We start from the raw sequence: 144,179 nt of genomic DNA, 5'->3' as shown, positions 1-144,179 counted from the left end.
GTCATCTGCGTTGTCCCTTTGGGAAGCCTTTAAAACTGTTATACGTGGACACGCCCTCGCCCAGATAGTGGTGGCCAAGAAGGTTAGGAGCGAGGCGGTGGTGAAGCTGGAGACTGACATCTCGGGGCTGGAGTCGGCCTTGGAGGCGAATGTTACTCCGGACGGGCTACATGCCCTTAGCCTGAAACAGTTCGAATATAGGTCCCTGGTCACTGACGCGGCCAAAACTATGTATAGGGAGCAGCAGGGCCGATTGTATGACGCGGGGGACAAGGCGGGAAAGCTGATTGCGTGGCTGGACAAAAAGGAGAGAGTGAATCGTGTGGTCCCCGAGTTGCGTGCTGCGGATGGTGTGTGTGTGACTGAGCCGGATGAGATTGTGGAATGCTTCGCTGACCACCTCCGGGCGGTGTACTCCCCGGTGACTGACAGGGATGAGGATGACTCTCGCCTCCTACTGAGAGATATTGCTCTGCCCGGCCTGTCCGTTGAGGACCGGGAGCGGCTGGACGCCCCCTTATCGTCGGATGAAATAGCGACCGCGATTCGTTCCCTTCGCTCGGGCAAGGCTATGGGTCCTAACGGTCTGCCCATTGAACTATACAAATTGCGTCCTGATAAGCTTGCGCCCTTCCTCAGCCGCATGTTCCGCGACTCTCTTGCGGCGGGTTCCCTTCCGGCCGACCAGCGCTTGGCCACTATAGTCGTTATCCCCAAGGAGGGCAAGCCGCGTGACCGCTGTACTTCTTACCGGCCTATTTCACTGCTCAATGCGGAGCCTAAAATCCTGGCGAAAGTCCTGGCCAATCGATTGTTGAGTGTCGTGTGCGACCTTATTCATCCGGACCAATGCGGCTTTATCCCGCACCGCAACACCGCTCTTAACTTGCGGCGTCTGCACGGTGTCCTCGCCAGGGCGGAGTTCCTCTCCGAACCGGCCGTGCTGGTTTCTTTGGATGCCACGATGGCATTTGACACTATTGAGTGGCCATTCCTCTGGGCCGTCTTGGATAAATTCGGCTTTGGAGAGGGATTTATTGGCTGGGTGAGGCTCCTTTACACGGGACCCATGGCTCAAGTGGTGGTGAATGGGCGGGTCTCTCGGCCCTTTGCCCTCGGCAGGGGCACGAGGCAGGGGTGCCCGTTGTCCCCGTTGCTTTTTGCGCTCGCCCTGGAGCCACTCGCTGCCTGGCTCCGTTGGGAGCCCTCGCTTAGAGGGATCCGGTGGGGCCCGGGCTTCGAAGATCGGATCTCGCTGTATGCGGACGACATTCTCCTGTATCTCACCTCACCGCGGCAGTCACTCAACGTCCTCTTTGACGTTCTGACCTCCTTTGGGAACAATTCGGGTCTCACGATCAATTGGTCTAAATCCTGCGTTTATCCCATCTCTGGTGGTCCTCCTCTCCTGCCGCCTCGGCTCCCGATTCAAATATCTCTGAGCGGCTTCAAGTACCTGGGGATATACGTTTCGCTGGACCCGGTGGCTCGCTATGAGCAGAATCTCCTGCGTCCACTTCGGCGACTGCGTGAGGACACGGCCCGATGGTGCAGGCTGCCCCTGTCCCCGCTGGGTCGGGCCGCGCTGTTTAAAATGATGTCCCTTCCCAGGTTCCTCTATGCACTCCAGAACTCCTTCGACGTTATCCCGGTGGCCTACTTTCGGGAGGTGGAGAGCCTGCAGAGGAGACTGGTGTGGAACGGGCGGGCGCGTATTGCTCTTGCCAAGCTCACTCTCCCCTGGTATGACGGGGGCATCGCGCTTCCTGACATTCGCAGGTACTATTGGGCCTCGCAGCTAGCTGCCATTAACCACGCCACGTATGCGCCCGGCTTGAATCCGGCGTATGAGATGGACAAGTTCCTGCTTCCCGGCGGGAACTACAACAGGGCACTTTATTCCCGCCTGGCTGGCCGGACCCTTACGGGTCCTACTAAGATTGCTGTGCGGACCTGGAGGGCTGCCACTGCGGCCATGGGCTGGAGTGAGCGAATGACATGTGCTACTCCCTTGTTTGCCTCCGACCGCCTGGGCAGCTTGTGGACCACCAAGGGGTTTGACCAGTGGGACACGATTGGTATCAGCAAAGTGGGAGACCTGTGGCACAAGGGCGCGGTCAAGACTTTCGCGGTGCTCCAGGCCGAATACGAGCTGACCGACAGGGAGTTCTTCCGCTACGCCCAGGTTCGACACGCCCTGCTCTCGGTCTTCGGGGAGGGGACCAAGATCCCTGTTTCCTCGCCCCTCGAGGACCGCATACTTGACGGACATGTCCCTGATAGTACTATTTCTTTAATTTATAAAAAATTGATTAATCACCGGGCGGATCTCCTGGTGCGCCTTCGGGAGGCTTGGACTGGGGATGGGGTCGAATTGGACGACGAAGATTGGCAGTCTGCACTGTCGTCCCCCAAGGAGGTTGCCATTCCGGCGCGTCTCCGGTTGGTACAGCTCAAGATTCTCCACCGGGTGTATGTGACGGGTCCGCGCTTGGTCTCGATGGGATTTTCCGACGACGGGCTCTGTAAGCGAGGCTGTGGGCTCAGCGCCACCTTTCTTCATATCCTTTGGGAGTGCCGCGAGGTGGCGGACTACTGGCGCCGGGTCCACACGGTTATGGGACGGGTCACCAGGGTTGTGCTGCTGCCGGAGGTGCGTCGCTGTGTCCTGAATGTGTGGGAGCCCAATGACTACAGCGCGGCTCAGACTCGGTGGGCGGCCCTAGGGAACATGATTGCCAAGAGGGATATAGCGCAACTTTGGGGCGCTCAACGGCCGCCCACCGTGTCAGTATGGAAGGAGAATATGGACTGGTGTATGTTTCGGGAGAAGACAGTGTATGTGGCCCGTGGCAAGCCGGGGGCGTGGGGTAGAATTTGGGGTCAATGGAATGCGTATCGCGGAGGCATCTGTACGCCCCCCCTGGTAGACACTGATATCGCCATGTCCCCCTGACCCTTGATGGCTCCTGGCGCTTTCTGTAACAACTACATATGGACGTTCATCTCCCTTGACCCCCTTCCCCCCCCCCCTCCGTCCCCGGCCTCCCGGTACTCCTCTCTTTAGCGGATTGCTCAAATGTTCTGACTGGAGTTTCCCGGGGGGAGCCTGATCCGCACTGGTATCCCTCATAACTCGCCTTTTGTTTTTATTGTTTTTCCTTTTGTTTCTGTTATTGTTGGACTGACGCTTGCTGTTCTTCGAGAACTATCTTGAGCCACTGCGGGGCAGTGCCCTGGGAACTGATTGTAGCCTTGATATGTGTATACTTCCTTATGTACCTAGCGGCCGGCCCGGGTGGTTGTAGGCCCATACTTGTAACCGTATTATTGTTCAATAAAAACTTTTTCAAAAAAAAAAAAAAAAAAAAAGAAAACCCCCTGGTTCTCCAACGAACTTAAGGAATCCAAGAAGAACTGCCGCACCCTCGAGAAAGCCTGGCGGCTCGACCACACCACAAACAACAGGACCGCCCTCAAGCACGCCATCCGCAAACACCATCAGCTGATCTGGGCCACCAAGAAGACGGCACTCAAAGAACGACTGGACAACAACACCCACGACAGCAAGGAACTCTTCAGCATCGTCAAAGAGTTCTCCAACCCCAGCGCCGGAAACAGCGACATCACTCCCTCGCAAGACCTCTTCAACTCACTCGCCTCGTTCTTCCACCGCAAGATCGCCGACATACACAACAGCTTCGATGCACAGACCACGCACCCTACCGCCGAACCAGAGCCCACCACCACCACCCTCTGCAACTGGACCCCGATCAGCACCGAAGACACCACCCACACGATGAACACCATCCACTCCGGATCACCAACCGACCCGTGCCCACACCACGTCTTCAACAAAGCCGACGCCACCATCGCACCCCATCTCAGAGACACCATCAACTCCTCCTTCCACACTGCCACCTTCCCGGAGAGCTGGAAGCACGCCGAGCTGACCGCCCTCCTGAAGAAACCAACGGCGGACCCCACCGACCTCATGAACTACCGTCCCATCTCACTCCTTCCTTTTCCGGCAAAAAGTCATCGAGAAGACCGTCAACAAACAGCTTGCCGCCTTCCTCGAGACGAACGGATCCCTCGACCCCTCGCAGTCCGGGTTTCGGGCCAACCACAGCACCGAGACCGCCCTCATCGCCGCCACCGACGACATCAGAACCCTGATCGACAACGGGGAAACAGCGGCCCTCATCCTCCTGGACCTCTCTGCAGCATTCGACACGTCTGCCACCGCACCCTAGTGAAGCGCCTCAACAACGTCGGAATCCGAGAGAAAGCGCTGGAGTGGATCATCTCGTTCCTCACCGGAAGAACCCAGAGAGTCCGCCTCCCTCCGTTCAGATCCGAAGCCACCGAAGTCATCTGCGGCGTACAACAAGGATCTTCACTCAGCCCAACCCTCTTCAACGTCTACATGAGCCCCCTCGCTGCCATCGCACGCCAGCACAACCTCAACATCATCTCCTACGCCGACGACACCCAGCTCATCCTCTCCCTCACCAACGACCCCACCACCGCCAGAGCCAACCTACCCGAAGGGATGAAAGACGTCGCCGACTGGATGAGAAACAGCCGCCTTAAACTGAACTCAGACAAGACGGAAGTCCTCATCCTGGGATCATCACCCTCCGCCTGGGACGACTCCTGGTGGCCCCCGGCCCTGGGCACCACTCCCAAACCAACGGACCACGCACGAAACCTGGGCTTCATCCTGGACTCCTCCCTGTGAATGACCAGACAAGTCAACGCCGTCTCATCCTCGTGCTTCAACACCCTGCACATGCTTCGCAAGATCTTCAGATGGATCCCCACGGAAACCAGGAAGACCGTCACCCAAGCACTCGTCACCAGCCGACTAGACTACGGGAACACCCTCTACGCCGGAACCACTGCCAAACTCCAAAAAAGACTCCAACGCATCCAGAACGCCTCCGCACGACTCATCCTCGACATCCCCCGACACAGCCACATCACCGGACACCTGAGAGACCTGCACTGGCTCCCCGTCAGCAAGAGAATCACGTTCAGACTCCTCACCCACGCACACAAGGCTCTCCACAACCTGGGCCCCAAGTACCTCAACGACCGCATGACCTTCTACACGCCCACCCGCCAGCTACGATCGACCAGCCACGCACTTGCCACCGTACCACGCATCCGCAAAGCCACCGCCGGAGGAAGATCCTTCTACCTGGCAGCCAAGACTTGGAACTCCTTCCCCACCCACCTTCGGCGAACCCAAGACCATCTCTCCTTCAGGAAGCAGCTCAAGACCTGGCTGTTCGAGCAGTGACCTACCCCTCCCCCAGCGCCTTGAGACCCTCCCGGGTGAGTAGCGCGCTATACAAATGTCATGATTGATTGATTGATTTGCGAGTTCACATGCCTCTTGATAGGGTCAGAGATCGATCAGAGCAGCAGATGAGGGGAAAGCAGCCTCCAGTTCACAGGAACTACACGATGATTGTGCTCAAGAAACTCATGGATGCAAAGACCTTCATCAAGGACAACAGCTAATTGTAGACGGTAGATATGGGGAGAAAGCACACCTGCCTAGCCTCGACAGTGCTCACTGAGTTTCTGGAGTACTTGCTACTGGCTAATCAGTGACCATATGTGTCACTGATTAGTCAGTAAAAGAAGAAGATGCCACCGTTTTGTGCCATACCTCTACTCAACTGGAGTACTCTCTACTGCCCTCATGCCCCCAAATTCCGTTCCGCAGCGGTTCGTGCAAGTTTTGACATTGACGCGTTCCGCGCGGAACGCAAAAATGCCGAAATTTCGCAAGTTACGCGAGCGGAACGGAATTTGCCGCCCACCCCTAGTTACAGCAATCGCAGTGAAAAAAGTCCAGCACTCTTTATGGGGCATAAGCGGACTGAAACATGTTGGCAATAGGGTCTTAGGACCATAATATCCCATACGACCCGACTCCTATCATTTTAATATCCCTGCCAGATCCAAGAATAAAAGGAAACTGGGATCTGACAGTGGACTTTTAATCTTTATCCCCACTGGCCAAAACATCTCTTTAAGAGCTCCCTGAAACAGGGTTGAGCCCACCCTGACTTCTAGGCATCAGGGTGTCCCGATGATGAAGCATGACACCACCAGGGTGTGTGAGGGAATATAAAACAAAAGGACGTGCCTCCTTCCCCAGCTCCTGGTGGTGCACTATCCGCAGTTTCCTTAGTGATAAATAGCCTGTTATGGTCGAACCGCCTATAACGAGGTTTTTCAGCCAGCATTCTTGTTTGCTAGGTCTGCTTGTCGGAGGAATTTCCTGATCTGTGTAAAATATTTTACACCCCGGCAAGACAGAATAATTGATCAGGACTATGATTTAAAAAGTTGCCTGATATGAGTTATACACCTGGGGTAGGGTGGTAACGACGCTCCTGATCACGTCGGGAAGGTATGGTTACCAGGCCGAATTCAAGGGAGAAAATTGCTTGAGCATACTGGGAGGTTGGAAGCAGCAAGCAATGGTAATTGGTGTAGGTCGGAGCTCGAAAGAGTCTCGTGGACGCGTCTGAAAGGTTAAATAACCAGGCTGGAACCATCTAAATACATGGAAAAGGGGATGGACGGCAGCAACCAATGGCTGCCGAGATTGTTCAGAGCTCAGGTGAGTCTCAATGCGCCAGAGCGGATGAACGTCCAGAGTGGTTGCCTCTGAGGATGATCCCACTATATTAGGAGCTAGGGATCGAAACGTCGACTTTTCATAACAGTACCACAATTTATCCACTGTGAAAAATGTATTGTGGTCTCTGTTGGTCTGAGCTTACTTGAGTTCTTTATTGTATTGTAAGCCTCCTTGTTTGCTCCCAAAGTCTTTGCCTGTCATTCCTTTCCTCTTCCCATTTCCTTGTTGTAAACTCGGTACAGGACTGTGCCCTGGTTTCACTGCCTCTGTGCACCTTTATCTCGTTTAAAATATTTTTGCTATTTTCAAAATAAATGTTCCTTTGTCCGGCTGGACACTGGAAGAATATACATAGGTCTTATTTAAGTCTCTGTGTAGACAGTTACTTTATTAACGAGTGTCATAATTCTGTAGTAGGACAGACTGTTCGCTGTTCTCGGGAAAGACAGAATTCTGTGTGAATGAACTACATTTTTCCGTGTGAAAGTGCGTGAAAGAAAAGGCATTCAGGTTAATTGCGAAACTCTGGTTTTATTTCTCAGAAGCATTGGGTCTCCAACTAGGTGTCTTAATTCTGGAGAAACGGTTAGCTGATGCTTGCTAGAAGGGTAAAGTAGAGGGATGTGCTACTTAATCAACGGAAGTAATGATTCCGTAGTAGGGCAGAGGTAAGCGCTGCTCTCGGGAAAGACGGAATTCTTGTAAGAAAGGTCATTAACTATTCTTTTGTTAGCGAAACAGATAATGGTGGCGTTTTTATGTCGTTACTAATAGAATTTTTGTAAAAAAGTGAATGTAAAAAGCTTACCGAGAAAATTTTGTAAAGGAGGGGTCAGCAGAAGCAGGAGTAGCGAGAAAAGCTGATGTCAGAAAGACCACGCTGGGATTGGCTAGTCAGTAAGAAACATAGACGCTCCCGATTGGTGCGTTAGTGTACGCCGCGCTAGGAGTGGAGAATTACAGGGTGACGTAGATGCTCCTGATTGGTGCGTTAGTGTGAGTCGTGCTACGATTGGATAAGAAAAACAGAAGAATCGTAGGGAAAATCTAGTGATACACGGAAGACAAAATTATGTATTATGATCCACCAGAAAAAGAGAAAAAGACCTGGTTTGGAAAAATCAAGTGTTTATTTAAAAAGGACAAACCGATTGTGACTAGAGAGGGACAGTTGCTTCCCCCATCAAAATCGCCTGCATCCTTTATGGTTGCGAAATACAGATACCATACTTGTATTTGGTTGGACAATTGGGCAAAGTATACAAAAGATGATGGAGTTTTGGCATTTCCAGAACATGGTTCATTTAATTTAGCGGTTTTGAGGAATTTGAGAGAAAGAATGATGAATCGAGAACCGAGGCCTAGACCAACACAGTTTGAAGCATTGACAGAATGGGAAGACGAGATGCATGAGAGAGAAATACAGAGGAGTGGCGGAAGATATAGGTACATGTTTGGTAGATCACATGGACAGGAGAATCATGATTACAGAATGAGGAGATGGCGAAGTGAAAATATGGCTGATGGTTTGTTCCCTGTGAGACATGCTGAAGAAGTTAGCGGAAGAAAATGTACAGAAAAGAGACATAATATAGAATCAGGAGGGTATGGAGTGCATGAATCGGAGGATGATGTTCTTGACGACATGTTTTATAAAAATCCACCCCCGTATCAACCAGATTCTGACATGCTGACACCAAGTGCCCCAATGAGAGAGACTTTGCGAAACATAAAAGTTGAATCAGTACCCCAAGAGATAGGGAGAAATAACTCTTTCAGAGAGATAGAGAGAAAAAGGATGGTAAAATGAGTAATGACAATTTGGCAGAATTAGCAAAAACCACTTTAGAGTTAACTGAAAAGATTAGGGAATTGACTAAAAACTTAGAAGCCGTGACTGTTCCCGTAACTATAGGTCCTGTAATGCCTATTTTTGATAAACAGAAAGATAATGAGCATTGTCTAACGGTCCCTTATAACAGTAATAAACAGATTGAGAGGCCAAGGAAAAGTTCAGACGAGAACCCATGGAGACAAACAGTAAGTACATTAGAATACAGTACGCCTAAAAATTTGATAGTAAATCCAGGTTTAGTGGAAAGACCGATAATGACTACAGAATCTGTATCAGAATCTCCAAGAGACTCAGAACGAGGTAATGAGGAAAAACCAGTTGGTCCAATTTCAGAAGAATTAAGTGAATGGTTGAGGAGTTGACAAAGAAAAGACAGAGAATCCCAATCTATCGATGTGGCCAAGCTAAGGATGGTTTTGGAACAATTAATAGTTGGGACTATCCCCACAGAGAAGCTAAAAACTTATCACGATGAAGAATTATTATTTCTATGCAAAAGCGTAACTTGGAGAGCAAAGAATCTACATGAAAGACTAGAAGAAGTGGCAAATGAAATGGTTATAGACATGGAAAGAGTAAAAGCTTTACAAAAACCCTACAGAGTAGACTTTTCTGAAAAAGATTATGAAAATCTGAACACCACAGGAAGAATAACTCAGATTAAAGACATAATCATTTTGTTGAGAAAATGGGGAGATGTAGATAAATGGAAAAGTAGGTGGTTTAAAAAACGAGATGATGCCTCAGATAAAACATTTACAGCTTTCCCCGTAAGAGAAAAAGAAAAAGTAGTGACAGAATGTCCTATGAGAGAAATTCCAGGAGGAGGATATGTACATGTCCCTTGGACTAGGCAAGATATTTTGTCATTTACAAATGATTTCCCTCGACTACGCGAAAAGCCAGTCGAGTGGTATAGGCAAGTGGATAGGTTTGTAAAATTATCGAAGGTTTTGTGGATTGATCTAAATAGTCTATTTGACATAATAGTACCAGCAGATCTATGGACAGAGTGCAAATTGATGATAAATTGGCCTACACAAGAATACCCTAGAGATCCAAAAACGGGAGCCCCTGACCCAGAAGTCATGAACAAATATGAACAAGTAATTGTTTTTCTGAAAAACAAAGTACCTCCCAAAGAGACTGATTGGGTAAAAATTGACCGAACTCATCAGGAGACTAAGGAGTCAGTACACGCATGCTATGAGAGGTTGATCCTTGCCTTTCTGCAGTTTAGGGGTAATGAAAATTTAAGTGAGAAAGATTTAAGTCATTTTGTATACAGATTTATATTTGGTCTACGTCCAGAAATTAGTGAAATGATTAAACAGCATACAGAGGATTGGCAAAATAAGAAAATAGATGAAGTACTAAGACATGCAAAATATTTAAGTGATGAAATTGAAGCTAAGCAGCGTTAATTAAAAGAAAAGGCTATGTGGGCACAGGTAAAAGTGGCAGAAAGACAGGAAGCTCAGCTGATTGAACAAGCAAATAGTGCAGGATCAAAACCTAAATTTAATGCTGGAAAAGGAAAGGGACAATTCAATATAGAAGAAGCCAAAAAGAAATGGCCATGTCATAATTGCGGAAGAATGGGGCACTGGAAGTCCGAGTGTAAATGTCCCCCGAATACTAATAGTGATAATGCATCATTGAATCCGCAGGTGCAGAAAGAGGTGAGTTGTCAACCGCAGCGACAGCAGCAGGTTGTTGCCCAACAGAATCAGGCGCCGAAACCGCCTTTTCCACAGAGTGTAAATTCACAGAAATACAGTGATGAGACAGGATTCTACAACGAAGAACAGGTAACTAAGCTGCCGCGCGCTAGCGCTGTTTCGCAGTATTGGCTACAGCGCGATGAGAGTGAGTCAGAAGAAGGTTGTTGACGGTGCTGAAGGGAGGAAGAAGAGTGCGTACTTGGAGCAACTCTAGAAATAGACCAGACAGGCCCTTTTGTTGTCGGAAAGGTAAATGATGAAAATGTTACTTTCCTAGTAGATACTGGTGCTACTCGATCAACTGTTAGGTCAGCTGATGTTAAGAATCTTCCTCTCTCGGATGAAACAATCCAAAGGGTTGGAGTATCCAACAGACAGATTAAAACGTATCTCACAGAACCAGTAAAAGTCAATATAGGGAAATTTTCCGAAATGCACCGCTTTGTTGTGTGCGTTTCAAGTCCTGTAAATTTGTTAGGCAGAGACTTACTGTGCAAAATGAATTGCACCATATTTTGTACCCCTGATGGTATAGCATTTGAGACCCCTGATGAAGACGTACTATATAAAATGACTATGGTTAATATGGAATCTGAAATTACTGAAGCATTTGCTATATTCAACCCAGAAGAATTACCAAAAGAATTGAAAAAGACAGTAAAGGCAGAAGTCTGGGACTTCACAGGAGAAGATGTAGGATTAATGAAAAATGTGGATCCCGTAAAAATAACAGTGAAGGAAGGAACAAGCTACCCAAATGTTCCACAATATAAATTGACACCTGAGATAATTGAAGGAGTTACTCCCATAATCGAGAAAATGGTCAAACAAGGTATTTTGAGAGAAATAATGAGTAGTCCATGTAATTCACCAATTATGGGACTGAAAAAGCCTAATGGAAAGTTCAGAATAGTGCAAGATTTGAGAAAGATAAACAAAATTGTTGTGTCATGTTGTCCTATTGTACCAAATCCATCTGTGATTTTGTATCAGATTCCACATGATGCAGAATGGTACACAGTGATTGATCTGTGTCATGCTTTCTTTTCCATCCCATTGCATCATGATAGTCAGCAAATTTTTGCGTTCCGTTTGGCACACGTATTTTGGCATGGTGCCGAATCCCACAGGGGTATACAGAAAGCCCCTCAATATTTAATCAGATATTGAAAAAGTCCTTAGAAGACCTAGAAATGCCTGAGAATTCTGTGCTAGTTCAATATATTGACGACCTGCTTGTGGCGTCAAAGCCTCGAGAAGCTTGTGTAATGGACACCATAGCATTGCTAAACTATTTGGCAGATGGAGGACTTAAAGTATCCCCATTGAAATTGCAATTTTGTCAGAGAGAAGTACAATATTTAGGCCACAAAATTGAAAAAGGACTGAGGAAGATAACTACAGACAGAATCAAGATAATAAAAAGAATGAGAGCCCCAATGATGCAAAGAAAAGTAAGAATGTTTCTTGGAATGGTTGGATATTGTCGTCAGTGGATAAGTAACTTTTCCCTGATTGCAAAACCTTTGGTACGCCTGACGAGAAGTGATGTAAAAGACCCCACTGATTTAATTAGGGAAGAATTAGCAGCTTTTAAACAATTGAGAGACAATGTGTGTGAGGCACCAGCATTAGGAATGCCTGATTATGACATGGAATTTGAATTGTACTGCAGTGAGAGGAATGGATGCGCACTCTCTGTATTAATACAGAAACATGGAAAATTGAGAATACCAATTGCATATTTTTCAGCTATGCTAGACCCTGTAGCTGTAGCGTTGCCAGGTTGTTTGAAAGCAGTAGCTGCTACTTGTAAGAGTCAGGAACAGAGTGAAGGAATTGGGATGGGATATCCTGTGCGAGTGTTTGTACCTCATGATGTGGCAATCCTTTTAACAAGGAGCCACACTCAGTTCATGACACATAGTTGGCTGACTAAATATGAGAAGCTCATATTAGGTGCAACGAATGTGAGCCTTGTGAGATGCTTGAATGTGAATCCTTCAACGTTACTGCCTGATGCTGAGAATGTAGAAGTCAGGGACGAAGTGTATCATGACTGTTTGAATGTACTTGATTTCTGTACCAAACCACGTCCTGACATAAAAGATGTACCATTGTCAGAGAGTGACTTTGTGATGTTTGTGGACAGGTCATGCTTGAGAACAGACAAAGGAAGGCTCAGTGCAGCATATGCAGTATGCACAGTTGCAGGGGTAATGGAAGCATCTTACCTGAAGGGAGTAAAATCAGCCCAGGTAGCTGAACTTGTTGCTTTGACTAGAGCATGCAAATTGGGAAAGAATGTAAGAGTGACTGTGATAACTGATAGTGAGTATGGCTTCGGTGTTGTGCATGATTTCGGTCAGATATGGCTGCAGAGAGGATTTTTGACTTCAAGTGGAACTCCTATAAAGAATGCTGAAGTGGTTGAGAAGTTGCTTGAGGCGATACAGCTGCCTAAGCAATTGGCCATTGTGAAGTGTGCTGCTCACGCTCAGACAGGAGACTATATCGCAGTTGGGAATAAGTACGCCAACGATATGGATCAAAATTGTGCTCGTAATCAGAATTTGGTTAACAGGGCGAAAGAAAGGGAAATTAATTCTAGTTCCCTATTGTTTACTAACATTGTGAGTACCTGGGAAGAAGTGAGGCAATTGCAGGAAGAAGCAGGAGATGAGGAAATGAGACAATGGGTAAAAGCAGGATGTGCACCAAGAGAGACAGATCATGTGTGGGTCTATCGAGATGGAAGACCAGTCATGCCTGATAGCATGGTGTCTGCTATGGCACGGATGTATCATGGACAAGCACACATAGGGAGAGATGCAATGGTTAGGTCATTTAAGCAAACATGGTACAATGCAAAATTCAGACTTGTAGCGGAGAGCCTTTGTCAAAGATGCCTTATATGTCAGCAGTTCAATCCTGGAAGGAAAACAGTTGTAAATCTAGGAACGATAGGTCGAGAAGGAGGGCCTTTCACCAGAATGCAGATTGATTTCATTGAAATGCCTCCCTGTAACAGGTTGAGGTATGTTCTAGTAATGGTCTGACTGTTTTCCAGGTGGGTAGAAGCATACCCCACAAGAAGAAGTGATGGAATTACAGTAGCAAAACTGCTTTTGAGGGAATTCATCCCTAGATTCGGGTTCCCAGTTACAATTGAGTCAGAGAGAGGAAAGCATTTCCATAATGAGATCATGAAATTGATTTGTGAATGAATGAATGTACAGCAAAAACTACATTGTGCCTATCGCCCAGAGGCTTCTGGTGTGGTGGAACAAATGAATGGCACCATTAAAAAACGATTGGGAAAAATGTGTTTAGCCGCAGGTTTGAAATGGCCTGATGTCTTGCCTCTGGTACTCATGACTATTAGATCTATTCCAGATAGAAACACAGGTCTGAGTCCCCATGAAATTGTCATGGGAAGAGCAATGCGCCATGTTTTCATACCAGTCAACAAGCTGTTGCCTATATCTGATGACTTGGTGTTGGATTACTGTAAGGGGCTGGCTGACGCAGTGCTTTCTGTGTTTCATCAGGTTGGATCGGATGCCACCACCCTCAAAAAGAAGCAAGATCATGATCTGAGCCCAGGAGACTGGGTGAGAATTAAAGTACACAGAAGAAGGAACTGTCTGGTCCCACGTTGAGGAAAACCACGACAAGTGATTTTGACCACAACAACAGCTGTGAAGTGTGCTGGAATAAAGAACTGGATTCATGCTAGTCACACATTGAGAATTCCAAATCCAGTGGATCACAAGGAAGGAGAATATTTTGAGGAGTTAGAAACTAGTTCTGAATCGGATGCTGAAGAAAAAGGAACAAGAGAAAATCCTGAAAGGGGGGAGTCAGAACCAAGTTTGCTTGTTTCCAGTCCAGGGAGGACCTGGCTTGGCAGTTCGGGCTGGACTGTACCCATGAGGCACAGGGTCAAGACTGATTTGCATATGGCTGGGTTCAAGCTGGAACGACATGGTGAGCAAAAAAACGATCGATTTAGGCCCAGATCTCTGTACTGGGGTGAATGTATGACATTGTTCTGCATTCTGTCCATCACTGTTTTTTTTGCATTTGTCACCCCGAGTGGGAAGGGTATGCCCAGACGTGGGTCCCGTGCTCTCCATGCCACTGGAATCAAGCTATCCTGGCTGAAGTGGCATGAAGCCCCGAAACCGGTCCTAGGATGCTTGTTTCTAGTCCAGGGAGGACCTGGCTTCGCAGTTCGGGCTGGACTGTATCCATGAGGCACAGGGTCAAGACTGATTTGCATATGGTTGGGTTCAAGCTGGAACGACATGGTGAGCTAAAAAACGATGGATTTAGGCCCAGATCTCTGTACTGGGGTGAATGTATGACATTGTTCTGCATTCTGTCCATCACTGGTTTTTTTGCATAATGAGATCATGAAATTGATTTGTGAAGCATTGAATGTACAGCAAAAACTACATTGTGCCTATCGCCCAGAGGCTTCTGGTGTGGTGGAACAAATGAATGGCACCATTAAAAACCGATTGGGAAAAATGTGTTTAGCTACAGGTTTGAAATGGCCTGATGTCTTGCCTCTGGTACTCATGACTATTAGATCTATTCCAGATAGAAACACAGGTCTGAGTCCCCATGAAATTGTCATGGGAAGAGCAATGCGCCATGTTTTCATACCAGTCAACAAGCTGTTGCCTATATCTGATGACTTGGTGTTGGATTACTGTAAGGGGCTGGCTGACGCAGTGCATTCTGTGTTTCATCAGGTTGGATCGGATGACACCACCCTCGAAAAGAAGCAAGCTCATGATCTGAGCCCAGGAGACTGGGTGAGAATTAAAGTACACAGAAGAAGGAACTGTCTGGTCCCACGTTGGGGAAAACCACGACAAGTGATTTTGACCACAACAACAGCTGTGAAGTGTGCTGGAATAAAGAACTGGATTCATGCTAGTCACACATTGAGAATTCCAAATCCAGTGGATAACAGGGAATGAGAATATTTTGAGGAGTCAGAAACTAGTTCTGAATCGGATGCTGAGGAAACAAGAACAAGAGAAAATCCTGAAAGGGGGGAGTCAGAAGCACGTTTGATTGTTGCCCCAGTAAATATTCCTCTGGGAAGAAAATTACAGAGTTCTGATACCAGCTCAGACTCAGAGACTGAACAAGCACAGGTACATTGGAGAAAAGAGGAAAGCAGTGAAGAGACAATCAAAGAAATTGTTGATAAGGAAGTTCCTGATGGAAAGCTGAGAGAAATTCCACCCAAAATAACAAAAGTAGATAAAAAGGTGACAGATACAGAAAGTGAGGGAAATATTCTTGCGGAAGACCCCCGAGGAGTTGTAGGGAATTCAAACATCCAGTTAGAAGAAGGGACAGTTAGTCAACAGGAAGATTGTGTGCAAGAACCACGAGGAGGGACAGAAGTAGGGAAAATAAAAGAAGTGGTGGAACGAAGAACAGCTGAAAGCAAAAAGCAAGTTGAAACAGAATCAGAGGCTAGTGATGAAGAAGTACCAGAAGGTCGAGTCCTGAGAAAGAGATCATGGAGAGCCGAAAAGAATGATAAAGGGAATAAATCGAAAAGACCAGCAAGAGATGAAATCTGGCCAAACAAAATAAAGAGATTGAGATATCGACTGACACAAGTGAACTCACCAAGAGCAGAGCAAGTGAATGAAGTATCTAGTCAAGAAAAATCGAAAAATGAGAAAATAACTACAGCAGAGAAAAACAAAAGAACGAGAAAACCTAACTAGAAGTATAAGTCTCCGGAATGGTCGTATGTGGCCCTGCCTGAAATAAAAGAAGAGGCGGATAGCCAAGAAAACCCAGAGTGACTGTACCAGAAGTGGTTGAGGAAGACGAAGAATCTGAAATCCTGAGAGTTATCTTGTCCGATATTGGAGAAGAGACGGATGTTCAGGAAGTTCTGTATCAAGATTACGAGAGAAAAGTGAAAGACGATCAAATGCCAAACTGAACAAGACAAAAAAATGCTGCTAATGGAAAGACAATAAAATACGGAAAAAAACATAACTGATAGAACCAAGTAGGTGCTTGGAGCCTTGGGTTAGACAAAACTAGTTGTGAAGTAGAAGAGGCTAAGTCAAATGACACTGATCATTTTACGAAAATGGCAAACACAGAAAGTAGAAAAGCTAAATGTACGTTTCTTAGAAAGTGGTTTAAAATGTGTTGTTGTTGTACAGGATTACTAATGCTTCTATGGAGTGTATTAGCTTTGATGATCTCATTTAAAGTTACGCTAGAAACAATAGAAGGACATAGTGAGAATAAAACTAATATAGAGAAGATTCAGAAAGTATATCCGGGCAGCTCTCTCTTACCCTTGGGCCGCGGTGGTGACTTCGACCTTCTTCCTGGTGCTGTGTCTGGCTCCTTGTGTGTCCGGTGTCTCGCCGCCGCTTTTACATCTACTGCGGCCGCGGAGCGGACACCGGACTCCATTTCCCAGAGTCCCTAGCGGCAGGAAGCCGCCGCCGACGCCGTCTTTCGCGCCAGGAGGCGCATATGAGACAGCTCTGACTCCGGCAGAGCGGGCAGCTCTCTCTTACCCTTGGGCCGCGGTGGTGACTTCGACCTTCTTCCTGGTGCTGTGTCTGGCTCCTTGTGTGTCCGGTGTCTCGCCGCCGCTTTTACATCTACTGCGGCCGCGGAGCGGACACCGGACTCCATTTCCCAGAGTCCCTAGCGGCAGGAAGCCGCCGCCGACGCCGTCTTTCGCGCCAGGAGGCGCATATGAGACAGCTCTGACTCCCGCGTCGCGGGACGCGCACGGGCGGCGCCGGGAGAAGCCCGGGACAAGGGCGGGTCCGTCTGTGGCCGTCCGGGGCCGGAAGAGGCCGGGCTGGGCCTATCCCCCTTACATCTGCGTTTTGCTGCTCAAGTTAAAGCCTGTCTGTTGGCACTGTTCGAGACTCTCGTATACCGGTGTGTGTTATCATACTCAGTGCTTACACGGCTGGGTCATCTCCTTTGGTTCCTACGAAGATCACGCTGACTCTGGTAAAAACTCCTGGCACAGAGCACTTCAATAGACATTTGTGTTTTGTGTGTAATCCTGATCACTTCTTCTGCAATTATGGCTATGTCCACACGTTCGGGAAAGGGAGGTGGGGTTGGTGATCGTACTGTTAGTGGCACTTTAGACCATATTATTATACGTGCTTGCTCTGTGTTAGAAAAAGAAATTGCCATCACGGAACGGCACCTATCACTTGATCCGTTGTATACTAAGAGGTCGTCACTGGGTAACATAGCCCTAGCAGCCTCCCCCGTGTTAGGACCTACACAGATTATTACATCTAGTCCATGTCTTATGCAGTCTGTGGAGCCTGTGGAGCCTAGCGGAGACGCAATTACCAACAGTTCTGCTACTAACGGTCCTCCCCTTCATTTAGATTCTTCTTGCTTTCCCACGCAGGTAGCTCACCCAGCTCCCCCTGTGTCGTCAGCTATCCCAGTAACAGGTCACACTCTTGTCTCTCCTCTTGAGGCCCCTATTGCTGTAGGACCAAAAGTTGTTCCTAGTAAAAGGAAAAGAGTAGGTAGTGGCCATAAGGGGGACCCCCAAAAAGTTTCCAAGAAACAAAAATCCAAGCCATGTAATAACAATAATACCAACTCTGGACGTGCAGTTCCTTTTTCCTCTTGCCCCCAGAGAAATCACCTATCGCCTAGGCTTTCTACTAACTCAGCCCTTGATTTTTCATCTGCAGAACATCCATCTTCCAACTTAGGTGCTCTTGGCCACGAGTCCCAATCTCCTATTATTGATCAAATAGAACTTCTTTTTAAATCCTTTATGCTCCCTCTGATCGAAAGGGTGAGGACTCTGTCTGAGAGGCTTGAGAGGTTTGAACAGGCCTCCCTAGATAATTTCTTCTCCCTTAAATCTCTGATCAAGTTGCATGCGAAGATTGGTCATGATAACTGTGACAGTGGTCAACCAACAATGATGGCGTCAAGTGAGCTTACCTCCCCGCCTATCTTGTCAAATTCTAATACCATCCCAACCACTAGGCCCAAGAACGTACCATCCACTGCACCCCATAAATCAGTACAATCTTCCCTTTCTCGGAATTGCAAACCAAAGAATAAAGAAGCTCTGGTTTATGGTCCGGTACCACGTTGTGCGAGTGCAGGAGCATCGTCTCACGAGATGGAGCCCACTACGTATCAACATATACCTCCTGATGTGAACCCTGCTCTTGCCCCCACGAATGACAATTCTGCCAGCACTCAGCAAGTTTTGCCACATATTAATTTACCACCCGAGTGTTTGCCTTACGTGGTTGTCTTAGTGGGAGTTCCCCATCTTAAAGCTGGTAAACGTGAATCCTTCTCTGAACTGAAAAACAAAACAACTTACTGGCTGAACAATAACAGGCCGCTCCCGAGACATTTGGATGGCCATGTTCTCTACGTCAGAAGAGTCTCTTGGGTGGGTAATAGATGCAAAAATTTATCTGGGGACTGTATCCTTGTAAATTTTAGAGACCCAAGGGTCCCAAGGTTTATCTGTAATCATCATGCTGGCCCTGTTCAGAATGGCATAGGCTGTTACGATCTAAGCCAATTTTATTCAGACTTTTCTTATTCCCAGCACTCACGGTTTCTTTCCCATACAGCGTATGAAGGGCGCTATGATGGGGATCAGCTGATTAGAGTTACTGACCTTGCTATTTCTTCTTTTAATAGACATAGAGAACCACATTTCCAGAATGACTCATACTGACATGGAACCCTGCCTATGGCTGATCTCTGTATTTCCCCAGGAGAGACTTCTAATAACGCAATGACGACCCCTCTCGCATTGTCTGCGGATTTCTCTTCTAATCCATCTTTATTTTATTACTCTAACCAGAGGTCACAGCCTGGTCTATACCCCCAGCTTAGTGCCGTCCCTCCACTGGCCCCGCTACTCACTTGTCAACAGGGTGTCCCTAATCATATTATTTCTTCACCCCCCTGTGATCCCTCCAAAATTGACTTTCCTTTGAAGATCCTAAGCTGGAATGTTGCTGGCCTTTCGAGCAAATTAGACCTCCCAGCTTGGAATTCTTTAATTGAGTCCTATTGTATTTGTATATTTCAGGAGACATGGAGTACAGTACCCCACCATATGGTGGGTTACACTACCTTTTTTGAACCGGCCGTTTTATCCCCGTCTGGGAGAGGCCGCCCCTCTGGCGGTCTCCTCATCTGGGTTAGTATCTCCTTGAGATGTACTGTCAAGCAGGCCAACCACATTTCCCCTGATCTATTAAGGATTACTATCAAGGGACCACAGGGCGAAAAGTCTCTTATTTTATTTAACGTTTATGCTAGGGGCTTAAGTGGGGGAGCTTTGTCATCCACTCTCATGTCCCTTGAACAGGAATTGCGCAAGTGTCCCCAGGCCTCTCATGTTCTGATTGCAGGAGACTTCAATTGCTCCTTTGAGCCTCTTTCTGTGCTAGATTCCCCAGAGCTTCTGGAGGACGACGCCAAAAGAGGTATTCCTGTATTATCTTTGCCTCCTATTACGAGATGGTCAAAGTCAGTTATTTTTATGAACTCCTTGACACTGGAGTTTGGCCTAAGGGCGGCTAATGGTAGAACTCGGTCGGACCAACATGGTGCCCACACTTATAACAGGACAGGCCACACCTCAAGGATCGATTACATCCTCCTTGATTTTAAACTATGGCCATTTGTCCAAGACATGGAAGTAATCTCGTCTGCGGACAGCGACCACAATCAGCTATCCCTAAGCATACATCCTTTATGGGAGAAAGACACTGGCTCCATGATCTTGCCAGTTGGTCCACTCATGACTACCCTTGAGGTATGCCCATCTAATTGTGAGAGACGCCTTAAATGGCGCAAAGTGATGCTCGATGAGACAAAAGTCCAGTCGATTGGATCCATCTTGTGTGGCGCACAAGAAGAGTTAGCCTCCCTATACTCCCATGAGACCTATCATGCTAAGGTTTCTACGCTTTTCCAAGGCCTCATTAAAGATTTGAGGTCCTTATTTTTAGTAAAAGGCAAAGGTAGACAACTAGCAGGGGGGGGAAAGCAGAAATCAGTAGGAGGCTGGTACTCCAAAGATTGCAGGTTGAAGAAATCGGCCTTAATTGTAGCCCTTAAAAGCAGAGTCATTCCTGAGATTCAGCTGGCTAGGAGAGAGTATAGGATTAGTGTGGCTGGTGCTAAAAAGGCTTGGGAAGACTCATATTGGCAGACACTAAAGGAAGCTTCCCTTAAGCTGGATTCTGGCCTCTTTTGGAGCACTATTAGGACAAAGAATAGACCCGATCAAGATCTCATCACTTGCAACATCCCCTGTGCGGCTTGGTTTGACCATTTCTCCAAGCTCTATTCATTTTGCCCTGAGAGTGAGGGCGAGCCTCCCTGTTTGGAGGCTCCCCCCATCAAGGATTTGGCATCATTTGATCATTTTAGTGAAGGGGAAGTGATTAATGCCATTAAATCCATTGTCCCCCAGAAGGCAGCAGGCCCTGATGGTATTCCCGGGGACATACTTAGACTCGACCCAGTAAGATGGGCGAAGCTTCTTTCAGCTTTAATTAATGCCATTATGAATGGAGCACCGGTCCCGGACTCCTGGAAGGGGGCCGAGGTAGTTCCAATTTTTAAGAAGGGAGGTAGGGATGACCCGGCAAATTACCGCCCTATTAGCCTGATAGATTCAACTCAGAAGGTTGTAGGAAAGGTGATCCTGGAAAGGATGTTATCTTGGATAAGTGATAATAACATCCTCTCGAACTACCAGGCGGGTTTTAGAACCGGGACTGGTACTATAGAGCAAGTCTTTAGACTGCTCCTTATTTACTGGAAGGTTGTTTTTCTTGGGAAAGGTAGTCTTTACCTTGCCTTTATAGATCTTAAAACAGCCTTCGACCTAGTCCCCCGTTCCACCCTTTGGAATGTCCTTGCCACTATGAAGATTCCACCATATCTGTTAGCCCTTCTGTATAAATTACATGAGGGGAATTTTGCACAGGTACGCTGGGGTTCCCAAGGCCAAAAAACAGAGAGAATTCCAGTGAACAGGGGCGTCCGCCAGGGATGTGTTCTTGCCCCTACTCTATTTTCACTTTACGTGAATGGTGTAGTGGAGCATTTGGCACAAGTTCCTTCTGATGCACCATCCCTGGCGGGCGAACGTATTCCAACTCTCCTGTTCGCTGACGATACTCTCCTAATATCCAAATCACCTATGGGTCTCCAAACCCTACTGAACAGCTTCCAATCCTTTTGTACCAATAGAGGGCTTATAATAAACTCCTCTAAAACCAAATACCTGATTCTGAACCCACCAAAGAAGTTAGGTCGGCCCCCTATACTAAACTCAGCCGTTTTGGAAAGGGTAAAAGAATTTGACTACTTGGGCATCCGTATTTCCGACAAAATGCAGTGGTCATCACACATACACAAGATGCTCCTAAATCACAAGCGGATTACTGGAGCCCTCCTTAGAGAGCATCGTTCTTCCTCCTCTAGACCTATAGCTCCCACCCTTACGATATATAAAGCTAGAGGTGTAAGCTCAGCACTTTATGGAGCTGAACTATGGGGTATGAATAATATTGATCAGCTCGCTAAATCCGAGTCGACCTTCCTTAAAGAGTTGATGGCACTCCCTCAGAGTACACCTGTCACTCCCCTGCTGATGGATTTAGGGTGCCAGGCTCTGAAGGATACGGCAAGAGTTCGCCCTCTCCTTCTTTGGGCCCGCCTCTGGCGCACCCCGGAGCTCGCGAAGTATGCTGAGGGTTTGTCCGAAATTCTTTCCATGTCGTGTTGGCATAAGATAAAGTGGTTAAGGGATGTTAAGTCCTTACTGTTTGACCTTGGCCTAAAGGATGCCTGGGTAAATAGAACTTCTCCACCCAAACCGGAATTGAAGTTAATTTATTGGAGATGGGTCACTTCGAGGAGGAATTCGAGTTGCCATGGTGCTAGATGCACCATGGAATTCCTAAGGCTCAAAGAAGAAGTGCGCTTTGAGCCTTATCTCGATACTATTCAGAAACCCTTTGATCGCGCACTTTATTTTAAATTTAGGGTGGGCACTCTTTCAGTGCGTGAGTTAACCGCGCGCTGGAAACCTCCTCTACAAACATCGCCTTTCTGTCCTTTCTGCGAGACCAAGCCTGAATCAATAGCACACATTTTATTTGCTTGTCCGGAATATAAACACCCAAGGTCATTTTGGCTTAAACCTTTGTGCAGAAACATGGGGATCAGAGACCATAATCAAGCCTTGCGTATCCTTAGATCAGATACCAGAACCCTGTATGTTTGTGCACTCTCCAAGTTTTTAAGGTGGGCCTGGATTCTAAGATCTAAACGTCTCGCAGTCCAAATGTAATGCAGTTTAATTATTCTGATATATCTTTTTAACTCAATTGTCCTATTTATTATGTGTTTTAAATTTTATCTGCCTAGGAACCTTGGCGATGCTGTTACTTCTAAATCTCTGTTTTTATGATTGCCAACATTTTTATAATCATATGTGCTTTTATGATATCTATGTATCGAAATAAAGCTTATTCAATTCAATATATCCGACTAAAATAGATAGAAATTATCTGCATAAAGACAGGTCTATAAATGATTACTCTAACAATGTATTTTCGAAACTACTGTATGAATATGTAAAGACAATGGATGTGAGCGATTGTTACGTCTGTATGCAATTACCTGCATCTGTATCGGAGGGAGTGACAGACCATCACCTTCCAGTAACCTATGGAATAACATGTAGTGTAATAGCTAGTTTGTTTTACAAAATAGGGAAATTAGAATATTATTTTTCAGATGTAGATAACATATTTTCACAAGTACCTGCAGTTAAAAAATTGAATAAGGTAAAGCCTGCAAAGGTGTTAGGTGAATTTTTCTTAGAGACTAAAGAATTAACATTAGAATATATATTTAGAAATAATTTGACTTGCAGTTTAAAGAAAGAGAAAAATACTTTTTTAGATATGGTTGAAGAAAGGAGATTGAAAATGCAAAAGAAAGCATCTGAGGGAAGAGAGGAAAAGACAGTCTGGGATGTTGAAATGGAAAAACATTTGAAGGGAGTAGCTAGTCCAACTATGGCTTTAGATTGGCCTCAGAAAGGAAAGTTGTGTATTAGAAGGAATCAAACTGCATATGATAATTACTTTGTAGGTAACAGTGAATGCCATGATACATACCGAATCATGGGTGGATGGGGATTTAAAGGAGGTCTGGTTTTCCCAAAGATGTTCCACATGGGAAGAGGAGAAGATGGTGTACATAAGTAAGGTAGTTTACTAACACGTAGAAAAAGAGAATCTTGGTCAGAAATTGTGGGAGACATTTTTGGAGCATTGATACCAGCTGTGGGAATATCTCTGAATTTACACCAAAATTAGAAAGCTATCAACAGTAGTGGATCGCTTGTCAACAAGCACCGCTGGAGGATTTTTATTGGTAAAAACTGAAATGGTTGCTTTGCGTGCCATGGTAATGCAAAATCGACTTGCCCTTGATATAATATTGGCAAAAGAGGGGGGAGTCTGTGGAATGCTGAAAGTTCAACATTGTTGTACTTACATTCCGGACGAAAGTAAAGATCTGAAGATCTATATTAAAAATATAACTGATTTGCATGAGGAAATTGCACCACTGGAGGTTGAAAGTGTTTGGGAAAGGATTGGAAAGAAACTTTCTTCCATTAAAGATTTCTTATTAAACTTAGGTGGTACATTTATAGGTAGGATCATATTTCCATTAACGTGTAATTTTTCTAGTATTAATTTTAAGCCTAGGATGTTTATGTTATAAAAGAAAGAAAATACAGAAAAAGTTAAAAAGAGAAAATTTGAAAAGAAGACAGAATAAGAGACAAGAGAGGGACTCTTAGAATTAGAAGAGATGAAAGATAGTATGTATAAAACAGCAAGAAGAGAAGAAATTGGGGAAACAGAAATGTGAACTAATCTAACGAATTCATTTAGCTTTTTATGACAAATTGATACAAAATTTAAATGGTGTGGTGGTAAAATCACCAAAGGGGGGATTGATGGAGCAGGTAGTGCAAAATTTTGTATACCTCCTCTATTTTGCATGAAAATACTAATTAAATAATCTATTAACTATAATATTATTAAACAAGTTTGCATGTATATTAACCAACATTATTCATATTCGAATTACACGTGGGGTTAGCATTTTGCATGGCTAAATAACCTTTATAACTAAAATCTGTACGCATATTAACAGTAGTATATGTGGTAAATAGAATACAGCATGAGATATGTTACTTTTGTAATGTTATCCTTAGAGGAGGATCAAAAAGGTGAATATAATGGCTTTAAATGTTGCTATATGCTAGATAAATACAAGCACATAGAGGGATTAGTAAGGGGTTAACATTAGATTCATTATTTCTATGTATTAATTACTCTTTTGTGTTTGTTTCGCTTAAGTTGGCATTGGGCCTAAATCAAAGATGGCCACTAACTCCACACGACAAAGTGGCCACTGTTCCATGAGGCGCGGAGTGAGCTGCGCATGCTCTCCTAAACCTCGTAGCGACCTCTGTACCGCATGTCCCCGGTCAAGGATGTAGCACGGGAAGTCTGCCAAAACCAGAGGACAATCAACCTTACAATAAACTGGAACAAGCCGACTTTTGGACTAACTCATGACCTCACCCCTCGAACTGAACTGAGAACCTAAAACTTACATCGGACGATCCCAACCAGCCAATCACGACTGTCCTAAAATATTAAATTGTATCCTCTTTACTTCGTTGTATTATAAAAGAAGTAGTAGAATAGAGAAGGATGTCGCTTCGCTCTTACTTTTTGGGTCACATCGCTTTGCGTTGCCTTGCTATGTTTTGCGCATTCTCCTGAATCCTTGAAGGTTCGTATGCTGCCCGATCGTCTGATGACTGCAAACTTTTCCTAAATCTACGGGCAATGATAGATGCTTGCACGTCTCTGGTCCTTTGCCGATCTTTGGGACTGTAACGTGCTGAGCAAAGAACTTTGAGCTTTGGCCTGCTTTCGGACAATTTACGACAAAATTATGCAGAGCCAATGAATTAGAGGACTCCCAATAGCCAGATTAGGTAACTATGATGTTCTGCGATTTACTCAAAATTTGATATAACATTTTCTAAGACTTTGACGAGACAAATGCAAATTCAAATCATTATGAAATCTTAGATAAACTATTACTGATTAATGAGAATTCATGAGTTGTGAGTTTCATTTACGAGATAGATTCTGAAGTCTTAAAATGTGTTTTAGCTGGTTCTAAATCACCATTAACCAATCCAACTAATTTTGTCCATTGACCGAAGTGGAAAGAGTGTCTTGATGTTTTAAGATTAAGGATCTGTAGGCGAAAAGGCGTTAATGTATATTTTGTAAATGACGTTTTCCTTTGCTATAGGTTTTAAAGTGTTCCCCTCACATGTCCGGCGCTTGAATCACTCATCCCTCCTGTTGTGTGCAGACCGGTGTAGAAGTAACGTTTGAGTGTTGGTGTTATGGGCCCCACCAATTCCTGTACGTGTGACTGAGTTAGTGTGACGTTGGGTCTGTGACGCAGGGAGGATATTGGTACGGGTTGTTTCCCCGTTACCCGATTTTGCGCTGGATCAGTGGCCACAGAGTTTATCCTTTTGGAACAAGGCTCGTGGGGAGATAAGGCCTTTGCTTTGTCTTTCCCTATTCAGGCAAACAGATTTATTTATTTTCTTTTTCATATTGCACAGGCATGTCCTGAATGAATATTACAGTGCTTTAGAAAAGAAAATAACTATGTAAACCATATGATATTAGACATTTTACAGTTTTTAAACATCTAGGATTGCTTAGTACTTTCAGATGATGTTCATTTTATTCCAGACCAGCATGTTAAAAAAACTACACTGTACAGAAGTAGAAAGAATACAATTGTTGTCTACACGTGAGATATGAGATTGTAATCACTGCTCTAAGTAGAGGCCTCTTATTCACTGCTTATCCAGCAACCTATCCTGCAAGATCTGTACAAATGGTGGCAGCTCCTGTCCCATATTAAACCATACACCTAATGCACACACACTTCAGGGGCTGCGAACCTCTAGGGTCAGTGGCATCGGACTTCCAACCAACCCCACAACTCCACTTGTCCTCTCATGCGCAGTATTATTAATGAAAGAAACAAAATGTCAACAATAAACAGCATGAACATAAGTTCTAAGATAACATACTCTGCATTGCATTATCACAAATGTCCCCAAAACTGTGGCTACGAGCCCTTGAAGGCCTTGCAGAACAAATCTCATATAACTGAGTAAATAGGCAGAGTCAGGTTTCATCACAAGGTAGTCAAAATAGTCCTTATGCCATAGTAGGCCAGAACAGGGAAAGAAATCTAGCTGTTTTCTGTAACATTTGCATTCTGAGAAAGTTTGATGCTCTCTGGAGTTATCACATTGTCACCTCTGTGGGCAAGGGGCAAGTTGCCCTGGGACCTTTTCTTGACTAATCCTTCAGCATCTACGATGACTGCCACTATTTCTGTTCCTTTGCTCCACATTTTATTGAGGTATTTCGGCCCCCTATATCTCTATGCAGGTGTTGATTTTTTTTTGTAGCAACTGATGACTGTTTCAAATGAAAGACTTCACAATCAGTACATCTTACACCCAGGTGGCCTTTTTGGTACCTCATCAGAGAGTGTTTGAAGGAAATGCTCTTCCATGTTATTAATATTTAAATGGCTTCTCCCCAGCGTATAGTTTCTGATCAAGTGTCAGCTATTCCTTTTTAATGAATGTCTTGTCACACTGAAGACAGGCACAGTATCTTCATGGAAGGCATGTTGACACTTTAGGTTCATCCTTTAAAAAAAACTCTGAAAAAAAGTTGTTTCTGCCAATAAGAACTATCAGATCAGCAGCTGGTCAAATCTTTTGCCTCAGTTACTTTCCACTGTTAATTTTCAGATGTTGCATTAATAGCCCCTTTGTAATGGTTGCTTTGTCACATTCAGTATATTCATATGTTGTTCCTCCTGTGTGGAGGACGGGTGTCCCACTAGTAATTACTTTATGATGTTGCATTAGCTTTGCCTTTGTACTAGCTTTGTGCCGCAATTTGCAAATCTATGCCTGGGGTCTGCTTGCCACATTGAGTGCAGTGATGTGCACTATCATTACTTTCTCCTCTCTGTTGGCTTACTGTTAATGTATTAGCTGTGCACTGCCAATAAATGAATTGTTACATTCAGGACATTCATATGGTTTCTCCCCAGGTGGACTTTTTGATGTTGTGTCAGTTCTTACTTTTTTGAGATATACGTTCTTCGGGTCATGACTTTCTTTCCTGTGTGGACTTTGATGGTACATGAACGGTGCATTTCTAATAAATGCTTTGTTGCATTCAGTACTGTCATATAATTTCTCTCACATGTGAACTTTTTGATTTTGTGTTATGTTGCTTTTTTAACAGATGCCTTGTCACAGTAAGTGCACTGATATGGTTTCTCCCAGTGAGGACCTTCTGATGATGCATTGGCTGTGCCCTTCTAATAAATGCTTTGCCACTTTCTGTACATTTATAAGGGTACATCATTAGGAACACGTTGTCACATTCATACCATTTTTTCCCAGTAGGGACTTTCAGGTGTTTTAACTCTCTCTTTCTAATAATTGTCTCACCACATTCAGTGCAGTTTTCAGTTTGGACTTTTGAGGTTGCGTTAGCTCTCCATTTGTTAAAAATGCTGTCACATTCCGTACATTAATATGGTTTCTCCCGAGTGTGGATTTGTTGATGCTGCATTAGCTTATTCTTCCTGTGAAAGACTTTATCACATTCTGTGTATACACAGGATTTCTCTCTATGTGGATTTTCTGATGTTGTATTAGCTCTCCATTTGTTACGTATGCTCTGTGACTTTCAATATATTGATATGGTTTCTCTCCTAAGTGAACCTTACAATGTTGAATTAAATTTGGCTTACAAATAAATCTCGTCACATTCCGTACATTCATACGCCTTCTCCCCAGTGTGGATTTTCTGATGTTGCTTTAGCTTTCCATTTGTAATAAATGTTTTGTCACATTCCGCACATTCATATGGCTTCTCCCCAGTATGGATTTTCTGATGTTGCTTTAGCTTTCCATTTGTAATAAATGTTTTGTCACATTCCGTACATTCATATGGTTTCTCCCCAGTGTCGACTCTCTGATGTTGCATTAGACGTGCCTTTATAATAAAGGCCTTCTCGCATTCAGTGCACTTGAATGGTCTATCTCCAGTGTGGACTTTTTGATGTCGCTTCAGCTCTTCATTTCTTATAAATGCTTTGTCACACTCACTACATGGATATGGTTTCTCCCCAGTATGGGTTTTCTGATGTTGCATCATCGCTACTTTGGTTATAAATGCCTTGCAGGATTCTGTACATTGATATGGTTTCTCCCCAGTGTGGACTCTCTGATTTTGCATTAGACGTGACTTAAAAATAAATGCCTTCTCGCATTCAGTACATTTGAATGGCCTCTCTCCAGTGTGGACTTTTTGATGTTGCTTCAGCTCTGTCTCACCACATTCAGTGCAGTTTTCAGTTTGGACTTTTGAGGTTGCGTTAGCTCTCCATTTGTTAATAATGCTGTCACATTCCGTACATTAATATGGTTTCTCCCGAGTGTGGATTTGTTGATGCTACATTAGCTTATTCTTCCTGTGAAAGACTTTATCACATTCTGTGTATACACAGGATTTCTCTCTATGTGGATTTTCTGATGTTGTATTAGCTCTCCATTTGTTACGTATGCTCTGTGACTTTCAATATATTGATATGGTTTCTCTCCTAAGTGAACCTTACAATGTTGAATTAAATTTGGCTTACAAATAAATCTCGTCACATTCCGTACATTCATACGGCTTCTCCCCAGTGTGGATTTTCTGATGTTGCTTTAGCTTTCCATTTGTAATAAATGTTTTGTCACATTCCGCACATTCATATGGCTTCTCCCCAGTATGGATTTTCTGATGTTGCTTTAGCTTTCCATTTGTAATAAATGTTTTGTCACATTCCGTACATTCATATGGTTTCTCCCCAGTGTGGACTCTCTGATGTTGCATTAGACGTGCCTTTATAATAAAGGCCTTCTCGCATTCAGTGCACTTGAATGGTCTATCTCCAGTGTGGACTTTTTGATGTCGCTTCAGCTCTTCATTTCTTATAAATGCTTTGTCACACTCACTACATGGATATGGTTTCTCCCCAGTATGGGTTTTCTGATGTTGCATCATCGCTCTTTTGGTTATAAATGCCTTGCAGCATTCTGTACATTCATATGGTTTCTCCCCAGTGTGGACTCTCTGATGTTGCATTAGACGTGACTTAAAAATAAATGCCTTCTCGCATTCAGTACATTTGAATGGCCTCTCTCCAGTGTGGACTTTTTGATGTTGCTTCAGCTCTTGATTTGATATAAATGCTTTGTCACATTCTGTACATTGGTATGGTTTCTCCCCAGTGTGGGTTTTCTGATGCCATTGTAGCTGTCTATTTGCTACAAATGCCTTTTCACATTCTCTGCATTGATATGGTTTCTCCCCAGTGTGGACACTCCGATGTCGCCATAGGTCTCCTTTGGTAATAAATGCCTTGTCACATTCTGTACATTCATATGGTTTCTCTCCAGTGTGGACTTTCTGGTGTTTCATTAGGTTTCCATTGGTAATAAATGCCTTGTCACATTCTGTACAATGATATGGTCTCTCCCCAGTGTGGGTTTTCTGGTGGTGCTTCAGCTCTACATTTGCTATAAATGCTTTGTCACATTCTGTACATTGATATGGTCTCTCTCCTGTGTGCATTTTCTGATGTTGTGTTAGGTTTCCTTTGATAATAAATGTCTTGTCACATTCTGTACATTCATACGGTCTCTCCCCAGTGTGGATTTGTTGATGCTCCTTTAGATTCGCCTTCCATCTGAACACTTTATTACAGTCTGTACATTCATATGGTCTCTCCCCAGTGTGGACTTTCTGATGTTTTATTAGGTTTCCTTTGGTAGTAAACGCCTTGTCACATTCTGTACAATGATATGGTCTCTCCCTCGTATGGACTTTTTGGTGAAGCTCTAGTTGTTCCTTTCTAATGAATGCCCTACAGCATTCAATACATTCATATGGTTTATCCCCAGTGTGGAATGTTTGATGCCGATCTAGAGTCTTCTTGATTCGAAACACTTTATTACATTCTGTACATTGATATGGTTTCTCCTCTATGTGGACCCTGTGATGCTGCATTGGGTCTTTCATTGCAAAGAACACTTTTTCCAGCAGGAAGTTTCTGATGATGCACTTGCTGTTTCTCGGTCTAATAAATGTTTTGTCGCATTCTAGATATTCATTTAACTTATCTCCTGTGTGTCCTTTCTGATACCAGGTTGGCTCTCCCTTTATAATGAGCACCTCAGACTTGCTTCAATATGTCCTCATTAGGCAGTGTAGGTTTCCTGCTGCTGAAACACGTTGGTGAAGCATTAGCCTTCCAGGAAAGAGATTTTGAGGTATACGGTTTTTACATCACTTCTTACACAAGTGATGTTTAATGCCTTTACCATTTTTGTTCATTACTGCATTTGTTTCACCTGTTAGATTAAGAAAAAGAAACACTGACTAAGCTTAAATGCAGAGCCCATCAGAAAAATCTATTGGCATTTAATGAGACTTAACTGTCCATATAGACAGGTGCGCTGAAAACATTCTAGATTTCACTTTCAATGTAAAGATGCAGTAGGCAGAGTACGGGCATATAATCCTTCCAGGATTCCCTTCTATTTAGGAGTGTGGACTTGAGGAGATACCAAGACACCAGAAAAGGTTCCTGTTCAGCGAGTGAGACCCTCACCCCACGACACACTACAATGTTGAATTCATAGCAACAAGATGCCTCCCTTCTTATCCAGGGAATACTTCCTACTCACACAGCCTAACAAATAATACAAGATGGACCATGCAATGCAGAGCATGCCAATAACAGCGGGATACATAAGCAACTGCTGCAAGGTAGTCTTTTATACTATCAGAGACCCTGGGATAGGACCCGGGCAGGTAATCTGAGCATTTTCCACATAGTGTTACACGGGAGATCCGATGCTTTGACCAGAGCTACACAAGGTACAGGAGGTCGACATCCATTTGAAACACACAGTAAGTGTCAATAACTCTCACCTTTTAGACATACAGCTTTCCCAATGATGCACAGCATTAAAAAAAAAGGAAAACATAAGGTGCAATGAGGTGGCGCCTGTTACATCATTCTATAGGCATGCACATTTTTCTCCACAAACGTGCACACCTACAGAATTACGAATGCACAGATATCTCTTTAGTCTGATGTTAGCCAAGAACTTTTATTTGACAAAATATATATATGATTTACTTACTTAAAGCAGTTTCAGCTCTCCATCCATTGGTCGGTTGTTATGCCATTCACATTTTGCCTCCGCCCACTACACAATACAGCATAGGGCACTGGCCTGCCTACTATAGACACTATCAGTTCTTGCCTCCTGTTAATGATGTTGTAAATTCCTTCTGGAACTGCCTTTGTTTACCCGATTGCTGCTTTATCAGAGTATAGCAGATGGTGTCCATTTGAATCTATTCTTTATTAAGTAATTCCCTTTTTAGAATGCACACAATGAAATGCGTTTATACCTGCACTCCTGTATGCATTTTAATTGAGGATTACAGCTATGCTTGTAAACCAAGCTAATCTTTATGTCCTGCTTGTAGGTCTTTCTAGTTTGCTTTCAGTGCACTTGCTTGCCGTGCTTATATAGATATTTAATTATTACATTACTAATTGAATCTGCGCGGTGCCTTCCATCTTTGCAAGCCTAACTTTCAACCTCTGTGTGTATCGAACTACCCATCTATCTACCTGTCCTTCTATGTATGTATCTACCTGTCTATCAAACTATCTGTCTACTGTCCCTCTATCAATGCAACTTTTATCTTTGCAACTCTATCAATCTTTTTTAATTCTATCTATCTTTGCAACTCTTTTATTCCATCTATCAATGTGCCTATCTTTTCAAGTGACTCTATCTCTATCTGCAAGGTTATCTTCATCAATCTGTCTGAGAGTTTTTTCTTAGGTGCAGTGTATAATAAATGTGTCCTATATACTTCTGAAGGTGGAATGATGGTCGGTCTATTAGTGCTAGTCACAGCAGAGTGCAATGAACCATCAGTGGTGCCCAAGAATTCTGTTAAGTGTCTCTCTCATGTTCCCATCCTTTGCACCCAGGAGGTCTGTTGACTGCCTGTCCCTTACATTCAGTTACTACACCGCTGATCCCATTACTTTTAGTAAGTGTCTGAAATTAAATGCCTCTTTCTGCATGTTCACCCCCACATTTGTGGATTGATGCTGCTGTTTTTTTAATCTGAGAGTGCACTGAGGCCTGCTAACTAGACCCCAGTGCCAGTGTTCTGACCCTCTACAAACTGCATGTCGAATTGGATACCCCCAATCGGCAAGGACTGACATACTTATAAATCCCTATTATAGGGTAACCAAAGCATGTAAAGCAGGGTGCCCACTCAGGGCTGCAGCATTGATTGTGCCACCCTGTGTGTGACAAGGTACAAAATGGCTCACAGCCTGCCAGGACAGCGCATTCACTGAGAGTTCAACTTTGCCTTTCACACCAATGTCAATGTCTGAACTGGGGTGGCGGCGTGAGCTAAAGAATGATGAAAGATTAAACCCAGATCAGTTGACTGGGGGTGAGTGCTTGCAATGTTCAACACTCCGTCCATCATCCCGTTTGGTTTTGCTTTGTTCGCCCTAAATTGGCAGGGTATGGCTGCAAGTGTGGTATTATTTATGTCGGCAGCACAACACGCTGCCTTAAGCTGAGAATCCAGGAACATCGCCAGGCAATCAAAACCAAGGATGATAGATATCCCATCATGAATCACTATACTAGTGTACATCCGAATGATCTTACATTCTGGTTTCATGCAATAGATCATGTTTCGGTTAGAAATAGAGGTGGTAACAGGGATCTGTTACTTAGACAGATGGAGTCTAGATGGATATGTCGTTTGAGGGCAACTAGTCTAGGACACAATACTGATGGGGAGATGCACTATTTCCTTTAAAGCGATATGGGAAATATTGGGGTCATGTTTTATTAGGGACATAATGAATGTCTAGTTGTTGTCCCTCCTCTGGGATCCATCAATTTGCCACAAGCAATATGTACCTGTGAAATGATGCCTGAAATACTGTCACTCTTATATACAATTGTCTAATCGGATTTTCTATTCTTTTTTCCGACCTTTTAATTATACTTTTGTATTTGATAGGCTTGTTCTTTGACTCCTTTATACCAGCCATTTCTTGATATGGTATCCAAAATCAATGTGTGTGCACTTTAGACTGGTGGAATTATTATTCTCAATGGTTCACTGTGAATATTGTTTTCGCTCTGGTTGGGTCTCAATATGGACGACCATTCATAAGATGGCACTCGCCCTGATGATATTGCCAAATATGTATTGATTTAACTAGGTTGTGTTTTTGTCCTAGTTTAAAGGTACTGTCTTTATTCTTGGTACCCAATCCTTTGAATAACATGTTTTCCATCGGGTCTTTCATTCTTTTTTTTGATTCATTAATTATTTCTCTCATACTTGGTATGTTTGTCTTTTGACTCGTTCATATTAGTCTTTTTTTGATATTGTACCTTGAACTCAATGTGTGTGCATTTTAAACTGGCGTTTTTCTGATTGGGTCTTACTAAGGATTACCATTGATAAGATGGCGCCCGTTTTGACGATCTTTGCAAAATACGCATTGACTTAATTGGGATTGTGTGTCTGTTTTAGTTTAAAGGCACTAGCTTTATTCTTGGTACTGAATCCTTCGAATAACATTTTTTTATTATTTATTTATAATTTTGTTTAATGTAGGGATCACTATTTGGGACCCGATTATTTAGTCGCTAAGTGGTCGAAAATGGAGTACTGTTATTTTACGATTATTTCATTCATTCAGGAACATTGGCGAAATATTACTCTGTATGTACACATTACCATTTCCACTCGTATGATGTATGTATATATAGGGTTTATCCCTATACGATGGCGAATGTACTCGTGTATTCACTATGTAAACATTGAGCAAGTGACGCTGTACTTTATACGTCACGCACGCAGGTTCCGTTTTTCGATATTTAAAGGGATCGGAAAATGGCGCGTTTGTTTGACACTTCGAACAAGGGATTCTGCTTGTTGACACCGTTACTATTCAGGTGAGGCAAATGCTTTTTGTGTCTTTGGGACACAGTTTCTGCATTATCACAACATTACCGATCTGACCAGAGATTTGACATTCAGGCACGGTGTAATATGATAGCACCATAGGAATCTTGGTTTCGACCTACCTTGTCTTTGGCTTATGATTTATTCTTTACTTACCAAGTATATACTTACGGGACAATAATGCCTGGTCCGTCTTACTTTTTTCTATATAATATAGGGGCATACATACGCTGTGATTTGCCCCATGTGGAATATTTGCTTTTCGTTTGATGTAGGACTTTGTTTGTCAATAACGTTTTGGATCTTTAGTGTGAACAAAATAGGTGATATATACACAGGTGCTTTTTAAGATGGCTCGGTTAGATTTTGAATGTGTTCCCCGCTGGAAGGCGATTTACCTATAGCATGGTTGGGATCATTCCTTGTTGATTATGATACTATAATACGCGTCGTCGTTGGGAAAGCCGGGTGTTGCAGGACTACATGCCCCAGAGGACTGAGGGGCTGCCTCACCTGTTTCCAGCTTCTGTCACCACCCCCAGTGCCTACTTATCCACCTAGCGCTTCCCGCATCACGGGAAACGCGTCATTGTTGGGAGAGCCGGGTGTTGCAGGACTACATGCCCCAGAGGACTGAGGGGCTGCCTCACCTGTTTCCAGCTTCAGTCACCACCCCCAGCGCCTACTTATCCACCTAGCGCTTCCCGCTTCACGGGAAACGCGTCGTTGTTGGGAGAGCCGGGTGTTGCAGGACTACATGCCCCAGAGGACTGAGGGGCTGCCTCACCTGTTTCCAGCTTCTGTCATCACCCCCAGTGCTATTTAATCAGCAGGGCGTTCCGCTACGCACCACGCGTGCGGACGCGCCGGACAAAGGGCGGGCCATCTGTGGCCGTCGGGGGCTGGAGGAGGCTGGGCTGAGGCACCCCCCTTGGTCGGTCTATTGACTTTGATGGGGAGTAGGGTGTACTAAGAAGGTAGTGTGATTGCGTTGCGTGACTATCTTCCCTACTGCTTGGTTTTCTTTATTGTCCCACTAGGGTATTGCTGCAACCTCCAATCTGATGGGTAAAAGAAAGTTTATTGAAAGTCAAGGGGGAGGAGGGGAAAGTAGCACTCTGTCTAAATTGCGTAAAAGTAAGAAAACTCGACGAGTAGCTAAGCAGCCCGATCCGGAGGGGGCTTTGGAACGTATTGGCTTATTGGTGGGGGAGTGTGAGGCTATTCTGGGGTCTGATGTGGTGGTAGATGGAGGTAGCTGATGTGTCCCCAGCTGATCCGGGGTGTGTTAATTCTATTTCATCCCCCACTGTCCCGGCCATGTTCCTCACTAAACCTAAAAGAAGAGCTTGTAGGGGGCCGGTAGAGCGGGTGCGGGTGATGTCCTGGTCAGAGGGGATGACTTATTACCGATCACTGAAAATGTAATAGGGGATACTGTACCCGCTGTTTTGTGTTCTAATAGGTTCTCCCCCTTGATGAATCAGCTGGGAGAGAACAGTGTGGGAATGGCTGGTCCCTTGACGCCTTCTCCAATAGCTCCCTTAGGTAGTACTGCCAAGATTTATGATAACTCTTTACAAGAACTAATAAAAGTGGTCCACTCATTGAGGGAGGAAATTGGTTCACTGAAGGCAGTGATAGAGACTTTGTCTATTAAAGTAGGGAAGTATCCAGCTGATCCTCGTCCTCCCTTTTGTAACCCTAAGGTGATTTCTTCTTTTGCCCCAGTAAATCCATTAGACAGCCAGGTTAATCTCTTGGGGCTCTCCAAATCTAGTGCCCAAGGTAATGCTGTGATAACATATAGTGATGTGGTAAAGGTGGGTAAAAGTCGTATCTTGGGCTGCCCAATAGGTATCCCTGTGGGTACTGTGCAGGACACATCAAAATGCAAGAGGAGGGTGGGTGTGGGACGGGACCCCGCTTCTCATGTTCAAGGAGCTTTGGAGGGTTGGGGAGCTCGCGAGGATCATTCCATGGGTATTACCACTAAATGCTCCAACAAAATATATATGACTAACGTCCCAAAACTGCCATATAATCGTGGCCACGAGAATCCAGACTCGTTGACAAATAAGGCGATTCATTGGTTAAGGTATGTCAGGGGTTGCCACTCAGTAATTAGAGAGGATATTGTTAGAGCTACCAGACTTACCTCACCTAGGGTACCTGTTGATTGCATTGAACTAACCCTAAAAAGTAATGCCCTCGCAGAAAATCTTTTTGCCTTGGAGTTCAGGTCTAGCTCCCCTGAGGGCTCTTCTATCCAATTAAGAAAATATATTTCGTATGACCTAGGGGGGTCGAAGTGTGATCAACTGAGTGATGGGAAGGAGGGTGGATCATCCTTGGAAAGTATTGACTGACTAGGTAGTGTGGGGGGCACAGGTTCCTGGGACCCTAGAGAGGGGTTGATGGATAATGAGCATCACGTGCCTATGATGGGTGGCCCTTGCATTGGTCCCTATACTACCCCTGTCCATCAAGTGGATAAAGATTTTAATAACTATCTTTTTACCACTGTCCCAGAGACGATTTTGGGGTCTGTCTCATTCAATAATAGCCCAACCCCTGAATTCCAAGTTACTATCCCTGGTATCAATTGTCCTCCCTTGGTCGGAGGTTCTTTATTCTCGTGGAATATTGCTGGATTAAATGCTAAACTGTCCGTTATGGACTGGGTTGCATTTATTAATAAAAATGATATATGCCTATTCCAGGAGACTTGGCTTTTAGAACCACATTTTTGCGTGGGCTATTTAAATTACCATATTCCAGCCATAAAAGGGACCCATGGGCGACCCTCTGGGGGTTTAACCATTTGGCTGAGACAAGAACTAAGTTCAAATAGCAAGTCTCTCCCTACTGGGAATAGAGATATCCAATTGTTAAGGTTAGAGCTTGGATCCGTGGGCACAATTGACATATATAATGTGTACGTAAGGGGCTCTAGAGGTGCAAAATCTCCAGTTTTAGACGAACTAATGAGCCTGTTTGATCTTTACTCAGCCGATACCTTTATTATTGTCGCAGGTGATTTTAATGTAACATTTGAACCGCTTGTAGAACCCGAGTGGGATACCCATGACAATGAAGAGTCACATTGGGGCATTCCCCCTCTAGAGTTGCTTCCCATAAAAAGGTGGCCAGAAGTAGTAATACAGATTAACTCTCTGTGCATGGAGAAGGGCTTGAGGACCCTGAATGGTAGGATGCCCAGTGACCGTGAGGGTGCCCATACATTTAACAATGGTCAAAGTAAGAGTCAAATCGATTACATCCTTGCCGATGTGAAATTATGGCACTCTTGTCGATATGAAGGTATTAGCCCTTCCAGAGAGTGACCATAACCCCCTTTGTTTAACGCATAGGTGGTGGAAGACAGATTGTGGCCCCCTAGTGGCAAGGGAGACGTGTACTTTAGATGTTGTGCCATCTAATGATATGCGACGGCTGAGGTGGTGCCGCTTAATGGAGAACCCTACTGCCATGCTAAGTATTCTAGCAGAGGTTGACGGTTGTATACATGCAATAAAACAAATTCTTTCTTCCAATGGAGATATGAGGGAAGTAACAATAGCCCACAATAGCCTTTTTGTCAGTCTGAAATCTCATTTTGTAAAAAACCTGAAACCCGGTCCAAGAGCTGTTCATCGCCAAGCCAGTTGGTATAATGGGGAATGCAGGCAGGCAAGGCTATTGCTTGGGAAAGCCTTGAAGGAAGGCGATGTAGGCACGGTGCGACTCTGTAGAAAAAACTACAAAAGTAGTATCTCCAGGGCGAAACGCCAATGGGATGAACAGAAGTGGCAGGGTCTTCTTGAAGCAAGTGTCCAGAACAACAGTAAACTATTTTGGAGTATAGTTAAGTGGGGATCTGGTGGGCAGCCAGAGTGTCCCCAAAACAATGTCTCCCAGGGGAGGTGGGTTGAGTATTTTAAACCCCAGTACGCCTCCCTCCCCGAAGCTACTGGAAGTGTTGGGTTGTCCCCGGTGTTTACTTTGGAAGATAATTTTACTAGAGTTGAAGTGGAATTGGCGCTCGCTGGTCTGGCGTCTGGAAAGGCCCCGGGCCCGGATGGGGTTCCAGCGGATGTCTTCCTATACGATAAGGTTAAATGGGGGAGATACATCCAATTGATTGCTAATGCATTGGCGCAGGGTGCACCAATCCCTAGCTCATGGAAAGCGGCCAAGATAATCCCAGTTTACAAAAAGGGGGATCGGTCGCTTCCAGAGAACTATAGGCCTATTAGCCTGATTGATGCTATCCAGAAGATTATAGGTTGGCTGATTTTAAATCGTGTTCACTCTTGGGTAGCAACAAATAACATCTTTTCGCCACTCCAGGCGGGATTCCGACAGCATACAAGTACTGTTGATCAGGTATTCCGCTTTGTTCTCCTCTATTGGAAAATTGTGATTCTGGGCAAGGGGAATCTGTATGCTGTGTTTGTGGACCTAAGGGCTGCCTTTGATCTAGTCCCCCGTCCCAAACTTTGGATGACGTTGAAAGATCTGGGTCTTCACCGTGGACTGTTGTCCTTAATAGAGAGGCTCCATGATGACAACTCTGCTAGAATTAGGTGGGGAGGTCAGGGTATGATGACAGAGGACTTCCCGGTGCAAAGGGGGGTTAGACAAGGCTGTGCAATGGCCCCAACTTTATTTTCACTATACATTAATGATATAGCTGAACGCCTTTTAAAAACGAACACTGATGCCCCTACTCTTGCCGACACAAAAATCCCAATTTTAATGTTCGCGGATGATACGCTTTTAATTGCTAAGACACCTTGCGGTCTCCAGCGAACATTAGACATCTTTGAGAATTTCTGTGTGGAACGTGGCCTCGAAGTTAATGTAAAAAAAAAAACAAGCTCATGGCTTTCAGTCCACACAGATTGTTTAAAAATAATTTTTTTTTGTTCAACCAATCCTTAGAGCAAGTACAGGCTTTTAACTATTTAGGGGTCAACATACAAAACAATCTTAAGAGGAAACATCAGAAGGAATTGGCTACCTTAAAACATAGGCAGCTTGCAGGAGCAATATTTGGCGAATTCAAAAAATCTTTAACAAAACCGATTAGACCCGTGCTCCAGGTTTATAGTGCCAAAGCTGTAAGTGCTACAGACGGTTCTGTCGGGTAAACAGTGTTACTTCTAGCAAAAAACCTTCATTTGTTTGCTTATACGAACACACATAGAGACCATAAATAGTATTCAAAACAGCTTTATGAATTGCATCATTCATGGATAACTACTTACAATGGCTGTCGAAAATTAAATGTGAAACATATTTGTGACAAAGTGACATATAGTGCTCAGTGCTGTGGTGAACGGTGCGTAATATATACAGTGAGACTTATAAAGGCGTGTTTCCTTGTACAGGTTCCTGCTTGCCCATTGGGGCACAGACCAGGTTGTGCCATATTGGGGCACAGACCAGGTTGTGCCATATTGAAAAGACTGTGATTATTCCGTGGCAGACATTTCATTATGTCTCAGACTAAGTTGTCAAGACTATTGCATTAATAATTATCCGCAATGTGTTGGCGTGTCACTCTTGGATTAATGCATTTAAACATAACCTTTATACATTTATTTGTAATGTTTTTAATACATGAATTGTATGCATGATACCAAAATGCTTGCAGAAAAGTCTTTGCCGTATTAATAGGCAATGTTTTAACGCCTTAATACATTTATTTGTAATGCTTTTAATACATGAATTGTATGCATGATACTAAAATGCTTGCAGAAAAGTCTTTGCCGTATTAATAGGCATTTTTTAACATCAATCCAAATCATTGAGATTCTACGTTCGTGGCACATGTTTACTTAAGACACATGCAACGGAGCCAATACTCGATTAACCTAATTTAATTCATGAACTATAAGTATAATTTTCACATCAACTGCAATTGTAGATACTGCATTCTCATATAGATAGTGGACACTGCGGGGGAACACACTGCTCAAGCCTGTTGAGCCAAACATCATAATTACAAGCGGTATTCCACTGTCATATACCGCGCCGTACTCACACCAGCCTTGTAATTCCCTTGATCATTTAAGACTGTGCGATCCATCAAGAGACCGCCTTTAACACATAGTTGTTTAGGAATTTGTGTTAATTAATCTCCCACTTCGGAGTTGGTCCGCGCTTGTTAGGCGTCTCCTAGCAACGAACGCTTGACGTCGTTGCCGTAGCCACGTACACCCTAGCCAATCGCGATCAACTCACTGCGTAGTTTGTCTGCGTATGCTAGGCGTCTCCTAGCAACGAACGCCTGACGTCGATGCCCAAGCCACGTATACCTTAACCAATCAGGATCTCTCACTATAGCCAATCAGCAATCAGTCATTCCATGTCAGTTTCCCGCATAACGAGCGTCCCTTGGCAACTAATGCATGACGCGGCCGCTCGCGCCACGTACACGCGCCTCATTCCTTCATTTAATTGACAGCGTCTGTCAAAAACTCGCCGACAGATTCCGCGAGAGACAGGACGTTTGCCTGCGCTCTTTCAAGTATGAAGTAGTTGCTCCTTGCCGGGCCGACATTCAAGGTGAGCTGAGATTTTCACGATCTAGAATCCCTGCCCCACTCGAATTAGACACCTCGCCCGTTTTAACTTTATTATTCAAGACTAAGTGCCCTTTACTTATTTTCACAGTGATTCATTCCTCCTGAGGATACTAAAACTTTTGCTATCCGTGCACCCCTACCGCCCTGGATTAGATTCATTCCCTTGTGCGGGTGAGTTTTTATTAAGCATTATTTCAACTTACCAATTAAACCTTTTGGTATGGCACGGTTCTGATTGACTTCCCTTGTCCATACAGAACTTCAGAGGGATCAATAATTCGATTTAGAGGTTACTCCATGAATCTCCTCCTTTGAACCAATTTGGAGAGAGAATATATCCACTTACCCGGTGAGTTCACCAGCGTATCTTCGGCAATGCCATTATTTGACAGCCATTTCAGGGCCATGTCTTACAAAGTCTCATTCTCTCAAATAGATTCCTAGCCACGTCTTACAGGATACAATTGCTCCTGTCTGTCCATCCTTCTACTCCGCCCCAAAAGTTACATTGGGCTGTTTTTGGTGAGTTCTCACCTTGCATGCGTCGAATTTACACGGCATTCAGATTCATGAACACACCTGACCATATTCCTTACTATTTCATAGGCTGTCACTCCCTGTCCTGATGAAGACCCGTATTGACTAGCTAGTAACGCTACCTTGGGTTGAAACGTCGACATTTTTTCAAGGATCAGTTGAAAATACTCTGCATAAAAGACTCATTCAATCCATCTGCAGACTGTTTCAAATATTCGCTTGACTGGCCTTTGTAAATTATCAATACCTCCATAAGTCTCACTGTATATATTACGCACCGTTCACCACAGCACTGAGCACTATATGTCACTTTGTCACAAATATGTTTCACATTTAATTTTCGACAGCCATTGTAAGTAGTTATCCATGAATGATGCAATTCATAAAGCTGTTTTGAATACTATTTATGGTCTCTATGTGTGTTCGTATAAGCAAACAAATGAAGGTTTTTTGCTAGAAGTAATACTGTTTACCCGACAGAACCGTCTGTATCATTTTGATAATCTGCCCAGGTTCTGAGGGATACTGGGTTACCCCATTGTGATATTAATAAAGCTGTAAGTGCAGCACTCTATGGTGCCGATCTGTGGGGATACGAGAACTTGTCTTCCTTAACCATCTGGGAAAACAAGTTTCTGCGTAGTATCACTTCTCTCCCACAAAGCACGCCCATAGTTCCCCTAAGACATGACCCGGAAAAGAATCCCATTGCAGATACAGCTAGATTACGTCCCATCCTCTATTGGCGTAGATTGTGGACAACCCCGGCATTAGCCCAGTATGCAGAGGGCTTTCTTGATGTAATGTCCTTGGTTGGTTCCCGTAATATTGGATGGTTCAAAGAACTTAGAAGATCTCTTTTGGCTCTGGGAATGAGGTGATCTTTGGGAGAATTCCTCGGGTGTCTCTTTCCCATCAAAAATATTGTTGAAGGAGAAATATTGGGAGCTGGTTAACGCTAAGGTATTGTCAGATAGTAACTCCCTTTCTCTATCTGATGGTTTTTTTAACATAAAACCCGCTCCAAGATTAGAATTCTTCTGGGATCTTGTTACGAAAGTACTGGATAGGAAATTATATTTCCAGATGCGGGTGGGATCGCTGCCTCTAAGATCATTCACTGCTCGGTGGGACATTAATAGTAACAACCTATGCTCTGTTTTTAAGTCCCACGAAGAAACAATTGCCCATATGTTTTTTGCATGCCCTGCCTATTTGGTTCCGAGGCGTGTTTGGTTGAGACCTATTTGCAAATCATTGGGCACTAGACAAAGTGGTGAAGCAGGAAGAATTCTCCGTACTAGTACTGACCCGGTCATTTTTGTGGCTGTTGCTAAATTCCTGGGGTGGGCATGGATTATAAGAAACCAGAGTATCCGCCAGTAAGGTGCCAGTTGTGCCAGATGTTTCCCTTCACGATCTACTTCGAAACTGTATAGCTTTGTATGTATTTTAACTTTTGTATATATCTTTATAGGAGGGCTTTTTTTTTTTTTTTAGTAACCTTGTACATTGTTTTATCCTGGCCTTTTATGCATTGCTAATGTTGTTAATGATTGTGTAAGTGCTGTACTTGTCTTGTATTGCTTTTATGACTTTTGTCGAATAAAGCTGTTTTGGATTGGATTGGATACTATAATATATGTATATATACTTTTTTAGGATTACTGACATTCATATTGACCTTGTGTGCTGTGCTAAACTGCGAGGGACTGTTTGACGATAATTCGACTCTTTTTGAATACTGGAGAGGTAAGACGCCACTATTAACCTCTCGTCCTACTGTTTATCCAATTGTCCATTGAGTTATTTTTCGGCGGAGTCGTTGTAATAAGACAAATGGGATAGTAATATGTACGATATTTAAAGAGACTATATATTCTATCTCTCAAAAATAAATTTTGGCGAACAATAAACAATCTTGCTTTGGGATACCTTTTGTGTCTCTTCCCCCTTAGTGGGGTCTATTGGTCCTTTTTGGCTCCGACTATTAACGTTGACATTATACTATGTGAGCTCTAATAATGAGTTAGTTTTGAAGCAGAGTCTGAGACATTGCTTTTTCTTTCATTTTTATTCTCTTTAATAGAAAACTGTGCTTTCCATCTATACCATTCGGTAATTGGAATTTATTGATTAACATATATATGCCAGTCGGACTTTCATTGAAACATTTTTGAGGTGAGATTTTTTTGGATGGCTTTTGTTGTTTGGCTTGGGCTATTGAGTTATGCTAGCACTTTATTGCGCTTTTCTGCTTTTTCTTTCTCCTATTTTCTTATGGGTGTTATTTCTATTTTCTTTCTCTTTTTCTTTGTGCCTTTTCCTTGGTTTTTGTTTTTGGTCTGAGATGTTTGAAATGTTTCACTTGGTCAAATTTAATAAATTTTCGAGCATGGTATGGTATGAAAATACCCCATGGGAGATTGGATTTTAATTGACACTTATCATTGTTGATGTGTTTATTGACACTTTGTCTAAACATTGTCACGAGGACATCGAGGAGGCAGGTCGGGGTGGAGACATTAACGATTATTCGTTTCCACCCCGACCACAGGACACAGACGGCTCCTTTAATTCGGACTGGAGCTTCACGGAGGCGGGATTTGCAGGTCCGGCGTCAGCAGCCGTAGGCCAATCAGCGGACGGACAGGCAAGTAAAGGAGACCCGGAAGAATGGAGCGGCGCGAAAGCCGGAGGAAGAGTCGGGGGAGGAGAACGAGATCGCGTATCGGAGGGAGAAGTAGACGGTAAAGAGAGAAGGACGTCTGATGTTGGAGTGACCGTAGAGAGCGGAACCGAGGAGACTGGTGTGCCAGGAGGCCAACGACAACGCGATTTGCCCCGCCACGTTCCAGGAGGAGCGTGGCTGCGAAAGGTACGGGACCGAGTCCTGCGCTTTTCTTTTTCACGGGGAGGGACTGGGTAGTTGAAAGTGGGTAGGTCACAGGGCTGCGAGTGTGTGGACACTATCGTTTCTGTATCTTTGTCCTCCTCACTTCTTCTACACAACGTTCTTTTCTGAATAGTCGAGACGTGGTGGTAGGCCCGGTGATCCCTCACTCCCTTGCCCCCTTGAAATACTGGTGTAAAAATCCTCATCTCACCCGTGTGTCCCCGTGTTTGTTTTTCTTTTCCTACTTTGGAGCCTCGGAGGGGAGCCCTAACCGGAGTAAGCATACCAACAGAAGGCTGGACAAGCAGGAAGATTCCGTCACACCCTCCTCTATAGTGCCTGTAAAGAGAAACAATAAAGAAGAGAAAACCCCATACTATCGTGTACCGACGTACTTTTCCCCTACCCGGGGACCATATGTGACAAGTGGCGAGCCAGATAGGAGTCTGAGGAACCCCCGTCCGATAAAGGATGGAGGCCCTGATACATCAAATGAAGGAGGGTCAGACCAAACTGGAGTGGGCTGTAGAAAAAACCTCCAGTCAAGCAGAGGCCGACCGCGCTGTGTTTACATCTGCGATACAGAATCAAGCCGAGACGATGCTGAAACTGGCTGAAGGACATGCACAGCTGCTAGCCACGTTAGGACAGGGTAGGGCCAGCAACCCGCCTGGAACCATAGTCCCTCTACAAAAGTTTGTACCGGGAGATGACCCATTAGCATTCTTTCTTAACTTTGAAAGGGGCGCAAGGGCCAGTGCGTGGCCAGGAGAACGGTGGCCATTCTATCTCGCTCCTCTCTTGACTGGAGAAGCACAAGCGGCCTACCAGATGGTAAACAAAGATGGGACCACTCCCTACACAGTGGTAAAACAGTACATCCTAGACCGGCTGGGGGTAGACGAAGAAACACATCGGATAAGGTTCCGTCAAGAACGGGGCACGGCGGGGGATTTGCCAAAGACACTGTTTTACAAACTAAAAGGAGCAGCAGACCTCTGGCTTAAACCTCAGGAAGCCAGCATGGAGGAAGTAATGAACAAAATCTATCTTGAACAATTCCTGGAGGCGCTCCCCTATGCAACCCAGTGCTGGCTGAAACAACACGCTGGATTGACTCTGGAGCAAGCTATTGAGATGGCGACTTCTTTCGCCCGAGCTCAAGGACAACCCCCCGTACGAGAACCAGAGAAAAACTCGGATAGCTATCCCCGGGAAACCAGAAAAAAAAAACATGAAATCCCTACCACCACATCCCCGCGTGTTTCGTTCCGAAACCCCGACATACTCAGGGCCCCAATGCTATGATTGTGGAGAGTGGGGACACATAGCGAGATATTGCCGCAAGAAAAGAGAAAAAGAAGAGGAGCCTATGGATGTGAGCGATGCACCCCGCTCTATCCTTTTCGCCCAAGAAACCGGGCCTGTGTTCTACGTAAGTGTTTTTCTCAACGGGAGGGTTGTAAGGGCTCTCCTGGACTCAGGATGCAAACATTCAGTTGTGAAGCAGGAGCTGGTAAATCCCTCTTGTCTGTTGCCTGGAAGAACCGTACATATTAGATGCATACATGGGGATGTGAAGGAATACCCGTTAGCTACACTGTCCTTGGGGACTGAGTTTGGGGTACAGTCGGAGGTGGTGGTGGGGGTGTTGGAGTGTCTGCCCGAACAGCTAATCATAGGGATAGATAACCCGTATTTTAGTTCTCTGCTGCAAGGCGCCCTGAAACCAACAAAACATAACGTTCTTCTCACCCCTGAACCATGGGCGAGGGACAACCATTTTCGGACGGCCCAATTGAACGATGCCAGCCTCACTTATGCGTGGCAAAAAGCACGAGAACAACAAGACCCTCTAAATAGAGCATACCCCACATTCATAGAACAGAAAGGACTGTTGTATAGACTATCTAAACAGGTTTCGGTACCCCAACTGTTGGTCCCTGTAGGATTCAGGGACCAAATCCTTTTTTTTGCTCACGCTCACCTGTTGGCAGGCCATTCCGGAGCAGAAAAAAACGGGACAGGCCATATTACAACATTTTTTTTGGCCTGGGGTATATGCCCAAGTCCAAAAGTATTGTCAAGAATGCCAGATTTGTCAACGACGCAACCCCTACGCCCCCCCTCCAATACCCCTACAGCCCCTGCCCATCATTGGCACACCCTTCGATAGACTGGGGATGGATCATATAGGGCCATTACCCAAATCAGGACGCGGACACCAGAATGCCTTAGTAGTAATAGACTATGCCGCGAGATATCCAGAGGCCTTCACACTCAGGGCTGCTACCTCCGCCGCCATCGCTCAAAGACTCGTGGAGGTGTTTTTGCGAATGGGGTTCCCCAGAGAGATAGTTACAGATCAGGGTACCCCCTTCGTCTCTAGACTAATGAGACAGGTATGCGAACAACTACGGATCAAACATATAAAAACATCAGTTTATCATCCCCAGACAGATGGGTTGGTGGAGCGGTATAACGGTAGCCTAAAGCTTACCTTAAAGAAACTTCTGTCTGGGGATGGGAAAAATTGGGACCAACTACTCCCGTTGGCTCTGTTTGTACTCCGTAGCCAAACACAAGCCAGCTTAGGAGCATCTCCCTTTGAGTTGCTCTTTGGCCGCAAACCTAGGACCTTACTCGAAATCACTAAAGACAGTTGGGAACGGGAGGGACTACAGGAAGCCGAAGCCCTACTCGACTATACCCAGCAACTACAGACCCGGCTGCATAAGCTCCGCTTTTTGGCTCAGAACCAGTTAGCCGTGAATCAAGTCAGACATAAAACTTTCTACGACCGTGGTACAAAATGGAGAGAGCTAGACGTAGGTGACTGGACACTTGTATTGTTGCCTACTTCCTCCCACAAACTAAAAAAGAAGTGGCAAGGCCCTTTTAAGGTGGTCCGAAAAATAGGGAAAACCACTTATGTCCTACAGTTAGCAGGAAATAAAAACACAAATGTACCACATTAATCTCTTGAAAAAGTGGTTAGGACCCCCTCCATACCTAACGCATACGCTGTCTATGGCCTCCTACATACACCACACCGTCAGTGAAACCCCCACTAATCCGGATCTAACGGCCTCCCAGGGCGAGGAAATCCGTTCTTTACTACTAAGATACTCCGATATCTTCTCCGATCAACCAGGGAGAACTCACCTTGCAGAACACTCTATTCCCACTCCTTCAGGGGTCGTAGTAAAAACAGAAACCCTACCGGATACCCACAGCTCGATGGGCAGCATTTCAGGAAGAAATATCCCGAATGTTAGAATCCGGGGTGATAGTTCCGTCACGTAGCAATTGGTGTTCCCCCGTGGTCCTCGTGCCAAAACCGTATGGCAGCATCCGGTTTTGCATTGACTTTAGGGCCGTAAACCGGGTGTCTAAACAGGACGCCTACCCCCTTTCTAGAGGAGACGAACTGGTAGAACGCCTTGGTGAGGCCAATTATATAACAACAATAGACCTCACCAAGGGCTATTGGCAGATCCCGTTGTCTCCCACTGATCAAGAAAAAAACGCATTTTCCACTCCCTCCGGCCACTTCCATTTCACTGTTCTCCCTTTTGGGTTGCATGGGGCACCCGCCACTTTTCATAGAGCCATGGATACTCTTTTGGCCCCACACCTGCAGTATTCAGCAGCTTACCTAGACGATATTGTGGTGTTTAGCAAGAGCTGGGAGGACCACCTCGTACACTTGGGTGATATCTTTGACAGTCTCAGACAGGCCGGGCTTCACATTAACGCCAAAAAGTAGAGGGTGGCTTTTCGAAAAGTCAGGTACCTAGGGTATCTCTTGGGAGAGGGACACATCGCACCACAAACCGAGAAAGTGGCCGCTATACAAGCCGTCCCGTATCCCAAGACTAAAAGGGACTTACGGGCTTTTTTAGGGTTAGTGGGGTACTACCGCAGGTTCATAGCTCAATTCGCTACTTTAGCGGGACCCCTTACCGATCTCTTGCGAAAAGCTCACCCCTCTCCCCGGTTACACGCCCCCACCGATCAGGAAGCACATGCCTTTCAGGCCCTAAAAGATGCCCTTACCTCCTCACCTGTACTGATGACCCTGGACTTTACTAAACCATTCATTCTACAGACAGATGCCTCCGGTGTTGGGATAGGGGCGGTCCTCTCCCAAACAGACGGGGAGGGACAAGAATGTCCCCTTTATCTTAGTCGAAAATTATTTCCGAGAGAACAGGCATACTCAACGGTGGAAAAAGAATGTCTGGCAGTGAAGTGGGGGGTGGACAAGCTCTGTTATTATTTAGAGGGCAGATCCTTCATTCTTTATACAGACCACGCACCCCTTACCTGGCTGCAACGGAACCGTGGACATAATGGACGTATTCTCCGTTGGTTTTGGCATTACAACCATACAAGACAGACGTTCGACATCGACAAGGGGTACACCAGGGGAACGCTGACTTTCTCTCCCATTTTCCTTGTTCCCCCGATCGGGGTACTCCAGGGGGAGGGATATGTCACGAGGTCATCGGGGAGGCAGGTCGGGGTGGAGACATTAACGATTATTCGTTTCCACCCCGACCACAGGACACAGACGGCTCCTTTAAATCGGACTGGAGCTTCACGGAGGCGGGATTTGCAGGTCCGGCGTCAGCGGCCGTAGGCCAATCAGCGGACAGACAGGCAAGTAAAGGAGACCCGGAAGAATGGAGCGGCGCAAAAGCCGGAGGAAGAGTCGGAGGAGGAGAACGAGAGCGCGTATCGGAGGGAGAAGTAGACGGTAAAGAGAGAAGGACGACTGACGTTGAAGTGACCGGAGAGAGCGGAACCGAGGAGACTGGTGTGCCAGGAGGCCAACGACAACGCAATTCGCCCCACCACGTTCCAGGAGGAGCGTGGCTGGGAAAGGTACGGGACCGAGTCCTGCGCTTTTCTTTTTCATGGGGAGGGACTGGGTAGTTGAAAGTGGGGAGGTCACAGGGCTTGTCCCCCTCACTTCTTCTACACAACGTTCTTTTCTGAATAGTCAAGACGTGGTGGTAGGCCCGGTGATCCCTCACTCCCTTGCCCCCTTGAAATACTGGTGTAGAAATCCTCATCTCACCCGTGTGTCCCCGTGTTTGTTTTTCTTTTCCCGCTTTGGAGCCTCGGAGGGGAGCCCTAACTGGAGGAAGCATACCAACAGAAGGCTGGACAAGCAGGAAGATTCCGTCACACCCTCCCCTATAGTGCCTGTAAAGAGAAACAGTAAAGAAGAGAAAACCCCATACTCTTGTGTACCGACGTTCCTTTCCCCTACCCGGGGACCATATGTGACAAACATATAGACGTTTTCATCTATGTATATAATTATTATGTTGTCCTTTTCGGGTTGTCTGTGGATATATTCACATTCCTGTTTTTTCTGTGCCGTTCTATGGATGTATTGTATAATGTGTTAGGTCTATGTATATATATGTGTACATATTTCTATTGGTGGTATGTGATTTGTTATATGTTGTCATTATTTTATACTGAGTCATGTCTTTGTTTTTATTTATGCATTTCTTTCAGCCCTGACGAAGTTCTTTGTGAACGAAACGCATTAGCTGATGATTACTTTTTATACTACAGAGCAATAAAGGATATATTTTTGAATTGATATGAAGCTTGCCGACTAATTTCTGGTGCACCTTCCTTTTTTGTACAAATTGAGCTAAAGAATGATGATGGATTAAACCCAGATCAGTTGACTGGGGGTGAGTGCTTGCAATGTTCAACACTCCGTCCATCATCCCTTTGGTTTGGTTTGTTCGCCCCAAGTTGGCAGGGTATGCCCAGATGTGGGTCCCTTGCTCACTTTGCCACTGGATTCAAGCTAGCCTGGCTGATGACAGCTGATTAGCCAGAAACCGGTCCCAGGATGCTTGTTTCCGGTCCAGGGAAGACATGGCTTGGCAGTTCGGCCTGGACTGTTCCCATGAGGCACAGGGTCAGACTGATTTGCATATGGCCATGCCTGAACTGGGGTGGCGGAGTGAGCTAAAGAATGATGATGGATTAAACCCAGATCAATTGACTGGGGGTGAGTGCTTGCAATGTTCAACACTCCGTCCATCATCCCCTTTGGTTTTGCTTTGATATGTAATTATGGTCTGGGCTAACGATATGGCAGCTGATATGTGCAGTTTGTCAATAAATTTGAAGCAGGCATCAGCCGTCTTGGATGGAGTACCTTGACCTTGTATAGGCACTCTGGAAAAAGAAATCAGCAGGATTTAGATCCTTTCCTGGATGATGCGTAATTGATTAACTGTAATCCTTCAATCGTAATCCCCATCTTTCAATGCTAGGAGGCATCTTGGCTTTTGGGATGCCAGAGATAGTCAGTAAAGCTTGATGATCAGTTACCAGCGTACAAGGCATTCTATACAGGAAGACATGGAAATATTCACAAGCCCCAAACCACAGCTAAGCTTTCTTTCTCAGGTTGTGAATAAGCACGTTCGGCCTGGGCAAACTTCTACTGGGATATGCCACACTATTTCCCTTTGTGCATTTGGCTGCACACTGTGCTGTGCAAGAATGGCACTTAAACCACCGGGGCTAGCATCAAAAACAACCTCTGTATGAAGCTTGGGGTTAAATAAGGCCATTTCAGTAGCATTTTCAATGGATTGTTTAATTTTCTTGAAACTTTTCTTGCATTTGTGCGACCCCCTATATTAAACATTTTTTTCTTTGTCAACTCTCGTAATGGAGCACTTACAGTTGAAAAGTCTTTTATGTATCAGTAACTGGGCATTAAAGCGCATAGGAACACCTTGTGGGTAATCAGCATTTGACAGTGCTTGTACTTTGGCAGGATCAGGTGTCAAAGACATGACCAAAGAACTTTAGCTACTTTTTATGGAACTCACAATTGTCTGCGTTTAATGTCAAACCTGCATCAGTAAACAAAAATCATACTTTTATGAGAGCATTATCATGCTCCTTCTGTGTATCTCCGAAAAAAAATATGTCATTGCCTTAATTGAAAAAGTTCTGAGGTCGATGACATCCCGAAAATGAGTCTTTTGTATCGAAACTGACCAACATGTGTAAAAATGGTTGTAATGTACCTGCAATTGTCTTCGAGTTCCAACCGATGATAACCTTTATTTAAATCAAGGTGAGAAAACACTTTTGCACGTTGTGATATTCACTTTATTTAAATCAAGGTGAGAAAACACTTTTGCACGTTGTGATATTCACTTAATTATAGATTTGCTGCATTCGCCACTTAATCTATCATCTGTTGAATAATCTGCAAATTTTAATAAAAAAATTGTTTCTAGCTCAGATGGTTCAAAAGTTACTCAAAATGCAACGGCATATTTTACAGCACAGTGGAAGGCCCTTTGCAAAGATGGACTGGTTACCTTTCTGTTGCTCTAGTGATATAGTTGGATGTTAAACTGGTACAACCAATGCCAACAGGGTTACTAAGTTTAAAAATGATGAAAAAACTAAGTGATAGTATTATAAAATGTGCCTTATGTTGGATAATTTGCTTTTCTTGCTGCATAATTTATTCAACCATGCCACATAATTTGGCCCTCTCCTGCTGCATAATTCCAGTGGCCCTGATTACATTTCTCTTTAGGCACCAATGTCGATGATAAAGGGTATCGAACATCCATTTATTTTCAATGTAATCTTTGAACAATATTTGCATGAGTTTTGTGTTTTGGCATGTCAACTTTTCCTCGACTGATATTTTTCCTCACATGTAGACAGTCCGAAATGCACGTTTCTCTGAGGTAAACATCAACATGGCACAACCATCTTCTACACTTTCACTCAATATTTAGGCTGAGTAACAGTTGGACGATAATTTAGAAGCTGATAGTATTCTTTTTAAGTCGATTTGCCTCAACTGATGTTACCGCTTGCCCTTGTGGGTGTGAGTCAAACCCTGCATTTGGACGGTATTGGTGGCCATTTTGTCTTCACACCATGACACAAATATGGTTTGCTTCTGTAGGAAATTAGGTTCTGCATTCATAGTGACCCCACTTTTTGCCTGCTGTTATGCTGTTTCTGACATGTCCGACTGGGATACTGCTAATCAGCACACCAGTCTCTGTGCTTTCTCACCTAAATTGGATATGGTGAGTACTTGGGTGCATCCCAGATTGGCTACTGGTGCACCCTTATAAGTCCCTAGTATATGGTACTGATGTACCCAGGGCATAGGTGCACCAGGTGTCCCCCATGGGCTGAGGCATGTATTATGCCACCCATGAAAGATCACAAAAACTGTGACTACAGGCCTGCCATTGCAGCCTGTGTAAGCTAGTGCTAGCACCACTTATAGCAGATATATGTTTCCCTATATCTGAGGTCAAGGCACTTAAAACCTATAAATCACACCTAAAGCTGGCCTTTTCAATCCTGAAGGCAGGGTGGTCAGTTCTAAGTGTGAGGGTGCCCCTGCATGAGTGTGACACCCCAATAACCTTCAGAGTTCATTCTCCCAGATTGTAAGTGCATCAGCCATTACGATATATAGAGTGGCCATGTGTCATTACGAGATGACCATCTCTAAACTGGCTGTAATGAACCCCGTCATGTCTAGTATCAAACATGTTGGAATCATACCCCCCACGCCATAAACAGTGTGGGAAGTATGATTCCATGCACTGTAAATCTCCTCTGGGAGGCCCTCAGTGCTCCATGTACCAGTCTTCTTGAACCGGACAGCAAGCTAGGGCTGCTGCCAACCAGAGGCACGATTCTACTCTTCAGCTGCTCAAACAGGGGAAGACAGAATATATAGCCTGTCACAGAGAGGTGTGACCACCTCCCAGACAGGGTTTAGTGTATTGGGGCAGGGTGGGGGCACTTGCCAGGGCCACAGAGATGGCTTGAAGGGCACTCTTGGTGCCCTCCTTGCATACTCCAGTTCAAACCAGTTCAGGGAGCAGTTGGCTCTCACTTTAGTGCAAAACTGGACAAAGGGCATGGGAGTATCCTCCCCACTGTCCAGCCCCTCCATTGGAAGGGACCCCTGAATCGTCCTAACCCTTTCCTTAGGGTACTTAAGGGCTTAACGGTGGGTGGGTCCCTGGATTAGTCGTGGAACAAGATTCAGATCAAGACACCACTTCATCTTCGACGGTCTGGGCACTCTGGACCTTTCTGGACTTTGCTCTGGGCACCGTTACTGCAACTGGAAAAACTCCTGCTGCTCCAGGTCTTGCAGTCCTGCAAGTCTGCTGCAACGTTTGTACCTGTGCTCCACACAGGATCCTCACAAGGCCTGTGGACCTCCTAGACATCTGAAGGAATCTCCCTTGAAGTGAAGGAGTCACTTCCCTGCATCTGCAGGCACCGCAATGCAGCAGATCAGTCTGCTGATCCGGGGCTCCCATGTACTCTGAAAGACTCAGCAGCACAGGTGGTGGTTCTGCAACTCCCTCGAGACCTGCACTGTCTTCTCACCGAGTTTGAGTCCAGTATCCCTCGTCGGAACGACTGGAACACAACCCCTGTGCACTGCGTTGACTTGTTGTTGCAAAGGCTTGTTGGCTCCTCCTCAGAGATCTTCGGGCTCTAAGAAGCTCCAACCTCAAGCATCCCCTGCAGCCAAGCTCTTCATCCTCAGCACAACTCTTGCGCCATAGGCCATAATCTTTAGTTAGCTGCTTGAGGTACTCTTGCGACTGCTGTGCCTCCGGCCTGTGGGTCTTCTTGAGGGTCTTCTTTGACTCCAGTGGGCTCCCCTGATTGCTCAGAGCCTACTCCGACTCCCCTGCTTATGGTGAGTCACCTGGACCTTGCTGGTCCCGACACTGGTCCTTTTTTCGCTTGCCATGTTGTTTGCAGTTGCTAAGACTTGTTGGTGTTCCGGATGGACACCGACCTCTCAACTCTCGACATCTGACGTGGGACAGCTTGTGAATGGCTCATTGTCTTCCACAGAGTGCACATAGCTGCAGCTCCAAGGTCACCATCAACTCTCCTGCAACACCAGACATCGGTCGGCATTCGTCTTCCGTGCCTCCTGGTCACTCCTGAGTTGCATAGACTCTGTCCCTTCTGCTTGCAGGTACTTCTCATCATGAATCCATTTTTGGGTTCCACCGGACACTTTCACCTTCTTCGCCAGCGGAATCATACCAAAGTCCTCCATTGAGTTAGACGGCGGTTTTCGACACCACTTCGCACCTATGCACCAGCCTTCCCTGGTGTAGGTATCCTGGTTCCTAGGGTATCCACAGGCGGGGTGGCTCTCCAACCTTCTGTCTTCCACTGGGTTTCTTCAGGGTCCACTGGGAAGGGTCCTTCTTTAAAATTGCAACCGCGACTTACCCATTGACTCGAATTGAGCATGCAGTTGTGATCCCACTCTACACACGGCCTCCGTTTGGTTTCCTCGTTATTTACCTCAGGTGGTTCCTTGGGTCCCCTGCACTTCTACCTCTGCTGGTTATAGTCTTGACTAGAGTTAATCCAGATTCAATAAGGAAAGGGGCCTATACGAGCCACACTGAGAAGGGTCCTTACCCGGTTTAGGAAGTAAAATAATCACGGCCTCTCTAAAAGTGGGAGGAAGAACGTGTTTTTCCAACGCTTCTGCGTAAACCTCTATCAATCGGGGGACTAGAATGTCTTTGTATGCCTTGTAAAAATCTGCCGTAAACACATCTAGACCTGGAGCAGAGGAACCCCGTAATGCATCGATGGGTTCCACAACATTTTCTTGTGATATAGGAATGTCCAGGAAGTCCTGCATATGTTCCTCAAGGTAAACCAGTGCAATTTCGGATAAATAGTCTTCCTGTGCGCTAAGGTCTCCGTCTATTCTGGAACTGTATAGGGATTTAAAATGAGTCAAGAATGTGTTACTTATCTTTGGGGTAGAATATACTGACTGACCAGCTGAGGTTTTGATTTCAGTTATGTATGGTCTGCTATAAGGGGGGCGGAGTATATGTGCTAGAATTCTACCAGGACGTTCGCCCTCACCATATCTCCTGGCCGTGTGATATTTACCCAAGAACAATAATTCCCTGTCTGCTGTATCCCGGAATTCCACTAATAGAGCCAGGCGCCGATTTTCCGCCTCTGCGGAGGCGTTCTCAAGCATCTCTGCGTCCAGTGCCAATATGTCCTTCTCGATGCGCGCTAGGGAGTTACGCAAGTCTTTTAGGACACCTGAATTTTTGGCAATACAAACCCCACGAATATACGCTTTAAAACCTTCCCATAGGACCGCCCATGTATCTACCGACCCGGTGTTAATGTCAAAGTAGTCCCCTATGGCAACCCTGACTTCTTCAAGGAACACCTGGTCTTGAAGTGCCTTACTCGGGAATCTCCACTGTCGTTCGAATCCCCCAGGTCGCAGAATAGCGAGCCTCAGTACCACGGGGGGAATGATCCGAATAGGTCCGTGGTAGTGTGTCAAGCGCCCGGAACCAACCCGCTATTCCAGGTGAAAACAACCAATAATCGATTCTAGTCCAGGTGTTATGATAGCCAGAATAGTGTGTATATGAAGTAGCAACCGAACTGTGTGTACGCTCAACGTCTACTAAAGAGAATTGCTGGCAAATGTCTAGTAATGCAAGGCGAGAACGGGTTTTGGTGTCCGGAGAGGAGGATGTACTGTCCCTAATGGGATCTAACAACAAATTGAAATCACCTCCCATAATAATTAAGCAGGGATTTAATGTCAATAAGTGTACCTGTAAAGAATGGAAGAACTCTGGGGAGTCTACATTGGGACCATAGATGCCTATTACTGCAACAAAATGACCCATTAGAGTGCCCATAACAAACAAGAAATGGCCTTCGCTATCCTCAATCACTCTACCCGGGGAAAAGGGGATCCTTTTGTGGATAAGTATGGTGACCCCCCTAGCGTAACTACTATAGTTCGAGAAATACCTGTGCGCTCCCCAGCTTGCGGCCACTGGGGAATTGTCTGATTTGGACAAGTGCGTTTCCTGCAGGCAGGCAATATCGATGTTATGACGTAGTAAGTAGTTGATCACCTGGCGTCTTTTATGGGTGTTATTTAGGCCCCTGACATTCCATGACATAAGGGATAACCCGGAAGGTCCAGGCAAGTTACCTAACTGTGCCATACTAGGACTAGGACATTAAATCTGTGTGTAAATAAGCTAACCAAACACCTTGTGACAATGACTTGTGTATCTATTACCTGAAAATATTGAACATAATGTAAGCATCCCCCCACCACCCAGACTCACCCTTTCCCTAGTGAGGTAAAACCATGCCAATCGGAACATCTGGCGGTGCCAGTAGTATGCAAATCTAGAAATGGAAATAGCAAACCAACACCGCAATTTCTGGAAAAACAGAAACCAAAAGCAGGTGTACACCTTGAGGTGTGGCAACGCCACGCCGGCCGGACATTCAAATTACAACTTCAATGAATGAGATGAACCATATAACTATAGCATCAGTCCCAGAAAGCCCATACATTACTGTCACATTATCCAGCCCCTGAACTGGAAAAGAGTTCCATGCTGGCTTCAGAGCCGCTTCGAGGAGGAGACAAAACTCTCGCTGCTGCCGCCGACCCGTTGCGGTCGTTTTTGTAATTGTGACAGAACTCTTGCGCTTCATTTGGAGTGTCAAATATACGAGAATGGCCTCCCACATCAACCTTAAGCCTGGCCGGATATAGCATTCCATACCGCAGCCCTAGATTTCTCAAGGCAGCCTTTTCTCCATTAAATTTGCGGCACGCGTCCTGTACCATCACAGTAAAGTCTGGAAAGAAGGATAATTTAGACCCTTGCCACTGCACTTCACCACGTTCACGGCCGGCGCGCAAAATGGAGTCTCGATCCCTGAAGTTCATAATTCTTGCAATGATGGGTCTCGGAGGCAGACCAGGATTGGGGTGGGGGCCCAATGATCTGTGGGCACGTTCTACTACAAACCCCGGAGTGAAGGACTCCCTGCCAAATAGATCAGATAGCAACTGTTCAATGAAGACATGCATGCGGCCAGCCGTGGCCGTCTCCGGGACGCCTAGAATGCGCACGTTGTTGGGCCGACTGCGCGCTTCGAGGTCCTCGTTCTTAATCACCACCTCCTTCAAGATTCGTTCCACTCTGTCCAGTCGCTTCTGGGATTGTGCCGCGCCATCCTCCACATCGGATATCCTAGCCTCCACCACGTGCAACCGTCGGTCATGTGCCTGAACCTTAGCACCCCTGTCTTCTAGGCTTTTATCCAGTGCGTCAAACCTGCGGTCCAGGGCCCGAAATCCTGCTCTCATTTCCTGGAGCATAGCAGCTGACAGTGACTGAGGGACCTCCGCATATTCGGGTCCGTGTGCACCATCCGCCATTTCGGTGGTGTCTTCGGCCGCGTTGTCTGCAACTTTCCCAAAGGGTAAAGTCCTTTGCTTGGGATCTTTACGGCCCATGCCGCAGGGTGGTAAAGGGGCACTACCAGGGGAGGACAGGCAGAGCTGGCGTGTAAGCACAACCAGATCAGCAGCAGCTGCTTTTGCAGCAGCTTTGGCAAAGGCCTATAAAGATCATGCAAGACGTGGGGTGACCTGAAGATCTGTGGCCTTGTGGAATTGAGCCACTCATGTCATTGGGGGGAGGAAAGAGCCAGATGTTGAAAGCCACAATGGAGGGTGAATGGCAGCACTTGAATGGTAAACAGTCCCAGGGTAGTTTGCGAATCGACTGCAGCTGAGTTTGTTGCTGCCTATATCACAAGGGTGAAACAGAAGCAGTACTTCTAACAGGTCTCCAATTAGCCAGGCACAGGGCGACACAACATTTCTAGCTCCTCAGTGTCGACTGTAGCAGCAGATGGGATCCTGGGGCTCCCTCCATAGGCCTCACCCTGCAACCAGCCATGTCGAGCATATCGAGCCTGAGAAGGGGAGGAGGGAGCAGGCGCCACACAGCCGGCCCAGCAGTTGTCTCGGCCTGAGCGCGGATCCGAGAGGGCCACCCCCGCACACCCGCCGCACCCCCCCCGGAGACCGGAAGGCCCTGTCCCCGCCGGGTCGGTTGGCGCTCTAGTCACGCCGCGCCCGCAGACCGGACAAATGCTCACCATAGGGCGGGTATGGGGGGGCCAACCCCACAACCACGAAGAAAGCGGTACCCACATTAGGAGCCGACCGGCAGCTCCCTCTCACCTCGCAGCCCGATCTCCGCAGTCCTCAGCAGGGCCGCAGGCCCGGCTCTCGGCGTGGTCCTGCGCAGCAGCTGGGAACTCCGGTTTAGAACATCGTGGCGGCCTCTGGGAGATGTCGCTGGATTCCGCCTCGCCTTGCAGAATCAGCGGTGGGCTTTCCGCTACATTAACTGCGGCTCTTCATACAAAAAAGGAGCGAATGGCAAGTCTGGCCGGCAGAGCTTCAAACACATGCGGCCATCTTGGACGCTTGCGTGGCCACGCCCCGCAGGGTGCTACACTTACACAAGTGATCACCATATACTAAGCTAGCCTCCTACAGCTTCACTTAGCAAACTAGTTCTTTCCCACAGCCTTTACATATCTGTCCAATGGCAGGACATTTACCTTGGTGGCCATAACTTCCTGTTACATGTACACATAACTTTGCGTCCTTCTGTCCTTTGCTTTGGCTTACTTTTAACACTCGTGACTGTTTATTCAGGGGACCTCCCACCTCCATGGTGGTAGCTTCTCTTTGTCTGGCAGCCATGAGCACTCGCTCCAGACTAAGAGATTCTCTCAGCATCTGTTGTCTGAATGAATCGGACAAGCATCTGTCAAGAACAGTATTTTATAATGTTTTTATGATCGTTAGCAATTGCGCTTCATAAATCTGGTTGAATCTGCCTTCAATGGCAAAACTCTATTTAATGTGCAATTCTATCTTGTGTGGCAGCAGGGTACCTTTATGAATGGTCAGACCAACAGGTTCTCAGTCAATGACGTGTTGATTCTTTGCTTAGTTTTTGCAGTCTTCAGCGGTTTCACAGCGGCTGAAGCTGCGCTTTGACTCCACATGCATGAAGTGTTGATTCTGTGGTTCGACAGCGACACACATAGTATGCACGAGCAGTCTGCCTGGACCATGGGAGAGCACGGTCTCTCTTCAGGTTACTTATCTCCTATCTCGTCGGAAGTTGTAGTGTCCACCCCAGCCTGGGCACCTGCCAATGACTACGCCTCACACGGAGCTTGATATTACACATCTTTAATCTTCTGCGTGTAACTGCAAACTCAACATTCTAAACCAAGCTTTCATTGCATTCCACACTAACGGCTACATCATAGCTCTAGTCTGGTTGGAGCCAAAGAGGTTCTGTTATAAAAACTCATAAGACACTACAGCAAGGACTGACTTACTTATAAGTCCCTGGTACATGGCACTCAGGGCATGTATTGCAGAGTGTCAACTCAGGGCTTCAGCACTTCACATCCTGTGAGTGACAAGGTACAAAATCACTCCCAGCCTGCCACTGCCGACTGGAAGAACAGTGTTTTCACTACCAGTTAGACTTTGCCATTCACACCAAGGGGAAAGCCACCTTATCCTTTAACACTGTATAGAAGTCAACCCTAAAGAAGGCCTGTAGAGCTCTATGGCACAGAGCTGTATTTTGTTAAGTAAGACATTTTTAATATGTTTTAACAGCAGCACTTCCAAATTGTCATTTTGCTGTGGATCAAGTTTTTAGCCTCATTGGCTAACTCGGGTTTAGCAGTTGGCACCCCAGCCCGGCTAACTCCTGAATTGGACTACCTAACTGGGTAGTGTAAGGTATCAAATTAATTGTGGCATTAAACCCGACCGGATGCCCAGGTCTAATTTAATACAACTATTAAAGTTAAGCAACTTTTAGAAAGTTGCCACTCTTTACTCCAGATAGCACAGAGGCCTTGCAAAGTCCAAGGCACACAGACAGCTTTCTGACTGCCTGGGGAGATGTGTGAACGACTCCTAAGCAAATAAAAAAAGGCAGCAGCAAGATTCTTTTGTATTTATCTTTAATCTTTCTGTATTGTATGATTGAATCATGTTTATGGTTTTAATTGACTAATAAACTAAACATTACTATAAAATGCCAGCGCACGGCCGAGGCCAGTAGCAGCATGGAAAAGAGAGAACTGCCCCAGCGAGTGGGGCGGAAGCGCTGGACTGCGGAGACGCCGGCGGCCTGCACTGACCTTGTGACACAATCGCTGCTAAACACAGGGCGTCTGTGGGCAGGACGGTGAATCCGCTGTTCGGGGTGTGACAGCCGCCTTGGAGCCAGATGGACAACGTCTGATGCGCTGGCCGGACGAAGCCACGCTGCTTATCCCCTGAAGGTGGGGCCACAACTGCTGAGGTACCGTGAAGGCGCTGCGGTTCAGATGGCACAAAGATTTCACCCCAGTGAAGAAGAAACTACAGACCCTGGGACTCAAATATGCTCTGATGTATCCAGCTCATCCAAGAGGGGACCACGACCATCGCCAAACTATACTTCCCTCCACCAAGGCAGCTATGGACTTCATTAGCCCTACGGAGGGCAGATGGCATCTCGCGCCCCCTACAAGGGTAAAGCCTACTGGGAATAAATGCGTTATACTATATGTTTCTGTCCCCCTGGACCAGAATGTTTTGTACCATCAAATTGTATTTGGGTAGTGTACTGGGCATGACTTCTGCAAGTTGACGGCGCTTAACTGGGTGGGGGCTAGGGTATGTTAATGAGACTGACTGCATACAACCTCACACAGATGGGCTGCTCACCATGCGACCCCCACATACATCGTTATAGCATAATGACAATGTCATGTGTGCAGTGACAGGTAAACTTAACCAACTAATGTGGAACGTGCACGGATTGAATAACCCTAGAAAGGTGACGTAGGTATTTGCATACTTGAACCGTCGCCAGGTACATATTGCATCCATAGAAGAAATGCACCTAACCGCGCAGGCGGCGTTTAGCATGAGGACATGACAGGCACACATGAAACAGGCCTCCTCCCACCTCAGAGAGGTCCTCATTCTGGTTCATAGAAGAACCCCCTTTACCACATTGCACTCTGAAACATATGGTATGGGGAGGTATGTCAATGGCAGGAAACATGCGGGGACACAACACTAACCCTAATCAATGTATACGGCCCCCAACACCAACGTTCCCGAATTCTACACCACTCTCTATACCCAGATATACAAGCTACAGCCCTCTACTATTATCTGGGGAGAGATTTAAACTTTCCATTAGACCCAAACATGGACAGATCTACAGGCCCGCCTGGACAGATCAAACCGGCAAGCAGGGCACTTTAGGAAGTTCTGGAGGACTTTTAACTTACAGATGTATGGTGTATTCGGCACCCAGAGAGCCGAGAAGGCACGCTCGTCTCAACGGCACACATTTTGTGGTTACGACTGGATTGCTGGCTGGTGACCAGGGAGGCTAGCACATGGGTGCAAGATATAGGTCACCTACCCAGGACACTGTTGGACCACTTGCTCGCTGTGCCACTGGATTCAAGCTAGCCTGGCTGATGAGGAGTGAGACCCCGAAACCGGTCCCAGGATTCTGGTTTCCTGTCTAGGGAGGACCAGGCCTGGCAGTTCGGACTGGACTGTTCTCATGGGAAGCAGGAGCAAGATTTATTTGCATATGGCTGGGTCGAAACTGGAATGGCAGGGTGTCCAAATAAATTAATTAAATAAATAAAAAGAAGAATCAATGGATTTAGGCCCAGAACTCGGTACTGGGGTGAATGTTTGACATTGTTTCAGCCTTGCGTCTATCAATTGTTCTTTTTGCATTTGTCGCCCCAAGTGAGAAGGGTATGCCCAAACGTAGGTCCCGTGCTCACCAAGCCACTGGAGTCAATCTGGCCTGGCTGATGACGGGGTAACACCCTGAAACCGATCCCAGGATGCTTGTTTCCAGTCCAGGGAGTACCTCACCTGGCAGTTCGGGCTGGGCTGTTCCCATTGGGAGAGGAGTCAAAACTGATTTTCATATGGCTGGGTCTAAACTGGAATGGCATGGTGTGCAAAAATACTATGAATTTAGGCCCAGATCTCTGTACTAGGGGGTGAATGTTTGAGATTGTTTCAGCATTATGTCCATCAATTCTTTATGCAAGTTCTGATACAAGGCACCTGCTTTCCAAGAAGAAAAGTTAAAAAGATTGCAAAATGTTTTTCCCAAAAGTCTTCAAAGATGGAGATGGAGTACGGGGAGGACTTGGCCACCTTGTCAACATTGAGGATCAATAAGCTAAGAGCACTGTGAAGGGAGCGGAACATTTTCCAGGTCCTTCTGCCAAGAAGGAGGAGCTGGAGAAAGCCCTGAGACTGCCTTTTCCGGTTCCAGGTCAGAGCGCACGGACGGCGGACAGAGTGAGGAGTCTGAACAGGTTCTTGGATCACCGCGGCCTCTTGGACTGCCGCAGTGGGTTTCTTTTCACCTGGTTCATGGCTCCTGACATGACTCCTGCTAGCTGCAAACAGCAGGTATCCACGAGTGCAGCCGACAACGACAGCAAACACCCCTGCAAATACCCCTGCGACCACCCGACCCTCCTCGTCTGACAGTAGGCTTGCAAGGCGCGCAAGGTGAGCGAGCGAGCGTCGCACCGTGTTGCCCACTGATTACGGTGCTGCCTAGGGCCGCATTCGGCTGCCCTACAAGTCCTGCCCTGCCCTCATGTAGCATTAGGGAGGTCCTGTACCGCATTGCCGGGCAGCGGTTACGGGCACGGTGGGGTGCAACTGGTGGACTGTGTGACAACAAGTGAGCAAGTGTGCAAAAACTGCAAAGAAAACGCTAAAAGTGAAGCAGCCATCAGCCCTCAGCCATAGCCACAGCCTACAGCACGTAATAGCGTGTAACAGCTCAACAGCCCAACAAAGAGCCCAGGAGGCCAACAGGTCAGCAGGCCAAACAGAGGTCGGCGTTTGGGCGTTTGGAGCGTTTGGGGGCATTGAAGGAAATTTTGGGGTTTGTGTTCCGGAGCCCGACAGCCACTACAGCCACTATACGAAAGGTAAGTAGAGAGGGGAGCAAGAGCGGAGAGCGTGGCCGTCTTTATAGGCGGCTGCGGAGTGTTGAGCCCAGCAGACTGCAGAAGCAGCACAACTAATCTGGGTGCGGCTTGCAATCTGCTTGAGTGCCCTGCTCCTGCTTGCCCTTGGAGTTCTTATTGTGACTTTCTCCACAAAACACCCACACTACCGTCCCCCCCACCTTCACTTTTACCTTCACACAGTCAATTTTGTAGCTTAGGAACGGGTGCAGCAGCTCAGCCACCAGGCAATTTTATGAACATTGCCGCAAGTGCCGAACCGCAAATTAAGAAGCAAAGGAAGTGTAAAGGAAGTATAAAGGGAGAGTGAGTGGAGGGTGGAGCCTCTAGGGTACTCTCAAGATATGCGATCTGAGAGAACTAGAACCGAGGTCAAGACGAAGAAAAAAGCTTGCCAGAACAGCAGGAGAATCAGCAAAAGAGTCCTTGTTTCATCTACAGAAGAATTTTTAAAAGGTACTGTTTGCGGGTCTACCCAACACCGTAGCTGGCCCGCGACACCGCGGTCAGCCAGAAATGTTTGGACTTGTTTGCTCACGACGCCGTGATAGCCCCGGACAGAGCTATCGACATTAAGGAACTGTTTTTAAAGCTTATTTTGACAACTGTCAATTTTTAGGTACTGTATTGTGGATTTTCATCGTTTTTGGACTTGTTATATTCGCTATTTTTCTAAACTGGTGTGGTGTCCTTTTGTAGTGCTTACACCGTTTTACTGTGGGTTATGTGCAAATGCTTTACACACTGCCTCTAAGATAAGCCTGACTGCTCATGCCAAGCTACCAAGGGGGTGAGCAGGGGTTATTTTAGGAGTGTAACTCCCTTATCCTGACTAGGAAGAAGGGTCCCATTTGAACAAAGGTGCAAGCCCTTGCCAACTAGAGACCCCCATTTCTAACATTGGTTGTCAGCGGTGAGGATAGGACTTGCGTTTGCACTTGACTTACAGTGATTGGTGTGCACTACTATCATATCGCAGACCATTACGTGCCACATACTAGTTCTTTTTCTTTTTGGCATATTTTTGATCTCACCAGTTTAAACTTGCTGCTTCATCATGCCGGAATCAAGAGCATCATCTGTTGCATCCCTGGAAATTGCCTTTGAGGAGGATAGGTTGGAAGCCTACAATGTTAGAGAATTTAAATCAATTTGCAAGAACCTGAAAGTCCAAGTCAGGGGCCTCACTAGGAAGGGCGAGCTATAAAAGGCGCTGAGGGCCAGGGCAGCAGCCAGAGATGCAAGTGGGCAATCTAGTGATCTCAGTGGAAAGGCGGAGGAGCCCATTCCTAGGGTGGATGTGTTTTTTGGGAGGGGAGAACCCTCCAGGCCAGGCATCAGTAGCCTGTCCCCAGAGGAGCTGGAGGACAGGCGGGAAGCAAGGAAGTTCGAGATGGAAAAACTCAGGATAAAAAGTGAGAGAGAAGACAAAAGAATAGCCATGGAGGAAAGGAAGATGCTCTTAGACCATGAGCGAGGACTTAAGGAGCTGAAGCTAAGAAGTAGGCCCGGCTCAGATGGTGGCAGCAATTTGTCAAGACAGGCAGACAGAATTGTACACATCCCTAAGAATGTAGGCAAGGAATTCAAGAAGGGGGATGACATACAAAGGTGGTTTCAAGGGTACGAGGCAACAATCCACATGAATGGGGTCCCTGAGGAGAATTGGGGAGCAGGATTGTGGCCTCTCTTCCCAGAAGAAGCATGGGGTACTTTAATAGCTTTGGGTAAGGAGTACCACCTCACCTATCCAGACATGAAGGACGCCCTTCTCACTAAGTATGGTCTCACTCCTGAAAAATACAGGGATCAGTTCGGTCCGGTAAGAAGTCTGATGCCAACACTTGGTTGCAATGTGTGGATGTGTTTTGCCGGTCACTGGATGGCTGGGTGAAGGGCAGTAATATGACAGATTTTCAGGGGCTCTACAATTTGATTGCATGGGAGCACTTGTCTAGTCTATGTTTTGCAGATCTGCACCAGCACCTAGTTGATAGTAGGCTGACTGACCCGAGGAAGCTTGCTATGGAGGTGTACCACTGGGTGAGTACCAGGGTCCACAAGAAAACATTTGGGGGAGACTCAGACAAAGGTGATCAGGGTCCCTAGCAGAAAAGTGGGGGGGGACAAGGGTAAAGCACAGGAGTTTCCTAAAGGGCCCCAAACTAACACCCAGGGTAAAGGTTCCCATCCCCCTGGAGATAAGAAACAAGGACTCTCGTCAGGAAAGCCTGCTGAGACCGACCCCCGCAAGTGTTTTGCATGTGACCAGGTGGGGCACATGAAGGGGGACTCCAGGTGCTCAAAGGGGGCTCAGCCACCCACAGGTGGGCAGTCCAAAGTGTTGGCTAGTGTAGCGCTTGGGGAGGAGGAGGAGGAGTACCCACAGGAGGGTGGGTACCCCGCAGAAATGACCCTTGTCTCACTAGGGGGACAGTGAGATGGTTCCAGGAAACCTGGTGCCCCCTAACACAAAAAAATACAGCACCTGGGTGACCATCAATGGGGAAAGGATAAAGGCTGTCAGAGACACTGGAGCCAGTGTGACATCAGTCCGGTGTCATCTGGTCTCTGAGAAGCAGGTAGTCCCAGGGGCATTCCACCAAGTAATTGCGGTAGACAATTCAGATCGCCAGTGTCTGGGTGCACAGGTTCCCTTCGAGTGGGGGGGGGGAGGTCTCAGGCCTTTGAGGGTGGTTGTGAGACCTTCCATGCCTATAGATGGTCTACTAGGTAACGACCTGGAGCAGTCCTTGTGGAAAGATGTTGAGCTCAGGTCTCACTTGGAGATTCTTAGGTTGCCAGAGTGGGCATGCGTGTCCACTTGGTCAATGGTGGCCAGAGAGGGTGGTCATGAGGACTTGGAGCCTGAAACAGTGGCCCAAGTTCCTGCCAAGAGAAAGGGCAAGGGGAGTGGGAAACTGGCCCCTGAAGTTCCCATGGACCGGAAGGAGGCGGACCTTGAGGGGGACGCCCCGGTGCCTACAGGGGAGCAGGTAGCTGAACTGGGGGACATCTCTGAGCTGACCCATTGGCAGCAAGAAGGGGGTCTCACCAGGGAGGAATTCTGCAAGGAGCAGAAAGAGTGCCCTTCTCTAGCGGGTCTGCGGCGGCAGGCTGCAGACCAGGCAGCTGATGATCAGTCCGGATCACATTGGATCTGCTGGGAGAATTATCACCTGTATAGTGAGCCTACGGTTGCTGAGCCTGGGTCATGCCAGTGTGCTAGTGGTACCCCAGCGTTTCAGGACCTTCCTACTGGGTCTGGCTCATGACAAGCCTTTGGCAGGACATTTGGGGCAGGACAAGACCTTTGACAGGCTTGTCACCCACTTCTTCTGGCCCCAAATGCAAAGGCAGTCAAATCAACATTGCCGGTGTTGCCAAACTTGCCAGGCAAGTGGTAAGAGTGGGAGGAAGGTCAAAGCTCCCCTCCAACTGTTTCCAGTTGTTGGAACACCATTTGAAAGGGTAGGGATGGACATTTTGGGGCCACTGGATCCCAAGACTGCCATGGGCAACAGGTACATCCTGGTCTTGGTGGACTATGCCACTTGGTACCCAGAGGCAATCCCTCTCAGGACAACAACGGTACTAGTGGTGGGCCTGGCGTTAATGGGGATCTTTTCCCGAGTGGGATTCCCCACAGAGGTGGTTTCTGACAGGGGGACCAACTTCATATCTAAGTATATGACATCCCTGTGGAAGGAGTGTGGTGTGACTTACAAGTTCACCACTCCTTACCACCCACAAGGTAACGGTCTGGTAGAGAGATTCAACCAGACCTTGAAGGGCATGATTAAGGGTCTAACAGAACCCATGAGGCTTAAGTGGGACGTCTTCTTGCCCTGCCTTCTCTTTGCATACAGGGAGGTACCACAGAAGTCTCTTGGATTCAGCCACTTTGAGCTCCTGTATTGGCACCCTGTGAGAGGACCTCTTGGTGAAGGAAGGCTGGGAGGCAGCTCCCAGGAAAACTCCCCAGGATGTATTTAGGTACATGCTGGCCTTCCGAAACCAAACTGCCCGCTTCAGTAAACTCGCTCAGGCGAACCTGGAAGCAAGTCAGGAAGAAATGAAGTGGTATGACCAGAATGCCACTCTGGTCGAATTTTAACCTGGACAAAAGTATGGGTCATGGCCCCCGTGGAACCTTGTGCCTTGCAGGACAAGTGGACTGTGCCATTTGAGGTGGTGGAGCGCAAAAGTGATATCACCTACCTGGTGGATTTGCAGGCTCCCAGGAACCCTTTGAGGGTCCTCCACGTGAATTGCCTCAAACCCCACTTCGAGAGGTCCGAATTGAGCATGCTCTTGGCGACAGATAACGGGGTGGAAGAGGAGAGTGAGCCTCTCCCTGACCTCCTGTCTGCCAAGGAAGGTGATGTGCCAGTGTAAGGTGTGATCCTCTCCCCTACACTGACCGCAGAGCAGCAGAGCGACTGTCACCGGTTGTTGTGACAATTTGCCCCACTGTTCTCCCTGACTCCCGGTGTTACTCACTGGTGTACCCATGATGTGGACACTGGTGACAGTCCGCCTGTGAAGCACAAGATTTATAGGTTGACTGACCGCGTCAAGGCCAGCATCAAAGAGGAGGTCTCTAAGATGTTGGCGTTAGGGGTGGTCGAGCCTCTCAGCTGTGCCAGCCCAGTGGTCTTGGGCCCAAAGGCTGATGCACCCGGTGCCACTCCAGAACTGCAGTTTTGTGTGGACTACCGTGGGCTCAATGTCGTCACCAGGACTGACGCACACCCGATCCCCAGAGCTGATGAGCTCTTTGATAGGTTGGGAGCTGCCAAGTTCCTCAGCACGTTTGATTTAATGTTTGGGTAGTGGCAGATTGACTTAACTGATGGGGCCAAGGAGAGGTCAGCATTTTTAACCCCAGAAGGACATTGCCAGTTCCGGGTGATGCCCTTTGGGTTGAAGAATGCCCCTGCCATCTTTCAGAGGTTGGTCAACCAGGTGTTGGCTGGGCTGTAAGCTTTCAGTGCCGCCTACCTGGATGAAATTGCAGTGTTCAGTTCTAGCTGGGAAGAACACTTGCAGCACCTCGGTGAAGTGTTGAAGGCGCTGCAGAGGGCAGGCCTCACGATCAAGGTCAGTAAGTGCCATATTGGGCAGGGTTCTGTGGTGCACTTGGGACACCAGGTAGGAAGCGGCCAGGTGGCGACCCTACAACCCAAGATTGACACGATTTTGGTTTGGGAGCTCCCCCAAGACCTAGACAGAGTTAAGGGCCATTTTAGGACTCACCGGGTACTACCGGAGATTCGTTAAGGGTTATGGCACCATTGTTGCCCCCTTAACCGAGCTGACTTCCAGGAAGCAGCCCAAGAAGGTGATCTGGACTGAGTCCTGCCAGAAGGCTTTTGATGCACTGAAGGCCACCATGTGCACGGCACCCATGCTCAAGGCACCTGACTTCTCCAAGGAATTTGTCATGCAGACTGACTCTTCAGAGCATGGTGTGGGGGCAGTGCACTCAGAGCTGAACGAAGAGGGCCTAGACCAGCCTGTAGTCTTCCTTAGCTGGAGACTACTCCCCAGGGAACAGAGGTGGAGTGCCATAGAAAGGGAAGCTTTTGCTGTGGTCTGGGCACTGAAGAAGCTGAGGCCCTACCTGTTTGGGACTCACTTCCAAGTTCAGACAGACCACAGGCCTCAGGTAGTTAATGCAAATGAGGGGTGAGAATCCAAAATTGCTGAGGTGGTCCATCTCCCTACAGGGAATGAACTTTATGGTGGAACACCGTCCTGGCACAGCACAAGCCAATGCAGATGATCTGTCCAGGTTCTTCTGCCTTAGTGAAGAGAACTCCCAGGAGGTTGGGTAGTTCTCTCTACTTTCAGCTGGAGGGGACATGTGTTAGACTTGGCATCTTTTGGTGTGTTTCCCCTGAGTTTTTGCTTTCTGCCCTCCCGGTTTTGACTCTGTTTGTGCTGACGTAGTGTTTCTGCGCACTTTTCTCACTGCTGATCAGTGGTAAAGTGCAAGAGCTCCTGTTGTAAATTGTGTTATGGATTGGTGTTTCCATGATTGGATATTTGATGTACTCGTTAGTCCCTAGTAAAGTGCACTGTGTGTGCCAGGGCCAGTAAATCAATTGCTACTCAAAGGGCCTGGTCTACCTCAGACAATGCTGTCTCCACCCCCTGCCAGGAAATCACACCAGAGAAGGCAGAACTGGTTCTGGCTGGGAACAGACACTCTCTGCCTAAGAGATCAAAGGATTTTGGGATATAAATATTGGGGCCCTGACCCCTGAACTTTAGAACTCTTTTGGATCAAGAAGACTGCCAAGAAGAAGAGCTGGAGAAGCTGTGAGGAGGACTACCACTTTGCTGTGTGCTTTGCTGTGTTTGCCTACAGTTGCTGCTTCTGTCTTGGGCAGTGAAAGGACTGGACTGAACTGTCTGCAATCTGCTTTGTGAGTTTCTCCAAGGGCTTGAGGTAGAGCTTGCCCCCTGTTCAATAAGTCTCAGGACCAGCAAAGACTTCAAGCTCTTCTGCCCTCAGCACTGGGGACTGTGTGTTTTGTGCTGCAACAGAAGAAAAGCAACCTGACGACGTCTACGACGCCGCTGACGACTTTGTGTCCTGAAGGCACCTCAGGGGGCCCCGCCGCAAGTCCGCACCGTGAGCCTGGTCTCACCGATGCTGCCTATTGATGCCGCCACCGAGCCGCTGCTTGCACCGTAACCTGTGGGCACCGCACTCCGCACCGCCTCACTTCATGACGACGCCTTGGTATCCCCGGACGACGCTCCATGCTGAAATCGACGCTGCTGCTTGCACCGTGGTCCGAGGGCACCGCCCGTAAAGTTGCACGACGCACCGCCCTCATCCCACACCGCAGCCTTGGCCTAACGACGCCGGTACCATCGACTCCAGTTCGTCAGCTGACGACAGCACTTCAGCAATGACGCGTACCACCTTCATCTCGCACCACGACTCTGGTCTTTCCAATGATGCCATCTGATGCCGCCACGAGCCGCAGCTCGCACCGCGACCTGAGGGCACCGCACGCCACACTTCGCACCGCAGCACTCGAAGCCTGCCGACGCCAGCGCTCCTGACTCCAACAGAGAGGAGGTCGACCTGCAACGTGTGTGACTTTGAGAGCCCCGACGACTCCTGCACCGAGCTCCGGAACCGTTGCAACAAGAGGTTGCCGTCCCCAGCATTTCTAAAAGGTACTGTTTGCGGGCCTTCCCGACACCGTAGCTGGCCCGCGACGCTGCGATCAGCCAGAACTGTTTGCGCTTGTGTGAGGGAGAGATGTACCCGGAGCCCCACCCCTTACCTGATGCCATATCCTCAGTGGCCAAGACGACACCTGGGGCTGCTATAGCCGAGCGAGGGACACAAAGGGTTAATCCTTCAACCCGCTCCGTGCAGGTCAGTGCAGAGATCGCCTTCCCGAAGATCCAATGGGGAATGAGAGGCGGCCTTGAAGAGAGGGAGAGTCAGCGTGACGAGGAGAGACCGGAAGAGGAGCAATGCACAGAAGACGCCGACAAGCAGCAGGAAGCCGCATCACAGCCACGGGAGGCGGATGATGGAGGATCCATACATCGCCTTCTACCGGGAATATCCTGAAGACGACGTTCCCGAGAGGTGGCCCGAGGAGTGGTGGACCCCCTCCCAGGAGAGTCGATAATCCTCCGCCGCGACTCAGGAGAGCTGCTGCCTCTGTGGTGAGTCCCAAGACAAGGAACGGGGGAGGAGAGAAGTAACTGACGCTTTTGTTTTTTTGTTTTATTTGTTTTTCTGAAAGTAATTTTGTCCTTCCCGATCCAAGAGGCAGTGGGGCCCGGGGCATGACTGAAATCGGGAGGGGGCAAAGATACATGCACCCAGGAGAAGAACAACGCTTTAGCTTATTTTATTTTAGTATCTTATTTCCTGAGTTTTTAGGAAAAATGCTGTAAGCCGCTCTGTGTGATAACAGGAATAGAGGAATAGCCGTGTTTCTAGAACTAAATCGTCTCTCTCTTCACTTGTTTTCTCTTTTTTTTTTTTTTTTTGCTAATAATCACCAAGTAGAGACTGTGCCAATATAGAGACGTGAGCACTAGCAACTTTTGTCCCTTCCCACTCTATCCACCCTTTTCCTCTTCCCTGTGCGATTCTTGCGCTTTATACGCTTCTGCTCTCGGTGGTGGTGGTGGTCTCTTCTATAAAGAAAAAACAGAAAGAACAGCCATATACTCACCACCTGCTCTTCTGTCTCTACTCTGGTCTCTCCTCTGCGAGCATCCTGGGGCGCGTCCAACACCAGTCTCGAGACCTAAAGAAGAAGAGGAAGAAGAAGTTTGTGAAAACGGCCGCAATAAAGAATAAAAGGAAAAAAGAAACACATGCAACTACAGAACTTTAATCAGGAACAGGCAATCGCTCTGAAGACATCACCAAGCACCCCAGAAACAAGAAGACAGAAAAAGAGAGGAAAGAAAGATTGTAGAGTGGGGAAGAATTGACTCCATTGTTATTTATTTTCTTTTCTGTTAAAAGAAAAATTCCAATGAACAGCCACAATTGAGCCCATAGCCCGGCCTCCTAGATTTTGTTTCCAACCCTCCCTCCGACAGCTTGTTTGCTCACGACGCCGTGATAGCCCGGGACAGAGGTATCGACATCAAGAAACTGTTTTCAAAGCTTATTTTGACAACTGTCGATTTTTAGGTACTGTATTGTGGATTTTTATTGTTTTTGGTGTTGTCTTAAAGTATATAAAAATATTGGCTATTTTTCTAAACTGGTGTGGTGTCCTTTTGTAGTGCTTACATTGTATTACTCTGGGTTATGTGCAAATGCTTTACACACTGCCACTAAGATAAGCCTGACTGCTCGTGTCAAGCTACCAAGGAGGTGAGCAGGGGTTATTTTAGGAGTGTAACTCCCTTATCCTGACTGGGAAGAAGGGTCCCCATTTGGACAAATGTGCAAGCCCTTGTCAACTAGAGACCCCCATTTCTAACAATCATCACAAGACTCTCTCAATGATTTGCCACATAACAATGAGGAAAAGTTTTTAATTATATGTAACGTATATATTCACCCAGCATCAAAGGCAAAACAGGAGAAAATCATGACCCTTAAAGTGCTGCTCAATTCATTGCAATCTCCTTTTCCGCAGGCAGGTATTGTGCTGTCAGGCGACTTCAATATGTTCTTACTTCAAGTGGACCAAGAACAAGAGAAACAACAAATTAAATTTAAAGGGAAAAGGATTCCCCCAGTAATGACAAATTATCACAAAAAAGATCACCATGGCCAACTTTGCGCTTCAATATTAGCCAACATAGGGATAATAACTTTAAACTGTCGTCTTCCGCAATATCAACCAGCGATACCAACCAGAATATCTTAAGCAGGCACACTCTGTCCTAGACTACACAATAGTGGATATCAAGCTATTACAAATGATCTCTAGCTATCAAATAATTCATAGACTAGAGAGTGATCACAGTCAATTGACTTTCATATCCATATCTCAAGAGCGGCTGAAAGCAATGATTTGTCGGAAGTCCCCAGTCCGTAAAATCTAAAAAGGCTAGCGTGGAATGGCAAAAATGCCTGTTAATTAATGAATTATTAAAAAATTTACCAGTGACCACACAAGAACAAAACTTGAAACAGCCATGGGTAACTTGGAAAAATATGATCATGATGCTGATCTCCAAATTTCCATCACAGAACAGGCTCCACGAAAGCAACCTAAGGATAACAACAATAGAGACTTACAGCTCCTTAGCTGTGAAAAAAAGGCATTCAATCGAGAAATGAGAAAACTACTTGGAAACACCCTAATAACGAGCAAAGTGGCAAAGCAGCAAATCCATCAGTTGAGGCAGAAATATAAAAAAGAAGTTTGGATGGTAAAGAAATCACAACAAACTGAAATTTGGTTAAAATTACTGGAAACAAGTCAATCAAATAACAACAAAAAGTTCTGGGTGGAAATAAATAACATAGCAAATGGATCTTTCCGTCAACATAACGCAAATATTCTAGATGCAGACTGGATAGCCCATCTAGCCAAAAATAATATGAACAAAAAACACCAAATATCCAGCTACGAATACAGATCACAACGCACAGCAGCAACCAAAAAAAGATCACCCAGAAAATGCGCTTGAGGGAAATTGGATTCAAATCAACCAGGTCGAAATGGTCATAAATAAACTCAGATCTAGCGGAGCCCCAGGCCCAAATGGCTTTCCAAATAGGAATTTTTAAACAAGATAAATCGTTTTGGGCAGAATTTTTCACTCCATTAGTCAACCATGCCTTTCAAACAAACAGCATACCAGTGTCATGGAGAAGTAGCGTTCCACATCCGATATGTAAAGCGGGCACCAGATCGGATCCGGAGAATTAGAGGTTGATCGCCTTAATCGATGTAGAAGCTAAAATATATGCGTCAAATCTCCTGATAGCTCTGGAAAATTGGGTCACTTCTAGTAAGATCATCCCAGTTACACAGATAGGCTTTAGACCTGGTACAAGTACGATGTGTAACCTTCTGGCCTTGAACCTCCTCGTCGAAAAAGCAAAGCAAAAATCAACCAAATTTTGTACCTGCTTTGTCGACCTAAAAACAGTGTTCAACATGGTACCCAGAGAACTTCTGTGGCAAAAGTTGGCAAACATGGGGCTTTCCACCACTGCTACTACGGGCCATCGTCAATTTGTATACATCCACCTGGGTTCAGATAAATCTGAGTAACGGGAAAGAACTACAGCAAGGATTCCAACGCATATCGGTTTAAAGCAGGGATGCGTGCCGGCTCCTAGTCTTTTTAACAACTTCATCGCAGACCTAGACAAGAGGATATCAGAAATCCAAAGTGACCCGCCGAAGATTGCTCACTGCAAAATAAGAAGTTTGCAATATGCAGACAACATCATTTTATGCAGCCAGACGCCAGTGGGCCTACAGCGCTTGATCACAAAGCTGGTGGAATATACTAAGGAGCTTGGCTTGTCTCTTAACTATAACAAAAACAAGGTTATGTGTTTCTCAGCAAACACAGGGCCCAACAGAACAAAATATAAGTGGTATGCAGCCGAGAACAGAATAGAGCAGAGTGCCTCCTATAAATACCTGGGAGTAGTGGTCGATTCAAGGTACACACTTAAAGAACATTTAATCACCAGAAGGGCTCAAGCATGTTAAAATTGAAATTAAAGTGTCCATCAAATTCCCATCTACCAAAAGTCATTGCTGCCAAGTTCCTCCCAACCCTTACTTATGGCTCTGAACTTTTTAGAGGCCAAGATGCCAACTTCCTGAATCTCCAACAATCAGGCCTATTTAAACAAATCTTTCGGATTCCGCAGTTTACATCTCAAGTACAAATCCGCTTGGAATTCGGGCTAATAAATCAACATCTGGTCAGGCATGCAGCAATAATAACAAGCATTTGCAATGCAATAGGTCTCGCATTTACGCGAGTTTGAGCTATTGACATTGCAAATAACAATGCCTTTTAGTTTTGTTTTTGTTTTTAAAACATAAATAAAAGGCTGGGAGCGTAAAAGGCAACAGGGGGTGGCAGGAGCAGAAGCAGCACTAGGGATGGGGAAAGCAGCACAGTAGGCGGACACCAGTGGAAGCACTGGAGGGAAGCACGCAGGCGAACGCGAGGCAGGGGCAGGGGCAAGCAGTCGGGCAACAGGAGTGTTCGGGAGAGACTACACAAGGGAGACGGCTTAAAATGTGTGCACTCTATAGGAGTGTTTCACACAAAAGGGAAACTAGACAAAGAGATCTTACATTATCCCTCTTCGGCCAGTGCACGATGGGCAGCCCCGTCAAGGCAAGCTTCTTGGTGTCGTTGGCGTGTTCCTCCAGCAACTTCTGAACGAGTGGCGCGCAAGACATGTGGTTTCAATTATTGCGCCCATGTCTGGGATAACCGACACCAATAGGCCATGGGCGGAGCAATGCGCCCGCCTTTGGCCAATTACGTGCTGTCTTTGTTAAAAAGACGCATGCAAAGGCCAATAGCGTGGGCCAAAACAAAAAGCACACGCACAAGCGTGTGCGATTATTGAAACCCCCTACATGAAGTCTTCGCCAGAACAGCGCATGCCGCTGTTACAGGCTCGACCTAAATAAGTGTTGGAAATTAAAAGCAGCACAAGAGGAATCCTTGATGGGGCATTGTTGGACGGAAATGAAGAACCATCCTAAAGGAAGAAAAGCATGGCATACAGTACTTGAACAAGCATTAACAACGCTCGATATGAATGATGCCTGGGATACCATCTACAGTTTTACTGCATTTAAAAAAAATAGCTAGACCCGCAGCAAAACAAAAGGCTTGGATAATGGACAAAGCTGCCCTAGCGAAGAAAAAACATGGCTGGATGGTTTTATCCTCATACGAGATTTGATCGCTTCAGCTGTATCTTGTCCACAATATAACTCCATCAATCCACCATTGGCTACTTTTGATCCGGTTGGGAGCCTTCACCTCAAAAGATCAGATCCCAACATGGAAACAATCATGGCCAACCATGCTTTGCAGACTGGTTAAAGAGACTCATTCACCTTTTCTGTATTTGCCCGGCTGTGAACAATTTGAGGCGGTATTATTTACTTCATGTATTCCGCTCTTTTCAAGTCAGATCATGTGGACCGGCCGTAATGTTACTACTGAATAGCTATTAGCTACAGACCTCATGCAGGGCCGCCAGATTTTTACAGAAAGTTAGCTCAATATTATTAAAATCAAGCACATAACGTTCATACGAGTGATTCCTAGCACATACGACCAACACACTGCATCTGCACACTTAGTATATCTAGTATCCTGGGGGTTGCTATAAAAGGCCCAGGATAGACCCACTGTGTTTGCTTGATTTATACGAACCAGGAAGCACACCATACCATACGACCTAAGATTCCTGTGGCTGGGCAGATTGAAGACATCATCATAGATACAGTGACACGCATATTACTCTGACACGAAACTATGCAACACACCATACTATATGTCTGAATGCCATTAGAGCCAAGTCCACTTAAGATACCATCTTTGTTATAGTGATATGCATATTTGCTTTTGCACATGGCTTTTAACTATGAAATTGACAACTGTTAACATCTAGTAATTGATTTGTTTATAGTTCATATTGCACCTTTTGCACATGATAGCCGACAGGAATTTAAGGACTTGTAATACTCAGTTTACATTTGCACTTTGCACGCGATTTTAGTTATGCATTTGAAGATTTATGCATATTTGGATTTTTTGTATACAATTACTGTAATGAAAAGCGGATGACCGCCTAATACTATCTTCACCTTGTGTAGTTTATATTGCACTTTCACCCATGATCTCAGCCATGACCAGCAATATTTAATACATATTTGTGTTTTTCACATAATTTTCGACATAGGACAAAGGATGGTCAAAATCGAGAAATGACTTGCATACGGATTAATGCTGATTAACGTTGAACTCTGTAAAAAGGAAATCTTTTTTTATTCTTTTTTTTGTTGATAATTTGATGTTTTTAGCTTAAAATTGTAATGGTTTTAATTAACTATATGCAATAAAATATTTACTTACCCTGAGAGCCTGGGAAGAAGCAAGAAGGAAGCTAGCTCAACTGGAGGAAGTAATCACCCCTGAGAGTCGGTAAGAGGAAGAGGGCAGTATCCATTCTGACACAGAGGTGGACCATAAGATTGTGGTCCCCTCAGCGAGATCAAGAAATGTATGCAAAGGATATTAAAGACATATTAAACATTATTCAAGAGATTGATTTGATCTGAATTATGATTACTCATGACTAGACGTAGAGGCCAAATACACAAGAATTCCCCGGGAGGCATCTTTGAGAGTTTTAGAGACTTTACTGAACAAGGTACCAGTGGACTCCATCACACCCATAGACTTTGTGCTTGATTGTGCACATATGGCCCTTACACGAAATTAAATTCAATTTGGAAACAATTCTAACTACAGACATACGAGGCCTCAATGGGGAGCAACTTCACCCCAAGCGTAGCATGTCCCTATGTATACAATTTTGAAACCATACATATCCTTATAGAGACAGCCCATTCAATACTAATATAAAATTCTGGAAACAATATGTCGTTGACATTTTTGTCTCTGGAAGTGGAATGAAGTGGAATGAAGCAGAACCCTCAGAAATCGTCAGATGGGTTAACTCAAGAGATACATTCTTAATATTCACTAGAACACTGGACAAGAAGTCTATATCTTTCCTTGATTTGAGCATGCAAGCAGAAGAAACCGGCCTAAAAACCAAGGTGTATTCTAAGGATCAACTCCGCTCCGTCGGCAGAGTTTGCTGAGTTTTGCCCACTCCATTCTATGCTTGAAGCGCAGTCTTCAGGAAAAACTCTGCCAACCGCCATGTGACAGAGTATTTTTCACTTGGCTTGTCAACGTTAAGTTGGCAACAATTGTACCCAAGTATTTTGGTTTGCTGTGGAGTGGACATGGTTTACCCAGCCCAAGCACTCAACAAAAGCATGGTTAGTTGGAGAAGTTTACCATTTGTGCTCATGGCACTGCAAGCATACGTAATCAGCGGTGTGAAAGGACTGCACTTTTAAGAGCTTGTGGTCTGTCCAGTGCTGTGCAAGTATCTGCTGCACGTGTCCATGTTCTGCAGTGACGCAAATTTACTGTCTAGCATGGGCTGGTTTTACTTGTTTTGTGTCAACTACATTAGCATTTTGTGTGTACTAAATGTGCATTTTGAGTCTATGCAATTGTTTCACATCGCCTCTGCTCAGTGCTTTAAATGGGAAAAAATAAGTGCAGGTACTCATAAAATTGACCTGTGGACATGGGCGGGACTTTAGGTGGGGTTAGGGGCGGGGCAAGGTGCCAGCATCCAATGAGATCAAGATATTCTCTGAGTACATCTGGGAATGTTGATGAAGAAATAGATATTGTTTGTGTGTATCTTACTTCACCGACACTGGCACTGAAATTCAAATTATATAAACTGCATAGTTGATATAAGGTTGCATTTTCATGGTGTTAGAAATGGCGATTTCTGGTTGGCTAGGGCTTGCGCCAAAGCCAGACAGAAACCACCACTCTAGTCAGGGCTGGGGAGTTACACGCCAAAGATAACCCCTGCTCACCCCCTTGGTAGCTTGGCACGAGCAGACAGGCTTATCCCGGAGGCGATGTGTAAAGCATTTGCGCGCGCACCCAGCAACAACACCCAAGGCCCACCACAAAGGAAACTCCACACAAGGTATTATATAAAAATACCCTTTGTATTATACCAACACATTAGATAAGAACACACACTCTACAATGTGCCAACAGGTACGGGCAGAATTTACAAGGGATTATATGTACAGGGGACAGGGCCACATGGACCACTGTCAGGAATTAGCACTCTTAGAACATAGGATATAAAATTATTGCAGTACAAAGTAGAAAATGTAGCACACAACCAGTAATCACTGGTAACCGGTAAGTACCACCTACGCAACCCTAACCACCTTAGGAAAATATTACGCAGGGAATCAGGACCTCACTAGCACCACCTGTACTAGGAGAAAAACAACCACCTAAGTATCACAATACCTGTAGGGGTAAACGCACATTACACATGATGCATCACATTCAGAGGTGTAGGGAAGGAAAACACATGATGCATAAACTACATTCAGCGGTGTAAAACAAGGCACATGACGCATAAACACGCATTCAGAGGTGCAGGAAAGGAACAATAGCGCAAGAACGCACATAAGCCACCACCTGTGGCAGTCCCTAGGCCAACTGGCCTGGTAGGGGCTAGGACGCCCTGTGTCCCAATGTCAGGGAGAGGCCTAAACGTGGCAGCTACCCACTAAGTGCTGGGCAGCTGTAGGGACTGGGGCCTGGGCACCTCTGTGCCTTGAACGCAAGTATGTCAGCCGTTGGAGCCTTCTAGGCTCTGAAACGAATAATGTGCCTTTTTGGAGCCTTCTAGGCTCTTTCAACGATGTGCCCCACTAGAGCGTTCTAGTGCTCTAAAACAACGATTGCCCTCCTCGTTGGAGTCCCGATCAGGGACTCGAGAAATCACTGAGAATAATGCCCCGTAACGTTGGAGCGTGCAAGCTCTACACAACCACCAATGCGGGGGACGTGGGAGCCCTCTAGGCTCGTTAACCACTCTGCCCCCTTCACCGTTGGAGTCCCGCTCGGGGGACTCGAAACCAACAATGCCCCCGGGGTTGGAGCGTCACGCGCTCCCACGTTGGAGTCCCGCTCGGGGGACTCTAAGCAGATAATGCCAGTGGGGTTGGGCTGCGCACGCAGCAGGACAGCGAGGCAGATCTGCACCGTGCCTTCCCTGGCGCACCCCAGGCAGGAAATGCCCCCCTCCGCCCCACGGGGACTCTGTACACAAGGGCGCCTCACCTGTGCTCCAGGGTGCTCCCGCTGTGCTTCCGCGGTGGCGTCGGGCTTCAGGGCAGCGGCCGGCACGGGACTGACACGGAGCCTGCACTGCTCCGTCCTCTCAGGGCAGCGGGGTTCCTCTCAGTTCTCGTGGTATCTCCTGACGCCGGGACTTCCTGCCCGCTCTGCGTTCCAGTGACGTAGCGGTAGGAGTCCCGATTGCCAGGCAACCCTCCGGCTTCTCGCGGCGGCAGCGGCGAAGAACTTTTCTCCTTACCAAAGCGCAGGGTGGGCTCCCGCCTTCGGTCCAAATAAAAATGCGACGATGCCTCTACTGTTGAGGCACACAAAGCGGGGTGGGCACCCGCCAACGACCACGGCAATGTCCCTGACAGGGTGGGCACCTGCCAGGGGACTTCAAGATCAGCGAAGATGGGGCAAACGCCGGGTGGGCACCGGCTTCCAGAAATAAAGCGCTCCTGAGCGCTAAAGGTAAATAAAAGCGCTTCCAGGCGCTTAGGGACACAAATGAAGCGCTCCCAGCGCTTTGGGGGAGAATAACCACCAAGTCCAGCAAAGTTCTTAGGAAGGTGGGCAGGGGGCAAGGCTGGGCCAGGGGCCAGCTCACTGGGCCCTCCAGGCAGGAAGGCAGTCCAAAGTGGTGGTTCCTCCTGGCCTCCAGCAGCAGCAGCCCCCCTCAGGATCCTGGAAGAGAACAGATTCTGTGGGGACACAGCCCCATTTTTATACATAGCTTTCCTTTGTCTCAATGTGCAGGGAAGGGGCGAACCAGTTACAACTGGTTCCTGAGCACTTTGTTTTGCTCAGCCCCTCTCCCTATTCAGAGTGCAGGCCAGGGTCATCAGTCGCACCACAGGGGGCGGAGCCAGCATTGTGTGGGGAAAGTCCAGCCCTATTCAGGACTCAGGTGTACTCCTCCCACCCATCTAGCTGCTGATCTCCCTATTCACCACTGGGTGACTCCCCCTGACTCTGGGGATTCCCTAGCCCGTCACCTGACCTCAGCCAGCCAATCACCAGACAAGGCACACATTTCACACTGCACACAGAAGTGCCCACTTCTAGAAGTGGCACTTCCACACTAGATACATGCACGCCGCACACATCATCGCGCAGCATTTTATCACACGAGTCCGTACATACCAGACTCGACCCTGCACACCCCACGCATCAGGAACTACCAGGGACACATACATTCCCCATGCATTCCTATGGGAGGGCAGGCCTATCTCACCACATGCACTCAGAGTGCGCACGCACTTTACTCTGCGACACAGGGAAAGTGCGCAGAAACCAAAAATCACTACCACCAGGTCACCAATAAAAGCAAAAAGTTCAGGGGTGAACTTGCCAGAAGGGCCAAGTCCAACACATGGTAAGTATTGATTTATTTATGTTGGAGTTTTATGTAGCGCTGTGCATAGTGGCACTATAACTTCACCGTGCCAATATATGAAGTAGTATTCACATTTCCAGTGGGCATGCCCTATTCATTATGTGTTGATGAGCAGCCTATGCAGCACAGAACTCTATTGCACTGAAAAGTTATCAGCGTAATCTGCTTTAATAGAATAACTTTTTTCCATATCAGCTCATAGTGCACATCTGTGACACACATACACCTCCTTTCTCACACAGACACTAACACGCACATCATTCTCTAAAACTGATTTTTACAAATGCAATATCCAAGCTGTACTTTAAATGCATGGGTTTACCCTGATGATTAGTGGCATTCCCCTCCACTCTCAGTCTGACAACAGGCACTCAGCACGCCAATGTCATTTCCCATGTTTCATACAGTCCCATTATGACTGCAAGAGAAAGATGCACAAACTTTTCTCAAATTCATACCAATTTGGGATTTAGCACCTAGCGATACATTGGGATTGTGTGGGTAGCGCTACCTGCTGACTGCCCAAAAGTAAAAGGAGTCCTGACCAGAAAGTTCCTTGAGCTATTTTGTTTCACTAGCAAATGTTCTGAATCTGCTTTTCCCATGACTACCAAACTACTACAGGACGCCCGTTTCACCTAGATGTTCGGTGCTGTAATCACCCGGATCTCTAGGTGGCGAAGCAGACGAGTGAGAGAAGCTATGTAAATAGAAAATCTCAGCAGGTTTTCTTTCAATTGAGGGGTTATCAGTACTGGCCGCCATCTAGGATCGTCTGTCAATGCACACATTCACGGCTCCTTTCGAAGCCAGCAGCGGCGCAACGAGAGCCAAATTTCGGTTGGGGGGCCTACTAAAAATTTCGTGGGGGTGGGAGGGGGTGCTGATTCTTCCAGCAATATGTGTGGAGATGCAGGGGCTCTAAGAAGGGGTGAAAACACAACAAAGCCTCGTTAGCAAGTGAATGGTCTTTTAAAGACCTGTGACGTACTCGGGTGCGGCTGCAATAAGGCGGTTGCCAGAAGCTGCCTCAGCCCGGGATGAGACACACGAGGGGGGAGGAGCAAATGTTCTGAATCTGCTTTTCCCATGACTGCCAAACTACTACAGGACGCCCGTTTCACCTAGATGTTCGGTGCTGTAATCACCCGGATCTCTAGGTGGCGAAGCAGACGAGTGAGAGAAGCTATGTAAATAGAAAATCTCAGCAGGTTTTCTTTCAATTGAGGGGTTATCAGTACTGGCCGCCATCTAGGATCGTCTGTCAATGCACACATTCACGGCTCCTTTCGAAGCCAGCAGCGGCGCAACAAGAGCCAAATTTCGGTTGGGGGGCCTACTAAAAATTTCGTGGGGGTGGGAGGGGGTGCTGATTCTTCCAGCAATATGTGTGGAGATGCAGGGGCTCTAAGAAGGGGTGAAAACACAACAAAGCCTCGTTAGCAAGCGAATGGTCTTTTAAAGACCTGTGACGTACTCGGGTGCGGCTGCAATAAGGCGGTTGCCAGAAGCTGCCTCAGCCCGGGATGAGACACACGAGGGGGGAGGAGGCCTGGGGGAGGGGGGGCTGAAGCTCTTTGAGCTCTATGGACGTTGCGCGCCTGATAGCCAGTCTCATCAGAAACAGCAATGCCTGTCCAAGCAACGTTGCTACACGTAATATAAGCTTGGCTACTGCCCCAGAGTCCCGGTACTCTCCCTGGCCAAGGAGAAGTTCCGGTACTGAAGGTGGAACAATTTGGAAGTGCCGGTACTCAGTACCGGTGAGTACCGGCCCATTTAAAGCACTGCCTCTGCTACTTGTAGGAGGATAGGGATTGCAGCCGCTGGACGCCGCGTTTTGTAATCTTATAGAAGACCACAGCATGTCTTATTACAGGTCTCCAACAGTAGTCACTGAATAAGTAGTGTCAGAGAACAGGCAAGAATGGAACCACCGTGTAATAAAGGGCTGACGCCACAAACCAGCTGCTGCAAGCACAGACCACAGGTCCACAAATGCGTCACAGCACTCTGAGCCAGGCAGAATAATCGAAGGCCCGGGTGCAGCGTTCAGGAGGCAGTGCCCCGTTCAGCAGTTACGTAGTGCCAAATCTGGCTTCCTTTTTCAATCAGAGTTTATTCCTTTATGGGGTGTTTTTTTCATTCTTAAAAACCTCATTACACTTAAAATAAATTGGATGGAAAAGATGTACATTGTAGCACGTTTCACAATCTGTATTCTCTATATTGCCCACAAATGTAAAAAGTGCATATAGTATGGACTGATATAAAATCAGCGTACTCTTACATAATCAGCAAATACAGTGCAACAGTGCATTCGCTTGGTTGTTGTACCAAAGCAAAGTTTATGTAAGCTGCACATCTGGGTGCTTAGAAACTGGAAAGATGCGGTATTCAGCGCTATACACAAACCAGTAGATTTCCTGCAAATCATAATGTCACCACAAAGAATGTATTTGCATTGTACAGGTATCCACCTGGGGGGGTGAGAGGGCATTCAGTGCTGGAGATGTGTCAGTTGTGTGGAATTTCCAAGAGTTCTAGGGGACCCAGGAATTAATTTTTTCTACCATGAGTTGAAAGCCTTTTTGCCTCTCACAACATGTGCGAGGCTTCTCCCCTTCGACAACTGTTTTCTCTAGTGAAATCATAAACACTCTTTTTGCACCTTTGCACTGCCTTTGTGCATATATTCAGCAATAACCCCACAGCCTCTTCCTCTGGGAAGTTCAATACCAACTGTGTTACAAACTCAGCATATTAACAACGCTTTTATAGTCGCGCGCTCGCTTGTGAAAAGTAGTGCAGCTCTGCGATTTCTTGTGAATGGGGTCTGAGTTGGTTGTGATACTACTGACCGTTCCAACATCTGATAGTAGTGACAGCACCCCAGTATTGTGTGAAACCTCTCAGAGGGAGCTCAGTAACCTGCGGCTCTTGTGGAAAGCCTCTGTCCCCTGCAGCCCAGCAAGTATCACGCATCAGGCGGGACACTAACGCATTTTTGTGCGGTGGTCCGCATCACCGCACAAAAATGCGAGGTAACGCATTTGTAGCGCCACCTTGATACCACCACCGGTGCAAAGGAAGAGCTAAGCGGAACCGAAATCGCCACACTGGCCAACACCTAATGAGCTGAGCACGCAGCGTAGACCACATGCTGTTCTGGCAGTGTGTGTGTATTGTAGTAGTCTAAGTGTGAAAAGTCTGTTTGTGAATGGCTCATTGCTGCGCTGCCTGCTGCAATGAGCATTCATTATTAGCACAGCTGCTGCAGGCCGGCTGGGGAGCACGGCATAAGCGTGACCTGGTGAGGTCACGGTTTTGCAACAGTGTATCCCTAACTCTCTCGGCGTAGGTGGCAAGGCGAGTGGCAGTTATGCTTTTTAGGTCTCGCCTGACCCAGAGCATGCGCTGGTCTGGCGAGACTTTTAGTGAGGGCTCAAAAAATGCTACCATGGCCAGCCTAGAGCTACAGTGCACGTGCGCGAGCGCGCGCTTAGGAGCAGAGGCACCTTATGGCAAACCTCATCATGCTCATTAAGCGCCCGCGATCACTTTCACTTTTGCCCGCGATCACTTTCACAGCGCCCCTTTGATGTTCTCGTTCAAAGAACATCAAACATCAAAGAACATGTTGTTGTGTTAATGTTTTGCTGCACCCGTTTGACTTACAATGTGCTTTTTCTTTCCACAAACTCGATGTTTGTGTTCCTTTATTTTGATATGCTTTTAGTATTACTGTCTCACACACACACACAACCCCAACCACACACACAACCACGCACACAACCACAGCCACAACCACACACACAACCACAGCCACACACACAACCACACACCCACAACCACCCATACAACCACACACACACACAACCAGACACACACAACCACAACTACACAGACAACCACACATGCAACCACAACCACACACAGCCACACACACAACCACTCACCCACAACCACACAACAACCACACAACCAACCAAACACAAAACCACACACACACACCACAACCACACACAAAACCACACCACACCCAACCACACCCAACCACACCCAACCACACACATACAACCACACTTCCACACCCAACCACACACACAATCACAACCACACAAACACAGCCACACCCACAACCACACACACAGCCACAACCAACCCACAACCACACACACCACACAACCATACACACACAACCACACACACACCATACACAAGCACACACACACAGCCACACAACCACACCCAAACCCAACCACACACCCAACCACACACACATCACCACACACCCACATCCACAAGCGCACACACACAAACACACAACCACAACCACACACACAACAACACACCCACAACCACACACCCACAACCACACACCCACAACCACACACCCACAACCACACCCACATAACCACACCCACAACCACACACACACACCCACAACCTCACACCCACAACCACACAACCACACCCAATGACACACACAACCACACACACAACCACACACACACACAGCCACAACCACACCCACACAACCACACACAAGCACACACACAACCACACACACAACCACACACCCACAACCACACACATAACCACAACCTCACACACACAACCACACCCATAACCACAACTACACCCGCACCCACACACAACCACAACCACACAACCACACACAACCGCACACACACAAACCACACACACACAACCACACAACCACACACACAACCACACACACAACCACACACACATAACCACAACTACACCCGCACCCACACACAACCACACACAACCCCACACACACACCACCACAACCACACACAAAACCACACAACCACACACAAAACCACACACACACAACCACACAACCACACCCAACCACACACAAACACAATCACAACCACACTACCACACACACAACCACACACAACCACACATACAACCACCCAACCACACACACAACCACACACACCACACACCCACATACACAACCACACAACCACACACAACCACAACCTTACACACAACCACACACAACCACACTCACAAAACACACCACACACACACACAACACACAACCACACACAACCACAACCACACACACACACCCTCACACACAACCACAACCACACACAACAACCACACAACCAACCACACACACAACCACACACACACCACAACCACACACAAAACCACACAACCACACCCAACCACACACACACAACCACACCCAACCACACACACATACAACCACACAATCACACACACAATCACAACCACACAAACCACACACAGCCACAACCACACCCAACCCACAACCACACACACCACCACACAACCATACACACCACCACACACACACCACACCCAAGCACACACACAACCACACCCAACCACACACCCACACCCAACCACACACACACCCACAACCACACCCAACCACACAGCCACATCCACAAGCACACACAAACACACAACCACATACACAACCACACACACACAACCACACACACAACCACACAAGCACACACACAACCACATACCACCACACACCCACAACCAACCACACACAACCATACACACACAACCACACACCACACCCAAGCACACACAACCACACAACCACACCCTACCACCCACCCACACCCAAACCCAACCACACACACACACACCCAACCACAAACACACAACCACACACACACACACCCAACCACACACCCACAAGCACACACAAACACACAACCACAACCACATACACAACCACACACACACACAACCACACACACAACCACACACAACCACACCCACACAAGCACACACACAACCACACACAACCACACACCCACAACCACACACACACAGCCACAACCACACACAACCACATAACCACACACAACCACACACAACCACACACACACCCACAACCACACCCAACCACACCCAACCACACACCCACAAGCACACACAACCACATACACAACCACACACAACCACACACACAACCACACACACAACCACACACACAACCTCACACACAACCACAACCACACACCACACACACACACAACCACAACCACACAACCACATATACAACCACACACAACCACAACCTTACACACAAAAAACACACCACACACACACAACACACAAGCACACACAACCACAACCACACACACACACACCCTCACACACAACCACAACCACACAAACAACCACACACACAACCACACAAACCACACCCAACCACACACAACTACAACCACACACCACACACACACACAACCACATACACAACCACAACCACACACACACACCCTCACACACAACCACAACCACACACACACAACCACTCACACAACCACACACACAACAGTACCCACAAACGTACCCACACACACAACCACACACAACCGTACACACACACACAACCACACAACTACAACCACACATACAACTACACACACAACCATACACAACCACACACACAACCACACAAACCACACCCAACTACAACCACACACCACACACACAACCACATACACAACCACAAACAACCACAACCTTCCACACAACCACACACAAAAAACACACCACACACAACACACAACCACACACACACAACTGTACCCACAAACGCACCCACACACACAACCACACCCAACCGCACACACACACAGAACCACACACACAACCACAACCACACACAAAACCAGACACACAACCACAACTACACACAATCACACACGACCACAACCACACACACAACCACACACACAACCACACAGAAAATCACAACCACACAGAAAATCACAACCACACACAAAATCACAACCACACACACAACTACAACCACACACACAACTACAACCACACATACAACTACACACACAACCACACACAACCACACACACAACCACACACACAACCACACAAACCACACACAACCACACACAACTACAACCACACCACACAACCACACACAACCACAACCTTCCACACAACCACACACAAAAAACACACCACACACAACACACAACCACACACAACCACAACCACACAAACAACCACACACACAACCACACAAACCACACCCAACCACACACAACTACAACCACACACCACACACACACACACAACCACATACACAACCACAACCACACACACACACCCTCACACACAACCACAACCACACACACACACACACACAACCACACACACAACGGTACCCACAAACGCACCCACACACACAACCACACACAACCGTACACACACACACAACCACACACACAACCACAACCACACACAAAACCAGACACACAACCACAACTACACACAATCACACACGACCACAACCACACACACAACCACACACACAACCACACAGAAAATCACAACCACACACAAAATCACAACCACACAGAAAATCACAACCACACAGAAAACCACAACCACACACACAACCACAGCCACACACAAAATCACAACCACACACACAACCTCACACACAACTACAACCACACATACAACTACACACACAACCACACCCCACACAACCACACACAACCACACACAACCACACCCACATAACCACACACACAACCACACACAACCACACAAGCACACAACCACCCAACCACACCCAATGGCACACACAACCACACACACAACCACACCCAACCACACCAGCACACACACAACCACACACACAACCACACCCACAACCACACACACAAAACCACAACCACACACATAACCACAACTACACCCGCACCCACACACAACCACAACCACACACACAACCACACACAACTGCACACTAACAAACCACACACGCAACCTCACACAACCACACACAGACAACCCCCACCACAACCACACACAACCCCACACACACACCACCACAACTGTCCAGTTCTGGGTCCAGCTACAGAGATTCCAAGATCCACGGGAGCGAAGATAATGTCTATACGCTCTCACAGGGTCCAGTCCCCTATAGGTGTATACACACTAGAGGAAGACATAGACCCCCTAGAGGGCGAAGAGACCAAAAAGGACCACCAGGTCTTCTATCGGGATGTCAGGCAAAAAGGTCAGGGTTCCTACAAGGAGACACAAACAACAAGATATTCGTAAGTCTTAATCCCTCGTGAGCTCCCCCACTACTGTCTGTACATTATATGCCTTCTCATACTCACACAATCAGACCTGGGGACGTGGACTTAAGGACTCTTCATGAAATAGGAAACTGCGCCTCTAAAGAACACCAGTGAGAAGTGGGCAGACTTCAAATAAGAAGGGGGGATTGAAGGAGGAATCACGCACTCTCTATGAAGAAGAAATACAGCGTCTTACACTGCGCCGTGATTAGAGTCCATCCACATATGTATATCTGATTTATCAATAGTCCTTTCCTGGTGACAATGTTTTGACAGTACTGTGTGTCTCTGTTAATGAAATAGGACTGTTTGTCCAAATAAAGCTTCGAGCGTTCAATCCCAAGGACTACCGACGTCTTGAGGCACCAGTGATTTGAACAGCACGTCCCAGCGCCGGGGAGGAACAACTGGCAAGGGATCTAGCACGTTGCCCGCGCTAATCAAACAGGAGCAGGCAGGAATCACCACAGCGCTTCCTCGCGCTAATGCCACAAGCAATAATCCCCAAGAGCGTGTTTCCAGCACTGACCAAACAAGAGCAAGCAAAAACCACCACAGAGCTTCCTCGCACTAGCGACACAGGCAATAATCCCAAGAGCGCGCTTCCAGCGCGCGAATCATAACATAGGCACGAAAGGTCGTAATTTCCACACGCAACCCAACTCACGGTACTTCAGACTTGAAGAGGGATGTTCCATTGGTTTGCACTCCCCACACATGCGGGAAACAGGGAAAAGACGAGGATCAGGACCAGGAAGGATCCAAACAGGCAAAGGGAGCGTGGTCCTAATGCAGGAAGCAAGGCCAAGCACTCGTGATTGTGAGCCGGCAGCCTATATGCCGGCTGCCGTCACGTGATCTATTGCAGTGCAGCATAGGAAGGCATACAAGATACTCCCTTTAGCAAGGCATTCTGGGAGTTAAAGTTTTCTGCGTTTACCTCTGATTTACATATAAATAGAGAACATGTAGCACGACCCCTAACAACAACCACACAACCACACACAAAACCACGCACATACAACCACACACAACCACGCACACACAACCACACACACAACCACAACCACACAGACAACCACAACCACACACACACAACCACAACCACACACAACCACAACCGCACCTAACACACAACCATACACACAACCACACACAACCACACACAACTACAACCACACACAAACACAACACATACACAACCACACACAACCACAACCACAACCTTACACACAGCCACACACACAAAACACACCACACACACAACCACACACACACCCTCACACACAACCACAACCACACACAACCACACACACAACCACAACCACACAACTGTACCCACAAACGCACCCACACACACAACCACACACAACCGCACACACACACAACCACACATAAAACCAGACACACAACCACAACTACACACAATCACACACAACCACAACCACACAACCACACACACAACCACACAGACAACCACAACCACACACAAATTCACAACCACACACAAATTCACAACCACACACACAACCACACACACAACCACACAGAAAATCACAACCACACACAAAACCACAACCACACAGAAAATCACAACCACACACACAACCACACAGAAAATCACAACCACACACAAAATCACAACCACACACACAACCACACACACAACCACACACACACAAAATCACAACCACACACACAACCACACACACACAACTACAACCACACACAACTACAACCACACATACAACCACACACACAACCACAACCACACAACCACACACACAACCACACACACAACCACAACCACACACAAAATCACAACCACACACACAACCACAACCACACAGAAAATCACAACCACACACACAACCACACAGAAAATCACAACCACACACAAAATCACAACCACACATACAACCACACACACAACCACAACGAAAATCACAACCACACACACAACCACAACCACACACAAAATCACAACCACACACACAACCACACACACAACCACAACCACACACACACAAAATCACAACCACACACACAACCACACACACACAACTACAACCACACATAACTACAACCACACATACAACCACAACCACACACAACCTCACACACAACCACATACAACCACACAACACACAACCACACACACAAAACCACACACACAACACCACACACAACTACAACCACAACCATACAACCACATCCACACACACAACCACACACCCACACAACCTTACCCACACAACCACGCACAACCACATCCACACACACAACCACACACACAACCACCACACACACACCTAACCACATATCCACACACACACCCACACCCACATCCACACCCACAACCACACACACAACTACACACACACACATCCACACAACCACACACAGAACCACACCAAGCATTGGCATAGCCAATAGGTCTCGCCTTTGGGACCTTATAAGTGTTTAGCCACGCAACAGTTGATGTGGTTGCACCAAGGATATTGTGCTGCATAACTCAATACTTAGAAGGTCCCAAAAGCGAGACTTATTGGCTGTGCCAATGCTTGTTTAGGTTGCCTCCTGTCCTCACTCATGTGCGCAAACACTGGCTTTCCCTGGACAGTTAGACGGGTCCCTCAGTCATGGCAGAGGCAGGATCTCAGAAAATTAAAAGGTCCGGGGTAGCAGAGGCGATGAGCACGCCACCGCTGCTCGCACCATCGCAGGCTTGCCTCGGTCTCTCTGAGGGTCACCCGGCCCCACAAGCATTGGCGGCTGCTGACTCGCCGTTATGAGCCTGCTGCCACCATGTAGCAGAGATAGCTGCTGCTGCTCGTCACTTTCGGCCCGCTATGTGCTCTGTGCAGTGTGCTATGGTATAATCATGATCCCGTGGAGTAAGGGTCATTACCGCCACTGGCAGGCCGGACTGCTGCCTGCAGCTGTGAGACAGTGTGTACCAGCCTGCTCACATTTTTGGTAGTGGAGAGTCTGCACCTCGCATATATTCAGTACCCCAATGAACGATGGTGTGCGCTTTCAAGTGAGACACCCAATCTTGAAAACAGTCCTCATCCACCTCCTTATCTCCCCCCCCCCGCAGCCCCACAGCAGTCATTATGTTATTCTCTGTGCTCCAGGTGAGCAAATGACAGGCACACTGCAACGGTTTTCGCAACAGATAATCTGACCCTCAGGGCTTTAAGTGGGCCGGGTCTCACCGGTGCTGAGCACCAGCAGTTTTTTAAAGGAGGCCTCGAAACGGGTCTCTATCGGGCGCTGGCGGTCCATTTTTTTCAGGACTGCAGTGACAGCAGGCACATCGATGTGCGCATCCTCACACTGCTCACTTCTCACTAGTGGAGAAGTAGTGGCATGACGTCATGCCAGGGGAGCGTTGTAGGGGAAGGGAAATCCTTTAAAGAGAGTCATTTTCTCTCTGGATTTCCCTTCTCTTTTTGAAACTCAGGAGCATCTACATTGTCGTGGTGTCACCAGCGATTTAAGTGGAAGTTTTTTCAATATTATATACAAGCCATAGTTGCTGCTCATTTATCTTATGCAACTAAAAACCATTTACAAAGCCAATAGTCCTGACTTATTGTAGGTATGAGGTTACTTGTATCATATATCTGGAAGCAATGAGAGAAACAGCAAAATAGAAGTCGGGCGGCACACTATGCCGAGCACAAATTTTTACCTTGCGTGTTTTAAGCCCCACCCCTAATTACATTGGCCATGCACCTTTAAGAGACCCCCCAGTTTTTTTATACCACTTAAAGCCCTTCTGACCCTATTACAATAACTGACTTTGCTGAAATTTACAGAAGTGTCCTTTTGTTTGTAGTGGCACGGCGGGCACTGTCAATTAGAGTGGTGCAGATCTGAATCCTTGTTTTGCTTAATAGTACGATCAGCTTAGAAGGGCACTAGATGCTTCAATTGCTGGTGCTTTCCAGCAGTTTTATCATCTTCTAAGAGTGTCTTGTTGCTCAAATGGTTCTAATTGCTGATTTGTATATGTTTTCCTAGTCTTCATTGCTAGATGTTGCTTGCGAAAAAGTGTCTCTCAGTCATTGGAATGTCACTCCTAATTACACTGAAATTATGAAAATGTCACACTTGGCAATCTCAAACCTTGGCAGCTATGCCCCTGGTGTATCCAGCTCCCATGATGCCCACTACTGGAGACGCTGAGCTCCCGGGCCCAGCAGTCTCTCCGACAGTGGTGAGGTCCAGCCATGCAGGCTCTGCTAGGCCAGCAGAGGGTTAGATATTTTGGTGTTCGATGCTCCCCTGCGGTAGCATCGGAGTGTGCGTTCCATACTGACTCTCGGCCTGCAGCACCAGCACCACCTTGCAAACCGAATCCCGAAATGGCAGCGTAGGCTGCTGGAAGCCCTTTTCTACAAAGAACTGCATTATTGCTGGCATTACAGAACCCTCAACCTCCTTGGCTCGTGCACACAGCATGAGCACAAAGCTCGGACCCGGAAGCAATCAACGCCATGCTGTTAGGAGCGCCGGTACCCTGCTCTCTACATCCAACAGCGCAGTAAAGGCAGGCTGCAGCAGCATCAAAGAGGCCGTGCACCCTCCCGGTTTCACCAGCAGAAGCATGGTGGCGTTCACAAATGTTTTGCACTTTTTTGTCCCGTGTTACCAAGGACAGGGAAGTCACGCTACCCCCCAGCAATAGGAAAAGACGGCACCTCATGCACATATGTGGTAAGTAGGTTACAGGTTAGCGAACAGGAGTTACTGGTTATAAAAGAATGTGCACAATCCTAGACCAGCAGCAGAGTAAAACAAAAGTTATGCATGAGTAATTGCTTACGAAAGAGGGCGTGCAGACCAGACCGGCAGCAAAGTAAAATAACAGTTATGCGTACCTTATTGCTTGTAGAAGGCTGACTTAGTATATGGTGCACACATATTTAAGAGAATCACCTTCCACTAATCAACAATTATGGCGATTTTAGTGGTCTTAGACAACCATAGAAAGCTTCTTAGACACCCATCGAAAGCTCTCCAAGTGGTAGCTGTGGAGAGCAGTCTTCAGGCTTAGTCCAGAAGGAGTGTTAAGCAGATTGTTTTACCAGAACTAATCATATAGTGTAGGTTAAACGAAAAAGAACCACACAGTGTAGTTATAAAAATAGCTCTATTATTATACACACTCACTAACACATTGGTCTATCTCCTACCTGGGGATATCAACACAATACACACACTGCTTCAATTGTAAACAGGTAAGTAAGCACAAATACATAGTGGTTTCCAAGGGAAGACCAAACCATATACTAAAGAAGTAGAGTGCGAACTGCGACCGAAGTCAGGACTTAGCCCAGTGGACTCTCCATGGTAAGTACCCAGGAACCCCACAGAGGCAGTGTGCAGAGTGGCAACACAGCTGTTTACTCAATATAAGTCAATGGGAAAGTTGCAGTCACTGTTTAAGAAGAAGGACCCTCCCCAGAGGACCCTGATATAACTCCGTGGACGATGGAAGGTTGTAGAGTAACACCACCCGTGGATATTCCAGTAACCAGGATACATTCACCAGGGAAGCTGGATGCATAGATGCGAAGTGACATCGGGAACTGCTGTAAACCACAATGGAGGTCTCCAGAAAAGGTGCCACTGGCAAAGAAAGTGAAAGAATCCGGTGAAATCCAAGAGTGGATTCATGTTGAGAAGAACCTGCAAGCAGAGGGGACAGAGTCTATGCCACTTGGGTGGTGACCAGGAGGCACGGAAGACCAATGACCACCGATGATGGAAGATGCAGGAGAGTTGACGGTGACCTTGTCACTGCAGCTGTGTGGACCAGGCGATGCTGAGGAAGACCAGGGGCCGGTCACGAGCTGTCCCACGTCTGTTCCCGAGAACCATGGGGTGGATGTCCGGCAGAATCACCAACAAGTCTTGGCAGCATCAAAAGTATAAATGTTGGGACTAGCAAGGTTCAATGGATTCAGCAACTGCAGGAGAGCCGGAGCAGGCCCGAGCTAGCAGGGGAGTCCACTGAAGCCAAAAAAGACCCTCAAGAAGACCCACAGGTCGAAGGCACAGGAGTCGCAAGAGGACCTCCAGTAGTTCAGCAAAGATGCAGGCCCATGGTGCAGAGGATGCTGTGAGGACAAAAATCTTGGCAAGAAGAGATGCTGGAGGTTCTTGTAGCCCGAAGATCTCTGGAGTACAGAACCAACAAGCCTTGGCTACGTCAAGTTGACGCAGTGCGCAGGCGTTCTGCTCCAGTGGTTCAGACAAGGGCTACTGGCCTCAAACTGGCTGTGAAGACAAGGCAGGCCTCGAGGGATTTACAGAGCCACCACTTGTGTTGCTGGGCCTTTTGGAGTCTGTAGGACATCAGGAACACCAGACAGGTCAGCTTTGTTGCGGTGCCTGCAGATGAAGGGAGTGACTCCTTCACTCCAAAAGGTAGATTACTTTGGGTGCCCTTAATGCCCACAGGCCTGGAGAGGAACCTGGAAGAAGCACAGGCACAGACAACGAAGAAGACTTGCAGAACAGCGAGACCAAGAGCATCAGGAGTCTTTCTTGGTGCAGTCTTGTTTCAGGCAAAATCCAGCAAAGTCCAAGGACCCAGACGGTTGAAGCGGTTTCGGATCTGAATCCTGTCCCACGACGACTCTGAAGAGCCCTTCACAGGTAAGACCTTAAGTACCCTAGGGAAAGGGTTGGGACGATTCAGGGGTCCCGCCCAGAGGAGGGGCTGGACAGAGAGGAAGATACTCCCATGTCCTTTATCCAGTTCCACGCCAGAGCGGGAGCCAAGGGCTCCCTGAAATGGCTCGAATTGGAGTATGTCAGGAGGGACCCAAATGTGCCCTTCAAAGCAGTCTGGAAGCACTGGCAAGCGCCCCCACCCCAGCCCAATTCACTATGTCCTGCCTGGGAGGTGGTCACACCTCCCTGTGACAGCAAACCCATTGTCCTGCTTTCCCCTCCTCGAGCTTGGCTCAGCAGCAGGAGGGCAGAATACAGTCTATGGTCGGCAGCAGCACTAGGTTGCTGTCAGACCATGAAAGGCTGTAACCGGGAGTACAAGGGGTAATACCCCAAGGGAGCCCCTTAGTACATGGGATCATACTTCCAACACTGGGGTTGGGGTATGATTCCTACATGATCGGGTGCAGCCACTATATAGTGAGACATCACGTAATGACGGATGGCCACTGTGTTTTAAAATGGCTGAACGCGCTTACAAAGCCTTGAGAATCGACTCATGCAGGAACACCCTCACACTTATAATCGAGCAGCCTGTCCTCAGGACTGAAGACCCTACCTTAGGGGTGACTTATAGGTTTTAAGTGTAGTGACCTCAGCTATAAGGAAACATATCTGTCGTAAGTGATGCTAGCACCAACTTACACAGGCTGCAATGGCAGCCCTGTAGTCACAGTTTGTGAGTGGTATCCCATGGGTGGCATAATACGTGCTGCAGCCCATGGCAGACCCCTGGTGTACCTATGCCCTGGGTACTTTAGTACCATATACGAGGGACTTACAAGGGTACACCAGTAGCCAATTGGAAAGGTACCAAAGTACTTGCCATAGTCCAATTTAGGGAGAGAGCACAGTGGCTGGGGTCCAGATTAGCAGGGTCCCAGTTAGACTAGTCAGAAAATAGAACACCAGCAAATAGTGGGGGTAATCACTTTTTGAGCTGTTTGCAGCGGATGTTGAAGTATTTTTATGGAGCCTGTTTCAAGACACTGTGGATTTTTTTCTAATTTTGGGGCTATTCTTGAGTGGTTCGACTGGTAATTTCTGAATAATTTCGGTAATTTGCCATGAGGCATTATTTTGCTGCATGTGGTACTTTTATGGGGGACTAAGATGAATAGAATTCCTCTTTCCTCCTTTTTTAATTGGTAGAAAATGAGAAAAGTATGTATACATGTAGTAACTTCATATGTGATGTATATTTAGCTCTGGTCAAGGACTGCTTTTAGTTTTTCAGTCACCTTATGTCAGCATAACAAACAGTATATAACATATGGAAAGTGGCTTTGGGTCAGCCTTCTTTAGCCTTTGACTTGTTCGTATGAGCCCCCTTGAGTCAGTGTCCTGCACGTTTGGCATGAGGCCATTGTGTTTTGTGGATGTTTACCTTTTCACTTTGCATTGGTAACCGCAAAACCATCTTTTCAGACGTAGTTAATGAGCTTCAAGGGAGTACGTAGTGGGATCCTCGAAAGGGCAACTTCTTTTTTCGTGCTAGCATCAAGTTGGGAGTAGGCTGCCAGAAGCAGCAACATAGAACTGAGTTAAACACTTGGGCATGAACCAGATGCGACCGGAGATCCTTTTGTGGTTGGCAGCATGTGATAGCCAATCACAGCAGAGTGTCTTACCAATCAAAATGCACATCTATTATTATCATGCATTTCCACCATCGCGCGCGCACCCCTGCTTTCACTTTTGCCGTCCCACTCGCGTTTGCTGGCGCGCACCCCTGCTTTATGTTTTTCGCGCGATCGCGATCACTTTCCTTTTGCTTGTTTCTCCACAAGCCAAGCTTCACCCATCTCCAAGCCACCCACAACGTCCCCACTGCCTCACTTCCAACTCCTTTCCAGCAATTATCTCAACGGAGACCCTCGCCTTTGCCAGGGAAGGGGCTTACTTCGGGGTAGGGGAGATATGAGTGCAGTGTAAGCCCCTGCGAGCTCTGAGCTGCACGGCTCTGCTCGCCACCGCACTGCCGCTGCACTTTACCGCCTTCTGAGGCACTATACTGTTCTCGGTGGCACTCCGACGCTGCACTATTCTGCGGTCCGGGGCACTGTATGGCTCTCCGTGCACTTTTCCATCGAGCAGCACTATACCGCACTCTGCTGCACTATTCTGCTTCACCTTCACATTATAATACTTGTTGTGCACACTATACTGCTCTCAGTGGCACCAATCTACTCTGTGCAGTTCTCTGCACCTTCGCTGCTCTATCCTGGCCTCAGCACCACTTGGCAGCATCCAAGTATCTGCATCTACACTACACTATACCACTCTCTGCAGCGCATTCCTACATTCAATTACTCTCTGCTGAACGCTGCTGCACTTTACTGCAATCTCCGGCACTTTACTGCTCTGTGGCACTCGGCTGCATTCAGCACCACCCTGCCGCGCTCTGCTCCTTGCCACCTTTTACTGCTGTCCTCGGTGCTCGAGTGCCACAAACTACACTCTGCCTACACGGTGCACTGTAGCGCTCACACTGAACACCTGCAATCAGCTGCACCCCCTACAAGTAGCTGCACCGTCTTCCACCCACCTACAATCAGAGGCACCCATCTACATGTAGCTGCAACTTCCTGCACTCACCTGCTCTCAGTTGCACCCACCTACACCCAGCTGCACTCACCTACATGTAGCTCCACTGACCTACACGTAGCTGCACCGTCCTGCACCCACCTGCACTCAGCTGCACACACCTAGACTCAGCTGCACTCACCTACACGTAGCTGCACCGTACTGCACTGACCTACACTCAGAGGTACCCACCCACACTCAGCTGCTCCCACCTACACTCGCATCCACCATCCTCCACTCTCCTCCACTCATCTGCACCATCCTGCACCCACCAACATTCAGCTGCACCCACCTACACTCAGCTTGACCCACCTACACTCGCATCCACCGTCCTCCACTCATCTGCACCGTCCTGCACCCAGCAACACTCAGCTGCACCCACCTACATTCAGCTGTACTTACCTGCACTAAGCTTCACCATCCTGCACCCAGCCTTACCCACCTGCACCGGCTACATCTTCCTGCTTCCAGCTCGTCCCTGCAGCTGTCTTTGTGCTCTGCAGCACCTTGCAGCCCCTGCCCTGTGTGCATCAGGTTGCATCCTTGTCTGTGCGCTCTGCAGCGCCTTGCAGCCCCTGCCCTGTGTGCATCAGGCTGCATCCTTGTCTGTGTGCTCTGCAGAGCCTTGCAGCCCCTGCCCTGTGTGCATCAGGCTGCATCCTTGTCTGTGTGCTCTGCAGAGCCTTGCAGCCCCTGCCCTGTGTGCATCAGGTTGCATCCTTGTCTGTGTGCTCTGCAGAGCCTTGCAGCCCCTGCCCTGTGTGCATCAGGTCGCATCCTTGTCTGTGCGCTCTACAGCGCCTTGCAGCCCCTGCCCTGTGTGCATCAGGTTGCATCCTTGTCTGTGCGCTCTGCAGCGCCTTGCAGCCCCTGCCCTGTATGCATCAGGTTGCATCCTTGTCTGTGTGCTCTGCAGAGCCTTGCAGCCCCTGCCCTGTGTGCATCAGGCTGCATCCTTGTCTGTGCGCTCTGCAGCGCCTTGCAGCCCCTGCCCTGTGTGCATCAGGCTGCATCCTTGTCTGTGTGCTCTGCAGAGCCTTGCAGCCCCTGCCCTGTGTGCATCAGGTTGCATCCTTGTCTGTGTGCTCTGCAGAGCCTTGCAGCCCCTGCCCTGTGTGCATCAGGTCGCATCCTTGTCTGTGTGCTCTGCAGAGCCTTGCAGCCCCTGCCCTGTGTGCATCAGGCTGCATCCTTGTCTGTGCGCTCTGCAGCGCCTTGCAGCCCCTGCCCTGTGTGCATCAGGCTGCATCCTTGTCTGTGTGCTCTGCAGAGCCTTGCAGCCCCTGCCCTGTGTGCATCAGGTTGCATCCTTGTCTGTGTGCTCTGCAGAGCCTTGCAGCCCCTGCCCTGTGTGCATCAGGTCGCATCCTTGTCTGTGTGCTCTGCAGAGCCTTGCAGCCCCTGCTCTGTGTGCATCAGGTTGCATCCTTGTCTGTATGCTCTGCAGAGCCTTGCAGCCCCTGCCCTGTGTGCATCAGGTTGCATCCTTGTCTGTGTGCTCTGCAGAGCCTTGCAGCCCCTGCCCTGTGTGCATCAGGTTGCATCCATGTCTGTGCGCTCTGCAGCGCCTTGCAGCCCCTGCCCTGTGTGCATCAGGTTGCATCCTTGTCTGTGCGCTCTGCAGCGCCTTGCAGCCCCTGCCCTGTGTGCATCAGGTTGCATCCTTATCTGTGTGCTCTGCAGAGCCTTGCAGCCCCTGCCCTGTGTGCATCAGGTCGCATCCTTGTCTGTGCGCTCTACAGCGCCTTGCAGCCCCTGCCCTGTGTGCATCAGGTCGCATCCTTGTCTGTGCGCTCTACAGCGCCTTGCAGCCCCTGCCCTGTGTGCATCAGGTTGCATCCTTGTCTGTGCGCTCTGCTGCGCCTTGCAGCCCCTGCCCTGTGTGCATCAGGTCGTATCCTTGTCTGTGCGCTCTACAGCGCCTTGCAGCCCCTGCCCTGTGTGCATCAGGTCGCATCCTTGTCTGTGCGCTCTGCTGCGCCTTGCAGCCCCTGCCCTGTTAGACGGACCGGGAGGGTCGGCCGAGGACAAGGGGAGAGGTCTCCGGGGAGAGCCGTCTCCAGCGATCGTACAGATAAATAACTTCCCCCCCACAGACAGACACCACACAAGGAGAAGATTTAGCGTTCTTTATAGGCAATTTCTTACGGTACGATGGAAGGTACAAGGAGGTCTGGACTCAGGGGTCCCCTCGATTCAAGTCTCTCAAGATGGGGAAAGGGGGTAGCGGGACAGTCTGGTTACCAGTCTGGTAGTTGAAGTGGTACGGTGGATAGCTCACAATCCTCGAGCTCGGTGTTCTAGCTGGGACGGGCCGCGGCAGCGCCAGCAGGTCCCGGTGGAGATGGTTGATACACGGTCCGCGGCAGCGCCAGCAGGTCCCGGAGAGATGGTCGATGCACGGTCCGCGGCAGCGCCAGCAGGTCCCGGTGAGGATGGTCGTTACAACGGGCCGCGGCAGCGCCAGCAGGTCCCGACGAGGATGGATGTTGCAGAAGGCCGCGGCAGCGCCAGCAGGCAGGACGATAGTTCACAAGATAGGGCTACGGCAGCGCCAGTAGTCCGTCAAGGCTGAGTTCTCTCGGTGTCTCTCGACTCCAGGATACAACTGCCGTCCTGCTCCGGAGCTGCCCTAGTTATAGGTCTGGCGCCCTTTGATGTCCGGACCCTCGCACTTGGAGGTCGGAGGGTCCGGGATGAAGGTGTCCAGACACCCAGCAGGGGGTGGAGCCAGCGCCTGGGGGAGCTGGAGGCGATCGGCACCTGGCGGGGGAGAGCCCTTGACGCTTCGTTCTCCCATTGACCTGCCAAGTGGTCCGCTCACCTCCTGGGTGGATGGTGGTGCCGGGATGCCGGGGCCGGCCAGGCCCAGGGTTAGGGTCGGGTGGAGGCCACGCGGCCTCGTGGCGCAGGGCTCAAGATGGCGGCTTGATCCGGCCGGGGGAGCCGGTGGTGGCTCGGTCCCGTGATACATGGAGGTCCGGGGGCAGGAGTTCCGTCGGGAGACGGAGTGCGGGTGATTCGTGTGGGTCACGCCTGGCGGGCTGGGGCTTAGGCCCTGTCATGCGGGGAGAGAGCAAGCCCTTCGTGTGGCCTGTCCAACATGCGTCCCCCCCAGCTGAAGGCGGGGAGAGTCACCCATCTTCCTGGGGACTCTCCTCGTCGAGGCGGAAGAAGCGTGACAGGCCATCTGCGTTGGCGTGGTCTTGGCCCGGTCGGTGTTCCACGGTGAAGTCCATTCCCTGCAGGGAGATGGACCAGCGCAATAGTTTTGGGTTCTCCCCCCGCATCTGCATCAGCCACTGCAGGGGTCGATGGTCGGTTTCTACCCGGAAGTGGGTACCGAAGAGGTAGGGCCGGAGCTTTTTGAGGGCCCACACCACTGCGAAGGCCTCCCTCTCGATTGTGCTCCAGCGCTGTTCTCGGGCCAGGAGACGTCTGCTGATGAAGGCCACCGGCTGGTCATGGCCCTCGGGGTTCAGTTGGGAAAGAACCGCTCCGATGCCGTGGTCGGAGGCGTCTGTCTGTACAATGAATTCCCGACTGTAATCGGGGGCCTGGAGCACAGGGGCGGTGCACAGGGCGGCCTTCAGCTTTTCGAAGGCCGCTTGACAGTCGGTGGTCCAGTTAATCCGCTTCGGCTGGTTTTTGGACGTGAGACCCGTGAGGGGCCCCACAATGCTGCCGTAGTCCCTCACGAACCGCCGGTAGTAGCCGGTGAGCCCCAAGAAGGCTCGGACCTCGGTCTGGGTGACGGGGGGCTGCCAGGACTGGATGGCAGTAATTTTAAGTTGCAGCGGGGCCACCAGCCCGCTTCCCACCTGGTGCCCGAGGTAGGTCACGGACCCTTGACCAATTTGGCATTTGCCGGCCTTAATCGTGAGGCCGGCCCGCTGGAGGGCCTGCAGGACCTCTTGGAGGTGGAGGAGGTGGTCGGACCAGTGGCGGCTGTACACCGCGATATCGTCCAGGTAGGCAGCGCTGAACTCCTCGAGCCCCGCCAAGACCTGGTTCACTAGACGTTGAAAAGTAGCGGGGGCATTCTTCATGCCGAAGGGCATGACCTTGAAGTGGTAGTGGCCATCGGGGGTAGAGAAGGCAGACCGTTCCTGAGCCCGGGGTGTGAGACCGATCTGCCAGTAGCCCGCTGTTAGGTCGAAGATGCTGAGATAGCGGGCGGCCCCCAGCCGGTCGATCAATTCATCTGCTCGGGGGATAGGATGAGCGTCGGTCCGGGTGAAAGCGTTCAAGCCCCGGTAGTCGACGCAGAATCTCAGTTCAGGCGTGGTGCCGGGGGCAGCGGCTTTGGGGACCAGTACAACTGGGCTGGCCCAGGGGCTGTCCGAGGGCTCGATGACCCCGATCGTGAGCATTTTGGCCACTTCCTCTTGGATGCAGGCCCGTACCCGATCTGGCACGCGGTAGGCCCGGTGTCGGACAGGGGGACTGTCCCCGGTGTCCACGTCGTGCAAGCACCAAGGGGTGATCCCGGGGGTGAGGGAGAACAGTGTAGCGAACCGCAGTAGGAGGTCCCGGCAGCCCTGGCGTTGCTCTGGGGTGAGGGCATCGGAGAGCCGGACCCCGTCCACGGAACCGTCGTTCTCCTGAGTCTTCAGGAGATCCGGGAGGGGTTCGGAGTCTTCCTCCGCCCCACTGTCCGTAGCCATCAGGAGGCTGAGTTCTGAGCGCACAAAGTGTGGTTTGAGTCTGTTGGTGTGGAGGACCCGAAGGGGGTTCCGGGGGGTCCCCATGTCGATGAGGTAAGTGACGGGGCTTTTGCGCTCGACCACTTTGAAGGGCCCCGTCCACTTATCTTGCAAGGCACATGGTTCGGTGGGGGACATCACCCACACTTGTTGACCAGGTTCGAACTCGACGGAGGAGGCATTGTGATCGTACCATTTTTTCATGTCCTCCTGACTGGCCTCGAGGTTCGCTTTTGCCATCTCCCTGAAGCGTCGGGTCTGATTGCGGAGGGCCAGGAGGTACTTGAAGACGTCTGGAGGGATCTTTAGGGGGGCCATCTCCCAACCTTCTTTGACTAGGCTGAGGGGCCCTCGCACAGGGTGCCCGTACAGGAGTTCGAAAGGGCTAAAGCCGAGGGACTTCTGGGGAACTTCTCGATAGGCGAAGAGGAGGCACGGGAGTAGTACATCCCACTGGCGACGGAGGGGCTCTTCCAATCCCCCAATCATCCCCTTGAGGGTGCGGTTGAATCGCTCCACTAGTCCGTTCCCTTGGGGGTGATAGGGGGTCGTGAATCGGTAGGTGACCCCGCACTGTTGCCAGAGGGACTTCATATATTTCGAGATAAAGTTCGTGCCTCGGTCGCTGACGACTTCTCGGGGGAAGCCCACTCGGGAGAAGATCCCCATTAGGGCCCGGCCAACCACCGGGGCTGTTACAGTTCGTAGGGGCACCACCTCGGGGTAGCGGGTGGCGTGGTCCACCAGTACCAGGATGAACCTATGTCCTTGTGCCGTGCGGGGGTCCAGGGGCCCCACAATGTCTATTCCTACCCTCTCGAACGGGGTGGTGACCACTGGGAAGGGTTGCAGAGGGGCTTTCAGCTTACGGCCGCTCTTCCCACTGGCTTGGCACGTGGGGCAGGACCGGCAGTGGTTAAGGACGTCGTTCCGCATCTTCGGCCAGAAAAAGTGAGTCACTAGGCGACTGTAGGTTTTGTCCTGGCCCAGGTGTCCAGCCAGGGGGACATCGTGGGCCAGAGTTAGTAGGATGTCTCTGAAGCGGAGAGGCACCACCAGCACTCGACTGGCCCCTAGTTCTGCGATTCTTTGTTCGCTGTATAGCAGGTCGTTATCCCAATAGACCCAATGAGTTCCGGTGGAGTCCCCTGCGCTCTGGGCGCTGGCTTGCTGGCGGAGCCCCTCGAGCGAGGGGCAGGTCTTTTGCTCCTGGCGGAACTGCTCTTGGGTGGGCCCCCCTTCTTGACGCCACTGAGCCAGGCCGGGAAGGTCCTGGGGTTGCGCGACCCCCTCGGCCGTTGGTTCTGGGGGGTTGGTCTCGTCGTGGTCCTCTACTGGGGCGACCGGGGGCGGAGGTGCTGGCCATTCTGGATCTTCTGATCGGGGGACGGCACGGGCGGCCATGGACCGGGTGGTTACGCAGGCCCAGTCCGGGAGGCCCAGCATCCCCAGGTGCTCTCTTCTTTCGACGGTGGCCCACGGGGAACTCTCAAGGTCATTCCCCAGGAGGCAGTCCACGGGTGCATCATCCCGGACCGTCACCTTCAACAGGCCGGAGACCCCTCCCCATTCGAAGGGGACGCAGGCCATTTGACACAGACTCTCGGAATTGTCGGCTGAGCGGACGGGGCAGAGAATGTTCGGCAGGATCTGCTCGGGCTTCACCAGGTGACAGCGGACGGCCGTCACACTGGCGCCTGTGTCACGTAAGGCCTCGGCCCGACGTCCATTAATGGTCACCCATTGGCCATATTTCCGGGTGTTGGCGGGTAGGGGGGCCCGCAGAACCATGTCCTTTCCCCCTAGGCATGCTAGAACCATGGCGGCCGGTTCCCACTCTTGCTGGGCCGGCTCATATTCTTCCTGTTCCTCTGATAGTCGTTCTTCCCCCAGGGCGGCGGCCGCTACCTGGCGGGGCTTTGGTGTTTGGTTCTGCGGGCAGCTCGGGTCATAGGCGTAGTAGCCGACTCGCTGGCATCGGTGGCACGTGACGTTGGCTCGGAACCCCGGGCGCATCGGGGGGTTGCCCCGCCCGGCCGGGGGCGGGGTGCTGGCCACGGGTGTTGCCGGATGGTGTCTCTCCCTCGCCCCTGGCCTCCTCCTCCTCCCCAGGGACGGTGCTGGCCTTGGTTGTTTCGGTTTTGCTCGTGCGGTCCTCTCCGGCCCACTCGGGTGCTTTCCCATCGGTCAGCTTCGGCGGCGAGTTGCCGGGGGTCAGTCAATTTACTGTCGAGGAGGTGCTGCCTGAGATCGACGAAACAGTTGTTCGACAGGTGCTCCCATACCATAAGGTTAAAGAGTTGCTCGTAGGTCGTTACATGGCTCCCCTTGATCCAACCCTCGAAGGCTCGGCTGAAATAGTTGACGTACTCCACCCAAGTTGTACCCGGGATCCGGGTGCAGTCTCTGAACCTCTGGCGGTACATCTCGGGCGTGAGGCCGTAGCGGGTGAGGAGGGCAGCCTTCATGTGGTCGTAGGACGACATCTGGTGATCTGGGAGCTGCAATAGGGCATCGCGGCCTTCGTTGACGAACCTCCCCCATAGTCCGGCTCCCCAATCACTCCGGTCGATCCGGTGGGAGGTCATGGCGATCTCGTAGGCTTTGAACCACTGTTGTATGTCGTCCTCTCGGACATATTCTCAGACAACATCCTTGGGGATGTGGACTTTTCTCTCGGTTGCTCCCGGGGTGTGCGGTCGCTCAGGCACCCCCGGTTCTTTATTCTGTTTCCGGAGTTCTATTTCCGCCAGTTTGCGCTCGTGTTCGAGTGTTATTCTTTTTTCCTCGAGCTCTCTCTGTCTCTGTTTTTCTTCTCGCTCTTCTCGGAGCCGCAGATGTTCTAGATTTAGTCTCTGCTCGGCTAACTTTAGTTCACCGTCCATCTTGAGTCGTGCCATTTCCAACTCATGTAATCTGGTTCTTTCTCTTTCTTGGATCTCCTCCTGCGAGAGGCCCGTTCCCCGCTCCTCGGGAGCCGTGGCGTTCCCCTCTGGTGCGACACTGTTTTGGTCGGGGGATCCGGTGACCCCAGTTTCCGCCCACGACTCAAGGGCGCGCTTTAAATCGTCTTTGGTACTCAGGCCGGTGGTAGCAATGCCTAGTTCCATGCAGAATTGTTTAAGTTCGCGGTGGCTATATTCTTCCAACTTATCCATTTGGAACTTTTCAGTGGAACCGCTATCTTTGGCTGACATCGTGGTTTTGTCGTGGGGTGAGCTACTCTCTGTACGATTACGCGTTGATTCGGATCGCGCCGCTGGCCACCAATGTTAGACGGACCGGGAGGGTCGGCCGAGGACAAGGGGAGAGGTCTCCGGGGAGAGCCGTCTCCAGCGATCGTACAGATAAATAACTTCCCCCCCCACAGACAGACACCACACAAGGAGAAGATTTAGCGTTCTTTATAGGCAATTTCTTACGGTACGATGGAAGGTACAAGGAGGTCTGGACTCAGGGGTCCCCTCGATTCAAGTCTCTCAAGATGGGGAAAGGGGGTAGCGGGACAGTCTGGTTACCAGTCTGGTAGTTGAAGTGGTACGGTGGATAGCTCACAATCCTCGAGCTCGGTGTTCTAGCTGGGACGGGCCGCGGCAGCGCCAGCAGGTCCCGGTGGAGATGGTTGATACACGGTCCGCGGCAGCGCCAGCAGGTCCCGGAGAGATGGTCGATGCACGGTCCGCGGCAGCGCCAGCAGGTCCCGGTGAGGATGGTCGTTACAACGGGCCGCGGCAGCGCCAGCAGGTCCCGACGAGGATGGATGTTGCAGAAGGCCGCGGCAGCGCCAGCAGGCAGGACGATAGTTCACAAGATAGGGCTACGGCAGCGCCAGTAGTCCGTCAAGGCTGAGTTCTCTCGGTGTCTCTCGACTCCAGGATACAACTGCCGTCCTGCTCCGGAGCTGCCCTAGTTATAGGTCTGGCGCCCTTTGATGTCCGGACCCTCGCACTTGGAGGTCGGAGGGTCCGGGATGAAGGTGTCCAGACACCCAGCAGGGGGTGGAGCCAGCGCCTGGGGGAGCTGGAGGCGATCGGCACCTGGCGGGGGAGAGCCCTTGACGCTTCGTTCTCCCATTGACCTGCCAAGTGGTCCGCTCACCTCCTGGGTGGATGGTGGTGCCGGGATGCCGGGGCCGGCCAGGCCCAAGGTTAGGGTCGGGTGGAGGCCACGCAGCCTCGTGGCGCAGGGCCCAAGATGGCGGCTTGATCCGGCCGGGGGAGCCGGTGGTGGCTCGGTCCCGTGATACATGGAGGTCCGGGGGCAGGAGTTCCGTCGGGAGACGGAGTGCGGGTGATTCGTGTGGGTCACGCCTGGCGGGCCGGGGCTTAGGCCCTGTCATGCGGGGAGGGAGCAAGCCCTTCGTGTGGCCTGTCCAACATGCCCTGTGTGCATCAGGTCGCATCCTTGTCTGTGCGCTCTGCTGCGCCTTGCAGCCCCTGCCCTGTGTGCATCAGGCTGCATCCTTGTCTGGGCGCTCTGCAGCGCCTTGCAGCCCCTGCCCTGTGTGCATCAGGTTGCATCCTTGTCTGTGTGCTCTGCAGAGCCTTGCAGCCCCTGCCCTGTGTGCATCAGGCTGCATCCTTGTCTGTGCGCTCTGCAGCGCCTTGCAGCCCCTGCCCTGTGTGCATCAGGCTGCATCCTTGTCTGTGTGCTCTGCAGAGTCTTGCAGCCCCTTTGAAATGCAATCGGTCTCGCATTTGCGAGAGTTTGAGATATTGTATTATAAATGATAATGCCTTTTATTTGTGTTTTGAAAACCCGCAAGTGATACGTAAACACGTACTTTGTACTTATAGTCCTTGCTTACGAGAAGCAAAGCTGGCAGCAACTGCGCCTCTTTTACTGCCAGCCTGGATTCCCGTAAGCAAGCACTATAAGTACAAAGTGCCTGTTTACGCATCGCTTGCAGGTTTTCAAAACACATAAATAACAAGCATTGGCATAACCAATAGGTCTCGCTTTTGGGACCTTATATGTATTTAGTAACGCAACACAATATCCTTACATCAACTGCTGCATGGCTAAACACTTATAATTATAAGGTCCCAAAGGCGAGATCTATTGGCTATGCCAATGCTTGTTTTAATTAGTTTTAGCCACACTGCAAAGCGTCCACACATGCTTTAGAGCATGGCTTCAGAACATTGCCAAAACCAATAGCTTTCATAGGTGAGACCCTTTGGCTTGGACAATGCTTCTCTAGTTCAGAGGACTTCTAGAAGAGATTTGTGCACATAACTGCGTGAAATACCAAGTAGAATATGTTATTCCTGTTAACAACACTGAAGAAATAACTTGGTTTTGGATGTCAAAGTAAGGGTTGTGCGTTTCTGCAAAGATTTGTCAAGCCTGCTATATCACCAAAGCCACTGTGCTTAATATGAAATTTATTGTGGTGTGAGCCATGGGCTATGCTGACCGCACGAGCACACGGAAATAAGGTATTTCTCGCACAGAAAAATTGTAAATTAAATCACGAATCCTAATCAGATAAACAGCTTCCTTGACAACGCGCTCCCTGAATGAACAGTAGATGAAATAATAAGTTAAATGTTATTTCGATGGGTCTTATGTGCAGATAACAGACTGCTGGCACAACACTAACAAATACATGAACATTGAAGAAAGGCACAAATAACAGATTTGAAACACACGTGCTGACCAGACCCAGGGGCTTGAAATTGGAGTTATCTCCGGGAATGTCATTGGGGAGTGGGAAGGGTAGCATGTGTTTATTGCTGAGAGTGAAACATTAAATACTCTTTCACAGTTTGCCTCTAAACCCTGCAATATGCCTGCAGTTGGGGAAACTACATGCTTTTCACAGACCTGACCCCACTCGAATGGCTGGGGATCCCCATAGATAACCTGGCAGACAGGACTGGCTTGAAAGTGGTGCTCGTGCACTTCAAAACTCCTCTTTGAAGTTTTTGCCGCATCAAAGCCACATTTGGGTATAGATACTGGGTCTCAGACCCTCCCAAATCAGACACTTCTGGACCTACACCGAACCTCTGTCAGAACAACTGCGGCACTGTTCACAGGATTCAACTGGTCTGTTTTTCTGTGTTTGCTTTCCTGCTTGCTACCCTGCTGCTCTCTGATTCTCCTGGAACGAGAGCTGGACTCTGCCTTCCCTCCAAAGTGATCTCAAGGGCTTGTTAGCTTGCCTCCAGTTTCTTAAGTCTCAGGGACACAAAAGACTTCCTGCAGTTCTGCTGGACTCTGCCTTCTGTGAGTCCTAACCTTGCCTAAGGGGCCCCCTCCGAGTTCTGGGCCTCAGGACTTGGCTCTGTAGCTGAGAACCTGCAAAATCTGATGCAACGTCCTGCAAAGTTGCGCAACCCAGATGACAGCCCTCAGGACTGACGCCGGACAACACAGAGCCTCGCAAAGCCTCATTGCTCAGCCTCTTGGAACCGACGCTGGACAACCCAAAACCTCAGGATCCAAGGTACTGTGTCCAACGGGCCCAGGGGGTCCCTATAGCAGGCCCACGCTCCATCGTGATCTGCCTGAACTTTGGATTTGCACCGGTCCCTTAGAGCCTGCAGTAACCTTTTTAGTGCTACCTGTTTCTAAGCACTTTATTGCATTTATTTCTTCAACATTCAATATCTTGACTTTGACAGTTTTGGTCTCGTTTTTCTCAGATAAATATTCTCTATTTTCCAAGCAGTTGTGGTTTATTCACTGTGTTGTTGAATGAGCTATTGCAGAAACACTTTACACATTGCCTTCTAAGTTAAGACGGCCTGCTCCGTGCCAAGCTACAGGGGGCCGAGGGGGGGTGAGGACAGGATAATTTGGGATTGTTTTGTGACTTACCCCGACTAGGATTGTGGTCCCTACTTGGACAGGCTGCATACCTCGGCCAACTAGAGACCCGATTTCTAACATCCTGCCATGTGGTTGAACAGACAAGCTAATGCCAGAACACAAAGACAAAATATACTTGATAAAAAAAGGAGTTAAACAACCAAACATCACATTACATCAAATCCACTGTAGGATAACATCACATTCAACACCTCATTATGAAAGCTACTAATATCCACTTCACAAGGATGAAAGGCTGAGACAGCCCTGCTGGGGTCTAAGGCTGAGGGCCTGATCATGAGTGGGTCCAATCGTTATAGCAAAGATAAAGATGGAACATACAAAAGGGGTGGGAGGTGGAGGGAACGGGAGAAACAGAAAGCTGTGCAAGTGAAGGGGACAGGGAGGAGCGAGGAAGTCAGAGGGGAAAGAGGGTGGCAGAGGGGAGAGAGGTGGGAAGAGAGGCAGGGACAGGGAAGAGAGGCGGGGAGAGGGGAGAGAGGCGGGGAGAGGGGAGAGAGGCCGAGAGAGGAGAGAGGGGGGAGAGAGTCAGGGAGATGGGAGAGGGAAGAGAGGCAGGGAGAGGCGGGGAGAGAGACAGGGAGAGGGGAGGGAGGCAGAGGGGAGAGAGGGGGCAGAGGGAGAGAGGGAGGAAGAGAAGGAGGCAGGCAAAGGGGAGAGAGGGTGGCAAAAAGGAGAGAGGTGGGGAGAAAGAGGAAGCTGTTGGAGTAAGGCAGAGGAGAGAGAGGGAAGGGACCGCAGAGAAGCTGTCACATTTATAGCAATACAGCCCACTTTCACCGGTCCCCCACCTGAGATCATTCGGCAGTGGCCGTGGGAAAAGATAAAAATCCCTGTGTTTATTAATTTGTTTTATCCAGCGTGAACTTGTAGTGCCTTACTTGAGTGGCTGTTGAGGACAGGGGCACCCTGGGAGATCCCGAGTAGCCCTTGGAGTGAGTGCTGATTCCTCCCTGGAGTGAGCACCGATCCTGAGTCTAAGGTAGTGATCAAGGTACCTTGACTGACTGACTTTGACGATCAGCAGTTCTATGAGGCCTCATGACAACTGAGGAGGTTTGAGTCTACAATGCCTGACTTTACAAAGGAGCCATACCGCGCATTATGGCAATTAACCTCTCTCAACTACTGGAATTTGTGCCCTCTTCTTCCTCTTACACCGCTCTATCTTCAGTCCTATCTTGTTGAATCAGTCCTGTTCTGAAGTAACAATCTGTTCCTAATCGCATCACTTCCCTGACCGCACATTAGTTCGGGTTTCTTCACCAACTTCTGGAATATGTGCCCCCTTCTTCTCCTTATACTTCCCCTCACCACCGCTACCGTAGTGACACCCTTCTCATATCCCCACCACCCTCCTCCTCCTCATTTTCCCAACATGGCCACCACTCGAGTTAAGTCTGGAATTAATGCTACAAAATAATGTATCCTCCTAACCTGACAAAAGCTTCAGCAAAACGATTCAAGCATAACACCATTGAATGTTTCCCTGATTCCCTTTTTGTTGATCAATTCTACAATGGTTGTTATGGGAGGCTCAAAAACGATTTAATTTTTTTCCACCCACGACATCCCCCCCTGGTCCACCAGCTTATATAATTCTCTTAACGTCACCTCCTCCTCTTCTATCCCTCATAGGAAGCAGCTAAAAATGTCGCCCTCTGCGTGTTTTAACGGCTCCTTCACTATCTCACTCTATAACAACGGTACTGTCTTGATCCAAGCTAAAGACACCTGTCTCTCTCTCTCTCTTTGACCACCTCTTCTCTTCCCTACTCCCCTCCCCTGCGACCAGGTTCTCCCTTGAATCTTCATCTAGCTCCACTAATTACTCCCTTTCTCCTCCCCTGACCCCCCTACTCTCCAATAGGCTGCACCCTCGGGAGGCACAGGTCGACCCTCTTCCCTCCCCCTCCCCTGTGCCCTCCCCTCCCATTCTTCCCCCCTCACAGTATGCCCCCCCTCATCACATCAGCCTTACCTCTAGCTAACACACTCCTCGTCCAATCTGCACCGTCCGGGGACTCCAATTTGATCTCCTCCCCCATCCCTATCTGCCACCCCCCTAATTAGTCCACCTCTCCTCCAACCTACTCCCCTAGTTAACTTTCCTTACGTTCCCCCTATTCCCTCCTCTTCTCCTCTTTTCTACCCCCTCCTCCTGTCGCCGTGTATCCTGAATTCTTCACAAACCCCTTGCATCTCTCTTCTTTCCCCCACTCCTCCAGTAATGCTGTGCTACTCCCTATCCCCCCTTGGTAACCCTTTCCCTTTCCCTCCCTCGGACCTAGCAGAACCACTTTCTTTCTTCAACTTCCCTATCTCCCAACCCCCCTCACTCTGCCAGGTGCCCGTTCCCTCACATCCACCTCACCTAGCTTACAGGACCTCTCCAACCCTCTACCCTCTCTTCCTCCCAAACCTCCTCCCTTTCTATGACTCCACACATTGTAAATGTCCTCCCTTTCCGCCCCACCGCCTCGCTCCTCACCTATCTCCCCCTAATTATGTCCTCAATTCCTATCCTTCTTGCAACTTTTACAACAGACAACTCTCCTTTCATCTCTGCTGCACCAACGCCCGCTCTCAACCATCACCTTTCCCCACCCCTGAACCCTGTACCCCAACTCCCCTCCCGTTCCCCCACCTCTCCCTGCCCTCCACCATCAATTGCACCGCCTCCTGTTTCCATCGAGCCACCCAACATGCAGTGCTCTGCCCTACTCTCTCTGGAAAATAAGCTAGGATCTCTCATCACCGCCATCTCCCAGCTTGAAGCTACCATTTCACTCTTAAGATCCAAGATTTCCACCTTTCCGTACACCGCAATTCCTTTGGAAAACACTCACCTTCCCACGAGATACACCTCGCCCCCACACCCCAAAATAGACAATCATCGCCTGTCGTCTGCAAACATCGCAAACTCACACAAGCCCTCGAACGCCACCCTTCTTCCACTTTCCTCTCCAAGTAACCCTACTATCTACACTATTCCGGCCATCTCCTCTGTCAGAACCAATCATCCACCTAAATCCTCCCGGGCACCCTCGTATAGGTACAATATCCCTATCACCCCTCATAGCCCAAGTGCCCCCGTCACCAAAACAGTCTCGACAGAGTTGCGCTGTCTGCTCCACAACTGCAGATCTGCAATAAAACACAAACCTGAAATCTCCGATACCATCATCCTTCACAATATTGACATGCTCTTCCTCAGAGAGACCTGGTTCAACGATACCTCTCACTCTATGTTTGATCTCCTATTACCCACAGGCTACTCTATCTTTAGAAATGAAAGAATAGACAAAGTTGGGGGAGGTGTTGCAGTCATCTTTAGAAACTCCCTTCAACTTAAGGCTTTTCCTAACAGCTCCTTCCGTACTTTTGAATGCCTATCTCTTGAGCTTCAATTGCACCACGGCTCACCCCTCAGATTCCATGCCATCTACCACCTGCCTGGTAGCGGCCTTTTGTTTTTGGAGGAACTCATTGATTTCATCAGCGACCAATACTCACAGTCAGATCTTCCTGGGTGATTACAATCTCCACTGGGGCTCGCTGGAAGACTCTTCTGCGAATAGGATGGCCACCTTCATCTGTGCAAACGATCTTATCCAACACTGCACAGAAACAAGACACTCTAAGGGCTCAATCCTGGACCTTGTTATTTCTAAAGCAGGCATGCTTACTATCGCTATCCCTATTCATGTACACTGGTCTGACCACCTCCTCATCCCATTCTCTCTTCACCTATCACAAGCTATAACTCTCGGCCAACCTAAGAGGACTACTTCCTGGTTCCGTAACACTAAACATATTGACCTCAGTACACTGTGATTCGGCTTTGCTATCATTTCCATGCTAGACCCGAACCTGAATGTTAACAAACTCACCTCCCAATGCCTCTCAGTCCATGCAGTCAAAATCAATAACGCCGCTCCTCTTCAAAGCAAAAGGAAAAGGCCTACTCCCGCAGCACCTTGGTTCAACAAATCCCTTTATGAAGAAAGGAAATACCTAAGAATCCTGGAGAAACAATGGAGACAAGCGCCCTCCACCGATAATTTGGCCACGCATCGTTCAGCAAGATCCAAGTACCACAAGCACATCGTCCTTGAAAAAGCATCGCACTTCAGAACCCTACTCAACTCAGCCAAAAATAGACCCAAAAAACTATTCGACCTCATCAAGAATCCAAACTGCTCTCCCCCAACCTCCAAGTTGGAGGATTCTACAAAGAAAGCAGCGGAATTCGCTATATTCTTTGACGAAAAAGTGAAATCACTTGTGGATCAAGTCATTCATCCTACCCCTCCAGAGGAGCACAAATCCTTAGCCATTTGGCAGAACTTTGACTTTATCTCTGAAGATGCCCTCCTCAAATGCATCCTCGAAACAAAGCCCTCCAACTATTCTCTTGACCCCATCCCTAGTGCCATTGCCATCGACTTCTACACCCATTCTCTTTCCTATTGGACCACTCTGGTCAACCTCCCCCTCTGTCAAGGCTCCCTTTCTGTTTCCTTCAAAAACGACCTCAACAACTTCCGCCCCATCACTAACCTACCTTTTCTTTCGAAAATCACAGAAAGATGTGTAGCGAAACAACTCTCCCATCATATCAAGGACAATGATCTTCTTGACAATTTCCAGTCTGGCTTCATTCAAAACTGCAGCACTGAAACAGCCCTGCTGCAAGTGATCGATGACGGGCTGCGGATACTCGATTCAGGGGAGTCTTGCCTTCTAATCCTCTATCATCTTTATGCGGACGACACTCAAATCTACCTTAAGGTGTCCTCCACACACGATCTCTCCATCCTAAACTCTACTCTCTACTCAATTCAAAACTGGATGTTAACTCATCAACTCATTCTGAATCCCTCCAAAACTGAATTCCTCCTCCTCTCATCCTCACTCTCTCCTCCTCCGGTTCAATCATGGATGGATCAGCTGAATCCACTTAACAATAAACCCATCATTGTCAACAGCGCAAAATCCCTTGGCGTCATACTCGACAAAAGACTCAATCTACTCTCCCACATCAATTCCATTGCAAAGTCTGCTCGATACCAACTGCGCCTTCTTTGGGGGTTTTAACGCTTCTTCCCGGAGCAAGACCTTAAAATCCTGGTCCAATCGCTGGTTCTCTCTAGATTGGTCTACTGCAATTCTCTTCTTATTGGTCTCCCCAAATCCCACCTGTTCCCCCTTAAATCTGTTCTCCATTCAGCAGCTCGTCTCATATATAGGGCCAAGAGAAGCGACCACATCACACCCATTTTATCTTCCCTCCATTGGCTTCCCATCGAGGCAAGATCTATCTACAAGATTGCTTGTATCACCCACAGATCCTTGCACACTTCCTCCGATCGATACCTGGCGAATACACTGAAAGTCTCTGGAGGCTCCAGACCATCACATAATGCGGAAAATGTATTGCTTGAACCTCCCACTTTCAAAAAGGAAAGATGATGGCCCAATCCTTTTCAGGCAACACGGTGAGAATCTGGAACTCACTTCCGCCTCAGCTCCGGACCACCACCTCTTCCCAGGCCTTCAAAACTGACCTCAAAGCTCTCCTCCAAATCTAATTCACGCCCTCTCTGTTCCCTCAAGGAAGTTCTTCCATTATAGGAAATTCTGTCCTATATGCATATAGAAGTGCCTTCCCAGTGTGTTCTCGTGTTTTGAGTGGGTGCCACTTATTGCAGTATCATACCTCTACTTGTATGCTTATGTAACATGCACAACTGTCACTTTTTCCTCATGTAACCTTACTGTTCCTATTGTGAACCGTTCTGACACCTTTTGGTAAAGTCCGCGCTGTATAAAAAAGCATAAATAAACTCGGTCCGAAGGTATCTGAGCGCTTTTCATGAGCGCCAGTTACTGACCTGCCAACCGGAGCCAAAATGTCACTGTGTGAGGAGGAGGCGGGGCCCGAGGAGGGGGCGGGGCCTCGTGCCGAGAACTACCTGAGACACTTTTGCCCCCATCCCCACCCTCAAGCCCCCTCCAAATAACAAAAACAAAATTTTTTAAAAAGCCTACCGAGGCTGGTGCTAATGTCCTGCCGTTTTTTAACAGCCTTGAATGGACGTCAGCAGCTCTAACTCTCGTAGAACGAAGTGAAATCCACACAGTCTCTGCAGTGCTTTACAGCTCATTCTCACTGCCACCGTGTGATATCAGCTTCTCACCGGGTGTGATGATGGAAGCTGTCATTGTGTGACGCACGGTGGCACCTGTAAAATTGCTAAATCTCTACAACACCGTGTGCGTTGTCAGGCCTTGAGTTATATTACTCAGGGATACATTCACATTTATTTTCAGGCGCTGGGAGGGTAAGTAATTGGCACAGAATCACAGGAGATTGAACAGACGCCGAGACTCGAACCTGGACTCCCAAAGTCGGCAGGTCAGGCCCTTACGCCACAATTACATCGCAAACAGAGAAGGAGGAAACAAACCCCCTTCACTCAGCGACTACCCCGGCTCCGGCCTCCAACCCTCCCACACTTGCAACTCACCTGCAACAGATCACACGGCGCGCTCACACAGCAATTGGGGATGGAAATAACTCGCTTGTCTGTGTCTGGCATTCAGAGGTTATGTGGTCCCACTCCTACCCTTCCACAGTGACGTCAGAAGCGCATCATCGAGAGGGGTGGTCACAAGGGTGCGCCCCAGTACCCCATCCAATCACCCCACCGAATCGATGATGAGAGATTGCAAAACAGAGGGATAAGGGGCGGGGCCTACAAGAAAAGGTTTTGTCTGTATTAAGCTATTCAGGAACAAGCGTTTAGATCATTATGGATACATTCTTTTTTGCATTTTTTATATAGCGCGAACTCGACCCGAAGGTATTGGAGCGCTGTACATAGCACCGTATTTACATTACACATTCAGTCATGGGGAAATCAGGGGCCAGATGTATCAAAGGGGTTTACCCATTCTGTGTCTATGGGGAAATGTGTTCATACATATGGCCCTAAGTGATTTACCCAGAATCAGAGGATGTGGACGCGACTTCGAGGCTTGAACCCTGGTTTCCTGCACCAAAGTCGGCCCCCAGCCTCCCTCACACACTCTGATTGACAGGCGTGCGTGAGCCCGGGTCATTTCTAAAAGAGAAACAGAGATATGTTCGGCGGCTGCTCGGGGGGAACAGAGACAAGAAAAGCTGAAAACAGACCCCAGAGAGCGCTTCCGATGCGGATATTTTACCCTCTCACAGCTGCAGCTCTGCCACGGACAGTCCAATGCTCCTGGCTGTGAGACGAGGATACAAACAAGCATTGGCGCTGTGATTACAGACACTGTAAAGACCGGGCACGAGCACTGGGGACTGTGCTGGTAATTCAGAGCCGAGGCAACGAGTCTGATCTGATCTCAGATGTTTATTCCCCGGATCTCCTGCTGGATTACAACACACAGGGAGCTCAGTTACAGGGATTACTGCCTGGCACTCTGCTGGATTACAACACACAGGGAGCTCCGTTACAGGGATTACTGCCTGGCACTCTGCTGGATTACAACACACAGGGAGCTCCGTTACAGGGATTACTGCCCGGCACTCTGCTGGATTACAACACACAGGGAGCTCCATTACAGGGATTACTGCCTGGCACTCTGCTGGATTACAACACACAGGGAGCTCCGTTACACGGATTACTGCCTGGCAGTCTGCTGGATTACAACACACAGGGAGCTCAGTTACAGGGATTACTGCCTGGCACTCTGCTGGATTACAACACACAGGGAGCTCCGTTACACGGATTACTGCCTGGCACTCTGCTGGATTACAACACACAGGGAGCTCAGTTACAGGGATTACTGCCTGGCACTCTGCTGGATTACAACACACAGGGAGCTCCGTTACAGGGCTCACTGCCTGGCACTCTGCTGGATTACAACACACAGGGAGCTCCGTTACAGGGATTACTACATGGCACTCTGCTGGATTACAACACACAGGGAGCTCCGTTACAGGGATTACTGCCTGGCACTCTGCTGGATTACAACACACAGGGAGCTCCGTTACAGGGATTACTGCCTGGCACTCTGCTGGATTACAACACACGGGGAGCTCCGTTACAGGGATTACTGCCTGGCACTCCAAGGGACCAAAAGAATCAAGTTACTTCCAGTTACAATCTGGAAATATGGAACTTCAGCATTAAAAACACATTTAAACTGCAGCTGGTGTCCTCAGGGGGTGGGTCACCCACAATGAATGCAGAGTCTGAACAAGTGAGGGGTTCTGTGTCTTCCAGCAACTGACATATACGTCAGACACCTGAAAGGCTTGCCATAGGCTCTGATATACTTACATATCTATCTCAGACAAGTGTAGCGCTTTCCATAGGGCTCTGATATAACCTGCGGTGCTGTCCATAGGCTCTGATATAACCTGCGGTGCGGTCCATAGGATCTGATATAACCTGCGGTGCTGTCCATAGGCTCTGATATACTTACATATCTACGTCAGAAACTCATGGTGCTTTCTTTAGGCAGTGGTGTAGCCAGCCCTATGGCTGCCCGTGGCGGTCCCTGATTTTGCCTCCCCTTGTGGCCGGAGTGAAGAGCAGAGGGGTGCTGGTGAGATCTATGATCTGTTTGCCGCTCCGTGGCCGATTGAAGCGAAGGGGGGATTCTGATATGCTGAGGAGAGGGTACGTCAGATATCTACGTCAGACACCTGAAATTCTTTCCATAGTACTCTGATATAGTTACATAGCTACATCAGACACCCCCAGTGCTGTCCTTAGGGTTCCGCTATACCTAAATATCTACGTCAGACACCTGCAGTGCTGTCCTTAGGGTTCAGATATACTTCTCAGTGGCTATTAGTTACAAGACCTTCTTCACATTTCTGGTCCAAAACATATTTCAAAATCATCCTTTAAGTCAGACTCGCCTACTTCTTATTGCAAGTCTTTAAATCTTCTGCTGTGGGAAAATGTCATTTTTTTCTTTTGAGGGTTGTTAAATTCATGGCCCTTGGACCAATCATAGCTGGATGCGACTGCACATATGTTTCCATTATTCTTAAAGGTGGGAGCAGATATTGGCTGATCGAATCGTGCAGTTTTGTTCTTGCATCTGTACCCCAAAAGCCGAATCTTCCACCAGAAGCAGCTGTTGCTGGTGTGCCATGGACAGGGTGAAATCCCATCAACGCATAGATGTCTTGAGCTGGGGCTGCATTAGCTCCATTCAAACGATGGCATTTAAAAGTGAAGTTATTATTTGTAGGATTTGAAGGGTTGATGTACTGGATCCTTCAATACTTCACAAAGCAAATCTGGGCTTTTATTGTTTTTCTCTTTAAATATAGCTGGTGTTTGAGAGGAGAATCTGTCCTCCTGAATTCTGAGTGTTTGTAAACTAAAATACCTGTATCTGCTGTGGTGACAGCAGCCATGGGGTAAACCACATCTGCAGCCATGGGGTAAACCACATCAGCAGCCATGGGGTAAACCACATCAGCAGCCATGGGATAAACCACATCAGCAGCCATGGGGTAAACCACATCCGCAGCCATGGGGTAAACCACATCAGCAGCCATGGGGTAAACCACATAAACAGCCATGGGGTAAACCACATCAGCAACCATGGGGTAAACCACATCAGCAGCCATGGGGTAAACCACATCAGCAGCCATGGGGTAAACCACATCAGCAGCCATGGGGTACAACACATCAGCAGCCATGGGGTACAACACATCAGCAGCCATGGGGTAAACCACATCAGCAGCCATGGGGTAAACCACATCAGCAACCATGGGGAAAAACACATCAGCAGCCATGGGGTAAACCACATCCGCAGCCATAGGGTAAACCACACCAGCAGCCATAGGGTAAACCACACCAGCAGCCATGGGGTAAACCACATCAGCAACCATGGGGTAAAACACATCAGCTGCCATGGGGTAAACCACATCAGCAGCCATGGGGTAAACCTCATCAACAGCCATGGGGTAAACCACATCAGCAGCCATGTTGTAAACCACATCAACAGCCATGGGGTAAACCACATCCGCAGCCATGGGGTAAACCACATCAGCAGCCTTGGGGTAAACCACATCAGCAGCCATGGGGTAAACCACATCAACAGCCATGGGGTAAAGCACATCAGCAGCCATGTGGTAAACCACATCAACAGCCATGGGGTAAACCACATCAACAGCCATGCGGTAAACCACATCCGCAGCCATGGGGTAACCACATCTGGAGCCATGGAGTAACCACATCTGGAGCCGTGAGGTAAACCACATCAGCAGCCATGGAGTAACCACATCTGGAGCCATGGGGTAACCACATCTGGAACCATGGGGTAAACTGCATTAGCAGCTATGGGGTAAATCTCATCAACAGCCATGGGGTAACCACATTTGCAGCCCTGGGGTAAACCTAATCCTCAGGAAAGGGGTTACCCACATCACCAGCCATGGGCAAACCACATCAGCAGTCATAGGGTAAACCACATCAGCAGCCACGGGGTGAACCATATCAGCAGCCATGGGGTACACCCCATCTGGAGCCATGAGGTAACCACATCTGGAGCCATGGGGTAACCACATCTGGAGCCATGGGGTAAACTGCATTAGCAGTCATGGGGTAAACCACATCAGCAGCCATGGGGTAAACCACATCAGCAGCCATGGGGTAACCACATCTGGAGCCATGGGGTAAACTGCATTCGCAGCCATGGGGTAAACTGCTTCAGCAGCCATGGGGTAAAAATCATCAGCATCCATGGGGTAACCACATTCGCAGCCCTGGGGTAAACCAAATCCTCAGCAAAGGGGTTACCCACATCACCAGCCATGGGTTAACCACATCAGCAGTCATAGGGTAAACCACATCAGCAGCCACGGGGTAAACCATATCAGCAGCCATGGGGTACACCACATCATCAGTCACAGGGTAAACCACATCAGCAGCCATGGGGGAAACCACATCAGCGTCCAGGGGGTAAACACATCACCAGCCATGGGTTAACCACTTCAACAACCCCGGGGTAAACCATATCAGCAGCCATGGGGTAAACCACTTCAGTAGCCATAGGGTTACCACATCAGCAGTCATGGGGTAAACCACATCAGCAGCCATGGGGTAAACCACTTCAGTAGCCACAGGGGAAACCACATCAGCAGCCACGGGCTTACCACATCAGCAGTCATGGGGTAAACCACATCAACAGCCATGGGGTAAACCACATCAGCAGCCATGGGGTTACCATATCAGCAGCCATGGGGTAAACTGCATCAGCAGCCATGGGGTAAACCAAATCAGCAGCCAAGGGGTAAATCGCATCAGCAGCCATGGGGTAAACCACACAAGCAGCCATAGGGTAAACCACATCAGCAGCCATGGGGTAAACCACATCAGCAACCATGGGGTAAAACACATCAGCTTCCATGGGGTAAACCACATCAGCAGCCATGGGGTAAACCACATCAACAGCCATGGGGTAAACCACATCAGCAGCCATGTGGTAAACCACATCAACAGCCATGGGGTAAACCACATCAACAGCCATGGGGTAAACCACATCCGCAGCCATGGGGTAAACCACATCAGCAGCCATGGGGTAAACCACATCAACAGCCATGGGGTAAAGCACATCAGCAGCCATGTGGTAAACCACATCAACAGCCATGGGGTAAACCACATCAACAGCCATGGGGTAAACCACATCCGCAACCATGGGGTAACCACATCTGGAGCCATGGAGTAACCACATCTGTAGCCGTGAGGTAAACCACATCTGCATCCATGGAATAACCACATCTGGAGCCATGGGGTAACCACATCTGGAACCATGGGGTAAACTGCATTAGCAGCTATGGGGTAAATCTCATCAACAGCCATGGGGTAACCACATTTGCAGCCCTGGGGTAAACCTAATCCTCAGGAAAGGGGTTACCCACATCACCAGCCATGGGCAAACCACATCAGCAGTCATAGGGTAAACCACATCAGCAGCCACGGGGTGAACCATATCAGCAGCCATGGGGTACACCCCATCTGGAGCCATGAGGTAACCACATCTGGAGCCATGGGGTGAACTGCATTAGCAGTCATGGGGTAAACCACATCAGCAGCCATGGGGTAACCACATTTGCAGCCCTGGGGTAAACCTAATCCTCAGGAAAGGGGTTACCCACATCACCAGCCATGGGCAAACCACATCAGCAGTCATAGGGTAAACCACATCAGCAGCCACGGGGTGAACCATATCAGCAGCCATGGGGTACACCCCATCTGGAGCCATGAGGTAACCACATCTGGAGCCATGGGGTAACCACATCTGGAGCCATGGGGTAAACTGCATTAGCAGTCATGGGGTAAACCACATCAGCAGCCATGGGGTAAACCACATCAGCAGCCATGGGGTAACCACATCTGGAGCCATGGGGTAAACTGCATTCGCAGCCATGGGGTAAACTGCTTCAGCAGCCATGGGGTAAAAATCATCAGCATCCATGGGGTAACCACATTCGCAGCCCTGGGGTAAACCAAATCCTCAGCAAAGGGGTTACCCACATCACCAGCCATGGGTTAACCACATCAGCAGTCATAGGGTAAACCACATCAGCAGCCACGGGGTAAACCATATCAGCAGCCATGGGGTACACCACATCATCAGTCACAGGGTAAACCACATCAGCAGCCATGGGGGAAACCACATCAGCGTCCAGGGGGTAAACACATCACCAGCCATGGGTTAACCACTTCAACAACCCCGGGGTAAACCATATCAGCAGCCATGGGGTAAACCACTTCAGTAGCCATAGGGTTACCACATCAGCAGTCATGGGGTAAACCACATCAGCAGCCATGGGGTAAACCACTTCAGTAGCCACAGGGGAAACCACATCAGCAGCCACGGGCTTACCACATCAGCAGTCATGGGGTAAACCACATCAACAGCCATGGGGTAAACCACATCAGCAGCCATGGGGTTACCATATCAGCAGCCATGGGGTAAACTGCATCAGCAGCCATGGGGTAAACCAAATCAGCAGCCAAGGGGTAAATCGCATCAGCAGCCATGGGGTAAACCACACAAGCAGCCATAGGGTAAACCACATCAGCAGCCATGGGGTAAACCACATCAGCAACCATGGGGTAAAACACATCAGCTTCCATGGGGTAAACCACATCAGCAGCCATGGGGTAAACCACATCAACAGCCATGGGGTAAACCACATCAGCAGCCATGTGGTAAACCACATCAACAGCCATGGGGTAAACCACATCAACAGCCATGGGGTAAACCACATCCGCAGCCATGGGGTAAACCACATCAGCAGCCATGGGGTAAACCACATCAACAGCCATGGGGTAAAGCACATCAGCAGCCATGTGGTAAACCACATCAACAGCCATGGGGTAAACCACATCAACAGCCATGGGGTAAACCACATCCGCAACCATGGGGTAACCACATCTGGAGCCATGGAGTAACCACATCTGTAGCCGTGAGGTAAACCACATCTGCAGCCATGGAATAACCACATCTGGAGCCATGGGGTAACCACATCTGGAACCATGGGGTAAACTGCATTAGCAGCTATGGGGTAAATCTCATCAACAGCCATGGGGTAACCACATTTGCAGCCCTGGGGTAAACCTAATCCTCAGGAAAGGGGTTACCCACATCACCAGCCATGGGCAAACCACATCAGCAGTCATAGGGTAAACCACATCAGCAGCCACGGGGTGAACCATATCAGCAGCCATGGGGTACACCCCATCTGGAGCCATGAGGTAACCACATCTGGAGCCATGGGGTAACCACATCTGGAGCCATGGGGTGAACTGCATTAGCAGTCATGGGGTAAACCACATCAGCAGCCATGGGGTAAACCACATCAGCAGCCATGGGGTAACCACATCTGGAGCCATGGGGTAAACTGCATTAGCAGCCATGGGGTAAACTGCTTCAGCAGCCATGGGGTAAAAATCATCAGCAGCCATGGGGTAACCACATTCGCAGCCCTGGGGTAAACCAAATCCTCAGCAAAGGGGTTACCCACATCACCAGCCATGGGTTAACCACATCAGCAGTCATAGGGTAAACCACATCAGCAGCCACGGGGTAAACCATATCAGCAGCCATAGGGTACACCACATAATCAGTCACAGGGTAAACCACATCAGCAGCCATGGGGGAAACCACATCAGCGTCCAGGGGGTAAACACATCACCAGCCATGGGTTAACCACTTCAACAACCCCGGGGTAAACCATATCAGCAGCCATAGGGTAAACCACTTCAGTAGCCACAGGGTTACCACATCAGCAGTCATGGGGTAAACCAAATCAGCAGCCAAGGGGTAAATCGCATCAGCAGCCATGGGGTAAACCACATCAGCAGCCGGGGGTAAACCACATCAGCAACCATGGGGTACAACACATCAGCAGCCATGGGGTAAACCACATCAGCAGCCATGGGGTAAACCACATCAGCAACCATGGGGAAAAACACATCAGCAGCCATGGGGTAAACCACATCCGCAGCCATAGGGTAAACCACACCAGCAGCCATAGGGTAAACCACATCAGCAGCCATGGGGTAAACCACATCAGCAACCATGGGGTAAAACACATCAGCTGCCATGGGGTAAACCACATCAGCAGCCATGGGGTAAACTACATCAACAGCCATGGGGTAAACCACATCAGCAGCCATGTGGTAAACCACATCAACAGCCATGGGGTAAACCACATAAACAGCCATGGGGTAAACCACATCCGCAGCCATGGGGTAAAACACATCAGCAGCCATGGGGTAAACCACATCAACAGCCATGGGGTAAAGCACATCAGCAGCCATGTGGTAAACCACATCAACAGCCACGGGGTAAACCACATCAACAGCCATGGGGTAAACCACATCCGCAGCCATGGGGTAACCACATCTGGAGCCATGGAGTAACCACATCTGGAGCCGTGAGGTAAACCACATCAGCAGCCATGGAGTAACCACATCTGGAGCCATGGGGTAACCACATCTGGAACCATGGGGTAAACTGCGTTAGCAGCTATGGGGTAAATCTCATCAACAGCCATGGGGTAACCACATTTGCAGTCCTGGGGTAAACCTAATCCTCAGGAAAGGGGTTACCCACCTCACCAGCCATGGGCAAACCACATCAGCAGTCATAGGGTAAACCACATCAGCAGCCACAGGGTGTATCAGCAGCCATGGGGTACACCCCATCTGGAGCCATGAGGTAGCCACATCTGGAGCCATGGGGTAACCACATCTGGAGCCATGGGGTAAACTGCATTAGCAGTCATGGGGTAAACCACATCAGCAGTCATGGGGTAAACCACATCAGCAGCCATGGGGTAACCACATCTGGAGCCATGGGGTAAACTGCATTAGCAGCCATGGGGTAAACTGCTTCAGCAGCCATGGGGTAAAAATCATCAGCAGCCATGGGGTAACCACATTCGCAGCCCTGGGGTAAACCAAATCCTCAGCAAAGGGGTTACCCACATCACCAGCCATGGGTTAACCACATCAGCAGTCATAGGGTAAACCACATCAGCAGCCACGGGGTAAACCATAACAGCAGCCATGGGGTACACCACATCATCAGTCACAGGGTAAACCACATCAGCAGCCATGGTTGAAACCACATCAGCGTCCAGGGGGTAAACCATAACAGCAGCCATGGGGTACACCACATCATCAGTCACAGGGTAAACCACATCACCAGCCATGGGTTAACCACTTCAACAACCGCGGGGTAAACCATATCAGCAGCCATGGGGTAAACCCCTTCAGTAGCCACAGGGTTACCACATCAGCAGTCATGGGGTAAACCACATCAGCAGCCATGGGGTAAACCACTTCAGTAGCCACAGGGGAAACCACATCAGCAGCCACGGGGTTACCACATCAGCAGTCATGGGGTAAACCACATCAACAGCCATGGGGTAAACCACATCAGCAGCCATGGGGTTACCATATCAGCAGCCATGGGGTAAACTGCATCAGCAGCCATGGGGTAAACCACATCAGCAGCCAAGGGGTAAATCGCATCAGCAGCCATGGGGTAAATCGCATCAGCAGCCACGGGGTTATTCGCATCACTAGCCACGGCGCAACCACATCAGTAGCCAAGGGGTAAACACATCAGCAGCCATGGGGTAAACCAAATCAGCAACCATGGGGTAAACCACATCAGCAGCCATGGAGCCTCCAAACCCAGAGCACACTGCATAATGCAGAACACTTAATGTGACTTCTAGAAGGGAGTGAGTGTGCTGAACAGAACCGCGCATGGTCCACTGCCCTTTGTGCTGTGCACGAGGACAGGAGAAGAGAGGGCAGGAGAGAAGGCCACAGGAGGAAGGAGCACAGCAGAGAGGGCACAGGAGGCAGGGCACAGGAGGGGGGGGGGCACAGGAGGGAGCAACACAGGAATAGACTAAATCTGTTGAACATGCTGGCATATTTTGCACTAATCGGATGTTTGTTATGATTATATAGATGTATTAGTTAACAAACTGAAAAGGAAATGTACTATCATATGTGTTTTTATCTCTATTTTCCTTTTTCTATTCTTTTTATTGTAGAAACCTGCTTTCTTTGTTTTTATTGTATTGTATATATAATGTAATACATATGTTGATTGATGCAATTGTATTTTAGTGATTTTTATAGGCATCGTTCATTGAAGAAAATCTGTTTACATTTTGGAATTCCTATCTCTATGAAATAGTTTTGTATTGATTAATTGGTTTTAATTTTGAGATGTGACTAATATTGCTGCATTACTTTTAATAAAGATATAATATATTTATACTATTTGGCTATTTGCGGCACTAAAATTAAAAGTAGAGGTGTGTAGTTGTATTCATGAAGTGTGATTGAGTGTGGATGGGAGTGTTTGGTTAGGTGGGAAGCCATAGGGAATACTAATTTTATAGGACAGGGTAAACACAACTGAGGTTAGCGGAAACTCAGATTGTGATGCATTTAATAGACAGAAAAAAGAACAACTCTCACAAACCCCGATGATTTCTAAATCATCACTTAATTTCTTTATTGCAAGACATCATTCAACTTCGGATTCTTCTTGGAATCTCCCAGATCCGTCCAGGTGTCATACAGATCGCTTTTATATTTCTTTGATTTTTACATCAAGTCTTTTATTCCTCTTGTTGCTGACAGCTTCTCATACTCACAATCCCTACTTCATTGTTACAAATTTTATTTGAACAAATTCAAAGAAAGGAGCATGCATGCAATGCCAAGCAATATAAGCGGAAGTGGTGTATATGACATTACAGAATTTCCCCAGCTACACTCCTGACCCATCCCCCTATCTGAGCAAACCCTTTCCAAATTTGGATCCTAATCCTTCCCAGGCACTTAACTCCTCTAGCTCAATTAATTGATGCGTTATATTTATAATATTAATAATACAGCTGTCAAGCTACTTATCTAGGCGTGGAACATATCCACAGCATCCCAAGCATGAACGACCTTGCAAACTGTCTTCCTTCGTGAGGAGCGATTCCAGCGCAAGGCAGTTTTGCATCATCAGAGCTCTCATTGCAAACAATGCCTTATTTATCACACTCAAAGTACCTGCAGTGTTAGTGGTGAGGCGCTCAACTATGGTGGACAGCTGTCTAATCTTCGCGTCATTCACTGTCACTCCTATGGAGGGTATGAGTGCTCCAAAAATATTGCTAAGTATCTGTTAAAAGTGTGTTTCTCCTTTCTCAAATATTGCTCCAGAGGGAAGTCTGTCTCATTAATATGATAGATCCTAAGAAAAACTAGGGTTGCATAACAACTACCTGTCCACTGGTGTGAGAATTAGAAATAAGCCGACGTATCTAATATATAATAAATTCCCTTTATGCTAGCATCTAAGTTTGCAAAGGTTTCCACTTGAGCCTATAATTATGCTCGCATTCACTCCATCCTAATTTCTCGACAGTCTCATTTCCCTCTGGCTGCCACAAAATACATAAGGATCCCTTTTTGCTGATGTCAGTGTTTAATGCTGCGGCAACAAATGATGGATGGAATGCTGAATAAATCAAACATCCACCCACAGTCAAGAGATGCAGATCAGTCTTGAACCTGCTCTTCATTGTAACAGTCCAGTCCCAACTGCCAAGCCGGGTCCTCACTGGATGTTTGACTGGGGTGAGTGTTTGAAAAGTTTCAGCACTCCATCCATCCATCATCTTGTTGTGTTTGCTATGCATGCCCTAAGTGGCCAAGAGTATGCCCAGACGTGGTCCTTTGCTCGCTGTGCCACTGGATTTAAACTAGCCTGGATGATTAGGGATGATACCCTGAGACCAATCCCAGAATGCTTGTTTTTGGTCCAAGAAGGACTGGCAGTTTGGGCTGGACTGTTCCCATAAGGAGCAGGGTCAAGACTGATTTGCATATGGCTTGGTCCAAACTGGGGTGACATAGAGAGCAAAAGAAGAGTGAATTAAACCAAGATCTCTTGACTGGTGTGAGCAGTTGAAAAGTTTCAGCACTCCGTCCATTACTTTTTTTATGTTTGTGATGTCAGTGTTTAGTCTGGGAGGTGGTTCCTTTGTAACCTCTTCACCTTTCCCCATAACGTGCTCTGCATTTGCTTTTCCTTCCCCTCACTCATAATCTATTTTTATCTTTTTAATCAAATGTCTCTGAATACCTTTTCCTCTTGGTTAACGTTGCAGGTTAGGCCATGCATGCTCTGGTTAGAAAAACTCGTGTTAGTAACAGGAGAAATGAATGTCATGATATACTCACGCTTGTCGGTTCCTACTTTCTCGGTAAGAGTGTGTTTGGGCAACATAAAGCTCAGAATGATGGGGACTGAGTCCTTTCATATCATCAGAGTATGTTGACCTAATTCCTGACTAGGTCACAGTGTGTCATCTGGACCCGTAACTTGTCTGGGCCCCGGATGGTGTCTACAACCTCAGAGTATGACAACCGTAATACACCCAAGGAAATTGTGGTCTACCCTTTCATTAGTAATTCAATCTTGCCCAAAGTGATACACAAGAAGTACACAAATGGGAGGTTCAATGCATTTAATGAGGCACTTGGACTCTTGTATAAAGTACGTGCACTGCAATGATTAACAGAATGAAGCAGAATAATGTCATCAGCATTACTAGGACCATGAAGAGAATGAACAGTTCAACCATTGTACATTAGCATTGGATAATATGAATACATATAATGGTACTCTTACCTAGTGCATCTTAACATAAGTAAGCATAGGTGTGTGCATCTGTCAAGATACCCTGAGTGGTCTTTCTCCCCCTTACCTGGGTGTGTGTAGCATCTGGCAGTCTGTCTTGGTGTAGATCAGGGCTGAGTCCCTTCCAAGATAGGGATGGAATTCAGCTGGGATAGAATCCACGCATGGTGAGATGTTGACAATCAGTCAAAAACTGCTCTTCTCTCTAAAGATGAGGGTTCATCTAGTTAAAAAAAGATACACATATGTTTTGTGCCTGATCTCTTGTCCTAGCTTTTGTCCGGTGCATTTGTTGATTCGATCCACCCAGAGCTGTCGCCTAACAGACAAATACTGTGGGGAACGAAAGGCCAAGTGATGTGACCGAGCGATGGAGGCTGTTAACACTCTGGATTCCTTTCTCTCAAGAGGTGCAGATGTGCTATTGAAGGAGATAGAGAGGGCAGAAAGAAGGGTGTCGGGAGGAGAGGTAAGTCTACCGGCTCTACAATTACCTCCCCTTGATTGATGACATGTTGCCCCGAGTAGAGGTTAACCCTTTCTCTGTAATGTTTGACATGCTACCGGACCTGCAACCTCTAGCAAGTGGAACTGGTAATCCAGAGTCACCTGAAGAGCCACCGGTGAAAAAAAAGAGGGGTGGTAGGCTCCATAGACTTCCCAAATCGAACACTCGTGCCTGGAAGGATCCCCCTCTAACGATTCCACCTGAGATTGTGAGAATCACTGCAGAGCTGGAGCAAACTTTCTCCCGCCTTTTACACCCCTTAATGAACCATTTCAACCGAAGTGAACCTAGCCTAGCTGTGCTTAACACGCTGGAAGGGGGGGGGGGTAGTATACCCGAAAGGACACCTAATGCGCCAGAGGCCTTGTTGGCAAACAAATGTAAAGATTTCCCTATTGTCATCCCCCAAACTGTGGTTAGGAACAAACGCTTAGTTGCCCCACTTCAAACACAGGGTGATGGGGAGACATATGTGGGGGGGGGGGTGTCAGTAGTACTCATATGCCACTATAGGCACAACCGGCTGTTCCAACTAATTTGCTAATACAAGCACCAGACTATACGCATATAGGTCTTGGAAACATCACCACAAGCAATCAGGCTACCCACCCCACCCACCCTGAACCTTACAATCGACAGGCCACACACAAACCTAGTACTACAGTTATATCTAGAGCAATGCAGGATCGTCCTGGGGAAGGGCGGAAAGGTTATTTACCACAGAATCAGTCTAACTTGAACCTCCCCCGGCTGCATGTCCATTTGTGATTATTTTAGCAAACACCCCGCAATTGCAACATGCGCAGTCAAAATCTACTCACCAACTGATGAATAAAGTGTTACATTGGATGTCTAAGTATGTTGATGCTTATGAATGTCCCAATATAGCAAACCACATTATTATGGCTAGGAGAGTCCAACGGGTGGGTAACTCTTCCGAAACAATCAAGGGGGACTGCATAGTAATTAATTTTAATAACCAACGCTTTGTGAAACATCTTTTGGATATGCTTCCTAATTGCCCTATGGTGACTATGCGGATCTATGCATTACCATTTGGGTTCTTTTACAGACCACAGCATCTTAGGTTTTTTGGTACAGGGCCCGACAGTAATTTTGCACCCACTCGCTTAATTGCCCCAGAAACATTTAACCATATAGCTGCCATAGCACGGGATAATACATTTGCAGGTCTAGAACTGAGAAGTGATATGATAAAATCATTAAATTGGAACATAGATGGACTAGGATTAAACATCAATATGAGCTAGTATGTCTGCAAGAAACATGGGAAGTTGACACTGTCTATATTGATGGTTTTTGTACACTTCAAACTCCAGCAACCCCCTCAAGGTCAGGCAGAGCGAGAGGAGGCCTTTTGACTTTGATTAGAAGCACACTATGTGTAAAATCTTTAGGACTGATAAGGAGTCCTCTCACTTCCATCTTATTTTCTGTAGCCAGCCTGGTGTAGAGGACATGTTGTTACTTAATTTTTATAATAATAATTTTGAGGGTAATATGTCCCAGGTGATTGATTCACTAGAGAGTGCAATTGACAGGGCCATGATGATCCATCACAACCCTCTGAATATAGTGTGGATGGGCGATTTCAACGCTCATAGTTGTACCAGGTCATCGACACCACTATGTGGTCTGATTGATGAAGAGGGTGTCGTACCATTGCATTTTTCACACACCCCATATGGTAATGAATTGAATAGGCTTCTGACCATAAGAAATTTGGTAATACTTAATTCGATTGATTAGTCCACGGGCTCTTTGGCAAAAACATTTGGAGATACTATCCATGGCACTACAATAGATTACCTGTTGGTTGCGTTGCCCTTAAAAATAATTTTTAAGCTAGATAGAAACGCTTGTTACAGATTTTAGTGATCACGCTGCGATTACCTTCCAAATCCACTGGATAGGCTGTTTTAAACCATCTGACTGGAGAACCCCAGCGCCAACTATAGTGAGAAGGAATGGTAAAGTCCTTAAATGGGCTAAGATAAACAAAGCTGAACTAATACCTAATATAGTTGGGAGTATGCGATAGAATGCTAGTTGCACAATCAAATACGGTCATCAGTAATAGACGTGATCAAATGACAATGGACAAAGTTGCGATGTTAAATGTAATATGGTGCAAGTAGGACATAACTCTGCCCCCTCGGACCTGTCTGTGGTGCCGTGAAATAATAGAGGCCTAAATGACACTCGTAAGAAAAGACAGGTGCTTCATTACTTGATCCGGCATGGGAATGACGTGGCATTTCTGCAGGAAACACATTTATCCAAGAATGATCAGAATCGCTTTGCTTATAGTTGGGGAACACACAGATATTTCGCAAATTTAAGTAATTATGCTAGAGGTACCGCCTTGCTGATACATAAAAGAGTCCCTTTCTGCTTCCACTCTGCGACGGCGGATAATGAAGGCAGGTATATGGTGGTTCTGGGCACTTTAATGGGGCAAAGAATAGCATTGGTTTGTGTTTACGGCCCTAATGTAGACTCCCCTGATTTTTATTACTCCCTACTCTCCCTCCTACTAAATTTGGGCTAGGTCTCCATTTTACTTGAGGGAGATTTCAATGTCACACCAGATCCAACGTTAGACAGTACCTCAAATGCACCTGACCCTAAGCCCCGAGCACGCAAGGCCCTAATTTCCCTTATGAACCAATTCTCTTTAGTGGATGTCAGTCGTACTCACAATCCTAAACACACTGACTACACCCACTATACCGGTTTACATAATACATGGACACGGATAGATTACTGGTTGGCTTCCCTAGGTATATTAGGGTGGTGCAACTCCGTCCAAACAATCCCGCGTATGTATTCTGATCATTCCCCAGTAGTGCTCACCCTGAAGATCCCACAACCAGAGGGCTTTGAGAGACTGTGGCGATTTCCAAATCGGGCATTAGAGGATGACGTCTTTCAACATGAAATTCGAGAAGCGATAGAAGAATATTTTGAAATTAATACAGGTTCTGTAGATTCCGCGGCGATGCTGTGGGAAGGCTTTAAAGCTTATTTGAGAGGAGTATGTATATCTAAGCATGCCGGGGTACGGCGAGACTTGCGTAAAACACTGACACGAATAGAAGAAGAGCTTGTGTCACTAGATGCCAGACAACTTCTAATGCGTAACCCTGAGACTAACAAGCAGAGACTGTCACTTCTAGTTGACTACAGAGACACGGCGGACAAAGAGATCCTATATATGGGAGATTTTCAAAGTGCCTTACGCTGGGGTGAGGGTGAACGCCCGGGAAGGGTTTTGGCCCAGATGATCAGACCTCTCTATCAAAATGCTTATATAGCGCAATTACAAACAGATTCCGGCCATAGGATTACGGACCCGATAGATATTCAGCGGGAATTTTTGACACATTTTAAGAAATTATACACCTCAAAAGGGGGAACAACCTTTACAACGCAACTTTTACAATGCACTACCATTACAACGCATTTTTTACAACGCATAATCCATTACAACGCATGACATTACAACGCATGACACTACAACGCATTTTTAAAAACTACCTTTACAACGCATTCCATTACAACGCATACTACCATTACAACGCATACCATTACAACGCATAATATTACACTATACTATCCAACACTTACCCTACTGATGCACCCCCTGGAGTTAGAATAGTAATTTTTACCCCTATACTATCCAACATTTACCCTACTGATGCACCCCCTGGAGTTAGAATAGTAATTTTTACCCCTATACTATCCAACACTTACCCTACTGATGCACCCCCTGGAGTTAGAATAGTAATTTTTACCCCTATACCATCCAACACTTACCCTACTGATGCACCCCCTGGAGTTAGAATAGTAATTTTTACCCCTATACCATCCAACACTTACCCTACTGTTGCACCCCCTGGAGTTAGAATAGTAATTTTTACCCCTATACTATCCAACACTTACCCTACTGTTGCACCCCCTGGAGTTAGAATAGTAATTTTTACCCCTACACTATCCAACACTTACCCTACTGTTGCACCCCCTGGAGTTAGAATAGTAATTTTTACCCCTACACTATCCAACACTTACCCTACTGTTGCACCCCCTGGAGTTAGAATAGTAATTTTTACCCCTATACTATCCAACACTTACCCTACTGTTGCACCCCCTGGAGTTAGAATAGTAATTTTCACCCCTATACTATCTAATACTTACCTTAAATGTAATTTAATATTATGCGTTGTAATGGTATGCGTTGTAAAGGTAGTATGCGTTGTAATGGTAATGCGTTGTAAAGGTATTTTTTAAAAATGCGTTGTAGTGTCATGCGTTGTAATGTCATGCGTTGTAATGGATTATGCGTTGTAAAAAATGCGTTGTAAGTGCATGCGTTGTAAAAGTGTGCGTTGTAACGTCATACATCCCTCAAAAGTGAGTTCAGACTGGACAGGACAGTAAGCTTATCTCTCTGAAGTGACGCTTGTATACCTGGAAAGACACATGCAGGACTTCCTTGCGGTACCAATATCAGAAACTGACATTGATGAAGCCATTACAGATTTAAAATCCTCATCAGCTCCAGGCTTGGATGGCTTCACAGGAGCCTTTTATAAAGCCATCAAAGATATATTTATTTTGCAACTCTTGGAGGTCTATGCTGAGGCATTAGAAAGGCAAATCTTACCCCCTACCTTGCTGAATCAGTGATTATCCTCCTTCCCAAACCTGGGAAAGATCCTCTGTTATGTGGGTCATATCGCCCGCTCTCCCTACTAAACCTCTAAAGTTCTCTCCACTACACTTTCCCTTCTAATGGAATTCATAATATCACCGGCACAGTCTGGTTTCATTCCTCACCGCTCGACTGTCTTCAATTTGCGTACCTTATTCAATACGCTACACAGGATAAACCCTGAGATTCGAGCAGCTGCAATTCTGTTAGATACCGAAAAGGCATTAGATTCTCTGGAATGGCCTTTCATTATATCTAGTAGATGATATTGCTTCACTACTAAATGTACCAATGGATTATAGTTGTACGAGCGGTCTGAAGTTGAAATCTAAGTTTATTCCACAGGGCACTCAATTTGCTGCTATTGATATGTATGTCAAACGGACTAAGGAAGAATTTCATAGATTAGAGGATCAAAAACGAAGGGGTGGTTGGCAATTTCAAGAGAAGGATAATTTGACGCATGAACAACGAGTAGCTCTTAAAAGTTTAAGAAATGATAACAATATAGTTATCCGTGAAGTCGATAAGGGCAGAAATATTGTTGTTATGGATAGATTAGATTATTGTAAAGAAATTAATAGACAATTGAGTGATTTTAGTTGTTATGTAAGGCTACATGCAAATCCTATAGGACAAGCCAATAACTATATACTTGAGAGGCTATGTGTTTGGAAAGAGGAGGGTTTGATAGATGAAGCTGAATTTAAGTACTTGTATGTAAAAAATCCTACCTACCCTTTTATATACACATTACCTAAGGTGCATAAATCCAGACTCAACCCACCAGGGAGACCGATAGTTTCGGTCATTGGAAGCATGACGGAACATTTATCAGAATTTGTCGATTTATTTTTGAAACCACTAGTTACCAATTTGAGGGGTGGCCTACAGTTTATTTCAACGAGCCTTTCGAAGTTTTAGAGCTGTTCTCTCATTCGAGTGTTTTCACCGGTTCCAGCTCCCATTCACCAAGATCACATATTGATGAGTGCGCCCATGGACTTGACGACTGCCATCAGGATGCAATTTGTCAAAATACACCCAAGGCGTACAAGTGCACGTGCAGGCCTGGCTACCAAGGCAATGGGACAACGTGTGAAGGTGAGTGTGTTGTAGCGTTGTCACCCCAAATCTGACGTTTGTGGATTGAAACTTGCACTGAGAGGTCGCTGCTGTTAACCTCGACTCCTCGCGGCACCCGCTTCGCGGGTACCGCTCGAAAGTGGGTTAATTCCTGTCAAGGGCGAAGCGCTGGGACGTTGTTGGATCTTTGGTACTTACTGGGAAAGGACGCCGTGATCGACATCCGAGGGACCCACCACCGAGGCTGACTACACGGGACTGCGAGGCCCAGGGTGCATTCTGGCAATTCTTCTTGCACACCTGGTACCTCTTCCCGGCCCCGCCTCCATCGATTGCTTCCCCGTGCGCTACAAAGCGCTGGGACATTGTGGAGCTCGTTGCTTCTTGCACTGAGAGGTCGCTGCTGTTAACCTCGACTCCTTGCGGCACCCGCTTCGCGGGTACCGCTCGAAAGTGGGTTAATTCCTGTCAAGGGCGAAGCGCTGGGACGCTGTTGGATCTTTGGTACTTACTGGGAAAGGACGCCGTGATCGACATCCGAGGGACCCACCACCGAGGCTGACTACACGGGACTGCGAGGCCCAGGGTGCATTCTGGCAATTCTTCTTGCACACCTGGTACCTCTTCCCGGCCCCGCCTCCTTTATCTCCTCCCCCTCTTAAATATCTTGCCGGACTTTTCGCGCCAGCGGAACGCGCGCTGGACGCAGATCGGGGCGAAGACCGGGCAAAGAGCGGGCCCTCTGAGGCCCTCAGAGTCACGAGGAGACCGGGCCGGGTGATTTCCTTTTCCTTTACCTTTCAGTAAACGTGAGCTGTGTGTGCGATAACTGTATCTATAACCATGGCCGAGACTGTCCCTACAAACGCACCCACAACCACTGGTGGTACAAACAAAGGTACATTGGTTGATTACTTTATAAAGGTTGCTGCGCCCATGGACAAGGAGACCACGCTCGCTGAACGAAGGGCTGAGCGACGTCGGTCCATAGAGTGTATTAAAAATAGGACACCATTGGATAATTTGTCTCCTCCGACCCCCGTTGAGCTAAGTTCTCCTACCCTTACGCAGGAGGCACTAGCTATTGATAATGTTCCTGTGCTGCTTAGAGTCATTGATTCTACATCTGACAATTCCTACTGTCCGCATGGCTCCACTGATCTGCCCCCGTCCAGTACTTTTATTAAGGAAATTGACATTATCATTACTCCTTCTCAACCTAAGGCTAAGGCCCCCAATAAGAAGGCGGGGAGGGTTGTGGTACCCAAAGTTTCAAGGCCCCCTCCCCCTAAAAGAAGAAAGAGGTTAGGTGATCTGCCAAAGGACAAGATTTATCACTCTGACTTTGGCAAAGGACCCACTCAAACTTCAGTAACTACACCTCTGCCAAAGGCATCATCCACTTCACCAATAACACACACCATGGCCATAATATCTCCTACTTCTTTGGCACCCCCACCTTCTGATCTGACTTGTCCCCCGCTGCCCCTACCCAATGTAGGTCCGATGCCACCCTATCTCGAGGGCATCGAGCAATTGATGAGGTCATTTATCCTACCCATTATCGAAAGATTAAAAAACATAGAACAACGCCTAGGGGACCTAGAATCAGCAATTATAAAAAACCCGGGGGCACGCAAAGATCCTGTACAACCAGTCTTGCCCCCCCCTGTGGTACCAGCCTTAGCTCCAATTCACACTAGGAAAAATGATCTGGCTAGTCTTAATTGCCAGTCTAGGGCCAAGTCCTCTTCCAACATAGCCCATCAATGTTTCAGACAAAGCGAAGTGGGTGAATTAATAAAGGAAACACCATTCCCTACTATAGAAACGACACCAAATGAGAGGGGCGGGAATCAGCCTTTAGTTAGGGTAAGAGACCGACCTAGGCATCTAGTCGATCTACCCCCAGAGGCGGTTCCATATGTGGTAGTGCTCACAAGAGTCCCGCCTCTGGAAAAGGGCAAAACTGAAGGTTTTCACGAGCTCAAAAATAAAACCATGCACTGGCTCATGTCAAACAGACCCCTCCCTTTTAACATCAATGGGGAGTTATTACATGTCCGGAGACTTCCTTGGTTAGGGCGTAGAAGCAAGGACATCGAAGGGGATGTAATAATCATTAACTTTAGAGACCCTAGAGCAGTTAATCACATCTTAGACTACCCCTTGGGTAACACCTGTGGGTCCATAAATCCCCGCGAATTGTTATACTTCTATCCAAGACCTTTAGTCTCTTATAATGTATATTCAAGGGCCCCAGTACAAATGACGTCACACCGCGCACTTTCTGCATTCTCTGCTCCCCCTGTTAAATACTGTAATACCTATGCACCCACCTTTGCGGCTCATGAAACTGTACCAGAATGGGTTACGGTGCCCCATGAGAGTCACAGATATGGCCCAAGGAGGGTGAACCATAGGCTACCATTTACTCCCCTTGAAGTCGCAAATAAATTCGGCGCCTTATCAGGAGTCGATGACTGCGACTGACATAGGGGTTTTTCCGACCATGGGCCTAGCACCTTGGTACACCAGGCTGAGGACACGGATCTGATTCTTCAATTGCAGATTTCTTGCCCGCAATATTCCATCACTCCTGGGCTACCTCCGCCTCCACCTGAGACTCATACAATGCCCCATGAATACGCTCCTTTGGTTGCAGAAGAGTCAGCTATAAATCCCTACTGTTCAGTACTCAGGGTGGAGAGGAAAAAGGCGCAGGGTGGTTGTTTGTCAAGACAGATTAATCCGATACAGGGTTTATTAACCAAGGACCGCGATGATACGGGGTTTGTGCCCTTTTAAGGCCGGTACAATGTACTCCGGATGAGATTGCTACGACCACAGATAGGGCTGTGAGGTCATTGGAAATCCTATCGTGGAACGTTGCTGGGTTGCCTAACAAGTTGGATAGTAGTGAATGGGAAACCTTCATTAAAGAATATGATATATGCATGTTCCAAGAGACGTGGGCCAGAGAAAACCATTGTTACCCTGGGTTTGCAACTTTTAACGTCCTAGCCAGATGGGGAGGGAAGGGACGCCCATCTGGCGGTTTATCAATATGGATCGCTTCCCATCTAGGCTGTACGGCCGAGATGGTAGAAACAAACTCATCTGACATCCTGTGTGTGGTCTTACGTTGGCCCACTGGGATGGGTATGACCCTGGTAAATACATACTCCAGACCGGTCGGAGTTGCGGCCACCTCAAGGACAATGGAGGACTTACTGATATTCCTTGATTCTCTCTCTGGCTCAGAATTACTCTTGGTTGGAGGTGACTTTAACATCCAGTTTGAACCATTCCCGATCCACCTTGACGGGCTTAGTAGTGAGGAGGATGACCTCTGGGAAATCCCAAGCATTGCGGGTCCGCCAGTTAGGTCATCATCACCTCTCCTACTCCAAGTCATAACAATGACCCTGGAAAACTCACTTAGAGCTTGCAATGGTAGGTTCCAAGGGGACATACCGCCACAACCAACTTTTAATAGACTAGGCCAGGAGTCCCGGATAGATTATGTAATGATCAAACTTCAGGACTGGAAACTGGTCCTAGATTTTAAAATAGCCCCCAGGCTAGACAGCGACCACAATGCTCTAACCCTTTCATTAGCCGCTGACGGATTTTTTAATGCTGCTGCTCCAGGGAATAGATTATCTTGCCCAAGTCTTACCTTATCCAGCAATAGGCGAAGAATAAGGTGGGACAAACTGCTAGAGAAACCGAATTGCATAAGGACCATCTATGAGCTAGTGGTATCAGCTCTTGAAAAAGTGGAAAGCCTCCTCCCTCAATTGCCCTCGTCAGATGGATGCCTCTCCCTCGGGGACACTCACCAGACCCTTTGCGATAACCTTGCTGAGGTATTGAACCCTGTGGTCCGGGACAGGAAAGCGAGGAGAGAAAGAGCCTCATGGTTCAATGCCAGCTGCAGAGAAGCTAAGAAAGACCTTCTTCGGGCATTTAAAAACAAGGAGGCCCCCTCGGTGATTAGGGAAAAGAGGGTTGCTTACAAGCTCCTCCTTGAAAATGCCAAAATCGACTGGGACTGGGAGAACTGTGCGGAAATGACATCTGCACTTAAAACCAGAGACCCAAGGAAATTCTGGCAAATAGTAAAACATGGCTCAGCCGAGCCTGTTATGGCTATAGAAGGAAATATTGCGCCAGAAGTATGGGAGGAACATTTTTCTTCGCTTTATAGTAGGGCTGGGCTGGACCAAATAGGAATCCAGACCGGGACCCCAGCTGCCATAATCATTGATAATCCTTCTGAGATGGAAGATTTCAACTTGGAGGAACTGGAAATGGCAATAACTCGCCTTTCCACAGGAAAAGCGCCAGGTCTTGACAAGCTCCCAGGTGATCTCTTCAAGCACGAGGTTGGAATTTGGGCACCCTACCTTTTGGTATTGTTCAATGCCATCATCCATGGGATGGCGGTCCCTCCAACTTGGCTCGGAGCGGAGATTGTCCCTATCTTTAAAAGGGGCTCACCTTTGCTCCCTGCCAATTACAGACCGATCAGTCTGATAGACGTCCCACAGAAGCTTTTCGCGAGGCTTCTGTTGGATCGTCTCTTGGACTGGATCGAAGAGAGGGACATCCTGAGCCCCCTTCAGGCAGGGTTTCGTCAGAAGACCTCCACCATAGACCAGGTCTTTAGGCTGTCCCTTATATATTGGAAAACAATACAGCTGGAGGGTGGCAGTCTCTATACTGTATTTGTGGACTTAAGGGCAGCCTTTGACCTGGTTCCACGCGGCAAGCTCTGGGAAGTGCTGGCGAATGTTGGGGTGCCAGCTGATCTTTTGACAATGATCATCCGCCTCCACACTAACACCTATGCTCGTGTGAGGTGTGGTAGCCAGGGTGCTCTATCAAACAAGTTTCCCGTTGACAGAGGGGTAAGACAGGGGTGCGTACTCGCACCAACCTTGTTCTGCCTCTTTGTCAACGGTGTTATTGATCACCTCAATGGGGTCCAAAATTCGGATGTCCCAAAGCTGGCGGGAAGGAGGGTTCCGGCAATTATGTTTGCGGATGATACCCTCCTTCTCTCCAAGTCGCCGATGGGAATCCAGCGTGTGCTGGATGGTTTCGGGGACTTTTGCAGAGAGCACGGATTGGAGATAAACACTCTAAAGACAAAATTCATGGCCTTCAATCCGCCACCCAGGTTTCACCGCATCCCACGTATAGGGAATAACACACTCGAACGAGTCAACACCTTTGAATACCTTGGTGTTACCCTTAATGAGGAATTGGGGTGGGGTCCGCACCAGGAGAAAGTAAGGATGAAACTAGTGCAACATGTGGGTGGGATACTAAGGATGGTAGGGAAGAATAGGTCGACCCTCAAACCCATAGGCCCACCACTCCATATTTACAGGGTGCAAGCCAGAGGAGCTGTTACATATGGTAGTGAATTATGGGGTCATAAAGTCTTGGATAGTCTGACAAAAGAGGAGAATAGATTTCTTAGGTGCCTAGTAGCTCTTCCTCCTAGTACACCCCTAGTGCCTCTAAGACTCGACCTGGGCATTAGACCCCTGGGAGAAGAATTGGCACTTCGCCCTGTGATCTACTGGCGCAGATTGTGGGCAGTGCCCGAATTGATTCATTATAGACAGGGCCTGCAGGAAGTCCTTAGCTTTCCAAACTCGGGGAACATTGCTTGGCTTAAATTTGTAAGGAATAGTCTGGTGGGCCTAGGTCTAGATGCACTTTGGAACGACCCTCAGGATACCTGTATTAGGCTTCCCAAAAAAGTTTTAACCAAATTGTATTATAACTCCAAGGCTCCCACACTTCGACCTTCAAAATCTCTAGGGTCCTTAACGTACCAATTCCTCTACATGAAGAACACCTACAGCTTTGAACCGGTCCTTGACAATGTTTACCCTGTAATAATTAGGAAGCTCTATTTGCAATGGAGTCACGGGTCCTTGCCAATTCGTGCACTTACTAGTCTTTGGTCTGTGTCGACATCCAGTATTTGCCCGGCATGCGGGGTAAGCGATGAAACTGAACTGCATATTATATTTTTTTGTCCGGGCTATACTGAGGCGCGCAGAAAATGGATCATTCCCGCTTGTAGGAATCTGGGTTTCACCAGGTGCCACGAAGCCTTTAGAATTCTCAAGAGTGAAATGGCTGTTCACATTGTGTTTGCTGTGGCCAAATTTCTGGGGGCTTTATGGCACAAGCGGAAACGGTATTTAAAAATGTTATCATGATTCATCTTGCACTGTGTTAAATGGCATATGATTTTATGTAAGCAGCAGATATCTAGCTGTGTGGCTGCACCAATGTTATATTCTCTTTTATCCCCTTTTTATTACTAATTTTAATTACCTAATGTACGGTTTTTAAATGCTTTTATATTCATCTTATGTACCTTTTATGGAGATTTCTCCGAAATAAAGTTTTCTTGAATTGAATTGAATTTGCCATCCTACATAAGAGACACCATGGATGTCCTGAATAAATTACAGGACATCATATGGGAACAGGATATGAGTCTAGTAACATTAGATGTGGTAGGATTGTATACATGTATCGAGCATGATAAGGGTGTGCAGGCATTGAACCATTTTTTGGGAAGTCGAAGTGCTAGTTTAAGGGATCACTCTGCAATGCTAGTGGAAATGAGCCAAATAATCTTGAATAATAATTTTTTCCTTTTCGAGGACATATGGTTCCATCAGATTAGGGGCACGGCAATGGGCTCCAGGTTTGCTCCCTCTTACGCCAATCTATTTATGGGATGGTTTGAGAGGGAGCATTCCTGGGGACGTGGTGCCTCACAGTGGACAGATCACATTTTATTTTGGGTTCGTTTTATTGACGATGTCTTAATGATCTGGAGGGGTAATCGAGGGGAATTGGATGAGTATTTGGACTATTTGAACTCTAACAGTTTCAATATCAATTTTACCATGAAACATAGTTATGAGAAAATAGAATTCTTGGATGTGGAACTTTTATTGATGGGGAGACTATTAACAGCTGATTATTCAGAAAAAGCACTGCCACCAATTCTATACTATGAGCAGAAAGTGCTCACGCTGTATCAGTAACTAAGGGATGCAATAATTTGGTGGAACATCATATATGGAGAAGAGGAAAAAAAATGTTGACAAAGAAAGAGTAAAAATAAGAAAGAAATAAAGAATTGAATTGGAAGATACTTTTTGGACTGCATCTTTTGGATTACAATATTTAATTGTTTAATCACGTATTATTATTCCGCTCCTTCCTTTGTTTGTATAATTTAGCCCTATTATATAGCCTACCCACAGCTCGTTTGCGATTTAACGGCACGTTAAAGGCTCCCTTCACCCTTTCCTGAGGAACTAGACAGGGATGCCCCCTGTCACCCCTGTCATTCATTCTTGTTATGGACCCACTGATGCGCCATTTCCAAGAAAAGCACCTTCACAGGGGATTGCAATTCAATACAGGCCCTCTGCTGGTATCACTATACGCGGATGATACAATACTGTATGTCAGTGACCCTCAGAATAACCTTGACCCTCTTCTTAGAGAAATTCTGCACTTCGGCACGTTCTCTGGACTGGGCATAAATTGGCATAAGTCTGTGATTTTTCCTCTTACGTCCAGTACGGCTAGATGGGATCTGGAGTTCCCATTTGAATGGTGCACGGACTCAGTGAAATCTTTGGGAATACATATACACCTAGACACTGAACAAATTATTAGACTGAATTACGGACAGGCCATTTCTGCCCTGGAGACACAAATAGATAAATGTCTCAAACTCCCTTTATCACTGGCAGGCAGAGTGGCCCTTATTAAAATGGTTGTACTCCCTAAATTTTTATACTTATTTAATAATATTCCGATTCCCCTGCCTAATACTTTTTTTTCAATGCTATGTTCGCATCTAACATGACTGGTCTGGGGAAATGGGTATGCAAGGGTTAGATGGCAGATTATGACATTACCCTGTGGCAGAGCGGGATATGGTGATCCAGACATGTAACTATATTATTTAGTG

At 47.8% G+C, this 144,179-nt stretch overlaps 2 protein-coding genes across 2 annotated transcripts; both read right to left on the bottom strand.

Moving 5' to 3' along the window:
- Nucleotides 1-26,174: 26,174 nt before the first annotated feature.
- LOC146822347 (uncharacterized) lies at nucleotides 26,175-28,944 on the bottom strand (the record flags this gene model as incomplete). The annotated part of the gene is made up of 1 exon (XM_085613435.1): nucleotides 26,175-28,944. A coding segment is annotated over one exon (663 nt), but the record flags the coding sequence as incomplete, so codon positions are not given.
- Nucleotides 28,945-29,040: 96 nt separating this feature from the next.
- Nucleotides 29,041-117,197, bottom strand: LOC146822346 (uncharacterized). Its single transcript, XM_085613433.1, has 4 exons — nucleotides 117,089-117,197; nucleotides 72,753-72,869; nucleotides 71,907-71,981; nucleotides 29,041-30,932 (listed from the first exon to the last, which is right to left on the bottom strand). Exon 4 carries the CDS (start codon nucleotides 30,598-30,600, stop codon nucleotides 29,173-29,175), a length of 1,428 nt encoding a protein of 475 aa, XP_085469559.1. The 5' UTR covers nucleotides 30,601-30,932; nucleotides 71,907-71,981; nucleotides 72,753-72,869; nucleotides 117,089-117,197; the 3' UTR covers nucleotides 29,041-29,172.
- Between the last annotated feature and the right edge of the window lie 26,982 nt (nucleotides 117,198-144,179).

The sequence above is a fragment of the Triturus cristatus genome, chromosome 6 (genome assembly GCF_964204655.1).
Source record: "Triturus cristatus chromosome 6, aTriCri1.1, whole genome shotgun sequence".
In the NCBI taxonomy this organism is placed as follows: Eukaryota; Metazoa; Chordata; class Amphibia; order Caudata; family Salamandridae; genus Triturus; species Triturus cristatus.
The sequence above is the reverse complement of the archived record's forward strand: the minus strand, read 5'-3'. Positions and strand labels throughout refer to the sequence as shown.

Bases quoted from the DNA above. Each gene is read 5' to 3' on its own strand.
- LOC146822346 (XM_085613433.1), bottom strand. From the start codon at position 30,600: ATGAAAGACCCAATGCAGCATCACAGGGTCCACATAGAGGAGAAACCA.